Source organism: Pipistrellus hanaki (assembly GCF_964339955.1).
Source record: "Pipistrellus hanaki genome assembly, chromosome: 13".
Taxonomy (NCBI): Eukaryota; Metazoa; Chordata; class Mammalia; order Chiroptera; family Vespertilionidae; genus Pipistrellus; species Pipistrellus hanaki.
The window spans coordinates 55,946,018-56,089,769 of NC_140515.1; the positions used below are offsets into that span (position 1 = coordinate 55,946,018).

At 51.4% G+C, this 143,752-nt stretch overlaps 1 protein-coding gene across 4 annotated transcripts; it reads right to left on the reverse strand.

Moving 5' to 3' along the window:
• Nucleotides 1–21,044: 21,044 nt before the first annotated feature.
• On the reverse strand, nt 21,045–109,515 carry CNTN3 (contactin 3). 4 transcript variants are annotated; one of them, XM_084902038.1, is made up of 23 exons: nt 109,400–109,515; nt 81,931–82,062; nt 79,570–79,696; nt 68,869–69,044; nt 57,524–57,619; nt 46,850–47,053; nt 45,176–45,278; nt 44,320–44,504; nt 42,135–42,271; nt 40,356–40,485; nt 39,141–39,291; nt 33,309–33,436; nt 32,201–32,376; nt 30,009–30,126; nt 28,781–28,939; nt 28,535–28,684; nt 26,894–26,964; nt 25,480–25,714; nt 24,840–24,955; nt 24,115–24,298; nt 23,535–23,632; nt 22,101–22,269; nt 21,045–21,190 (listed from the first exon to the last, which is right to left on the reverse strand). In XM_084902038.1, exons 2-23 carry the CDS (start codon nt 81,983–81,985, stop codon nt 21,093–21,095), a joined length of 3,066 nt encoding a protein of 1,021 aa, XP_084758164.1. In that variant the 5' UTR covers nt 81,986–82,062; nt 109,400–109,515; the 3' UTR covers nt 21,045–21,092. The 4 variants fall into 4 exon arrangements, with proteins under 4 accessions (XP_084758164.1, XP_084758163.1, XP_084758165.1 ...); XM_084902037.1 differs by having other exon boundaries at nt 23,520–23,632; XM_084902039.1 differs by lacking the exon at nt 28,535–28,684 and having other exon boundaries at nt 23,520–23,632.
• Between the last annotated feature and the right edge of the window lie 34,237 nt (nt 109,516–143,752).

Below are 143,752 nucleotides of genomic sequence, written 5' to 3' on the forward strand. Positions count from 1 at the left end.
TCCTAGAGAGAGATGGGAGGGAGGGAGGGAGGGAGGAATAGGAAGAGTGAGAAACATAGAGTAGATGCCTCCACATGTGCCCCTACCAGCGCTGGAGAACCTGCAACTGACGTACGTGCCCTTGACCTGGAATTGAACCCTTGACCCTTTGTTTTGGGGGGGCTGATGCTCTTACCACTGAGCAAAACCGGCCAGGGCTCACCATTCTTGTTAGTACTGCTATTAATACCTGTATATATTGTCCCATGTAACTGACAATTTCTGTGTGTGCACCTAGGCAGGCGTTGGTCTGCACATTTAGACGACAAAGGTGCAAAAAGAAGGGGCTTTTAAAAGGGGGGTGGGAAGGGGTTTTAGAAGCTCATATAGATGTTTCTCTCTGTAAAAAATCAATTTTATATATATATATATATATATATATATATATATATTAAAAAAACACAAGTATTACAAGAGTTGGATGCACACTGTGAGGTCAGCTTTGTCATTGTTTTTTTCACAGTCTCATATTTGGCTGGAGTAAAAAAATAAAAGAACACACACACACACAAAACAAAGTTAATTCCCACAGTAGAACAGAGAAGAATTGTGCTACGACAACTTCACCTACTTGTTCTAAAATTTAAATTTTGGGAATCAGTGACCTTCACAAAGCTGCTGTTTGGCTTCTCGTGGTGCCTGCAGAGGAGAGATAGACACGTCCGTGCAGCCTGCCAGGACTGCTCTGAACCAGTCACCGCGGTGCCCGCAGAGCCGAGCAGCCCGGGAGCAGGCCTCGGTAGGCGATTATTCTAATAAGCAGATAATCTGGCGGAAAAATAAAAGCTGAAGGATTTCCTCTTTTCTTCTAAGTTTTGCTAATGAATTCTCCCCCCAGCCTGGCCCTCGAAGTTTCTAGATTCCAGGTCCCACTTACGGGCCTTCCGCAGTCCCTCGCAAAGCTTTGAAGAGGGTCCCAAGTGCTGTTGTGTCTGAGAAGGCTGATGGCCATGGGACTGACCCAGGGGTCCTTCCCAGCCCCGAGCCCCATAATCTCTGCAGGAGGGCGGTTCCCCCTCAGTGAAGGAACTTGGCAAGAGGGGAATCTCCTGTCCAGGCGCCCAGGCCTCTCCTACGCCTACTCATCTTTTCTCTCCGCGTCAGCATCGCGTCTTCTTCTAGGTCGTCCTTTGCGGAGACGACGGATGACCCTACCACGAGCACCCACACACCTGGCCTTCCATGGCACCCATCACCACGCTCAGCGGCAGGTGCCCCTGGCTTCTCCTTCCTCCCAGCCGACAGCCTTTAGCGTGAGCCTCATGCTCAGCCTTGCCTCCAGCCCCCAGCCAGGAGGGTCCTCAGGACTCATTCAATGGTGAACAGATGGATGTCTGTGCTGCTAGTTTAACTCCTGTCCCCAACAGGGACCTGGGACATTGGCGACAGCACCGCCACAGCCTCACTCTCGGGGCCCCTGGGTCGGCTGCAAGGAGCAGGGCAGGGGGCCAGGCACCTGCTCTGAGTGTGGGCCGCCCTTTGAAAAGCACAGGGAAACGGCGTGTGTTAGACGGAGCCACGTGGGGCGGAGCCTGGGTCCCACGTCACCAATGTGAAGCCGTTCAGTCTGGTTTGGAGAACGTGAGAGACGCTACACTCCTTTCCTGTGTGTGTCCATCCTCACCGGAGGATACTTTTCTCATTGATTTTTTAAAAAATTTTTTTAGAGAGAATGGAAGGGAGAGGAGAGATAGGGAGAGAGACATCCACGGGTTGCCTCCCACATGTGCCCCGATCAGGGCTGAGGATGGAGCCTGCATCCGAGACACACATGCCCTTGGCAGGCGAAGGAGCTGTGGTTTGTGTATTGGGTGGGATGTTACTTAGCAATAAAAGAGAAAGAACTCTTGCCCCCTGTGACAAGATGGGTGGGCCTTGAGGGCATGTTGTAAGTAAAATAAGTCGCACAGGGACATGCAAATGCCATATGATCACACACACACATGTGGGATCAAAACGGAAGCCTGGGTTTGCTGTGTGGGACACTCGTATTCAATAGTGGCAACAGAAACAACACTTACAAAAACACTTACATTTGCTGTGCTTTAGGCACGTCACGTCACCTGACACGCATAGGAGGCAGATGCTACTTTGACCCTCATTTTAGGGAGGAGATGGCTGCAGCACAGAGAGGGTTAGGCTCTTCCTCAGGGTCACACAGTAAGTGACGAGGTTAGGAGTCTACCCAGGTCAGACGCAGGGGATCTCTGTGCCAGAGACCGTGGCTACAGCATCAAAGGCAACCTGTTCTTTAGGCCACAGGAGTGTCTCTCCAGGGTGTTCTCACAGTGTCCTCCCTCAGAGGCTCTCAGGCTGAAGTCCCCGCATTCTGCCCTAAGCCCGAGGCCACCTGGTCCTCAGGAGAAGGGGCTGTGTCTTCATCCTTACCCCTTCCGCCAACACGCGCACACCCCTTTCCTCATGGTGGTACTGAGGTTCTGTGGCCTCGTCTGCGGGCCCTTGGGTACATCCACTGACCTCAAGGCGCAGCTTTGGCCCCAAAGCAGCATGCCTTCCACAGCTGAGGGCGCATTTTCAGCAGAACCTGGCATACGAACACCTCGCCTGCCTCCCCCAGCCTCCCCCCCACCCCCCATCGGTAAAGACATAAGAAGAGGGGATTTTTAATCTGGAGCTAAGATCTGCAAGAACGTTTCCCAATGGAGAGTTTCAATGTTCCTTTTTTGGGGGACCCTTTTTTCAATGCCCCCCCCTTTTTTTTTTAAACAAAACAACCAACATCTTTCCATTTGTGATGCTGGAAAACTACCTCAAGCCGAAAGATCTTCTGAGGAACCTGACGGCCACTGCGAGCTATTTTATTTCTGCCTCAGACGCGCGCCTCGTCCCTCCCATTTCTCCAAGTAATAGAAAACTGTGACGGAAAGGGGTGCTTTTTTTCTCTATTCAATTTATTTTCTATTGAGAAGCTCCTTGGTCCCCGTGAGAAAATAGGCATTGCTGTCTCATTTCTACTCCTGTATCTGTTTGTACATTAATTTACGGCCAATGCGGCTTTGTCTGATTTTCATGGCTATGCGTCGTGAATTAATAGAGAATGGTTAATTCCAGCTCCGCAAAGAACATCTTTAATGACCAAGGATTGCCCGTAAGGCCCCGATAGATCAGGACGGTAAGCATTCATAACTTACACAAAACTCCATGTGACACACACATACAGTATGTTGGGAGTTGACTGTAAATATCTAGACACAAACCTGTGCTCCCCTCGGAGGTGAGCTACATGTGTGGACGCCAACTGATATGATAATGAGAGCGATTTTCAGGCCACGGGGCCGGTTTGCGTGCCAGAGACAGCCCGTGAATTTAATTGACGCTTTCCTGATAGGCGGAGCTGGCTCGTCCGCGGAGCCTGCACATGAATTTTCAATCCAATTTCAGCCTCAAATGGGAGCTCCCGCAAACCCTGGCACCTTGTTGGAGCGGCAGAAAACGAATTACGTGGATAACAATATTCCATCAAGCCCGAAGCCCAGCTGCCAGTGTCCACGGCGGTGAAACCGTGCCAATAAACTGCCAAGTCACAGTGAAATGGATGGCTTGTATCTCCTGCTTAGAACCAGGATGCCCAGCTAAAAGGTGGGGGTGGGGGGGAAGAGAGAGGGGAGAAGAGAGAGAGAGAGAGGGAGAGAAAGAGGGAGGAAAAGCCATTCCTTTCACTCGGCATGTTTTATTGTTATTTTCAAGTTCAAATGGGAGTTGGAGCAAAAAGCTATCCTATTACACTTAATTTCCAGTTAATGTTATGTTCTGTAACTCTATGTGGGAACACGTGTGTGTGCGCACACGTGTGTGCATACGTGTGTTCCTGTGTGTGTGTGTGTGTGCGCACTCTTTGGTGCTTTTTTTTTTTTTTTAACTAAGGTTTTCCTACTCCCAGGCCCACCAGATAACCAGGCTCGCAGTCCCACTGTGTCATAACAAGGGCATCGCTTCCAGCTGCGGGGAGAACCTCCTCCACCCTCCTGGGGCCCAGCTGGGCTGGGAGTTAATCTACAAGAAGCAGCAGCAGAAAAGCCCTCATGTTGTCCAACTGTTCCCGTTACACGCGGCCCTCCCAGGAGAGCGGAGACCCGGATACCCCGGGGCCCGGGGCAGGCCACTGGTCCCTCCTCGTGCCCAGAGAACAAGGCGTTTGTGAGGCGTTGACCAGACAGGGGAGGGTGAGGGGGGGGGGGCGTGCTGAGAGGTGATAGGAAGGCGCAGCGGCTAGAACAAGGCCCCCAGTCCCTGTCCCTGTACAGAGTCCCCCTTCCTCCTGTGCAGGGGGGCCCCCGCACACAGGGGGCACATGGGCCTGCTTCAGGGAAGTTGGGGGGCGGGAAGGAAGAAGAGCGGGGAGGGTAGGAGGAAAGGGGGCGGTCAGTGTGACTCTCCTGCTTCGGCCTCTCAGACTCCTGCGGCTGAGCCTTCGGCACACGCAGCTCCCATTTGGGGGGCAGCACGCCCCGACGCCGTCGCATGAATTTTCAGTTCAGTGTTGACCTCGCACGGGAGCCCCCACCAACCCGAACACTTTGCCAGTGAACCTTGTAAAAATGCACGTGGCTGGCATAGCGGTGTGGGGTGCAAGGTCACCCAGGCATGACCGGCTCCCTGCCGCCCGCAACCGGTCTGAGCCGCTCCAATAGCATGGCCAGCGTTTCCCACAGCACCAAAGCCTCAGACCCACCAGCAATGGCTCCACCAACAGACACGTTTAACGAGGAGAACGCCCTCTCCCGGGAAGTCTGTTTGCAAACCTCTGTGAACCCTGACCCGGCGTCAGAGCACCGTCCCCGCTGGGAGAGGCCACTCAGCACAGCAGCCGCCCCTCAGGGGACAGGGAACGGGGGAGCCGCTGGGGAGTCACCTGGGAGGAGGGAGGAAGGAGGGTGGAAGGAAGGCGGAGCGGGAGCGGCCTACCTGCCGAGGTCCTCCTTGGAGCAGGAGCCAGGCCTGCGTCTCCGTGGTCTCTCCGCAGCCGGACGCAGGGAGGGGCTCACCCCAGGAAGGCCACCCGCAGCTGAAGGGCTGGGGACTGGGGCCAGCGGCTACAGCGGCCAGCACGGAGGCAGTCCCCGCCTTCCTGAGGTGCAGGTCTTGCCTTGGCTTGTAGGAAATGCATCACTTCTAACGTGCACCACCTGTGTGTACACCGCCTGTGACATGCACTGCCTGTGGGTCTCACCTGTGACATGTGTCACCTGTGTGTCTCACCTGTGACATGTGTCACCTGTGTGTGTCTCGCCTGTGACATGCGTATATGGTGAGACACAACTGTATTCTGACTACAGTACCTTGACAATGACTTTTACTCTCTAAACCACATGTTGTGTTTTTTTTGTTGTTGTTGTTTTCTGGGAGCAATATATACAAACCTAGAATTTTATAGATAGAATTATCCTCCATTAAAACAGATTCTTAAATGTATTTGGGACAACACTTCCCATATTGCTAAAGAATGGAGGCAAACGTCGTGTTTTTAGACTCCGTTTGTGCTCACCTAATCCCAATCCATATATTTTAAGTTTCTAGGTAGTTGTTTTTCAACAAATGCTTCCATTTGTCACTTTGGAATGTAGTAATTTACACTCCATTTATGGGACCTACATGCCAGTAAATTATCCTTTTGAACGGTTCTCTATTAATTGATTATGCCTCTTAGTAGATGTTAAGAAGAGCATTCCTGTAGTCTGGTACCTGCACACACACACACACACACACACACACCCCTTCAGCAGAGGGCCTGCCCCAAGTGCCCGCTCAGTACACGTGAGCCATTGCACAGATCTGCAGCCCCTTACTGGATTGCATTCGAAAACCTTCCATGTGTTTGTTCCTAAAGGGTTGCTCTGCTTTGTGCCAAGAGGTCCCTGTAAAGCGCGGCTCTTCCCCGCGTGCTGCTGTCGCTCTCATTTTGATTCATTTTCATCTTGTGCCGGAGAAAGAAAACACTGGTGAATAATGTTTCCTCGGCCGGTGGACCCGTCTACTTAATCTCACGCTTCTCTAGCTGAGAAGTCAGCGGCGTTCTAAGGACACGCGATGAGAAATGGCCTTGGAGAGGAAAGGCTTCAGCACAGACACCGATCGGACTACAATGCGGGGTCTGAGGCCAGCTCCGACACTGGCACCCCCGGCCGAGATTTTGGCAGATGGGATTTCCATGTGAGCAACAAAAGGAATCTCAGTGTGCAATGTGCAGTCCCTTAATCAATGCATGCAGAAAGCAAGTAAATAAAGTTTCCTTTTATTAAAAAAAATGTATTTTTTATTGACTTCCGAGAGAGGAAAGGAGAGGGAGAAGGAGATAGAAACATCCATGATGAGAGAGAATCCTTGATTGGCTGCCCCTACACGCTCTGCCCCCAACTGGGGATTGAACCCGTAACCTGAGCATGTGCCCTGACTGGGAATCGAACCGTGACCTCCTGGTTCATAGGTTGATGCTTATGCCTCTTGTGTCATGGACGCCAGCCAGGCTTCAGTGCTTTTTAATTAATGGCTTTCTCAACCTCTCTTGACCGGATTTTTCTGTTCAAAATTTTAGGCAACAAGCACTCGTTCAAGCCTGATTCCAAACAGTTGTGAATTTACAACCACCAGGCCTCAAAGGATTGCATGCCTGAAAGATGCGTGTGCAGGGAGAGAAAACCGAGCGAACACTGTATTTTACTTACATTCACGCAAGATTAACTAATCTGTCAAATGTCTAGACATCAAAGCCAGATTTACGTCCCATCTATTAAATCCTGAGCACAGATGAGTCCTGACAAACGCCCGGAGCCCGGTGCACTGGCAGCCATGTGCCCGTCCCGGCTACTCCCACACCTGGGGGAGTGCTCCTCTCAGACCCCGGTACGATGAGGCATCACAGGCAGAGAGCACCGGAGACGGCTGGGCGTCCATGACACGTGAGACATGGGCTCCAGCGAGGCCGCCGTTGCTGACGGGAACTGGCTTACCGTGGCCCTTCTGCGTCCTCCAGTTTCCCGTCTCCCCCCCCCCCCACGCTGGTGCCAACAGGAGGGGGGTGTTTGCTGATTGGTGCGGGGCACTGAGACCTCCCTGCTCTGTGCAGATCAGGTGGAGGGAGCCGGGCTAACAGGTTCCAATCACATCTGAAAGGAAACACTGGGGGCTGAGTCACACCCAGAAAACCAGTGCAGAAGGCAGCCTGGGTGGGCGAGCCGTCTCAGTGCCCAGCATGCCAGGGCAGTGGCTGTTTAGCTCCGAAGAGGCACGGCGCTACCCTTCTACTTCCTCACTCGATGCCTCTGGAAACCCGCACTGGCCTTTCAAATGGGACCCGTGACCTCACGACTTCCAGACGGCGAAGTCGCCTTGAGAAATCCATGACCCTCCCCAGTAGGCGTGCCGTGTTCCCACTTAGATTCCTCCTTGGGACTTGCCGAGTGTCCAGCGGTGACATGTGGAGACACCTGTCGTTTTCTCTGGCGGGCGGAGTGCGGAGAAGGCCCGGAAAACACGGCTAGGAGAAGGAACAGCGACAATCCCAGCATCAGCCTCCTCGGCCTCCGTCGCTATGGGACTTTAAAAGAATACGCCCTTAGCAACCGAATTAACCTTTTCCCCAGGGAAAACAGAGCCATGCCCTTGCCTGTCAGACCTTTATCCATTGTTCTAGGACGAGCTGGCCACTTCCCTCCCCGGGAAGGAAAGGACTGGCTGAAGGAAAGCGGGTCTTTGCCTCCATCCATTTCGGCCCCCGTCCAACAGGAGCTCCACCGAGGCAGGCGCCCCAGGGTCCCGTTCACAAATGTATTCCCGGACTCCAGCGCGGTGCCCGGCGCGTAGTAGGCGCTCAGTAAATGTCCATGGGCCGGATGAATGGCTTTGCCATGCAAGGTCACCTTGGAAAGTAAGTGCAGAGCAAGGAACTTGAAGACTGAACTTGGGTCAAGGGTCCCCAGCCCCCTCCGGGTCTGTGCCTCACCAGAAGGACTCTGCCCTGGTCGCACTCGCTGCTGTGGTTTGTTACAGGACAGGCCTCCGGGCACGGTCATGGAGGGAAGCGGCTCACGGGACAAAGGCCTTAGGCACGTGGCATAGGCGTCAAAGGGCCCTCTCCCCAGGGAGTCCCACAGGACCGGCTTATGGCCCAGCTCTGAGCCGTGACATCCATGAGAATTGTTGTCTGTCCGGGGAGCTCACCGGACGCACAGCTGGGTTCCACCAGGGGCCGGTCACATGACTCTAAGAGGCTGCGGGGACAATTAATCCAATTTTAGAATCTTGCTTTTTAAGGAAAAAGTGACTTCAAGGTTTCCCCACCATCTGGGCATCCACGCTTGGTCCATTGCCAGGAGAAAGTGCTTTATTCGCAGTGGTGATAATAAAACCTGCTCTCCTGATGGCTATCCACGTGGGTTCTTATTTATTTCCAACTTTCATCCTTCAAGTGGAAGGAGACTTGCTCAACAGTGAGTGATCAGGTCTTCACAACGGGACGGAGGCCCAAATGGGCCAAGCTTTCAGAAGATGCCGGCCACTGCCCCCGCCTGGCCTCCGTGGAAACCCGCCGTGGGCCCTGGACTTTCCTGTTCACCAGGGTGTGTACCCTCTGCCAGCCTCTGCCTTTCTCTGGCCCTGCTCATCTGACCGCAATTCCACCCAGTCCTCTCCTGGGCACCATCCTTGGCTCTGAGTTTCTCCTCAAACCTTCTGTGCTTCTCAGACCTAGGGTTTCTTTTTTAAAAGATATATATTTCCATTGATTTCAGAGAGGAAGGGAGGGGGAGATAGGAAGATCAATGGTGAGAGAGCATCACTGATCGGTTGCCTCCTGCACACCCCACCCTGGGGACCAGCCTGGGGCCAGGGCACGTGCCCTGACCTGGAATCGAATCGTGACCTCCTGGTCGCAGGTTGACACTCAGACACCGAGTCCCGCCTGCCCCGACAGGCCTAGGGTTTCTTTATGAATTCCATTGACTGTGAAAGGCATTTCTCACAGGCTCCTGTATTGACCCTCCTTCTCAGAGCGCCCTGATGGATGCACACTGCCCTCAACTGGGGGGGCCATTCTACATTTATCCCAAACCCGACCGGCGTCTCCCCCAGCTCTTGCTGAAATACATGCTTCTCCAGGAGCCTTCGGATGAAAAAGGAATGGCTTTTCCTTAGTCATCATATCCTACTATTTCCGCATGTTGATCTTGTGGTCAATGAGCCTCCCGGAGGCTCCCCTCACACGGTGTTGAGGCCACAGCGCCATGCCTGTGGCGGCCCGGCGGGAACCTCTGGCTTGGGAATGAGCAGGTCACCACGTTCCTCATGTTCGTGGCTGGCTGGTCTCAGAAACACAACGGGGCTGTGTGTGGTCCCACGTGAGATGTTTTATCGAATCTAAGATCACTTCCCGTGTTTCCCAAACTTCTCTCATGATGGGAATCACCTGGTGGAGCTGTTAAACTACAGATTCCTGAATCCCAACTAAGAAGTGCTAAACTAGAATTTTTGGGAACATATAGGTAAAATTGCATACTTAACTAGTGCTCTAAGCTTAGTATTAAAATTAAGTATACGATTTTACCTATATGTTCCCCAAAATTCTAGTTTAGCACTCCTTAGTTGGGATTCAGGAATCTGTAGTTTAACAACTCCACCAGGTGATTCTCATCATGAGAGAAGTTTGGGAAACACTGATAAGCGATCACCACATCTTGACTAAGTGCTGGCAGCCGACCTAGTACATTAATTCGGGCCTTATCTGGACAGGTGGCCAGTCACCTGAGTGCCCAGGGCATGCGGTCATGTTGTGAAGAGACTGTGCCCAGGAGGGGCACTTCCAGCTGCCCCACCCCCAACGGCTCTATGGCTGGGAGCCCGCCCTGTTCCTGGCACTTTCATTACACTGAATGATTTAGTCCCTTTAATAGCCAAAGAGGTTCTCAGGGGTTGAGCATTGACCTATGAACCAAAAGGTCAGGGTTCAATTCCTGGTCAGGGCACATGTTTAGGTTGCAGGCTCGATTCCCAGTAGGGGGAGTGCAGGAGGCAGCCGATCAATGATCCTCATCATTGATGTTTCTTTCTCTCCCTTTCCCTTCCTCTCTGAAATCAATACAAAAATATATTTGTATTGATTATAAAAATAAAAAAAAAAACATATTTAAAACAGCCCAAGAGATAAGTACTATTTTAATCCCATTTAAAGATGAGAAAGTGATGCACTTACTTTCAAAATTCAGAGTGGGTATCGACTGCTTATGGGAAATTAGCTCTAACCTGTGTATGAAAAACGAGAAAGGACAGCCACCACCCCCCCCCCCCCCCCAAACAGCCCAATTTCCTAAAACCAATGAGATGTTCTTTCCCTGCCAAGTACAGCTATTCATTCACTCGGGCCAATTCCGAGCACCGTCCGTGCAGCAAGCACTGCCCTGGGTGCTGGAGGAATCACCAGCAGAAGCAGCCCGGGCCTGGCTGCCATCAGTCCCCCTCAAAGCGACAGCAGTGATGCCAGGTACGGGGAGGCGCCTGGAAGTGAGGTGCCCCCCCCCCCCCGGGTTTGTGTACGTGTCTGGGTGAGATCACTCACAGGCAGGGATGAGAAAGAGAAGTGAGCGAGTGAGCGGAGGCAGAACGGGGCCACAGCAATGGGGCCGGATTACACGAGGACATGGGATGGGGCCCTCTGCATGTTGCCAGCTGACAGGGGGTGCCGTGAGGAGGACAGATAAAGAAGGCTGGATGGACAAGGAAACTGTTGGTGCTTTATGGCATTGTGAGAGTGCGCTGACCACGTCTGTACACAATGTAGGTTATTCCTCAGGAGGATGGAGCTCATTAATTGAAGTCAATTGCAGTCAAGCAAGATTTCCCATAGCAGCTTGACTGGTGAGGATGTATATCTGTTCTCCATCCTGGTCACAGAAAAGGCTGTTTTTGTCACAGGACCTCCCAGATTATAAAGCTCTTTTTAATTTTAATTGAATTTAAATTTTTTTTTTTTCATCCAGGCTACTGAATTTCTTCTGTCATTCATACCAACAATGCATTTAAACAAATGATCAATTCAAAGGGTATGGCCCTGACTGGTTTGGCTCAGTGGATAGAACATCAGCCTACGGACTGAAAGGTCCCAGGTTCGATTCTGGTCAAGGGCATGTACCTTGGTTGCAGACACATCCCCAGTGGGGAGTGTGCAGGAAGCAGCTGATCGATGTTTTATCAATGTTTCTAACTCTTTACCCTTCTCCCTTCCTCTCTGTAAAAAAAAAAAAATCAATAAAATATATTAAAAAAAACTCATACACACACACACACACAAAAAGGGTCTGAAGCCTGGCTAGTGTGGCTCAGTGATTGAGCTCCGTCTCATGCATCAGGAGGTCATAGTTCAGTTCCCAGCCAGGGAGCATGCCCAGGTTGCAGGCTCAATCCCAGTAGGGGGCGTGCAGGAGGCAGCCAATCAATGATTCTCTCTCATCCTTGATGTTTCCTTCTCTCTCTCCCTCTCCTTTCCTCTCTGAAATCAATAAAAATAGATTTGAAAATATTTTCTTTTTTAGAGAGAAGTTTTGGGTTCACAGCAAAATTAAGAGGCAGGTATAGAGCTTTCCCGCTCACCCCCACATATGTACAGCCTCCGGTATTAGCAACACCTGGTGTCCTTGTGAGCCGGTGAAGATTCAGGGAGATGGGAACGGAGAGGCGGCCACGTGAAGAGGGGGCGGGGCCGGAGGTCTGCAGGACGAGCTTGGGAGGACAAATTTAACAAGACACAGCTGGGCATTACCTTCACTCCTGGCACTGACTTAAAGCCATCCCCGCCCCACAGGGCTGCATCCACAATGCAAAGAATTCATAATTCCATGTGCCGCGCTGGCACGGCCAAGGATGACCCTGAGTGGAGGCGGCTGAAAGGCTTAGAAAAGACAGACAAGAGAATAAAGCTGGGTCTGGGTGGGACACTGCTTCTCTGATGGAGAGACAACGCCAATGCCCACAAGCTAAGTCTTTATTTTATAGCCAGATTTCATGAGGCACAGTAAGGGCATGGCCAAGATGTTTACAACATTCTGGCGGGTTTCTATTGCACTCAATTACATGCACCTGATCAAGCTTTGTTTACTTGCAGCCTCTATCACTCAGGCACGTGGTGCCACATGTTCGGACCATAGACTCATGCTGACAACCACAGCTGTTGGCTATCACTGTGCTGAGAGGCTCTGCCCTCCAGGCTGGGACTTGCACGTGGCCACGGGAGGACTGTGCCCTCTCATCAGTCCGAGGCTTGAACCTGTCCAACACTGTAGCCGCTCTCCACAATTCCAAAGGTGCCATTTCCTCTAAACCTACTTAACATGCAGCACGAAGGGACGAACATCTGGTTACCAGGGATATCCTTTGCACGCTCTGGCCCTCGACTCCTGGGGAAAATAGATGTGGTACCGTTATCCATGGTAGACATTTTTCTGTCCGTACAAGGAAGTTTCTGTCCAGGTGAAATTTAGACCGTTACTGAGAGTGTAAAATCTCAGAGCCCAGGAACCTTATTTTATTACCTTTAATTTCCCATCAAATAATAGCTTGTCTGTGTCTTCCAAGCCCCCAACGTGGCCTATATCATGCCGGGCGTTCAAAAAGTTGCCGAATGGACTCTAACCGCTTGGCGCCGGGATAATTCAGTGATAAAGCTGAAGAAGAACTGGCCCTAGCCAGTTTGGCTGAGTGGATAGAGTGTCATCCTGCTGACTGAAAGGTCTGGGTTCGACCCTGGACAAGCGCACATGCCTGGGTTGCAGGCTCGATCCCCAGTGTGGGGCATGCAGGAGGCAGCCAGTCAATGATTCTCTCATCATTGATATTTTTATCTCTCTCTCTCCATTCCTCTCTGAAATCAATAAAAAATATATATTTAAAAACTGAAGAAGAATTTAAAATTGGCACCATCTAAATATTTCCTTCTGGGGCCAGGACCGCAGGGTCCAAGTGCGGGGCAGTGACAAGAAGCCACAGAAAACCATGGGTCAGGCCCACCGTCACCGTCTGAAATTAGGTTTTGCTCCCCGTTGGTCTTAACTGCACAAGCTATATCCTCCGTTAAAGCCCCTGCAGAATCTCCGAACGTGAACAGTTCGATGCGGCCCTGTGTCCGGAGCCAGCAGTGAAGTGGGCATTGACTTTGTTTCCTTCCCCTCTATACCCCACGTGAGTCCTGAGCTGTCACTGCACTGCATCCAGGGGGCTCGCTGTTGCAGCTTTTAAGTCTGAAGATGCGCCGGGCTGGTCCTGCAGCCGTTAAAATGCCACAGCAGCCGAAACCGGTTTGGCTCAGTGAATAGAATGTCAGCCTGCGGACTGAAAGGTCCCAGGTTCGATTCCAGTCAAGGGCATGTACCTTGGTTGTGGGCACATACATCCCCAGTAGGGGGTGTGCAAGAGGCAGCTGATCGATGATTCTCTCTCATCAATGTTTCTAACTCTCTTTCCCTCTCTCTTCCTCTCTGTAAAAAAAATTAAAATAAATAAAATATATTTTAAAAAACAAACAAACAAAAAAACGCCACTGCAAGTAAGAAGATATGAACAGATCCCGGTTACTCAACCCGTGCTGCCCATGGCACCCAGAATGCCCTGTGGCCCTTTCTGCCTTGGGAGCACGTTCTGCTCGCGGGAAGGCCAACAAGCAGAGTAGCCCGTATCACCTTGCTCCCCGCTCCCCTGTAATTACTGGGGAAGAAGCACGTGTGATGGGGCAGCGTCCGCTGCACCTGCAGCGGGAAATGGCAGATCTGTGGCCATCAGACACGGCGCCCCTGAGGTGCGGTGGGCACTTGTCTCAGCTCGCCGCCAGCCGCTCCTGGGCGCCCAGGACGCTCCGATGACCTTTCCACGGGCTTCTAGGAAGCCGTGGCCTGACCCTCTGGGATGTGCGCGGCTCAATACTGCCAGCAGACCCGGGTGTTAATGGCTCCACAATTCATTGCTTTGCTGCTTTTTTAATGCACACGAAATTTAGTACCAGCTCCGCCGGCCGGAGGCCCCCATGAATCATATAAATTAGAGGGTAACAAAGGAGCGTATTAGCATTTGTTAGCCTGGATGCGCGAGTTCTGTACTAACCGCTTTAATATGTACTACAACTTTTCCGCCCGCGAGTTAAAAAGCCTTTCAATTTTTCAGCCGGCGCCGTAATTGAATTGGCTCTTTCTGCCTACGGATAACAATGTTACGCTGATGGAATCTTTATTAGATTCGGAGGATTATTCGGATGGCACTGGTTTTTTGTTTTTTTTTTAAAGTCAAATGGCTCCACCAGGGAAAAGGGCATTGCAGGGCCAATTGTGAGCAAAAACACGTCAAATGTGTCTATCAGGGGCAATGCCTGCTTAATTATTATTGCAGCATAAGCTGAACAGGCCTCTGGTCAATGGTTCTCAGGAGGCATGGCCACGGAGGGAGAAGGCGGTGGAGCCGAAAACACCACAAAACAGATTGCGCCCAAACCGTGGCTGTTTTTCACCCTGATTTTGTCATGAATGGACTTTTAAGAAATATTTTTTAAAATTATTGATTTTAGAGAGGAAGGGAGAGAGAGGGGGAGAGAGAGAGGGAGAGAAAGAGAGAAACATCAATTATGATAAAGAACCATCGATCAGCTGCCTCCTGCACGCCCCCTACTGGGGATCAAGCTCACAACCTGAACATGTGCCCTGACCAGGAATTGAGCCGTGACCTCCTGGTTCATAGGTCAACGCTCAACCACTGAGCCACGCCAGCCGGGCTGTAATGAATGCATTTTTAAGTTCACTTTTTTGTTGTTGTTTTATTTTAATTAATTAATTGATTTATTTATTTAAGTCCACGTTTAAAATAGAGTTTCAGAAGCCGTAAGATAGAACCTTCCTTTTGATAGGGGGACATTCTGGATTGTGTCTCCTCCGAAAAATATTTTTTTTTTGAAGTGGGAATTATATCAGCTGCTTCCTGTCCAGTGTTAACTACGTCACTGTTGATTGTCAGAGTGGTTTTCTGACGGACCCGTGGCCGGGAGATGCTCCCACGTGACAGCCCTGCGGGGATCCCACCAGATGAGGCCGCCGGGGGCCTGCTGCCCAGAGGGGAGGGGGCCTATGCCATCAGCTCAGCCTCTCTGGGGGCTCCTGGTACTTAGGAGACTGCTCTGTTGCTTTTGGGTTTGGCCGTAAAGTATGGAGAACAGTGGAAACGGGGGCTACTGATCATGAAGGGAGACGGCATCCCTCTTTTGTGCTCATGGGGGGAAATTACCGATAAAAACGGAGACGGGGAGAGAGGCCATGAGTACAGCCGGAAGCAGCGTGGGCAGCCGAGCCTCGGCCATCTCACCCCGATGAAACCCTCCTCCGAGCTGGGGAGCTGCAGCAAGGAACTCAAGAGAGACCTTCCCCAACGCCACCCCCTCTGCCCCTGGGTGTCTCCGGAGAGGCTGGAGGTCGTAGTAAAACTCCCGTGGGCAGAAGGAAAGCTCGGATGTGGCTCCGGTGCCCCACTCCGTGTGCCATGAGAGAAGAGGGTGAGGAACAAAGAAGCAGGGAGCTGTGGGGGGAGGCCACCTCTGCTCCCCAGGAGAGAGGGGTCGGAGGCACGCCCCGCCTCTAGGCAGTTACACGCTCGGCTTTCTAATTCTGCAAAATGGACGGGCTTGAACCAGACAACCGCAGCCCTGGAAACGCGCAGTTCCAAATATCTGGGAGGTGAGTTCCTCAAGGAGGAGCCTCGGACATGCGCTTGGTGGTGCGTGATGGGGAGGCCACATCTCCCATCGCTGCGGCCTGTGGAGGGAATGGGACCGCCAGGGTGTAGGGTCCTGGGCGTTTATTATCTAGAGGCCTTGTCACTCGGGGGGTAATCAGGGATGCTGTGTGCTGCCGTCTTAATAAGTTTGTAAACCCTCCTTCACGGTTCATTAACGCGGGCAGACAACACAGGGAGGTCGTAAAGCACAGCGCTTCCCTGCACGGAGCTGTGCACGGAGCTGATGAATCAGCGGACTTGCTTCACCGCGTCAACAACATGGCAGAGAAGCTCAGAGTGAAACTCACACCTGCCCGGCGTGGCTCAGGGTGGAGCGTCGACCTAGGAACCAGGAGGTCACGGTTCGATTCCCCGCTCAGGGCACATGCCTGGGTTGTGGGCTCCGTCCCCAGTAGCAGCAGCTAACAATGATGCTCTCTCATCATCGATATTTCTCTCTCTCTCTCTCTCTCTCCCTCTTCCTTCCTCTCTGAAGTCATTAAAAATAAATTAAAAAAAAAATAAACACACAACTAGCCACACCTGGCCAGTAGCTTCCTGACACAGGAATGACACTAACCATGACTCATCCTTCGAACTACGTAGCTGACTGTTCTGTATCTCCACGTAAAGAATTTGCACAAATATAAATATTTACAAGTCGGCTCTATCCTCTACAAATAAGTGTTAAGCCTTGATTACAAGCTGTCTTTTATAAAAACAACAACAACAACAACACCTATTGGTGTGTGAAAGACACATTCGTAGCATTTCGCCCTTGGGAGTACTCACATTTTCGTGAAAGTTGGCAGGAACCGTTATAAGCTGCGTAATGCATCTGCAGTTCACAAGGAGAAGAGATGGCGACTGCTCTGCAGGATGGATCAGGGCGCTCATCAGCCCGTCACAGCTGCGCTTACCGACGCCGTTCAAACACAGGCCCGATGCCTGCGCCCGGTGCTCCTTCACACCACAGGCCACACTTAATTAGGAGACAGAGGATGATTAAATAATAAGCCCGGACAGCCAGAGCCAGCCTGTGTGATCTGCACTTCTACCTCAAGCACAGCTGAGGGACCGGTGATTCCCTTTCCAGGGAAAGCAACGGGGAGACATCTGGCTCCTCCGAGGCCGGTCCTGATCGCTGAGATGAACTCCCCTTCGGGAACATGGCTGCAGACCAGGGAGAGGCGGCCGGTGGAGTGGGGAGGGGAGGGGAGGGCTGGTCACGTCCACGTCCGATGTCTCCTGAGGCCTGGTGGCACACGCAGAATCCTCGGGGTTCCGCGTGGCCCCGGGGGGAACCCCCTCAGAGCACACCAGGTGATTAAGGCCAGTTCGCCACCCACACGCGTGCAGGTGAGACCACAGCAGTGCCACCAGGCGAAAGGCCCCTTTGCCCTTCACAGGTGCAAGTGCAGTGACTCAGCGGCAAACACGCTCTGCACAGGCGCACCCTTGGGTGGCCTGCTGATGGCGATGTGGCAGGAGAGTCACTGTGGGGCACGGGGCCTCCTTTGTGGGAGCCTGTGGACAAGGTGCCACGGGTCAGCCGTGGGCGGCTGCTTTGTGGGAAGAACTCCTGGGTCTGATGGCTCCTACAATAGCAGCGGCTGCTCCGTCTACAATAAATAGTCTCTCCTGTCTGTGCCTGTGGCTTCTCACGTCTCCATCCTCACCTGGCATCGGAGGACCCATGCTCCTACAGGCGCCCTGCAGTCTCAGGTGCCCCTACCTGGCACGCACACTCCAGGCCCCTACGCTGACCCGTGAGTACCGTGGAGGCCTCCACAGCAAGCTCCGGGCCCCGCCCTGCTGGCCAGTTGGAGGGGCCCCTTGTTTCCCAGAGGCAAACAGGGTGGACCCCTCCCAGAAGGCGTTCAGAGAGCACGCCCTGGCCCTGCCCCATACCCACGAGAGCAGAACCCGGATTTTCCCGGGATGCCCAATAGTTGGCCATATGTCCCTCTAGTCACACTCCCCTGGGGGGATGGCTGCTCCGCCAGAGGCTCTACCCCTGGTGACGGTCTGGGTGGCGGTAACAAGCACCCCCTTGTCCCTTACTAACCTCAGGGCTCCTGCTCCTGTCCCTGGGAGGCACCTCGCAGCCCCCTGTACCTAATCCATCAGCTTTATTGCTTAAATAAACTATAATTTTATTTCCAAACGATTTCTGTGCCCCACGGGGCATGGACGTACATACAGATGGAGGCATATCCATGTCAGGGGGGGTTTGAAAGTCAGAGTCACTTGTTGGGGTTTTAAGGGTGATTCATGAGTCTCTGAGCAGACAGGAGCTACCACCCACGGGCAGCGGCCGAATTTATTTACAGGCAAAGCCGGCACACCAAGAGTGATGAGCTGTATTGTGCTGATAAATGGCAAGTTAAAAATAAAGGACGGGCGGAGAACTGTAGGTGGAGAAAACTTAGGAGATAGATCAGATTTAAATAGAGGGGCGAGGCTGAGGCGTCTGAGGATGCATGTTTGGGTGATAAAAACCAGCGGAAGTCAGAATGAGGGCTACTCACGGGGCAGGGAGGGAAAGAGCGAGTGAATGAGGCTGAGGCCAGTTAATGAAGGCTTACATTGGTGTTGTGCAGTCTTTCTGTAAGAGCCATTTATCCTATATAATAAAAGCGTAATATGCTAAGTGTCCAAACAGACACTATGATGCTCACTGACCACCAGGGGCAGACACTGCTGGGGTCTGGCCGATGAGGACTGGGCAAGAGGGCTGGGCAAACCCTAGAGCCCCCCCCCCCCCCCCACAGTCCCTCCCCAGCCAGCTGGCCAACCTCCCATGGCCCCTCCTGGGCCAGTCAGCCCCGATAGGCCCGGATCACCGGCCAGGCTGAGGGGCCTCTAGTTTTATTAGAAAAGTGTATAAATAGCAAAGCAAAGTCTGGCAGGAGAGTTTAGTTCTACCGCAAGCTGGTCTATCATTTTCTACGTCCCAGTACTAGTCAGAAACTAATCTTTTTTTTCTAGTCTATTTTTTCAAATATATCACAAGGGTTGCTTAAAAGCTGGGTTCTAATCCCAATTCCAAAGAGAAAGTCTATGCAGGGCCCAGCAAATGGATGCCAATCTTTTTCTTTTTTTTAAACAAAACTTGTCAAAAATTGTACAAGTAGCTGCCACCAACCAAATAAAGTCAGCACAGACTCAATACCCTAATTCTACAAAGTGAATTTTCTGCTTCCCCTCTCCGCCCTCCCTCCCCACAGCTGCTGGGCCTCCAATAGAGAGAGCACTGTCTCACACGCTGCGTGCACTCAGTCCGCAGGGCGTACAAACACTTCTTAAAATATCCTGTTAAAAGGAGAGAAGCGGAAAGTGGGCGGGGAAAAAAATATAATCAATCCGGGGCCCCTTTCCATGTTCCTTTGGGTCACCCCACAATTCGTCAGGCACAGACGCATTTGGTTTGTTATAGATTTTATTAGAATGATAGAAAATAATACATACAGATAACCATAGGATACACACACAGAAATGTAAATATATATTTTTAACTTTTCAATATGAAACAATGTACACATCTCATGGAGATATCTTGCTGGAAACGCCATAGACACAGAGCAATGGTGTTGGACATGGGAGCCTAGGAACCGCTATGCCCCAGCCCATGGAGCGCTATACGGGAACCGGAGAGAGGGCGGCCTCCGTTCTGACGGAAGGAGCCGTGGTTAGATTTTCCTCGGTATTTACAGTATATACAGGCCTTGCAGACAAAGCGAGAAGGAGCCTTCTCCTTGGCGCAGGACGGCTTTATCTTGAACGTAAATTCTAACCGTAAAAGCACAGCTTTATGCTTTTTCTGATACATGAAACTATTGGCTTCAAATGCTGAGAATTCTGCAGAGAAGAACAAGTTTCTGCAAATGGTTAGGGGAAAAAAAGAGAGAGGTAAAAAATTGTTTTTGCCTCGTCTACACTCCATCTGCGGGTGTCACGTTCTTCCCTGCATAGTGCTCTGAAGGCTGGTCCGTGAGAAGCCTTTGAAAACCGCGCACATCAGAGTCGGCGGCCTCGCCCGGTTCTGTGACAAATTTACCGCAGGAACTAAAAAGCCTGCCGGCTCTCTCAGATAGACGGCTGGATTCCATTAAACACACACACATACACACATACAAAACCCACGTCTCTGCCACCCAAAAAAGAGAGGGCCTCTTAAATGAAACCAGAAACTGGAGATGAAAGAATCGTGTGAATTTCCTTTCATGTGTGGGTTGAGAGTCAGGTCCTTCCTTCTTTGGCCCACAGTGTTTTAATAAAAGCTGCGAGCTTGTACCTGGGTGTGAAGGACACAAGTCATGCTTATTATTATTATTATTTTAATTTTTGAGAAGGATAAGGGGTGGCCCTTTCAATTTCACAGGGTTGTCGAATGGAACAAAAGCCCTTGCTGGAAGGGGCTGCAGGCCGGGCATCTGCTGTCAACACATTCGCACCAAGGTCTGCACAGGGCTGGTGGACCTGCTCACACCTCCTTCCTCATCTGTCCCAATCCTTCCTGGGGCCAAGGCAGGTAAGGGGGCGGGGTGTGTGTGTGTGTGTGTGTGTGTGTGTGTGTGAGACCGTCCCACGGTTCATAGATGAGTTGTGGGAAGAATCCCACCCCCTCCCTAGGACACTGGGGCCAAACCGCCCCCCTGGACCTCCCAGATCAGCATTTTCCAACCCTCCCTGGAATCCCATGCGCCCTCTTCAGAGCAGGGCGGTTTCTAAATGCGCTTCTGACCCTTTCAACAGAACACGGATCCGGTCCCCCAGACAGGGCCGCTCTGACGGGGTCCCTAACTGTTGGATTCAATGAAAGCTCACTGAATGAAAGACACAGCAAACATACATGTGACCACGTGGGAGAGTGGGAGTCTTTACCCACAGGCAGAGTGTAAAACCATCGCTTACAAACACCTCTAGGGTGTCCCCCCCCAAAATGTGTACACTCCTCAACGGCCCATAGCTCACTTTTTAAAACAAAATGTATTTTAATAAACATCGCCTTTAGAGTTATTCAACGTATGTGTATACATTTTGGGGGGGACAGCTATATATCAAAAGTCTAAAGTACATAATATATAAAGTCCTTTGGTTTATCAAGTATTAAGGCATCTCAGATTCCCCTAGAAGGATGTACTGTTAGCTTTTGAATTATATTTGCATTTTACCTACGTAGAAAGTTAAAAATACAGAGTTGGGGGGTGGGGAGAACAACCATGCATAATCACTGCATTTCGGGAAAGCACTGTTTTGTCACCAATTAACTTGTAGTAAATGGTAGAAAAGAGTGGCTATCACCACAGGGCGTGAGCCACGAACAGGACCGCCGGCAGGTAGCGTGACGCGGGGTGGGCGTTGGCGATGGCCGACGGGGAGCCCCTGGCATCCGAACCTGCCAAGGGAGAGATGGCTGGTGAACACGGCTCCTGCATCACAGCCATGGCACAACCATGTATTCCTCCCAGAGCAGGAGGACCACACGTCATGATCAGCCGCCTGCTGTTCACAGTGGGGCACATGTTAGCTGCCAATGCGATCTATAAACACACTGGTCTTCTTTCCTTCCTTCCTTCCTTCCTTCCTTCCTTCCTTCCTTCCTTCCTTCCTTCCTTCCTTCCTTCCTTCCTTCCTTCCTTCCTTCCCTTCCTTCCCTCCCCTTTTTAAAGTATTTTTAAAATGGATATCAGAGAGAGGAAGGGAGAGGGAGAGACAGACAGAAACATACATGATGAGAGAGAATCTTAGATCAGCTGCTCCCTGCACGCCCCCTACTGGGGAGCGAGCCTGCAACCAGGGCATATGTCCAGAGCGGGAATTGAACCTGTGACCTCCTGGTTCTTGGGTCCACGCTCAACCAATGAGCAACACCGGCCGGTCTGTATGTATGTTTCTTAAACAATTCTAGGCTTTGTTCATACACTATCCCTTAACGGTCACTGAATCTGAGAACACAACTTAGTTTTGAGAACAGTGCTGCTCTATGACACACACAATTGGGATAAACAGGGGGTCTCACCGCAGCAGGCTTCGCGGGGCAAGCATGGGGCAGGGGAGGAGGGCGGAGATCCAAATGGATAGCCTTGCTACCTATTTCCCCACTTCTTTTCTGTCCTCCTGTCTTATCCTTCCCCTCATCATACATGACGCGGAGGAGTTAGTTCCCCCTGCCTCACCCCTCACCCCCCAACCTTCCTCAGCACCCGACGAACAGCGTGTGGGGAAGCGGTGGGCAGACGGGCCTGAGGACTCGGGGTCCCTGCGGGGGTGTGTGTGTGGGGGGGAGAGTGTGGCCTGGCGCTTACTGGTTCTCCTCGGGATCCTGACGGGCGCGCTGCTGGCCCCGTCCCCTCCGGCCGTGGTGGCCCGGACGTGGACGACGTAGCCCTCCTGGATGGGCAGCCGCAGCTCGGCTGACGTCCGGTTTGTGCTGAGCACCCGCAGGCCGCCCTGGCCGCTCGTCCTGTAGAACACCTGGAAGGCCAAAACACACTCAGCATGTGGTCCCAGCGGGAACCCCTGCTCTGGCCTGTGCCCCGTCCTTCCTACCCCCCACCCCAGCTTACACCCCAGCCCCAGCTCTCCCTGCTCTGGCCTGAGCCCCGTCCTTCGCTACGCTCCCCGCACCACCACCACCCCAGCTTACGTCCCAGCCTCAGCTCTGTCTAGCCAGGGTCAGCGCCTGGAGTTCGCACACAGCGGGACCATCAACCACAGTGTCTGGGAGGTGAGGGTCACCCAGAGAACTGAGCGGGGAGGTGTCCGGGTGGGGACAGGCCCCCTGCCCTGATCGCGGACACACGAGGAGGACCAGAGCCAATGGATCTCATTGTGTTTTCTTTTTTAATATATTTTATTGATTTTTCTCAGAGAGGAAGGGAGAGGGAGAGGGATAGAGTTAGAAACATCGATGAGAGAGAAACATCGATCAGCTGCCTCCTACACACTCCCTACTAGGAATGTGCCTGCAACCAAGGTACATGCCCTTGACTGGAATCAAACTGAGCCAAACTGGTTAGAGCTCATTGTGTTTTCTTAAATATGTTTGTTGTTGGTGATCCTCCCTGGGGGATATTTTCCCACTGATTTGTAGAGAGAGTGGAAGGGGGGGAGAGAGTCACATCGATGGGCTGCCCCTGCACATGCCCTGACCCGGGCTGGGCACTGACCAAGGCCTGGGAATCTAACCCGCAACAAGGTCTGTGCCCTCGATCAGAATTGAACCATGGCCCAAAGCTCTATCCACTGAGCCAAATCTTTTTAATTTTTTTTTTTTTTGAGAGAGGCAGGGAGAGGGATAGAAACATCAATGAGAGAGATGAACATTGATCAGCTGCCTCCTACACATCCACTGCTGGGGATTGAGCCAGAAACCCGGCATGGGCCCAGACCAGGAATCAAGCTGTGACCTCCTGGTTCATATCAATCAATGCTCAACCACTGAGCCACACTGGCCAGGCAGCTTTGTTTTTTAAAGTCATCCATGGGTAGCATCAGAAGCAGCAAACTAACATAAACCATTTACAAACATTTTATCCCCAAAACCCACGTGAATAGAATTATTGCACATATTGGGAACACGCCTTCTTCATACAAGGCTTGACATGTGCATGACGTCATTAGGTTGAAGCCAGAAGCCTGACCTCCCTCACTGAGGGAATGGAGCCCGGCTCCCCGGAAAGCCCTGGTGGGAACCGGAGACCACCGCCAACCCCGCCACCCACCTTGTATCCCGTCACCTCCGACTCATTCTCCATGGCTCGGACCCGCTCCCAGCTCAGGAACACCCTGGCGTCCGTGGCGTTCCAGACCACGTTTCCCGGCGGCTGGCTGGGAGCTGGAAGAGAGAGTGCGGGGTTAGCAGGGACCCGAGCTCAGAGGGACTGTCCCTGGGGCAGAGAAGGGCCTTGGAGGGAGTGGGCCAGCATCACCGAGGGGGTGGGGGGGTAGGGGGTGGGGAAGGGATGCCCAGTGCAGGCGGAGCCAGAAAACCTCAAGTGCAAAGCGGACAGAGCCGGTCAACATGAATGTGAACTTTCTCACTCTGATCACCAATCCCAAGCCCAGGACGCTGGTCACAGTGTAAGAGGAAAGTGGACGCACTTGACTAAACACCTCACACTGAGCTTTCCACAGGGGCCGTGCCCGCTCCCCGGGGGTGGCACCCTCCCGGTCTGAGGATCATGAAAATACAGGTGGCTCTGTGTCTGCAGGGGCTGAGCTGGGCTGGCTGCCGTGGCCCGGCCACCCACCCACACAGAAGCTGCCATTCCTGACGCAAACTCCCACCGCCCCCCACCCGGCACGCGAGATACCTACGCGTCTTCCTGGTGGTGGCGTTCACTGTGGCGCTGAAGGGCCCGGCGCCCGCGCTGTTGTACGCCCGGACGGCTGCGTGGTACACCAGGTGGCTCCTCAGGCCGTGGAGCCGGGCCGCGGTCTCCCCTGCCACCACCTTCACTCTGTGCGGTGAGCCCTCCTCCCCGCTGGTCCAGTACCGCACCTGGGGCCGGAACACGACAGGGGCCGCCCTCACGCTCAGCGGCTGTCACCAACATGGGCGCCCTGATAGCATTCCTTCCTTTAGACAAGTATTCACAAAGTGCCTACTGTGTGCTGCACACAGTGGGGCTCTGAGCCATGGAGGCTCAAGGAGGAGACAGTACTTCGTCTATAGGTGCCAAGGCCACCAAGAAAGGGAGAACGGGAGCTGAGGACCAGCCTGACCACAGGGACGTTCCCTGAACTTCGTGAACCGGATGGGCAGATGTCACCCTCGCGTCTAGGTCAATCCTTCCAGAAACTGCCTGCGGGATCCAGTTCCTTTTCTATGGCTATTTTCCCCCTTTTCTACCCAAACGAATGTTATTTTCATTCAACTTGTTGAGCTCATTTCCATATCCCTGGATATGCTCATGGGACCACGTGCTGGTGAGATGCCAGTGGAAGCCAGACGCTAGCTGGGACGTCATGGTTACAAAGACCTACAGGGACGGCGCGAGGGACATGGTGGCCTCCCGGCCGCAGCTCCCGAGAGCCATTACCTCGTAGCCGAGGAGATGGCCGCTGCTCAGCTTCCAGGGGACGGCGCTCCAGGACACCTGGATCTCCGAGGAGGACAGGCTGTGGGCCCAGACGTGAGCCGGAGCTGCTGTAGGTTCTGTTTGGGAACACCAACCAAAACACAGCGTTGGCAGGAAATGGTAGAAATCTACTGCAGTCCTTATTTTCAGAAAGCAGGTGGATACACTTGTAAACTCACAGACTACTCAGTAAAAAAATCCCTACTGTCATGAACCGTGTCATGGAAACAGAGACACTGGCCACTTCCGCTCCTCGGGGGGAGAGGACATCAGAGCCGCGGCGTCTCCTGGCTCGGGGGCCACGGCAGCCTGGGCTCCCTGCCCCGCCTCCCCCCCTCCAGGCCCAGCTTGTCTCCCTCCTCCCCTCCGTCCCCTCTGTCATGCCTTATTGTCACCCGCAGCTCTTGCCAGAGCCTCTGTGCCCACAAATGCTACTGATTCTTCTTCTTCGTTTTTAAAGTAATTTTTTATGGACTCCAGAGAGGAAAGAGAGGGAGAGAGAGAAATCATGATGAGAAAGAATCATGGGGCCTTGGCTGGGACCAGAAGCACAATCAGAAGCACAATCGCCGTGTGTATGTGTGTGTGTGTGTATGTGTACCTTCCTCTGCCGAGAACACGGTGGCCACGGGGCTGAAGGGCCCCTCGCCCTTGTTGTTGTAAACGCCCACTTTCACTTCGTACGGTGCAAAGGGCACGATGCTCTCGTTCCGGAACACGTATCGCGGGGCCTCGGGGGACGTGACCACCGTCTGGATCCAGGTGCTGACCCCCAGGGGGCGGAAGGCAACGACGTACCCGAAGCCCTCGCCATTCTGCAGCTCCTCGGGGACCGGCTGTGAGAGAGAGAGCTCTGGTCACCTAGGGGACCAAGGCTGCTGCTGCCAGCCTGGCCTGCAGGGGGCACACTAGGGAGGCATCCACACTGTATGGAGTGGGTGCTAAGCCAAGGGGAAGCCCAGTGGGACCAACGTGGGCATTTTCACTCTGAAATTTCCCAAAGCTGTTCACGTGTCTGAGCATCTTGTAGCCCCGCCTGAGTTCTGAATGATGATGATGATGATGATGATGATAATATCCCTCATGTTGATTTTATGAACAGAAACCACACATGGATATGATAATTAAGTGCCAAACCATAACATTAGAAAAACAGGAAATAAAACCACGTACCAACTCAAAGCTGCATGTGGGTCACATAAAAAAATCCTACTCCCATCCCATCATGGTCTCGACTTTTAATGTTTTTCAACATCTTTAAATCATAGAGACAATGCCAGTGCCTTCTGCTTTCAATGTGCTCATTAAAACGGTTCCCAATGATGACATCAAGCAGCAGCTGAGAGGACAGCCAGGCCGCCAGCACCTGGGGCGTCAGGGGCACGTCCTGGGGGTGGGGGGGTCCCTCACCAGCGAGCGCACAGCTGCTCAGGATGCCTCACGGGCAGCTGGGGAGCAGCAGCCAGACACGGCTCTCTCCCTGGGTTTCCCTGCCCGATGACCTCGGACAAATTATTTAATAACTCTATGCCTTAGTGTTCTGTCTATAAAATGTCAAAACGATGCAATTGTTAAAAATATGAAAAATGCTAGGAACAGTGATTAGTCAGCCCAAGCTTTAAAAGCATTAGCCTCCTGGCTGGCATGGCTCGGTGGTTGAGCGTTGACCTAGGAACCAGGAGGTCACGATTGGATCCCCTGTCAGGGCACACATGCCCAGGTGGTGAGCTTGATCTCCAGTAGGGGGCGTGCAGGAGGCAGTCAATAGATGATGTTTTATCTCATCAATATTTCCATCTCCCTCTCCCTTCCTCTTTTTGAAATTAATAAAAGCGTATTTTTTTAAAAAGCACCGGCTGCCAGCAGGACCCCAACAGCCTCCCTAGCACCCCCCCTGCCAGGCCGCAAGGACTGTGAGAACAGCAGGATCCCAGCCCCCCGGGACCCCTCCTTGAGGCCCTGAGGACTATGGGAACAACAGGTCCCTGAGGGGCAGATGCAACCCAGACACTCACCTCCCAGGTTATCACCAGTTCGGACCGGCTTCCGCCTCCCCCACTGACCTCGGAAGGAGGCACTTCGGGGGCTGTGAGGTTAGAGAGACAGAGGTGAAACCTTACTGGCCTTCGGCAACGTGTGCCTGAAAGAAGATCTTTTTCATAATTGACATTATTTGATCACAGGCATATTCTGCACACACGTGTGTGCACATACGCAATATACCTCTCCGGGTTTGTACACAGATGTTGTGTGTGTATTTTTCTCAGTGAGCACCAGCACTGGTTTGGCTCCTCGGCCTGGGGCCCGCGATGCACAGAGGCGGAGGCGGCTGCACGCACGGACCCGCAGCGTGCTGGATGGACAGGGGGCCGAGCACCTTGTCTTTATTCCCAGGGGTCCTGGCACCAGCCCCAGGGGACACCGAGCTACAGCTTACGTTTCTGGGAGTCTGACTGTCACGTGTATGAGGGTCAGTGCCCCACACCCCCACCTTGTCCAAGGGCAAGCGGTCTACATCTCTGGCGGGGGGAATCGGAACATGGTTTACATTTGTATGAAATGATCAAGGTTTCAATCTGTCAGATTGAAAAAATGGACTCCGTCTGAGGGTCTGTAAAACAAGGAACTGCTTCACCAGGAATGACAAAAGGAGGACAGAATGGCGGCTTCACATAAAAATGCCCCTGATGAGCTACGGACCCGCACATGGGCACCAGCTTTCTCGCCCCCGCAGGCTGTGCTGAGAGAGCCCCAGGACGCGGCGAGAACCCGGGGTCCCCGCGGCTGGTCTCGTACACAGTGGCACCCACCTCACCAGGAGGCGCCGAGCCCCAGGGGACGCTCCTTAGCATGCCAGGTGAGAAAATGAATGAGCACCAGGCAGACGTGGGCCCCCTGACCCACAACACGTAGGTCTGGCACCGGTGGTGTCTGCACCGCCCCATGAGAGGCAGCGTCACTCGAGTTGTGGGAGCGGGTGCCATCACTCCAATCCTGGCTTACAACCCACACGGACACTGGGCTGTGTTTAAGACGCCATATTGCCCTCGAATTACAGAATCTGAGAGGGAGCCGCTACGCCCACTCAGATGCCTCGATCACGGGACAGGATGTATGCTTTGCTCATTTTTAGCTGTGGCATCAGGATACTTTCAGAATTGCCAAACAGCCGTATGGTTCACAGGAACCGTTCCCCGGGGTGGGATCCTCTAGCAGTGATTCTCTCCTGGCTGAAGCCTAAGGGCCCGAAGGCCCCTCCTCATGCACTGTTTGGACTCATCATCATCCCCCCGTTTGTCAGGGCTCCTTACAAAGGAGAACGGCACTTCCCTGCCCACAGGGTGACGGTGCTAGCCAGTAATTATCACTGTAAGTGACAAGACCAGAGCCACACAACATGCATTAGTGGACGCCGGCAATGCACTGGGCGCTGGGAATGTCAGGATGCCCCCGAGGCACGTTCAGGGGAGGCTTCGTGACAAATACCGTCCGGCCAGGCCAGGCCTGCCGTTAAAGACGGGGGCTCGGGCGGTCACTGCGCCCAGGGGTCACGGAGGCCGGTCCCCTGCTGGCCGGGAGACCAAGGCCGAGGGAAATGCAAGCTCGCCCCCGGGGACACCTGCCAACCCGTGTTACTCAGGAAACAGAACACTAACCTGCCTCTTCAGTTCTTACTTTTTCTGAGGGCAAACTGGGTTCTCCACCTCCGAGTTTGTTGCTGGCTACAACCCGAAATTCGTACTCCACCCACGGGTTTAACTCGACTACAGTGGCAGTGTGTGTTTTCCCATCAATGACCTCGGGCACTACAAAGAGCAAGTCAGAGAGGTCAGAGTCTGCGTGGTTCGGCGCTGGCTGGCAACCCACGGACAGCTACCCGCAGCCCCGGCCGGAGCCCTCACCTGTCCTGGCGGCCTGCCAGCCCACGGAGAACGGCGTCCTCGCCTGGACGGCGTAGGCGGTGATGGGGCTGTGGTTGTCGGTGCCTTCTGTCCAGGACACCTGGGCTGTGGTGTCCGTGATCTCCTCCACCTGCACGTTTGCGGGTGGCCCGGGGGAACCTGGGGAGGCAAGCAGGAGTAGCTAGACCACACGTCTCCCCCTCCTTTTCCGAAGGGAAGAGCATGTCACATGACCACTGGAACACCGCCAGAATCCTGATTCCAGAGGCATTTACAGAAAAGGCCATTTACCTGTAATACCCCGCTCCCCTTTCTGTTGTTAGGCCTTCAATCCGACTGGGAGGCAGTCATTCCGAAATCGGGATGCCTCCGCGGCACATAACACCTGCTTTTGAGGCCCCCGGTCAGAAGGATTTTGTCCAACTCAGTGTCCTTTGCTTGGGGCAGGGTTCCCACTCCTGCCATCCCAGGCACATCTCAGTCATCCCAGCAGGTCCTCTGGCTGCCTCCTCCGGGAGACAGGCTGGTCATTTCAGCCCAGCAGTAAATCAGCACCTTGGAGAGCAGCCCGGTTGTCCAGGCATTCAGGACGATGCTGATTCTTTTGGAGTTTCCATAGACATGTACACACAAAACACAATGCACATGCATGTCTTCACAGACTACGCATGCACCAACATACATACAAATGCACATGTGTGCGCCTGTACACACAACTATTCCCTTTCATGTTAAGCTCGATCACTGACTTCACTACATGTTCATAGCACATCGGCTGAGCAGCTGCTGTGCAAAAGCTGCACAGAGGGCGGAGCTGAAATGTTTATGTCTTTGAATTTGCACCCATCCTTACTGTCACATTCTCAGGGAGCAGGGACCCAGTCAACAGTAAAACCGCACGCTCCTCTGCCCCCTCATCCTGGTTCAGCTGCAGGGAGACAGGCCCAGGGAAGACGGTCAATAAGAAACATGGTGGCGCCAAAACCAGTTTGGCTCAGTGGATAAAGCGTCGGTCTGCGGACTGAAAGGTCCCGGGTTCGATTTCGGTCAAGGGCATGTATATTGGTTGCAGGCACATCCCGGTAGGGGGTGTGCAGGAGGCAGCTGGTTGATGTTTCTCTCTCATCGACGTTTTTAGCTCTCTATCCTTCTCCTTTTCTCTTTGTGGAAAATCAATAAAAAATATTAAAAAAAAAAAAAGAAGAAACATGGTGGTGTCAATGTTTACCTCTCACTACAAGGTCAGCGGCTGAGGAGACACTGTCCACCGCACTCTGCACCACACAGACGTACTTCCCTGCGTGCTTCAGCTGGATGTTCCTGATCATCAAATCGCCCGATGAGCTCTGTGGGAATGAACACGTAAGGAGCACACTTTTATTCTGCAAACCAAACCCTCGTGAAGGCTGTGGCCAAGCAGGAGACCTGTATCCAGAGAGAAGAGAAGAATACGTGGGGGAGAAGAAGCCAACACCCCAGAATGTATGGAAATAGAAACGAGAGGGTGAAAACCACACAGGAAATAGAGAGGAAACCACATAGGAAATAGAGGGGAAACCACACAGGAAATAGAGGAGAAACCACACAGGAAATAGAGGACAGGAAATAGAGGAGAAACCACACAGGAAATAGAGGAGAAACCACACAGGAAATAGATGGGAAACCACACAGGAAATAGAGGGGAAATAGAGGAGGTCAGCCTCCAGAGCAGCGCCTTCCTGTGTGGTTTCTCCCGTAAATAGAGGAGAAACCACACAGGAAATGGAGGACAGGAAATAGAGGAGAAACCACACAGGAAATAGAGGGAAAACCACACAGGAAATAGAGGGGGAAACCACACAGGAAATAGAGGGGAAACCACACAGGAAACAGAGGGGGAAACGACACAGGAAACAGAGGGGGAAACCACACAGGAAACAGAGGGGGAAACCACACAGGAAACAGAGGGGGAAACCACACAGGAAACAGAGGGGGAAACCACACAGGAAACAGAGGGGGAAACCACACAGGAAACAGAGGGACCACCACCAGGGCTGTGGACAGACATCCATGGCTGAAGACCAGCTTTCCTCTGGGCATTTATGTTTCCAAAATAAATGAGGGCAGAGACCATGGTCTCAGAGTCTATTTCCTCCCACCAGGTGCCACTTCTCTTTATCTCCAGCTCAGCACCTGCTCATGGTTTTCTCCGCTTCCCACCTGTGCGCAATCTGCTGGGAAGAGGAGGGAATGCATGGCTCTCGGGGGGTGGGGGTGGTTGGGGGGGGGAGATTTGGGCAGCCAGGCTTGCTGGAGCTTTTTGAGCTTATGCACTTTCCCCAAAACGTGTGTTGGCTTTTTGTCACGAATGAATATTGCATATGCAGCCTAGTCTCAATGACAAGGGGCCGAGCAGCTTGAAAGCTGTGAGTTCGGGTTTTCTTTTTCTAGCCGGCCCCTCTCCCTCCTGGAAGACCACTCTGGAAGCACTGAGGGTGAAAGACCAGCAGACAGACCTTCCCCGTATCACGCCAATGCTGCCGCGGGCACACAATCCAAGGGAAGGGCTGTTACATGCCTCCCTCTCACCCAGCAGGAAACCAATGTGCTGAACTGCGTGTGCTTAAGGGCCATGTCGCCGAGGAGGGCTTGATGGTTTACACAGAATATCGTTACCAAGGCACAGGTCCCTAACCAATTCACAGGCCACGAACCGGCCTTTCGGCAAAGACCTGAACTGCCAAGCGATGGGATTCCTCTCTGAAACTTCATGATTCTGCTCCCTGTCTCTTGTAGGGAGATGGCCCCATGCCTCCCGCAGAACCTACACCAAGCAGGCAGTGCGGCTGAGGGTCTCAACAGCCCTCCGTTGGTGAGAACCATTCGTGAGGAGACCAGACTTCCGAGGCGGGATAAGCCCCAGGGTCAAAGAAGGATGTGGCGGTGAAATCATACTTAACTGAGGCTAGGATCCCAAACATCTCCCCTTCCTTCGCTTTTCAAAGATTACCCGCTGCCCTGCCAGCATGGTGCTGTGGTTGAGCGTTGACCTATGACCCAGGAGGTCACAATTCGATTCCCAGTCAGGACACATGCCTGGGTTGTGGGCTCGATACCCAGGAGGGGGCGTGCAGGAGATAGCCGATACAAGATTCACTCTCATCACTGATGTTTCTCTCTCTCTCTATCCTTCTCCTTTCCTTTCTAAAATCAATAAAAATATATGAAAAAACAAACAAAACAAAACAAAACAAAACAAAAAAGGCTACCTGCAACCCAGGTATGTGCCCTTGACCGGGAATCAAACCTGCAACCCTTTGGCACACCAGCTCGATGCTCTAACCACTAGGCCACACCATCCAGGGCTGCCAGGCATTTCCTGAGCATCACACCCATGCTGCTTTCCCGGTCTGCACAGCACAGGGAGGAAGGGCCACTCACCCCGCCGGCCTGCTCCAGGTGGGAGCCGTCCTTCTGGAAGCCGGCGAGCGCCCCGTTGAAGTACCAGGTGAACGCGACGTCCAGCAGGGGGTCGTGCCGCACCTGGCAGGGCAGGACCACGCTCTCGCCCACGGACACGTCCATGTTCGATGGCGCCAGCGTTATTCTCGTGGGGTCTGGGGGCCGGGGGGGAAGGGGGAACCAGGTTTTAAGCCAAACGACAGCAATTTGTTTCCACGAAAGCGACGTTCCCAGGCCGACTTTGCATCTAGCCTGGAGCGTGCGTGTCTGCCCGGCTCACCCTCTGCGCCCTCCGAGTGTCGGATGGTGTGCAGCTTCCTCCTCCCACGAAGCCCCTGCTTCCCATCCCCACGGCCTGCGTTCTCCCGGCTCCGCGAGGAGGGCAGCCTCCAGGGCAGCGCCTTCCTCTGTGCTGACGACGTGAGCCAGCTGAGGACCAACGTGCAGTAGGGCTCAGGTTTTCCCTGAATGAGTGAATCAGGGACGGGGACCCCTTTTCCTGCCGAGGGCCATGTGGCTGCTTATAACATCATCCTCAGGCCACGCAAAATCGTCAATTTAATGATGAGCCTGCTCAGTCTAGCCACGCATTTCACTCACTCACCCTCATGCCGTGGCAGGGCCCGGCCGAAGGATTTCATGGGCCCTCGTCAGCCCTGGGGCCACACATTCCCGTAAATCAGTGTTTCCCAAACTTTTGACACATGTGTACCCCTTCTATAATTTTCGTAACGCTGAGCACCCCTCGTGCTCATGAGAACATAGAATTAGGCGCAGCTAAGCACGGTGCAGTGCATATCCCCACCAAACTCTTCCCGTTCCCCCGGGGGGATGCGTACCACACTTTGGGAAACACTGCCCTAAATGAACAAATAAATGCCAACTCTGAGTGACATTTACTAACAGCAAGGACCCTCCCATGGTCAGGAACATCTCCAGGCACCCTCAGGGTACGGGAAAAGACAGAGGATCCCAAAGACCTCACAGAGGAGAACAGCAGGAGGTCACGCAGGTCACCAGCACAGGGGCCAGCGTGCGTCCGCCAGTAGCACGCAGCGTGGCCCACCCACCTGCGTGGGGACCTCACCTGTGACCACCAGGCGCGTGGAGCCATTGGCCGCCCCAAACTGGTTTTCTGCGAAGCAGGTGTACGTTCCGGCGTCGGCCTTCGTCACGTTGGCTATGCTGAGCCCTCCGTCTTTCAGGAAAGAAATTCTAAAGGAAAGACAAATGCAACAAGTGAACGCATGGCAGCCCTGCCCCCCCAGATAAACAGCCATATTTCTAGCAGTGCTGCCTCAGACTAGTACTTCTGAGCTGTTCTTGGAAACAGAGGGAAACGGAAGTAAAGTTTCCATCCCCGGGAAAGAGGATGGAGCTGCATTACCGACAGGGCACCTACATTTGGAGATATTTCCCAAACAGGCAGGTGTGGCAGGTCCCTCACGCCATACCCTCATCGGTTTGGAGAAAACGAAAAGTAGGAGGAGACTATGCTCCTTAAATCCAGAAGGGGAGCTGAAAAATAAGGAACCCCCTGGCCTTTCATTATGAAGCGGAGAGAAGCACATTCAAGCCAGGAAAATCCAGATTTAACAAATATAACTTCAGAGACAGGAAGGGAGAAATGGAGAGAGACAGAGAGAGAGAGAGAGAGAGAGAGAGAGAGAGAGAGAGAGGGAAACATACATCAGTGACGAGAGAAGATCATGGATCGGCTGCCTCCTGCATGCCACACAGTGGGGATCAAGCCCGCAACCCGGGCATGGGCCCTGACCGGGAATAGAACCCACCAAAGAGTTCTCCCATCCCTTTTGTTGGGGATGCAGGAAGGAGAAAACTGGCGGAGAAAAGTCTCAAAGAGGAAGCGTGAGTAAAAACACGTGGCTTCCACATGCCAGTACCTAAAACTTTGATGCTGAGGCTGGATACAGAGTAAGGTATCAAGTTTGAACAAGAAACTGGTGTGAGGTAGATGCGTTAACCGGCTCTCCCTACGGGAATCAGAACATCGGCGAAGTATTTTAAACGCGGCCTTCACGTTTATAATCCATAAAGGTCGTATTTGACATATGGATTTAACCACCGCATGCCGACCTGCAAAATGCAGCTGATGCGACTTTAGAAAACATTGGAAAGCAGCAATTTTTTAAAAAATAATATTTGGGTAGAATTTATTTAAGGTTTACATAATGGAAAACAGTTGCTGTAAAAAAAAAAAAAATTAGGTATTTTCTCATTGCTCATTTCTTTCCTTTGAACCCAGTCCCGTTACTTACTCTGAAGTGTCTGGGCAACACGGTGGCAAAGGAGAGTATTAAAAACAACACCGGCAGCTGCAGGGCCTGCGTGGGAGACCCTGTGGGAAAGCCGCTCTAGTGTTACCTGTGTGACTCCGGCCCGCAGGTCGGGAAAAGGGCGTCCGGGCTGGGAGAGAGATGCGGCAGGGACGGCGTTGGGAGCAATTTGCTCAAAGGGAGCCCTGTCCTTTCCCTGCCGGTCCCTGGAGGCCAGGTGTCCAGCCAGCCTCTGGCTAAGAATGTGTGCCAAGCAAAGGGCGCCAAGCAGAATGACGAACCCGGGACCTAGGGCTTTCTGGCCCGTTTCCCAAGCAGAGGCGACACCCGACTCAGGACTGTCCCACACGTGACTGCTCCTCTCTCTCCACGGGCGGAAGTTAAATCAAAAAGCAAATAACACTCGCCGTTAGCTTCCCCCAGCCCGGGGGGGGGGAATGGGTATGGCGATCAGCACATAGGCTGCAAACACACGCAGGCCTGCCCAGAACGACATGCATACGCACGCAGACACGTAAGCAGCCTGTGCTTGTCAGGGCGGACGTTTACATTCTGCTCCAAAGGGATGTCACCGAATGGATGGCCCAGTGCGTCTCCAAGAGCAAAGGGGACCTGCATTCACAGGACCTGGAGGGGCTCATGAAGGCGGGAAGAGACGGTGTAAAACCCCACGTGAGCCTTTAAGGCACATGTGTCAAACACAAGGCCTGCGGGCCAAATCCAGCCCGCCAGGCCTTGCAATGTGGCCCGCACCGGGCTGTCATCACTGCACTCCGCTGTCAGTTTATGACATTGTCAGTTTATGACTGTTCAGTAAACCATTTGGCCCGCGATTTAGGCTGGATTTTAGATTTTGGCCCCTTCTCTGATTGAGTTCGACACCCCTACTTTAAGGTAAGGTGACCAGACGTCCCGCTTTTGGCCGGACAGTCCCGATTTTTAACAATTTGTCCCACGTCTGGTCACCTCACTTTAAAATAATTCAGGCATCTGCATGCAGTCTCAGTGAGCCTCCTGGGTGTGCCGGTCTGAGCTTGAACAGATGCATGAGCCTGTGTAACCGTGTCACAACCCAGCCCTAAAAAACCCCCTAACCCTCCAACCCCCCTCCCCCCCCACCCTGTGACCCCGACAGTCACCCTCTCCACCCACTCTCGGCCCCGCAAGCAGGGACTGCTGCTCTCTGTCCCCGAAGCTGTGCCTTTTCCAGGAATGTCACAGACAGGGCACCCCCAGCACACAATGCTGATGGCATTTTAACAGCCACCCGCTACCTATACGCAAAAAATACACGGAGCATGGGTTGATACATCTTACAAACACTGTCGGCATCATGGTCACTAATATTCGGGAGAAATCTCTGCCACCGCCCCCCCCCCCTTCTATTGTAGAAGCATTTAAATTTCTACGTTAAATGCTGCAGAGGACATAAAACCATTTCAATGCACTTAATTATAAATAATGCCCTCCACTCGCCCCTGAACGAAGGCCGTGGCCGTGAAGCATCCACCGTGATAAGCAACAGCATTCAGGTAAAAAGCCCATTAAAGGAAAAATAATTGGCTAATGCGTTTTGAACGCTGCCCAGGGACACTGGAAAGCTCAGCATCCTTTAGAACACATATGTCAAACACAAGGCCCGCGGGCCAAATCCAGCCCGCCAGGCCTTGCAATGTGGCCCGCACCGCGCTGTCATCACTGCACTCCGCTGTCAGTTTATGACATTGTCAGTTTATGACTGTTCAGTAAACCATTCGGCCCGCGATTTAGGCTGGATTTTAGATTTTGGCCCCTTCTCTGATTGAGTTCGACACCCCTACTTTAGAACGTGCCACCCGAGGGTTCTTCTTGCTGACCATGCTGGCTGCCTCGCCCGGGGCCCTTTTCCGGTTTCCTTTGCTTAAAGGGGAAAAGGCCGCCCGTTCTCATTCCCACCTTGGAAACGCGGGGGTGTGAGGACGTGGGTAAAGGCCACAGCTCGGAGATGCCGATGCGCCCTGAGACCTTGGAAGCTTAGCAGCGAGGGCGTGGGTCAGAGCATGCGCTTCCTGCGGGGAGGGGGCGGCCCTTCTCAACAGTGGGCAGCCCACCGAGAAAATAAAGGGCAGAGACACCCCCCAAACAAGACAGCTTCGCTCCCTGTCGACACCGGTGATTTCAACGTTTGGTGCGCCTGCCCACCAGGTGAGTCCCGCTGACCTTTGACTTGAGTTGACTTAACACATCCATGAGTTGTACATGGTAACCGTTAGCCATTTAAAGAGGATTGTTAAGCAGGCATCCTCCACTCAATTGTTACGTCTCCACCCACTTCCCAGGTGAGAGGCAGACCCTCCCATGTGCCGGCAGGTGACAGGGACGCGCCGAGAGCACCTGGTCCACCGCGTGGTTCCCGTATCCCGTCTGCAGCTCAGCCCTTTCCCCGAGCCCCGATTTGTCCAGTGAATCTCCAGCACAGACACATCCAGCTGGTTCTTCCACACCATTGCACACCCAGCCAGCCCCAGGTGAACATGCATGCTCTGCCCCTTCTGGAACCTTCCGTCTCCCCGACCAGGTCTTCCAAGCACCGCTCTGGTGCTCACACTGGAAACAGGATTCACCCTGGACTCCTTCCTTTCTTCTTGTTTCTTCAAATCATGAGCCCCATCCTCTCAGAGGTCCAGCTGGTCCGACCTGCCTCCTGGAACCTCCTCTCTGTCCTCACGCCCTTTCCTTAGTTCAAGCTACAGTTTGCTGCTAACTGAGCATCTCCATCCCAATCTACGCTCCCCAGGGCCACCCTGCCGATTTTCTGTTGCTGTTGTTGTGAACCCTCACCAGAGGATATTTTCCCATGGGTTTTTAGAGAGAGGGAGGAAGGAAGAGGGAGAGACACACAGAGAGAAACATCGATGTGAGAGAGATTCATTGATTGATCGCCTCCCATACAAGCCTCCACCAGGGCCAGGATTCTGCCTGCAATCGACATGTGTGCCCTTGACCAGAACTGAACCTGGGACCCTTCAGTCCAAAGGCTGATGCTGAACAGGCTAGGACCACTGCTCCGATTTTTAAAAACATGAATCTGACCTCTGATGTTGTTCCTTTACTTCTGCTGCCCGCGCCCCCCCGCCCCCCCCGGGCCCACAGAACCGAGCCCGGACTCTGCAATTCAGCAACCACGTGATCCCCAGTAAGACCCCTGCTCACCCCGCTGCACCCCTCCTGGGTGCTGTCCACTGGAGGGGCATGGAGCCTTCATCACTGCAATGCAATGTCCCTGCCCCCCAGGCCTCTGTGCCCTCACCCGTGCTGTTCCCCTTGCCTGGCACGCCTCTCCAAGGACCCCCGTCACCTCTCCGGTCTCACTGAGACCCCGGGTCCCCCAGAACACCTGCTCCTGCCCCCTCACATGCAGACGGGCCTTCTCCAGGAATCACGGAGCATCCTGTTCTTCCCCAAGTGAGCACCATGTGACCCCGTGTCACCTTCACAGCCTCCAGGAAGCTGAGAACAAGCAGAGTGATGTGTCTGATAAATACCCAGCCCAGCCGGCGTGGCTCAGTGGCTGAGCATCGACCTATGAACGAGGTCACGGTTCGATTCCCACTCAGGGCACATGCCCGGGTTGCAGGCTCGATCCCCAGAGTGGGGCCTGCAGGAAGCAGCCAATTAATGCTTCTCTTTCATCTATGATATTTCCATCTCTCTCCCTGTCTCCCTTCCTCTCTGAAATCAATAAAAACATATTTAAACGAAGACCAAAATACCTAGTGACCAGCCAGTGGTTGGTCCTCAAAATATTTCCGAACGAAAGGATGAGCCCTTAATGCTGAGAGCCCGGCCGCTCTCCGCACCGTAAGCCTGTTATCTACTCAGAGCAGCTCTTCCAGGAGCTCAGCTGGGAGCTCACCGCCGTTCCCTGAGCCTGGGACGCTCTCTCCACCTGAGAGCAACGCTGGCGTCGTCAGCACGGCTCTGCCCCTCGGGAGACTCTCGGGGGCAGGAGGGGAAGTCCTGACTAAGATCAAGTGCTCCCGGGGAGGAGGGAGAGCGCGCTATTTTAGATTCCAGGGCCCGACTACTGTCATCGGGAGGGGACTGCAGAACAAGACCGGCCATCCTGGTCCTGAAACACCCCCCACTGCCTTGAAATGCCACTGCGTCTCACCTCCTATTGAAAACCTACGGTAGTCAGAATCCTCATTGGAAATGGAGCCTGCCAGCCTGAAGGGGGCGCTGTTCCGCTCTGGCACCTGGACCCCAAAGAGGAGGACAGACCAGGGCAGCTGAGGAGGGAAGGGATCCTCCTGGCCAGCAGAACACCCAAACTGTCAGGCCTCACCTGCACCTCTGGCTGAGCACCTGTGACATTAACCCCGCCCCCAGGATGCTGTTACCATCCAGCTCCTCCAAAGGCCCCTCCCCCCTCCTCTTCTAGGATCAAGCCCAGCTGTTCCTTGGCTCAAGTAGGGTGCATCCCAGCTCCCTGTCCCGGGGGCATCCCCCTGCTATTCCAGAGAAAACCCGCAAGCCCGCCTTGCAGGTAAAATATCTGCCTCTTCGATCCTTCCTCAGGCCCACAGGTACCCCTGTGCAAAGTGGGAGGAGAGCAGGCCGCAGCTCGGTGGCCCCAATACCTTTCATCCTCTCGCACGGTCACCTCGCCTCTCCTCCAGGAGCACAGGGCCCGGGGGGCGGCTCGGGGCCGGCAGTCCAGGCCCACCGCGCTGCCCACCTGCGCCCGCACCAGCTTCTTCATGGGCGCCGCGGAGAAGTCCGGAGCGGAGGCTGGAGAGGAAGGAGGAACAGGAGAGAGGACCAGGGCTCAGGTGGAAAATACGGAAGCCACTGCTTAGAAGCCCGACCCACTCCCCGGGAAAACCGACGACGACGTTATCAGATGTGGGAATATAAAAGTAAGTATTTATGCCTGGCCGGCATGGCTCAGTGGCTGAGCGCCAACCTATGAACCAGGAGGTCACAGTTCGATTCCTGGACAGGGCACAGGCCCGGGTTGTGAGCTCCATCTCCAGTGTGGGGCATGCAGGAGGCAGCCGATCGATGGTTCTCTCTCATCACTGATGTTTATATCTCTCTCTCCCTCTCCCTTCCCCTATAGAATCAATAAAAAATAAATTTTAAAAGATAAAAAAAGAAAAGCAAGTATTTCTGCTTCTGGCAAAATGGAGGGTCTAGGGCAGGTGGCAACCTGCGGCTCCAGAGCCGCATGCGGCTCTTTTGAAGCTTTACCGCGGCTCCGACAACTTGCAAGCCTGTGTGAAAATGAAGGTAACGTCTTACAGCCCTGATGTGCTGACACTGTGCACTGAGGTTCAGGAGCAAAAATCCCATTAACCAGGTATTAAATTAAATATTTTAATTAGCTATTAATTTGCAAAAATATATTTTACATTGTTAAGTGAAAAAGTCCTTTTTTTCTTCAGATTGACAGCTAACTGCACGATCCGGTATATAGCATTAAGGTAAGAAACAATAGATGCAGTGTTATATTTGTTTTAAACGTCGCAATGGTTTTGCGGCTCCCAGGTTTTTTTTTTCCTTCGGAAACCAGTCCAAGTGGCTCTTTATGTCTTAAAGCAGGGGTCCTCAAACTTTTTAAAGTGGGGGCCAGATCACGGTCCCTCAGAGAGCTGGAGGGCCGGACTATATGAACTACTAATTCCTACTGTAACACCTCGGCTGCGCTCACTGCCCAAAAAACCTGGCGGGCCGGATCAGACTCCCCTGGGGGCCGCATGTGGCCCGCGGGCCGTAGTTTGAAGACCCCTGTCTTAAGGGTTGCAGACCCCTGGTCTAGGGGAAATGACAAGACCAGGGAGGGGGCGGCTCACCCAGCACCCGGAGCTCTGCGCTGGAGTAGGCCAGGCCATGCTTGTTCTCCGCCACGCACTGGAACATGCCCGCGTCCGCCACGCTCAGGTTCACGATGCTCAGGGCGCCGTTTTCCAGCTGGATCCGCTCCTGCTCGGAGGCAGACACCTCCCCCAGGTAAGTGTGTTTCAGAGCAGCGAACTGCTGAAAACTACTTTTTTTGTTGTTGTTGTTGTTGTTAATCTTCCCCGAGGATATTTTTCTTCTTATTTATTTATTTTTATTGTTCCCGTTGATTTTTAGAGAGAGAGACACACACCCAGAGAGAAATGTCTATGTGAGAGAGACACGTTGACTGGGTTGTCTCCCACAGGTGCCCCGACTGGGTTGGGACTGAACCTGCGGCCCAGGTAACATGCCCTTGACCGGAATCGAACCAGGGACCCTCCTCCAGTCTGCGGGCCGACGCTCCATCCACTGAGCAAACCCAGCCAGGCTGACTACAGTTCTTCACAAGATCCTCCTCACCTGTCTTGAAACTTAAACTCTTCTTCATCGGAAAGCGTGGGGCTGGTTAATGTGAGGGCCACGCACGGAAATATCAGCAAGCATGCCAGCCCCAAGGGAAGTCCGTCAGTAACAAGGAAAGGTAAGATGTTGCCACCACTTAACTTTTCTGGAACGCGTTTAAAGCACATATATTTTTATTGACTTCAGAAAGGAAGGGAAAGGGAGAGGGAGATAGATCTTTAACACTACAGACCCTCAAAACTGTCCCAACCTTTCCATCTCCTCAACTGGAAAGGTTTTCACCATTTTTAAAAAAAATCACATCGATTAAAGACATTATGCATTCTGTGCATTAAAAAGTGTTCTGGGGCTTGGCCGGTGTGGCCCAGTAGTTGAGCATCCACCTATGAACCAGGAGGTCACGGTTCAATTCCTAGTCAGGGCTTATGCCTGGATTGTGGGTTTGATCCCCAGTGTGGGCATGCATGCAGGAGGCAGCCAATCAATGATTCTCTCTCATTGATGTTTTTTTCTCTCTCTCTCCCCCTCTCTCTTCCTCTCTGAAATCAATAAAAACAAAATGTATTTTTAAACAAGTGGTGCAGCATCACGTAGACAAAAGTCACAAAAATCACTCTTTCCCCATGGAATGCCAAGTCAGGACACTCTCCCCACAGTGACAGGGTTTCCACCTGCACTGCTCCTCACACATGGACACAGGGACAGAGGGACAGAGAGACAGAGAGACAGAGGGACAAAGGGACAGAGAGACAGAGGGTCAGAGAGACAGAGGGACAAAGGGACAGAGAGACAGAGAGAAAGAGGGACAGAGGGACAGAGAGACAGAGGGACAGAGGGATAGAGAGACAGAGAGACAGAGGGACAGAGAGACAGAGAGACAGAGGGACAAAGGGACAGAGAGACAGAGGGTCAGAGAGACAGAAGGACAAAGGGACAGAGAGACAGAGAGAAAGAGGGACAGATGGACAGAGGGATAGAGAGATAGAGGGACAGAGGAACAGAGAGACAGAGAGATAGAGGGACAGAGGAACAGAGAGACAGAGAGATAGAGGGACAGAGGGACAGAGAGATAGAGGGACAGAAGGACAGAGAGACAGAGGGACAGAGGGATAGAGAGATAGAGGGACAGAGGAACAGAGAGACAGAGAGATAGAGGGACAGAGGAACAGAGAGACAGAGAGATAGAGGGACAGAGGGACAGAGGGACAGAGGGACAGAGAGACAGAGGGACAGAGGAACAGAAGTGGATGCCCAGGGACGGGCCTCACCTCCAGCGCCAGGGCCTCGCCGTTCCTCAGCCACCGGTAGGAGGGCTTGGGCTTCCCGCCGGCCCGGCAGTCCCAGCGCAGGCTGTCCCCCACCGCGGCCTCCACGTCCCGGATGAGCTGGACCCAGTGCGGCTTTGCTGCAAGGGAAGGAAGGCGTCAACCCCCGCCAAGGAAGAAGACACACGTGCTCCACGGACACGCCAACGGGCACGAGCCTGCGGGCCCGGACGGACGTTCTCTCCGCCCCGACCCCGCGGATTCATCAATGTTTCCACACTGAGGGGGAGGTGGCCACGGTCACTGCCAAGCCCAGCTCGTCCCCGCTGTCTGCTTTCCAGCTCTGCGTTCTGGGACACTCTCGGGCGTCTGTGTGTCGACGGGAATGCAGGGACACACACTAGGTTTTCATTTCTTTTGAGTCGCAGCTGATGCTGACTTAATCTCTGGTCTTCAGGATGCCCTAAAAATTCCCGCCCACAGGAGAGGGACTTCTGTGGGCGCGGAAAGAATATGTCCTCCAAGTCAGGGCTAAGTCCCAATGACAGGCAACCCAGCGGGTGTCTCCCGAGCCTCGGTGTGAATTAAAATGAAAGCAGAGAAGGTGGATAAAGGGGTTCCGTTGGAATCATGTGTATATTTAAGAGAAAAGGAGTAATTCTGGTGCCCATAAATGATGTATGAAGAACCACTGTAGCCAGTGGATTGATCATCTTCCCTGATGTTTTATATTTTTTAAAATTATTTATTTTTATTTTTATTGATTTCAGAAGGGAAGGAAGAGAAGGAGAAATATCAATGATGAGAGAGAATCATTGATTGGCTGCCTCCTGCATGCCCCATATTGGGGATCAAGCCTGCAACCTGGGCATGTGCCCTGACTGCGACTTCATGGTTCATAGGTCAGTGCTCAACCATTGAAACACACCAGCCACGCTTCACTTATAAGATGCTATGTGGAACATTCTCCTTACAGATGAAAGCAAAATACCACCTACAATGAAAGCCACTCAGAACACAGCCTGCTCAAGGGCCAGGTCTCAGCTTGCCCCTCGGACCCCAAACAGGGAGACAGGTTGTCATGCTGGTTCCTGTCCTGTGTGATGTGGGCAGGGGCTCAAGTTTGCATTAGCCAGACAGAGGAATAGTTCATTTATTTCTAATTAATTGCAACCCTGGGAAGACCTGTCTCTCAATTTCTCTCATACAACTGCTGTCTAAAAAAAAAAAAAAAAAAAAAAAAAAGAACTAGAATATTTTTAATAAAATATCTTTGGAAAAAATTTTTGAATAAAAGACGATCTAATTTTGCTACATATGGACTCTAAATGAAGGTCACATGATTATCCTTTCCCTTCCAGAGTTGAGGGGTACAGTGAATAAATATGGTCCCAGATCCCAGGCAGTGCACTGGCAGTTCCATCTCCAAAGGGACAGAGGTCAGGACCCAGTGCCCACAGTCAGTCTAAGGCAGTAACACCTGCTTCCCAGCAGAAGTTCCTGTTTGCTTAGCAAAGATCATGAACATATCAAACCACGTGCTCTGGGAAGATGTCTCCTCCCCTGGACATGGTTACATGTCTAAAAGGTTATTGTCAGAACAGAAAGTGAACTATTACATTGCTAGAGGCCCAGTGCACAGATTCGTGCACCGGTGGGGCCCCTGGGCCCGGCCTGCTCCCTCTCGCAATCCTGGACGCCTCGGGGGATGTCAGACTGCTGGCTTTGGCCCAATCCCTCTAGCCAGGCCGAGGGGCCCCACCAATGCAGGGATTTGGTTAATCTTTTCCTGCCCTTCCCCGTCCCTCCTGCCCTCTGAGATTCATCAGTCTGTTCCATGTTTCTATGCCTGTGTGTTGAGCATCTGCCTCCTGGTGATTGGTGCACCTCGTAGCTACTGGTCAAATGGTTGAACAGTCAAATGTCGTTTAGGCTTTTATATAGATAGATCGATCGTAGGAATCATTTTAAAATGCAGAGAAGGAACACGGTATGCCTCCAACTGCAGACTTCTCTGTCTTCTCAACCCCTTTTATGATATTCATCCTGATTTTACAAAAGGGAGACCATGTTGGACCCTGGATTCTGCCATGACCTCCCTCCCCGCCCACCTCGGCGTTTGATGAGAGAGAAGCTCCCTCTCCCACTGGCCCATGGGGACCGGGACACCGGCCACGGGGTCACCTACCATAGTACGTGAGACGCCCGCGGGCCACGTTTCTCCCCCGGGAATTCTCGGCGAGGCACTCGTAGGACCCCGCGTCCTCCTGCTCGAAGCCGGGGATCTCCAGCACCCCGCCAGACTTCCGCAGGGTCGCTCTCCCGGGCAAAGGCCGCCCGTCGCTCCTCCTCCAGGTGATCCGGGGCACGGGGCTGCGGAGACACAGGGAGCCTGGAGCCAGCACAGCTTGGGTTTGGGCCAGAAAAAGACCACGGGGTTCTGTCCTTGGCGATTGCACACACCCGGGGCCTCGCCTGACCTCAGACTCCAGCGCAGTAACGTAAGTGCCGCGTTTTCCTGAACGAATGCATGGTTTGGTGTCAAAGGTCTAACCCAGCGGTCAGCAAACATGTGGCTCTTTGGCCCCCTGAGTGTGGCTCTTGCACAAAACGCCACGTGTGGGCACGCACGTACAGTGTGACTGAAACTTCGTGGCCCAGGCGCAGAAGTCGGCTTTCGGCCTGGGCGAGTCTGTTTTGAAGAAGTGGTTCTAACGCTGAGCCACACCCAAGGGGCCAAAGAGCCGCAGGCGGCTTTCGAGTTACAGTTTCCCTACCACTGGTCTAACCTACTCCCTATGATCACAGGAACGAGGAAAAGAAACCGAACGCCAATCCTGTACAAAGCTGGGCAGAGGTGTGTTCAGCAAAGGCCTTCAGAGTAAGTGATGCGTGCACTTCCCCCTTCCGCTTTGTTTTTCTTTTGCTTGTACGTGAAAGGAAGAATGGAGATGAGGCCCCGCGGAGTCTGTCTGTCAAAAACCACCCCAACCCCTCGCGGCCCCCGCCGCTCAGCACGTCGGAGGGAGGGCGACGGCACTTACTTGCCGAGCGCGAAGCACTCCAGCCTCACCATGGACCCTTTGGCGGCCGGAAGCGTTTCCGGAAACTGGACTTCTATTTTCGGCTCGTATTCACCCATCACGCCTGTAAACCCACAATGCAGGTCGCTCAGCGTCACCGTCACCTTGGAAACCGGCCCCTTTCCCTTCAAGGCAGCTTCCTCTGGCTGCACCAGTGACTCCCTTCCCACCCGAGAGCGGGTTCGGACGCCGGGCGCCGATCTGGCTCAGGCCGCCTGGGCAACGCGAATAAGCATCCTCGGATTCCGAGGTCCATAGACGACCGGGTAAGGGGCAGCTCTGAGAAAACCGCCACGCGTTTTCCGGTGTATACGATGGGTGGCTTTGGTATGGTCTGTCCAATTAGGACATTCCCGGCCTAAGTAAAATATAAAATGCTTCCAAAGTTTGAAATACCACGAAGAGCAAAGGTGATGAGAGGAACTTTACTTCGTGGCGCCCGGGGAGCTCAGACAGAGCTCGTAAGCGGATCCCAGCCAACAGGAGACAGTAATGTAAAGACTGGGAAAGGACCCGGGCAACGATAACAGACCAGGAAGAGGGCTCAGGTAATGGGCACTGGCACTGGGCTGCACCAGAGGTGGTTTTGGGTAGTAAGTGGGCAGTTTCTCAGGCTTACATGTCTGTTTCTCCGCAGCTCAGGGGTTCCCTTGAAACAGCCATGAAGGAGATAATGGAACGTATTTCGCTGCGCTTTACACTGAGGTATGATTGACAAAGAAATGCCGTATCTATTTAGGTTGCATGGTAAATATATTGCATATATTTAGACTTCTTTTGGTGTACAATGAGATGATTTAATACATGTGCATCTTGTGGAATGATTATCTCGGTCAAGGTAGCACATGGAGCTCTCCCATGGATACCGCTTTTAATTCAGTTATTTTGTGTGTGTGATGAGAGCACGTAAGATCTGCCCTCGAAGCAAATTCCAAGGTCACAATACAGTCATGTTATCATCACCACACTCCTGGTGGTGGCAAAATGACACATTATCAAAGGGTGGCTCAGTGATTGAGCATCAACCTATGAACCAGAAGGTCATGGTTTGATTCCTGGTCAGGGCACATGCCTGGCTGTAGGCTCAATCCCCAGTAGGGGGCATGCAGGAGGCAGCCGACCAGGGACTCTCTCTCATCATTTATGCTTCTCTCTCCCCCTCTCTCTTCTTCTCTGAATCAATTAAAATATACATTTTTTTTAAAGGGTACTAACTTTCAGCTGGATGATCCATATGTTTTGGGGAATCTGATGTGCACGTTTTTTCTTTTATTTCTTATAGAGGACGTTTAGCTTGTAACAAAGTGCTTACGCTGCTGGTGAGGGTCAGGACAGGGGACTTCGAGGGGAGCAGCAGGGCCCCAGGCTGAGGGGCCCTGTGCCTGGTGCAATGGGGTCACCATCCAGAGTTAATGGCTTTGGGACCACAGGCCCCTCTTCTCGTTCTGCACATTCTGAACCGGCCCCGCGTGCAGCGTGCGCAGGGGCCCGGGGTTCATGGAGTCCTTGTGGTCCCTGTGCTCGAAAAGACTTCTTGTTGGGAAACAAACGAAACGTGATTCTCCGAGACACGCTTTTCCCTTCCCCTGTGTGCTTTTGCTCGGATTCACCGCCTCTCCACCCGGAGCTTCCTACCGTCGGCACGCAGCATCAGCGGCGTCGGCGAGCCCAGCACCCGGGCGGCGGTCACCGCGCTCGTCACCACACACGTGTAGTTGCCCACGTCGGACGGCTCCACCTTGGCCACGTAGAGGTGGCCTGTCTCCTGAGAGATGAACCTCCGGCCGTCTTCCTCCACGAAGGACGGGTATTCGTTGAAGATCCACGCGTAGGAGAGTTCTAATAGGAGTTTGGGGAGAAAAGCACCCCGTTAAGAAGGAACATTCTCCCCATTAAGAATGCACAAAGCACCAGTGTTTCACGTGCAGGTCACCGAGAGAGGGCGTTACGGGACCCCTCAGCATCCACTCTGGGCTGAGAGGGAGGACCCCTGTGTAGCATTCTTTTCCTTATTGGTTTTGTTTGTGAGTCCTCACCTGAGGATGTTTTTCCCACTGGTATTTAGAGAGAGTAGAAGGGAAGGAGGGAAGGTGAGGAAGGAGGAGACAGAAGAGAGAAAGAATCGTTGATGTGAGAGACACATGGATTACCCCCTGCACACTCCCCACCCAGGGCCCAGGACTGAATCACAACTGACACTCAATGTACCCCCTGTAGACCCCTGACCTTGAAGGGAGTCGAACACGGGAACTTTTAGTGCATGGACCAACGCTCTTAGCCCTGGGCCACGCCTGCCAGGGCTAATCAGCATTCTTTATTTTGATTTTTTTTTATTGATTTGAGAGGAAGGGAGAAGGATCGAGAAACATCAGTGAGAGAGAAACATGGATTGGCTGCCTTCTGCATGCCCCCTCCACCCCCTGGGGATCGAGCCCACAACCTAGGCATGTGGCCTGACTCAGAATGGACCATGACCTCCAGGTGCATGAGGCGAAGCTCAATCCACTGAGCCACACGGCCGGGCCTTCCAGGGGCAGCAGGTACCGGTGTCAATGTCATTGCCCTTCCAGCCCCCCAGAGGCCTGCCCCGGTGCAGGGATGGCCTTGCAGGATGTGCTCACACTCACAGGCCATCTCCCCGATGGGAGCATTAGAAAACCACGTGATGTACTGCATTCTGATACAGTATCACACACCCGCTGTCTGACCATCGGAGGATCAAATCTCGCCTTTGCGGTAAACACCAGTTGTATCCCGCCCAATACAATCCACGCCAGGCCAGCAGCCTTCTTTGGAGACTTTCCCATGTAACTTCACGTCTGATGGCAAACACAATGCTACACCGGAAATGATCATGTTACATCCTCAGACAAGCTGGACTTTACAGAAGCTCTCGTGCAAATCACAAACTCGAATCAAAAGCCACCTGGCCACGGTGCCTTCCGGTCACAATGCTACGTGCACAGAGGGACAGGAGACGTTTTTTTTTTTATTAGAGAACACAGAGTTTTGCTCTCCAAGCCACGCTCCTATTCTTTCTTATTTCCAACTTTTCCTCCCGCATATCCTATCTGGCCCAATCGTGCACCAGTAGGGTCCCTCAGCCTGGTCTGAGCCCTCCTGCAATCCCACAGGCCAGGCTGACGGTCCCACGGGTGCAGGAATGTGTGCACCAGGCCTCTGGTAAGTATATAAGTTCTTTGTTTTATCTCTTCTCGTCCTCCCACCCCCACATTGAGGTCTGTCAGTCTGTCCCATGCCTCCCTGCTTCCGGTCTTATTTTGTTCACCCGTAAGTGACATCATGGGACACCTGTCTTCCTCAGATTGCCTTGTTTCACGGAGCATAATTTTTTTTCCTCTTTTTGAGGAACCCCTGCAGACACAGGTGGGGTGTGCACCTGCAGGCCAGCCGTGCCCTCTGCCCCGGGGCACTTTCCCCATCATTTAGATGGAATAATGCAACTTGCATGCCTTCCGTGTCAGCAGACGGCACTTTCTTTTTAGGTGCAGCCCGGGAGAAGGTAAAGAGCCTTGCCAGCCCTCTGGAGTGCTAATTGCAGCCAATTATCGTTTGATTGATCTGCCTTGCTATTAAAATGATATGCAGAATTTACCTGCTTGCAGAGTGGAAATTTCCTTCAGCCCGGTCTCCCGGAGGAAGCCCACACCTAATGGGCCCAGCGCGGGTGCTCTGGGGTTATAATTCCCACATCATCACTCAGAGCGAATTGCAGGCCTGCTTCCTGGGGTCGCCAAGGCCGCAAATAGCTCACAGGCGGGGACACGGGCCGTGACCCGCCTGGAATAATGAAGGGCTGGCGGCCACTGCGCAGCACCCTGACCCGCCCCTTCCTCACCAGGTCTCGCTTCTTTTATGAAAATTTAACCTTGTTCTTAAAGGATGTCCTGGGGGCTGGATATGTCTCTTTTTGCCGTGTGAGTGATTTTTTTTTTTTTAAGAAGAATAAAATGTCCATTTTCGCTGGTAAACAGAAACGAGGTTTTCAGTAGAAGAAGAAATCACCTGACAAATCAGAAATGTGTTCTTACTGGGGACAGTAAATGAGTCCTCAGAGAGCCATTAAAATTAAAGTTTCTCTCTCCCTCCCTCCCCCTCTCACAGACACACACACACACACACACACACACAGGACAAGTACCCCTGCTCACCATTAGCTTATCAAACCATTCATCAAAAACAGTTAAACAGCCCTGCCAGTGTGGCTCAGTGATTGAACGTTGACCTATGAACCAGGAGGTCACGGTTCAATTCCAGGTCAGGACACCTGCCCACGTTTCGGGCTCCATCCCCCAGTTGGGGGCGTGCAGGAGGCAGCCGATCAACGACTCTCAATCATCATTGACGTTTCTCCTCTCTCTCTCTCCCTCTCCCTTCCTCTCTCTGAAATCAGTAAAAATATATTTAAAATAAATAAAGTTGTAAGAGCACCAGCTCCTTTTATTTTTATTTTCATTTTTGGCCATGAGAAGAGCATCTTGGAACAGTGACTACAGCCCTTGCCACAGGGCGGCGGGGCAGGCGGGGCGGAGAGAGAACCAGGCCCTGCACATGATGTCCCCTCCTGTCCTCACACCATCCTCAGCTTAGAGGAGTCACCCGTTTTACTGGCAGGGTTCCCGAGGCCGCAAGGCTGCCTGGGAGCTCACACCTGCACACCTGCGCCCTGCCTCTGCACACCTGCGCCCAGCCTCTGCACGCTTGTGCCCAGCCTCTGCACAACTGCACACCGCATCCTCACTCATGTGGACTCCCTGTGTGCCCTCGCTTACCCCTCATTCCGAGCTCTGCCCCATGTCCCAGGGACAACAGAGAGCCTGAAGGCCTCCTCTAGCTCTGCAGCCCAGACCCGGAAGGAAGCCCGATGCTGCCCAGACATAAGCCAGGGGCTCCTGCGAGAGGTGCTGAAGTTCCGGGAACAGCAGGCAGCAGCTGGGAGCCCCCCCGCCCCCTTTGTTCAGAGCTGCGCCTCTCAGTGGGAATGGCACAGGGCGTCCCAGGCCACCACCTTCCAAGGGACTGAGCTGTTGGAAGCAAACCTGTGGCCTGTGAGCCCAGCTCCGACTCCCAGGGGCTCCGGAACCCGCCGCCCAACCTGGGTGGGGGCAAGGCCCGGCGCCAGGCTCTGTTCCCGGGTTTGACTAAAACAGAAGGAAAATGTTGAACAGCCCAACCGCCCGCTGGCGTTTCCCGCTTCCTCTCTCTGCCCAGGCTGCTCGTTTGGAAGCAAGGAAAGGCTGTCGGTGCCAGAGTGATGGCTCGCAGTCCCACTCCCCCGTCTCCACGTGGATGCTCTCCCCCAGGCCCAGGGCACCTGGAGCCGTGCCAGGGAAACAGGGAAACGCACGCTCAGCCCCTTGGGAAGCCAGCGAGCAGAGCCCAGGCCCCAGCCGGGCCTCTCCCGGGTAGGCCCCCCCACGGGGAGCAGACACCCCCACTGCGAATCCCACCAGGAGGAGGCTGGCAATGAGGGCCCAGCCAAGTCAGACCTCAGTGCTCAGACACCAGAGAGGGCCGGTGGCGGTTAGGATACAGGCCAGGGAGGCGGCGCGGAAGCACAAAGGCGGCTCTGAACGTGTTTCCTCTCCCATCTCCCCCTCCACCCCATCTTCGTCTCTCCACCACCACCCATCTGTCAAGTTCTACTGAGAACCCAGTCCCGGCCGTGAACTACTGGAAACACGTCTCAGCGGAGCAATCGGGCACGGAACAGCCTGTAACAGGACCGAGGGGCTTTAATAACTTGGGTCGGCAGCCCCATAAAAGAGGACCCTTGGGATTCGCACTGGCTTCGGCTGCCCAAAGGGGCCCCGCTTTGTCTGCTGCGCATTTCCTGGGGTGGGGGAAGCTGATGCTGTCTCAGGTTACGGAAGACAGGAAGCACCATGCCGCTGGAAGGACTGGACCGAAGGACCCATGCTCAGAGTGTGGGCCTCCTGTGGGCTGTGGGCTGGGAGGCAGTGAGTCCTGCTCAGCATCAGGACCGAGACCACCCTCAGCCAGCCACTCCCTCTGCGCTCAGTGTTTCCATCTGTGAAATGGGAAGACGAGACTTCCCGGGGCTGCGGCAAAGCGGGCATCAGCGGGACGTCTCGGCGGCACTCAGCAAGTGCTCGGTGAACGTCGCTGTGATCACAGTTGGCGGGATGTTGCATTCTCCTGCTTAGATACTTAGATTCTTAAGGAAGACGCGACCCCTAAGCCGTCGGAACATCGTAAAAGCACAATCCGTGAACACTCCAGTAGCAGAGAGGGAACGGGCGCTGTTGGGGGGGAGAGGACACCCAGGGAGGAGACCGCACCAGCTGCTGGTGCCCGGGTGAGTCATGGTAAGGGGCACGTCTGCTTACGACACGGCTCCTAAGAGTCTCTATGATGAACCCCGCTCCCCTATAATAACCATGGTGTCCCGTTATTCCTCTACCCTTGGAGCCCCGCTCAGGGTGGGGAGGAGACGGGAGCCTGGGGAGTTACGTGACCCAGAGGCACCAGGGGGATCTCAGAAAGTCACCAAAATGGTGCCCCTGTTTGAGAGACTTCCACCTGGGCCTTGAAATGGTTAAACGCCTGCGGAACGGCGTGTCTAATTAAGAAGTGTCAGAACGTTTCCTACCGAGGAAAGATCCTCCAAATTAACACCAGGCTCGCCTCCCCGCCTTCAAAGACCCCGTTACTTTCCCTTTTAACTCCCCGCTTGCCAGTCTTCAAACAGAAGGTGTTCCATTGAGCAGACGGGGCCCTGGCGCGGGGAGCCGCGGGGGCCCGTCCAGCCGGGGTCGCGCGGGAGCCGGCTGTCTCTGCTGCTCTTTCAATTAGGACCCGCAGCCTCGTCATTAACACGTTTCCCTCGCCTGCACAACCTCCTCTCTGTAGCGCTCCGGGCTGGAAACTTCTATTTGAGGAAGACTTATTTCGGAAAGTTTTATAAGAAACTGTGATCGCTGGCCGTTGTGACAATCGCTGCACCGGTTTAGGCTTAAAAAAAAGTGTCATGGTGAGCGGTAATTCCTGAGCCCTGGCCGGTGTTGCTCAGTGGGTTGAAGTGTCGGCCCAGGAACCAAAAGGTGGCGGGTTCAATTCCTGGTCAGGACACATGCCCGGGATGCGGGTTAGATCCCAGGCTGGGGCGTGTGCAGGAGGCAACAAACCAATATTTCCCTTTTTCCTCCCTCTCCCTTTCCCTCTCTCTCTCTCAATTCAATTAAAGAAAGGTCCCCTGTAGCCATGGTAACACAGCGTGCTCCTTCCAGATGTCCACTCTTAAGGAATCAGAGACTGTTTGGAAGTGGCGAGTCCCACACACACCCTCCCAGGCGCCCCTCAGGAAGGACGAGGCAGCAGCGCTGTGTCCCAGCATCACAGGCAGTGCTGGTGAGGACCACGGGTCACTCGGGGGTGCGGACCCTTCGCCTCTGGGGACCTTTCCTGAGGTCCCAGCAGTGACGATGGCGATGGCGTCGGAAGGGTTGATTTGCACACCCAGGGACACCTCAACCCAGCATCCATATCCGTGTCTGTATGGGGATCCGTGTTTCATTTTGGCTATGCGATCAGAGCAAAGGAGGACCCTCTGTACCTCAGATTTCCAAATAAGAACACACTCGCACTCGCTGTGTGCAGCCATCTATGCAGAAAAAGGTATGTGCCATTTATGTAACAAGAAGGGGGGTTGGGAGAGAGGGAGGGATGGAAGGAAGGAGAGAGAGAGAGAGAGAGAGAGAGAGAGAGAGAGAGAGAGAGAGAGAGAGAAACGTGGATGTGAGAGAGACCCATGGACTGGTTTCCTCCAGTACATGCCCAACAGGGGACCAAAGGTGGAATCTGCAACCCAGGCATGCGCCTTGACCGGAAATCAAACCCCAAACCCTTCAGTGCACAGGCTGACGCTCTAACCACTGGGCCACATGGGCAGGGCTACAAAGAGCAATCTGCTGCAGGATGCTGTGATTTGGATGCTGAAGATAACATCATATTTCCAAGGGTGAGGTCCCAATGTCTCAGTTATCAATGTTCCCCAAATAATATGCAAATATTGGATAATTCCCATCTGGATTTCATTTTTTTTTTTTTTGAATGGGATGGTTCTGATGTGCTTTTAGAAGAATGAAGTATTATATTGGAATGATAATTTTTTTTTCTTTTAGGGCAGAATAAGTTGTATGAATGCGAAACTTGCCCTGCAAATGATTAAAGTATGACGGGATGAAAACAGGGATGGCACTCAACTGATAATGAGCTTGAGAAACAAGCGCCTTCTTGTTTTTCTGTCACGGAGGCTGTTTCTCTCCCTCAGCAAGCCGATCATTTTGCCAAGAGGGAAAGAAACTCCGCGGGCTCGAGTCCGCCGGCACGGAGAATAAATAGCTAAAAGGTAACCGCTCCAGGACTGCTGGTAATTATCCCGCCGCTGCCAGAGGAAGAAAGCAATCACGGAAAGATCCAGAGAAGCCTTTCGGGGCGAGCGTGTACTTATTAATTCTTTTGGGGCCTGAGATGACAGCTCCGCTCCGCCTGCAGCACAGCGCCTTGTGGAGAAGGAAGCGAAGGTGAAGGGAAGGCCCACTCTGAGCAGCGCTCCGGCCGGGGGCCACGCGGAGTCAGGCCGCCGCCGCCAGTGGCTTCGACGGGAAGGTCCAGCCTGAAGCCAGAGCCTGTGCTGTTTCTCGGTAACGCACAGGCGGATGTGGAGAGGAGCGTGGGAGCGGCGAAGAACCAGGGAACAAGGGCTCAGCCGGCATCAGGGGCCTTCACAGACACCGTGTCTTTTACAGAAGGAAAAGGAGAGGTGACCCCGTCAGCTCGTCCATCCGTACTCCTCTCCTGACACCGGCATCGGCTCACTGCGTGTCTGTGTCACACGCCGACGACGCTTGCCACGTTGCAAACACATTCATGATTCTCCCGTGTGTTACGGCATCGGTGATCCTTGATGTGACTATCGTAATTATTTTGGGGTGCCACGTGTGCCCATATAACATGATGAATGCTCTGTCTTACATTTCTCCTCCCCCACCCCCCAAAACCTTCTTAAAAAGCAAGTTTAGCCGAAACCGGGTTCAATTCCGGTCGGGGGCATGTACCTTGGTTGCGGGCACATCCTCAGAGGGCGGTGTGCAAGAGGCAGTTGATTGATGATTCTCTCCCATCGATGCTTCTAACTCTCTGTCCCCCTCTCTTCCTCTTTGTAAAAAAAATCAATAAAATATATATTTTTTAAAAAAATCAAGTTTGGGATATCCTGGGAAATAAATATGGCAGAACATCGCACAACGTTGCATCCATGCAAAGGTCTCTCGGGGTATGCAGGTAGAACACCTTGTTGGCATATAAAGGGGCCACACCCCCTCCTGCATGCATAGGGAAGTGTATCAGAGGTGACGGGCGCACAGTAAGTCCCCCACGGTGGCTGGTGGTTGTGAGTAACAAGCATGTCTCTGGTGACCCTCCCGGTGACCGGGTGTGTCCAATGGAGCCAGAATGACCCCGAACATCTCCTGCTTCCCGCTGCTGCCGGCTCACCCTCCCCCGAGGAGGAGGCCGAAGGTCGCCCAGGAGCCCGAGCGGCCCTGCTGGGCCAGGAGGCAGCCGCCGCAGGCCAGCGCCTTCAGAGGAAACACGCTCCCCGCTGGCCTCCCGACGCGTGTTCCCTAAATCCCCGGGTTTAACACCGGAATATTCCGGACGCACTTTTGAAAATCTGATCTAACGAGTGCTTAAGGCCAGGAGAGCCGAACTGCACAGAACACGCGCTGTCAGCCTTTCATAAAAGGCTCGGGCGGCGAAGGTCTCACCCGGGGATTACCTCCCGGTCCGTCCGGGGGCTGTGCTGAATGTGAAAAGCAGCACAGGAGCTCGGAGGCAGGGACCGGCGCCTGCAGGGGGAGGCGCATCGGGAAGAGGGCTGTGTCCTTGGAGGGGCCGGGGAGGAGGCGTGAGGCCGGATTGCAGTATGGACTCCTCTGGACGCCTCTCCGACCTGCAGAGGCGGCGGGGGTCTCACCCTTGCGCCCGCGGCCAGCGCTGGGCAGTGTGCGGCACGGGGACCTCTGTCCGTGGCACGCTGACAAGTCCTGCCTCTCCGCGTGGGATCGGCGGCAGCTCTGTGGGAGGGTCCGGACAGCTCCCTCCCCGGAGGCCCATGCAGCCCTGGTTCCAGGCCTTTCCACAGAGCCGCCGCCCCTCCGTCTGCCAGCGAAGCCGCCTCCCGGCCCAGGAGGCCCTGGCTGGGCTGGTGCTGGAGAAGGGAGACAGGGATGGCGCCAGGACCAGGACTGAGCGCGATCGTCCACACATGATCCCACACCACCCCTCACTCCCGCAGGCGAAGGTTCTCGGGTCCTTTTGCCGACGGACTGAGCAGGCTTCCAAGAGGCTGCTGTGGCGCGGGTTCGAGGGCTCTGTGTGCTAGGGCGCCCCGGGTCTGTCCCACCAGGATGCCTTATCAGAGTCCTCATCTCGCAGTGGCTAGCTGTCCCAATGCCTTTAAATTGGTTCAAGAAATCTGTCCCCTGATCACGTACAAGACCTGGAAACAGACCAACGTGACTGAAATATTCAGGATGCCCCTGTGACCCACAGCAGGAGCTCTATAAAAACTCCCAGGAGCCGAGATGCCACAGAAAACAGCCACTCTCATCCACTGGAAAAGCTGTCGAGCCCCCCCACCACAAAATAACGTGGGAAACCACATCCAACCGCACCTAAGACCTAACCTTACACTCACAGGAGGCAGAAACGACATGATGCGTTCCCGTGACTTTCCCAGCTACGAGAGAATTCGGTCTAAAAGAAGGACAGAGTGTGCACTTACGTATGACAGAACCTCACACGCCAGACCCCGCGGTGTTTTTCTGTTTAGTGGACAGATTTACCGGGACTTTGGGGCCGTAGCAATCTGCTAAACAAGGTGACGATGCAAAGAGGCTTCAAGGGGAGGACACGCAGTTGCTCAGGGAAAACCTGAATCTATCTCCTCAGGGACCGAGACCTCCAGAGCCCTCATTAGCGGCTCTAATTAGTCTGGTTTGGAATCACGTCCTCCTGCATCTAACACACGTGCAATGTTGAAGGCTGTCAGCCGTACCTTCCGCTCTCTCCGGGCCTGCGTTACTTCAGCTGGTTGGGGGAAGGAGGCTTTAGGAGAAATGAGCATCGATGGAATGTCCTTGAAGAGATAGATGCCCAGCTGAGGCCCGTGGGCTGGGGGTACCTCAAGCCTCGTGGTGCTGACCCACACTGTTACTGTTCCACCATCTGGGAAAGGTAGCAAGCTACAGTTTCCGTCTTTATTTATTTTTTTTAAATATATTTTTTCACTGATGTCAGAGAGGAAGGGAGAGGGAGAGAGAGACAGAAACATCAATGATAAGAGAGGCTCACCAATCGGCCACCTCCTGCACGCCCCCTACCAGGGATCGAACACACAACCCAGGCACGTGCCCCTGACAGGAACCAAACCTGGGACCCCTCAGTCCGCAGGCCGACGCTCTATCCATGGAGCCAAACCAGCTAGGGCTCAGTCTCCAGCTTTCTTGAAAAACCCACAGATCTGCTTTGTCATGGCGATGACCAGCTGCACCTGTGAAATGTGGGAATCCGCTGGGAGGAGACACTGCTGTGTGGCTCTGGACAAGTCACTCACCTCCTCTGAGCCTCGGCCTGCCGGCGCAGAATGCCAGCCACGTCCTGTCCCGGGTGCTGGGAGCCCAAACCCAGCGTCTGGCTGACAAACGACATCGACTCCATCACGACGGGGCTCCCTGTCCCAGCAAACCCCCCTCTCCACGGCCTGGGGGCCACTCGGCCCTGGGGGCGGGATTCCTTCTGCGTGTCCATGTCCTGCACGCCAGCTCAGTGATGCCACTGGGAGTGCCAGGAGGTGGGGGGTGGGGGTGGCACATCAACCAATACCCCCCCACACACACACACATATGTCCATCCAGTGTATCAGCAAAGCTCAGTGTCTCCTCAACCCAGTGCTGAGATTAGGTCAGTAAAGGGCCATGTTTAGTAACACACACGAGGCCTCCTCCGCACGTCAGCAGGCATTGGACGAGTCAATCAATGAATGAATAAAATGACGGATGAATAAATAAAGAAAAAAGAAAGGCCCCAGCCGCCATGGCTCCGTGGTTGAGCGTCGACCTAGGAACCAGGAGGTCACGGTTCGGTTCCCGGCCAGGGGACAGGCCCGGGTTGCCGCTCATTTGTCGACGCGGTAACGGCGCCCAGGCGGCGGGCCTTGCCAGGAAAGGTACCCAGTAAAGAGCAGGCGCGGGCGCGTCTTACCTCCAGCGTGAGGCGGGGGCCCGCACAGCAGCACCACGCCCTGGCCTTCCCGCACGGACACCGCGCTCCGCATCGTGGTTTTGAAGTTCTCGAGATCTGATTGGAAAACAAAACGAAACAGCGTTTCAGAAAGAAACGATGGTGAAATGTCCGCGCAGTGACGCCGCTTTCTTCCGAAGGGTGACATTCACAACCAATGCCAACCCATCCACCCTGGGTCTCTATGACAGCGTCAGAGCAGGGCTGCCCCCGAGGGCACACGGCGCAGGCCTGAGCATTCAATAACCGTGAAAGGGGACCCAGAGGGGGAGACTAAACAGCTTCAGCCAAATATCTGCATGGCCCGGCACCCACACCCGTCACGGCGATTCACCAAATCACAGCCACGTTTAGCTTCTCCTGCAACGAGAGCCAACTCGTCACCCGTTCTCCCGCTGAGACAGGTTATCAGCAGCAGCACAGGCACATTCAGTCCACCTGTGACCGGTTTTGCTATTTATATACAGAGCTGAAAATACTCCTAGTCCTCTCGTGGGATAGAGGAGTCCTATCGGTCCCACGCCTTGGAGAGTTCTGTGCGGGTGGTTCCCGGGCCGTGACCGAGTGGGGGGAGTTTGCAGGAGAGCAGTGGATCACCTCGCATTGTCCTCTTGACTGGCAGCTCTGAATAAACAGAAGCCGTCTTTATTATTGCCCAAGGAATGTCCTTCCGGTGTGTCAGGAAGCCACCGAGGCAAGTGCTATTTGGATCGCCTTCGTAGGCTATTTTTAAGACATTGAGTTTCCTCTAAGAGCAATCAGGACAGCAAGTCCCAACTCACACCCTCCGGCTTAAATGGCACGGAGACAACCCTACCGGTTTTATTTGGAACAACGCGGAGGCCTCTCTGGGGAAGGGAAGGGAAATAATTTGTCCGTTCTCGACCGTCTGACTGAACAGGAGGGGACTTCCACGGGCAGCCGATGGTGTCCCACGCTGCACCCAGGAGAGGCACTGTGGGTTTGTGGGAAAATACACTGTTTCATGGCGCCTGACGGTGGACGCAGACCGCCCACGCGGTGACCATGCAAAGGGGGCAGTGTGTGTATTGGAGGGGGGAAATCTAAGATGACCAGACATCCCGCTTTTGGCGGGACAGTTCCGATTTTTAACAATTTGTCCCGCGGCGTTTTAAAAAAGTCCCGATTTTTCAAATATCGGGACTTTTTTAAAACGCCGCAGGATGCGGGATGTGGGACGCGGGACAAATTGTTAAAAATTGTTAAATATCTGGTCACCTTAGGAAACTCAGGAAATTTCAACTCTGCCTTGAAAAATGTAAAAAGGCAAAGTAATTATCTTTGAATTGATGAAACTACAAACTGCATACATGTGACTGTCCTACGCACGTTAAGTCCGTGCATCAGCCCTGGATGTGAACCCCAGTGGCTAGAGCATCGGCCTGGGCGCCAAAGGGCTGTGGGTTCGATTGCCAGTCCAGGGCATGCACCTGGGTTGCAGTTTGCTCCCCAGCCCCGGCCAGGGTGCATGCGGGAGGCAACCAGTCAATGTGTCTCTCACCTCCATGTTTTTTCTCTCTCTTTTTCCCTCCCTCCCACTCTCTCTTAAAAGCAATGAAAGAAATATCCTCAGGTGAGTGTTAAGAAAACATTAATCGGTGCATCCAAGGGAGGGAGAGAAGTGCTTCCTTTCATTAGCCCTGGGTGACTATTACATTGCTGGTACAAGCACAGAGCGAAGCAAATCAGCGAAGCTCACAGATACACGGCAATAAAAGGAGCCAGAGCGTGATCTGGACTGACCCCAACCAGAGGTCCCTGACAGAAGTGTTACGATAACCGAGCATCATGTCCCCTCAAACGTGTGAGTCACGGGCAATATTATCACAGCACACAGCTCCGTTAGCACTGCCAAACTGCACCACCCGATGGGTCCAGGCTAAGCGGGGGCAGGGCTGGGGTAGGGAGAGGGGCAGTATGCCAGGATGAGCCCACACGTGGACAATAACCAATGGTGCCTTTCTGACCTCCCGTGGGTGTCAGCCTTTGGCTCTCCTACCCAATTCCTGTTCCCACAGCTATTTAACTTCACTCGGTAGAAGGGAGTCATCGCTGATTTAGTTCTAGAACAATCACGTCTCCTCTCCCCGGAAGGTAAGCACCAGTCCTGCAGGGCACAGGGGTGACCACTGCTCAGGACGCTGCGCTGGTGCTGCCTCTACAGCCTGTGAGGACGGGCATTGTCTGTGGGGCCAATGTGGCCGGTTCACGGAGCACACACATCCACACGCATCTACACACATCTACACGCATCCACACAGCAAGGACAGTGACGGCTTTGACATGCTTCCCATGGCTCTGCTCTCGGCACAGCACTGACAACAGTGGACTTGTCCCTATAAAACAGAATGCCCTGGATTCTTAGTTGATGTCACCATGCTGTGGTCCAGGGCCCCAGCCTCATTACCGCCTAAAAGTCTCATTGCAAATGTGGATGACTATCTGTGCACCAGGCTGCATCAGTAATGCTTTTAATTATTTAAAAAAAATTTTTTTTCATAGAGGAGGGGAGAGGGAAAGAAAGACAGAAACATCAATGATGATAGAATCCTTGATCAGCTGCCTCCTGCACACCCCACACTGGGGATGGAGCCCCCAACCCAGGCATGTGCCCTGACCGGGAATCGAACCATGACCTCCTGGTTCATAGGTTGACATTCGTTCAACCACTGAGCCACGCTCCTTCTCCTTGAAACAAAGCTCTCCAGGGGCACCAGAGGGTTGTGACAACTCCGCACACCTGCGTGAAAACCGCAGTTTAAAAGCCAGTTTGGTTCTGAAGGGGCCTGGGAAACACTGGTGTTCTCAGACAAAACCCCGCCAGACCAACACAGCTGGGCTTTCAAGACCCACAGGACCTGCTATTTCACAGCCTCCCCGGGGGCTGGGGATGCAGGCAGGGAGCCCTAATGATGGCTTCCGCGAACACACCCCGGAGCCTCCCGCTCCGACACAGCCACACGCCAACGCTCTCCTCAGAGGACAAGGTCCTGAGCCTGGGAACAGATCACAGGGCCTCAGTGCAGGTATCTTAATTACGCCAGGAACACTTTTTTAAACGTTTTTTAACAGCCTCAAAAAACGTGGCTGCCAGGAAGCAGGGGCAGACAGCGGCCTCTGAGTCTCTTCCTAAAACCCTCCATGGGATTCTGTGCAAACGTCTCAGACCCTGGGAGATGCTGCCTCTTACGGGAATGCAGGTTCTCCTGCACCTGAGCGAGCAGCCTGCAAAGGGGGGAGGGAGGGGAGGGAGCAGGGAGGACACAGGAGTGCTCAGCAGGGTCAGCAGGCCCTCACCTGCCACCTGTGCCCCTCACCTCCCGCCATGCCCCTTCTCCTTACGCTTCAGCTCCTTTTATCTAACGTGGCCTCTTGCGTTTGACAGGCGCTCACACTTCTGGGGAACCTCAGCGTGTCTACTGCGCTTGCCCTGCAATTAGCAGAGCAGTTGCTCAGTGATACTGGCTGAATTCCACGCACAAAATGAGTTTAAAAAGCTCCCGATCTTTGCACTCGGGGGTTTGGCTGAGTGTATCTGTCCCAGGGACCTTTTATACATTTCATGGGACAGCTGCCTTTAAGACACGTGATTTTAACGTCGAGTATCCGTTGTTGCATTGTACCCTTGCTTTTATCTGTCACAGGAATATGAAAAGTAAAAATAAACTAGCAAAGCAAGGACTCTCCTAACTCTACAAGAAAACAGCATCAAATATGGACTCCTTACCCTTGTTTACAAATAGCTTATTATTGACGTTGGCCGGAGGCTGGCCCTAGTGGAGGCCACTTTCTCACCTGGCTGACTTCTATTTTCTGCTGAGTAACTCTTCAAGGGATGACTTAAAGAGCGACGAAAGTCCTCCTACCGAACGTGAGCGTGGGATTCAAAGAAACACGTGCATTTCCCCCGAACTTTAACCCTGGGTCAGACTCACAGGAATTTTAAAACTTTCACAAACAAAAGTATGTGATTTACAAAGAATGGGGAATAATTTAAAAAGTTACATTTTTAATAATGACTTTCTGGTAATGTTTAGGAAGGCTTTAAAAACACTTAGCCAAGAAAAAAAAAATCAGCCTAATATAAAGGGATTTAAGAAAAAGAAAAAAAAAAAAGGGAGAGGATGTGTATTATTGTGACCTTTTAACACCATACCCTAAAATACATTGGAGCATAGGAATAGATGGATATAAATATTATGAGCTCCTGCCTGTTGCCATGGAAACCTCACTATCAGTAAACCTCTGCATATGCATTTCCCTGTGTTTCTGGGGCTTAGCAAACAAGCAGATTCTTACTGCTTGTTTTCCGTATGAATGACATCCAAGGTCCATCATAAGAAAAGAACGGGTACAATTTATGTTACAGAAACGTATCACCCACTGCACCAGGAGCCCCACAGACCCATGAGCCCATATGGATCCCCGCCCTGCGTGCCTTAAAGAGCCTTGGGAGCGGGTACTCAGTATAAACGTCTAAGGCACAAACACACAGACAAGTTAGAAAGCGAGCAGGGCACCGTGCTGCTGCAGGGGGCAGGGCGGAGGGAGCATGCAAACATATCATGGTTAGAATGAACACGGCGACTGCCCGAATGGGTTCTTACCCTTCGGGCCTCTGCTTGTGGAAAGTGCCATTAACCCTGAGGCTGGAGGGAGAATGGCGCCCACGGTCCCGTGTTTGGGGCACCTGCCACCAAGATGGGCTGGGCTTCCCCCTCTCAGAACACATCTCCTGGCAGTACGTGTTAACTTGACTTTGAAAATATGTTTTGATTGATTTCAGAGAAGAAGGGAGAAGGAGAGAGATAGAGGAACCACAATGATGAGAGAGAATCATGGATTGGCTGCCTCCTGCATGCTCGCAACCCAGGCATGTGCTCTGACTGGGAATCAAACTGTGACTTCCTGGTTCATAGGTCAATGCTCCACCATGGAAGCACACCGGCTGGGTGTAACTTGACTTTTTAAACAGGAAGATCTCTCCATTCCTGTCCCGGTGAGAGTAAGATGAACCTCATCATTCCTCCTGGTTGATGTTCACACAAACACCCATTTCATGCTGTGGCTACTGCCATACGGGAGACAGATGGACACAGACTTCTAACCAACACCACGGAGGAACCTCAGAACCACGAGACACTGGGTACACCTCAGGGCACCCGTTAGAGGGGCCCGATGTTGGACGTGGCCTGAGAAAGGAGAGACGGTGACGCTGTGAACTAGGAGGCAGCCAATCAATGATTCTCTCTCATCATTGATGTTCACCTCTCGCTCTCCCTTCCTCTCTGAAATGCATATGTATATGTACATAAATGTTCCCATACTTTCATCGGGGCTTGCCCTAACTGGTATTAATTTCCTTCTGTAAGCCAATGCAAGTCTTTTCAGCAGCCATTGGGTGTAAACCGTAAATATCGATGAATCCTATAGTAAAATTATCATCGAGTCTTTGTGGTTTCTTCCTGTGCCTGCTCGGGGTCACTCTTTTGCCACTCACCTCGCCACAGGAAGGACAGAGTAAGAGGAAAGGGTGGAACATCCAATTAATTAGGTTCCGATGAGGCTCTGAGTCTTAAGTAAATCACACCGCTGCAGCAGAGTTTACCTCTGAATTATTTATGTACTCTCCTAGAGCCCTAATCTCTTTAATCATCTTTGCTCAATTAAGAAGAACACCAGCCATCATTTTTAATAAGAGAAGAATAAAAACCACGTTGGTGTATGACAATCCGATAGGGAGCGAGTTTCCAGTGAAGATCCCAAGCCCCGCCCCTGAGGATTCTGATTGGGCAGAAGGGGTGGGGTGGGGTAAGCTGAGGGCCACCCACACTGAAATTTCAGACACTGGGGGCATCTACCTGATAGTCAGAAAACACTCCGACCTCCTTTGTCGTTCATGAAAATGTAAGTCTGGGTGAACTGAAGTTATTTCCATTCTGGCATTTACCGAAACTTGGCAGGAATCGCCTCCTCCAAACATCCAGGGGCCCAGCTGACCGGTCCCTGACTCAGGGAGCCCCAAATAGTGACCCAGGACCCTTACCTTCAAAGAGCAGGTTTGGCACAGTGTCATCAAGCAAGAGACGAGCATGAAAATGATGGCTCCCCAGGCAATGGAATGGCACGTTTCTCTAAAGAGCACAGAGAAGTGCATCTCTTAATCTATAGATGTAAAAGGTTAGTCTGCAAAGTGTCCCCTTGGGAGTTCAACCAGGAGACCAGGAGTTCAATCACTGATAGAATGTGTGCTGATCACCAGGGTGTGGTGTGGAATGAAGGAAGACCCTGGCTGGCAGCTGGAAGGCCCCAATGGGCCCTCATCACCAGCCAGGCCTGGGGATCCTACCTGAGCACAAATTCCGTGCACCGGGCCTTCAGTTTTACAAAATGGGTTATAATCATAAGTTGTCATGTAATCATTTCATAGCAAGAGGGGCAACTCTGCTGTGCCTGTGGCTTCACCTGGAGCCCTGAGCAACACCCCCTGAGCTGTCTTCATTTCCTCTGGCTGAGGGTTTACCATGTTGCGTTTATGCTGAAATAGCAAGTCGCTAAGAGGTTGCACCTGAGGAAAAGGAAATCCATCTCCACGCACTTTATCTATAAAGCGAATAAAATTATTCTGATGACCAACAAACACCAAGCTTAAAAAAGTACTTCCACAGATAGGCTACACTCTGTGCATGGTGGAGCTTACGTTAATATTCATTTTCACGTTAGAATAGCATATGTAATAAAGTTCTGAGATAAAGAGAAATGCTACCGTAGCTGGTGGATAATTTTATTATTAAGACCCGATGTTTTATGGACACCTGTGATAAAGGAGACTGTATGACTGAGCTCGGTGGGGAAACACAATGAAATCACCATTGGGTGGGAGGGAGAAAGCTGTTAAAAAGTGCTTTGATTGCTTGCAAAAGCTTAATGTACTCCAAAGGGGTAACGGTTTTCGGAAAATCACTGCCCTCTTGGACCGACGTGAGGGTCAGGCGCCCACCTATGGCGACACCTCTGAGGTGCAGGTAACTGGTCCCGGTCTGTGGTCACACTTTCCACCGAGTCCACGCCTAAGGCTGGCCACTCCGCTCTCTGGGACTCTGTGTTCTCACCGGTGAGACGGGAATAACAGGACGCTATTGTTTACCTCAACCGGGCCACACGTGTACCCTCCCAGAAACCGCCCCCACCAAGCCCACTTCCGATGTTAGCATTGCTGTGGTCCAGGGGCTGGGGCTGTTCCTTACGGTGTGCCACATGCACACTCACTATTCACCATGAGACATCCTTTGTGTAGCGTTTATAACAGAAGTCTGACAGAACACAACCTCATTCTGTTTCTAGGGCCGTGACCTGTTTAAGAACACACTCTGCATGGAAGCATAGAGAATACACAACAAACTGATGAAGAGAATCAAAGCAATTAACGAAGTTGAAGCGGGAGAATCCTCTAGAATAGAGTCGGGCACCGAGAGAGAGTCCCACTGACTTATATTCGGGTCATAAACATCATTCTGGCTTTCTCACCATTGTTAAAAGAGACACCTGGCTGGATAAATAATTGTGTCCAGAAAGCGTGTGTTTTTAATTCTGCAGGTGGAGCGCAGCCGTGTCTGATACCGAGATCCAAACGGGGGTCCCTCAGGTTCCCATAGAGGCTCTGTGGGTGCAGGCAGCGCCTCCCCCTGCCGGGCGCGGGGAGGGGTGTGCTTCCTGCTGGCTCCCAGCAGCTCCTCTGGGCGGGCTGAGGAGCTCACTCCGGGTCGGCCATATAACTTAGCCTCCTCATCGAGACAATGTGAACAAGAAAACAGGCAGCAACTAGCAGGGAAAGCAGGTGTAAGCAAAGTGTCCCAGACACAGCGGGACGGATGGTCCCCTGCGCTGAATCCATCTAAAAATATTATTCTGCAGAGACTGAGGGAGGGAGGGAGCAGCTGCTAATTTGGTGAGCTCCAGGGACACAGCACTCTGCTGGGGTAATGTATTCCTTCTCTTTTTCTTTTTTTTTTCTATATTATTTTTATTGATTTCAGATAGGAAGGGAGAGGGAGAAAGAGAGGGAGAGGGAGAGAGAAAAACATCAATGAGAGAGAATCATTGATTGGCTGCCTCCTGCATGCTCCCCACTAGGGATCGAGCCTGCAACCTGGGCATGTGCCCTGATCCGGAATCAATCTGTGACCTCCGGGTTCATAGGCCAAAGCTCAACCAGTCTACCTTCTCCATTTCTAATCAGCAGTGGCAATAGTGACATGCCAGAGCCATCGATGAGGCCAGGAGCTCACGTGTCCTGCATGCTCAGGGCTCATGGGCAGGAAGTTGGTAGACTCTGTCTGAGGCCGCCCCACCCCACCAGCTGCTTTAGCCCGGCCTCGGAGCTAAGAATGGTTTAGCTGGAAACAATCAAAAGAAGAATACTGCTCTCATGTCACAGGAAAATTACCCAAAACAGAATGTCCAGGAAGGGGGAGAGGGAGGGAGAGGGGAAGAAGGAGGGGAGAAGGAGGAAATGAGGGAGCATGGGGAGAGCAGGGCAGTCACAGAGCGAAGAAGGGCGGCAGGGAGCGTGGAGGGAGGGAGAAGAGGAGCCGCTCTGTTGGATTTACTGGGAATTTCTGCTGAGGATGTTGGGGCCTCTTCAGATAAGAGGACACCATCAGAACATGGTGTTAGGAAAAGCGTGATGACAATATTAGCAACAACCACATTCACAGTCAAGAAAGACAGACGATAATGAAGCTCTCGGGTGCACTGAGAAACAGGCTTATTTTGAGGGGAAAACCCAGAATGTGCCAATTCCGTGTCCAATCATCAACGCCTAGCCCAGGGGGAGTCTGAGGTCCCCGAGGAGTTGCTGTCATGGAGGAAAAGTCAGTTCAAGGTCACGGGTGGAGAGGGGCTTTCCATGAACAAGCTGTGTGCTGGATAACCTGGAGCTGAAGATCGCAAATCTCCAGAAAATTTAGGAAATCTTTTCAGCCAATGCAATTAAAATAAATTTAATCATCTGAAAGGCAGTTATTCTAAAACTTTTGAAGTTGATCACCAAGAAGTCATAATTAAGCCCTGGCCGGTATGGCCCAGTTGGTTGAACATCAACCTATGAACCAGGAGATCACAGTTCCATTCCTCATCAGGCCACAGGCCTGGGTGGCTGGTTCAAGCCCCAGTAGGGGACGTGCAGAAGGCAGCCAATCCATATTTTTCACTCTCACTTGGATGTTTCCCTGGCTTTCGCCCTTCCTCTCTCTAAAGATCAATAAAAATATTTTTTAAAGGATTCATAGTCAAGATACTAGGACTAAAGAAGTGTGAGGGAAATGGCCTGTCTGTCGGCTTTCGGTCATTCTCTGTCAGAGCTGCTGAGCGGAGAGCCGGGAGCGGAGTGGGCGAGGGACAGCCGGCACAGTTTGCAGGTGCGAGCAAGAGCAGGGACTAGTGTTCGCCGCAGGAAATTTCCATTGGTTACTTTAACAAATCAAATAACTTAAGTGATGATATATTCTATTTCATAAAACACTGTCCTTGGAGATTTTGAAATTAATGTCCTGCAGTATAATTTACACCAGGCAGAATTTTTTTTAAAGAAGACGTACTCTGCCCCAGAGTAGCACATTCTTTGCTGTATCCCCGAAGGACTCAGGCAGGCAGTTCACAGAAGAAAAAAAAAATAAAACGAGGGATGCTTTAGCGCATCTCTCGCAAATCCAATCATCCTGAAACCGACAAACAAGAGGCCCCTCCATCAAAGGCAGAAGCAGGGGAGACGGGCGGAGAAGGATGGGCCTCCCAGAGCTATTTTTTTATTTTATTTGTGAGAACGTGTCTGCAAGGCGAACAGAAATAAGGAGGAGGGCGGCGAGAGGGAGAACTCATCTCACGGAAGAGACCATGACTGTGAAGAGCACAGGATCTCAGGCACGATGGTACAGACATCTCCCAGCATTTGCAAACCAGAATCCCGGCGGCATAAGGGATGTGCATTCAGCCAGGGCTCAATTAAAGAGGTGCTGGCGTGGAAGGAGAGATTGCGGGGTGTTTTTAGAGAGCTCCCCAGAGCGGGAGAACACAGCGGTCCCCTGTGGGACCCAACCCTCCCCATCACACACACTCGCACACACACACACACACACACACACACATACATACACACTCACACACACACATATATAAACACACACACACTCACACACACACACACTCACACACACACACACACAAACACACACAGACACACACTCACACAAACACACACATATATACACACATACACACTCACATACACACACTCACACACGCACACAAACACACACACACACACACATATACACACATACACACTCACACACACACTCACACAAACACACATACACACACAAACACACACATACACACACATTCACACACACAAACACACATACACACTCACACGCACATACACACAAACACACACATATATATACACACACACACTCACACACACACTCACACAAACACACACATCCATATACACTCACACACATAAACACACAAACACACACACATACACACACATTCACACACACAAACACACACATATACACACATACACACTCACACGCACACATACATATACACTCACACACACATAAACACACAAACACACACACATATATACACACTCACACACTCACACACACACACACACACACTGCGCCGCCTCTGAACTGAGGGCTGAGTGCAGTCCCCGCCATGCACCGGCCTCTGGTTTATCTTTAAACACCGCCCAGAGCTGCCCACCTCCTGGGCGAGGTCTCGCTCACGGGGACCCCGCAGGGTTCTGCCGCAGACTCCGCTGTCCGGCCTCGGGAGAAGGGGTGCAGCCATGAAGAAGCAGGTCCCCAGGGGCCAGCGGTGGGGAGTCACACAGAACAGGGAGAGGAGGACCAAGCCAGACCTTCCCGGGGCTTAGAGAATCACCACGGGGCTATCCAGAGGCCTCCCGTCTGCTCCCAGGACACCGCCGGGCACACAGGGAGCCGGTGGAGCTGCCCCATAAGCTGTTAAAGAGCGCCGTGTGACCTGTCCTCCATCCTGACGCCCACGCCCCTGCTCTCCGCTAGCCGTGTCAGCACCCGAGGGGTCTGTAAGGGCTGTAAAAACTGTCTTCCTCTCTGTACACACACGCGCGCACGCGGCCAGCCCCAGGCAGGCTGCCACGGACTAGAGGAAGCCTTGGGGCCGCACCGATCAGCCACGGGCTGCCAGATGCTGGGCTTGCCGGGCTGCGGCCCGGCACTTACAGGCAAACTGCAGCTTCGCTTCTCTGCTGACGATGGTTCCGAGCGCGTTCGTGGCGAAACACTGGTAACTCCCTGCGTCCCGATCCCGGCGGGGGTTCACAACCACCAGGTCGCCTCGGTCCAGCGCGTAACGGGACTCCACGCCCAGGTCAATGTCGCTTCCGTTCAGCTGCCATCTGGAGAAAAGGCAAGGATTTTTCCCTCTTAGAATATACATAGAGCCCAAGAGGACACTGAATATATACGTCAAATCAGCCTTATGAAGTCCACTCCAACGCCACCTCTCCTATAAACCATATGGTTGCACTGATTCCTAACTGCCACTCGTACACGCCGAGGTCTTCAACAGCAACCACAGGCCGGCGGAGATGGAAACCCGGGCAGCATGGCATCTGGAAGTCAGAGACTCCCCGGGATTTCCTGAAAAGTGAGAAGATACGTGGCGTGCTCGCCCAGGAAATCAGGCTGGGCCTGGGCCGGCCGCGGGAGGTAGAACGTCGAGGTAATTGCCTCGCACGCAGCCGGCGATCACACGCTGGCCAGGAGCGGGGAAGGGCACATTTCTGTGATTTATCCGGACCGACTGGGCACATTTAATCCACTAATTGGGTAAATGCTCTGCTATCCATTTCCATCTGGCTGGGTAAACACCTGTCCCCGAGGCGCACACTGTTCTTCTAAGCCATCACGGTGCTATGTGCTGGAGAGTACTCGGTGGTAAAAATCCCCAAATGTCACCTCGGGGGGGTCGGACCAGAACAGGCACGGGCCCCAGGGCCATATTTACCAACAGGAAGCCAGAGGGAAAAAGGGGAAGAGAAAGAGGCTGGTGTTAAACGAGGGTTTGCAACAGGAACACCAGGAGTTTTACACAGTGAGTAGATCTGACACATCGAGGTAGATGTCACCTTCAGGTTGTTTTTTAAAAATATATATTTTTTATTGATTTCAGAGAAGAAGGGAGAAGGAGAGAAAGATAGAAACATCATTGATAAGAGAGAATCAGTGGTCAGCTGCCTCCTGCACACCCCCTACTGGGGACCTAACCCATAACCTGGGCATGCGCCTTGACTGGGAATGGAACCATGAGCTTCCCGGTTCATAGGTCTATGCTCAACCACTGGGCCACATCAACGGGGCTATTTTATTTCTTCATCACCAGTTATCTCCTCTATGCCCTCTTCCACCTCAACCCAACTCAACAGTTCCCCACAATCACCACAATGTTGTCCAGGTCCATGAATTATCTTTTCTTTTCTCTCTCTTTTATTTTTTCCTTTTTGCTCAATTCCTCATCCCCATCACAGCTGTCAGCCTGCTGTCTACGAGTCTGCCTCTGTTTTGCTTGGCAGTTCAGTTTGTTCCTGAGATTCCACATATGTGTGAAGTCATGATAGTCATCTTTCTCTGACTGGCTTTACACACTTAGCCTAATGCTCTCCAGGTCCATCCATGCTATTGCAAAGGGTAAAGGTTATTCCTTTTTATAGCAGAGGGGTACTCCATTGTGTGAATGTGCCCTATGGTTACTCCAGCATTATTTACAACAGCCAAGATTTGGAAGCAGCTAATTTCCCATCAGTAGGTGAGTGGATAAAAAGTATTTCACCTTTAAAAACGTACCCATGTCCCACCATCCTCAGGATGCATCCACCGTGTAAACGGAGCCATCTCTGTTCCCAAAGATTTAATTCTAGCAATAAAGCCACACGAGTCCATAGTCTATAAATTTCAGCACACTAAAATAAGGATTTCCATTATGATATTCTCTTTATGAGGATTTTGAGGAAAAGGGTGACATAGCGCCCTTTCCCTAGATGAGAATTTCAATAAAGCAGCTCAGTGAGTCGGTAACTGTCCCGTGTGTATTAATTGGCCAGAACAGGAGTGATTCCCATTTTAATTCCAGCCCGAGTTCTTTAATCATGTCATGGACCATCTAAACTTGTCTCATTAATATATAGAATATTTAACCTGGACATACTATGCACTATAAAAACATTTAAAAAGATGAAATTCAAACTTTATCCCAAGTGGATAATATTCCAGAAGTTAAATGGAATATTATACCACTGCGAAAATGTGAGAAATTTCATTCACACGAAAAAGTCTCACAGACTATGGTTAATAAAAATGAAAATTGAAATATGCATACTGTTTATATAAAGTTTTAAAACACATCAAGTCATATTAGGGCTGTTTGAAACCCATTTTTATTGTACAAAAATGATACACCTCAACTTAAAGGTATTTTAAAGCTCTGATGGAGAGAAAGTAGAATGTATTTAAGGGCAAATGCTGGAAAATTTAGCATTTTTTGTTTTATTTCTTAAACTGAGCTATGGTTATAAAAAGGTTCATCATTATTCTTGATTATATGTCTACATCATATCCTATATTTGATGTAGTGTGCAATGAAACTTGAATGATGGAGACTAAAGGAAATGAATAAATTCATAAGTTTAGTCCCTAGTGCTTAAGAATGTATCATTTGCTCCCTTTTAAAATCAAGAATTTCTTAACTTGTCTTTCTTTATTCACATACAAGTCTCCTAGGTCTAAAGCAACATTTCTTCTGAGAGACCAAATTAAACGTAAGAGAAAAAACTCAGGCCCCAACTCTTTTCTTTTGAACTTGAAAAGAACAAAATCACAAAAAAGGAGAAGGAAGGGCTGCAAGCTCGTTTGCAGAAGAATCCGCTATATTTTTTCTCTGTTTATAACACAGTAACTCTCCCATGATCTTCCCAGGGCAAGTTCATACTTGCATGAACATTTTGGGCCATTTTCTTCTATTTTAACTTTAATTCTGTCCTTATAGTTTGGAAGTCAAACCATAAACATGTATTAACCCTCTCATCTTCTTCCTCCCCAAATCCTAGAACTACAGAAACTCAAAAAAGGAAATGAAACGAAGGAAAACTGTCCATCTACATTCTGTCCAAATACTCTGTATGCTTGATACACAGTGGTGGTCTGAGGACCAGCATCACCAGCATCACCACCACCACCATCACCTCCATCATCCTCAGCATTACCATCATCACTATCATTACCACCACCATCATCATCATCATTATTATATTCGTTACCATCGATACCATCATCACCATCACTACCATCATCACCACCATCATTATCAGCATGAGTGTCACCACTATTAGCATCATAATCATCAGCGTTGTCACCATCATCACCACCATCACCATCATCATCACTACCATCACCACCATCACCATCATCATCATTATTACCATCATCGCCATTGCTACCATAATCACCATCACCACCACCGCCACCACCACAGGCATCTGAGCGTCTGTTGAACATGCAGATCCTGGGCTCTATCTTATATCTACTGGGTCAGAGATGGCATCCTAAGAGGGATTCAAGGTGTTGACTGTTAAGCACACACAAGTTGGAGAAGATCTGGTCCACCTTATACCCAAGGAGCACCCATGGGCAGACTCTGGGAGAAACAAGTGGGTAAGAGCTCCTGCTCTTGACTTGGCCCAGTTCATGTTCAACAACTGTAATTACAAAGCCCTCCTCCCTCCCTCCCACCCCTTCCTGAGAAAAACACCGAGTTCCTGTATGTCAGGCAATTCCCTAGTTTCTGTGGATGTGGTGAGGTGGGTCCCTGCCTTCATGAAGCTTCATGTTGGTGGACTGTCTCCTGTTTCCTTCCCTGACCTCTGTTAGGCCCAGGCCCTGGCCACTCCTGCCAGGTCACAGCCTAATGAACCCAGCGGGGCTCCAGAAGCAAACGCTCCCTGCAGCTGTGTGACCATGCATAAATCACTCACCTTCCCTAGGCACAAGTTTTTACCATGTGGAATGAACAAACGCCATCTTTTCCATAGGATTGCTCTATAACTTCATTTACGTAGACAATGGATGCAAAGCTCGTAGCTCAACGAGCCTCTCGGCCAATGGGGTGGCGCCCTCACAGGCGGCCAGCCATCTTTCCACCTCATTTCTCTTTCTTCCCCTCCACCCCCCACCCCCCAAATACTTGTTGGTTATATGTTCCCTCCTTCACTCAAGGCTTCCGGCCCCTTCTCCCAGGTGGACGACTGTGTCTGCATGTATGGACTATCTGACATGCACCTGCCTGAGAAGCCAGCGGAACTGGACGAGAATCATGGTGGCTTCACCTTCAAAGAGTAGACCTGTGGGGACATCGCAAGGGGGCGGTGGGCTGCAGCGTAACCTGTGAGTGGTGTGCAGTGGGAAAACTGCGCTGAGCTCAAGTCAGGCGAGATGTAGCCAAGTTCACAGTTTTGAACGGAGTCTTCTCCTGACCAAGGATACCTGTGTTTTCGGTCCCCATGAAGTTCAGTTGGAATGGGGGGAAGAAAGGGAGTTTAGCTCCTGAGTTAGAAGGTCTGTGGCCAGCCCTGGCCCGTGTGGCTAAGAGGTTGGAGCATCAGAGCATGTACCCGAGGGCTGCAGGTTCAATTCCCAGTCAAGGGCATGCACCTGGGTTGCAGGTTCCATCCCTGACCCTGCCTGGGGTGCATGCAGAAGGCAACTGATCAACGTGTCTCTCTCTCATTGATGTTTCTCTCTCCCTCTCTCTCCCTTCCACTCTGTAAAAAAAAAAAAAAAAATGTCAATGGGAAAAGAAATAGGATGTTTGTGGCCAGACTCAGCATTTGAAAACTGACTTCCTGTGCTTCTCCGTTGAAAGAATAGGATACAGTGGCTCTGTGGAAAACTGTGAGATAAATAAGAGTTGAGAGAAGCTGTTCTTCCTTCCTCTGAACTAGCTGAAGAGAGTTAGGGGCCATAGAGTGTGGGGTGAATACTTTATCTCAGTGGTTGTCTCCGATTGAAAAGCCATCACCCCGAAGTTCTGACGAAGAACCAAAATGGAAAAGGTTGCTCCGTTTGCATAAATATTTCTTACTTCCATCGGCTCAGTCTTCTTTCCAAGGCCACGGTCCCTACGTCATCACACTACGAAAAAGGCAGCGATGGCGCCTTGAAGTGTGCGCCCACCACAGCAGAGGACGAGGCACTGCTTTCAGCTGCCTGCCCCCTCCCCACCCCGGAGCGGGGTGCCCCGGGGAGGCCTCGGGAACGCTGCTTCTCTCTCCACAAAGACTCACGATTACTGCCCACCCTCCCACACGAGTCCTCGTTAGTGGAGCTCATCCCCAGGTGACAGAAAATATCTTATTAAATATTGATTGTTTTCCCTCCTGCTGAAGGTATGCAAACTCAAAAGAGCTGTCTTTGTTTAAACTCTGAAATACGGAAGAAATCGCCGGGCCTGCGATTTATCCTGAGAAAACAGTTTTAGTTCCCTAATGCAGAACAGTCTCCTTTCAGTCCGATCCGTCCATGGTTCTGGCATTTTCATCTGCATGGGGAAAAGCCCAAGGCTTCCACACACACTCCTTCTTTCACAGAGTCTATGTCCGAAAATGTGCAAATCAGAAGGATTTTTTGCAGTCAATTGTCACCCACCCGTTCAGAGCTGATGAACTCAGACACACAGGAGTGGCGGTGACAGGTGAGTGGCACATTCCGGACTTCCATCTGGGAGCTTTTAGAGATGCTGTCATTTAGTTTTGCACACTCACAATCTTTGGAAAGCTGCAGGGTCTACGTCCTCAAGTCCTCAAGTTCATAAGGGACTCTGTCGTCTTGAATGAAATCTTTCTGAGATGTGGAGATTATTTAAAACTTCACAGATTCAACATTCCATTCCAAAAGGCGAAGGCAGGAATTTTCATTTTTTATTTTTTGGTTATTTCTCACCCTAGGAGATATAGATAGATAGATAGATAGATAGATAGATAGATAGATAGATTTTTAGGGAGAGTGGAAGAGAGAGGGAAAGACAGAGGGAAACATCCATGTGAGAGAAACACATCGATGGGTTGCCTCCTGCACCAGGGCCAGAGCCGGGGAGGAGCCTGCAACCAAGGTCTGTGCCCTTGACTAGAATTGAAGCCGGGACCCTTTGGTCTGCAGGCTGATGCCCTATCCACTGAGCAACACTGGCCAGGGCAGGAAGGTCACCCTTTGAGGTTGAAACTAACCAACCTGAAAATAAATGGAGTGCCTTCAGGGAGTCTGAAATAATCCCTGGTTATCATGCACCCGCAGCGGACGACATAAAGCTATCATCCCGGGGGACAGCCAAACGATCCCACAAAATCTGTCAGGAAAATGGAAATAAAGCCATATTCTAGAGAAAAAGAGATGTCACTTGGGCTTCAACATAAAATGATGCAAAAAAAAAAAAAAAAAAAGAACAAAAAATGTTCTAAAATCTTTAGGGGGCTGGGTAGGGTTTGGGAAAGCAGCCGACACTGAACACTTATTAAATCAACAGGCAAGACTTTATTGGGGGCTTGACGGGGAAAATGAGGATTTTAATCACAGAAGCAATTTGTGGCTTTAGATGCCGCTTCGTGTTAATAAGCAAAGGCATTTGTGCTCCAACGCGATGTTTGTTAATATGTTTACTGAAGTGATGAGAGTAATTGCAGCCTTTGAAAAGCGAAGAATGTCTGGATTTGCATATTCCATAATTTAGCCAAAAATAACTAGTTAGGCTTCCGCAGTAATTGCTGGAGATATAAATGAGTGTAACGGTGATGCTGTGTTTTAAAAATTGAGTTTTTGACCATGTTTTATGACACCGGTTCCTAGTTGTCCTGTGTTGATAAATGTAAACATACATTTTGAGCAATAAAGAGAGATTACAGCACCACTGGGATTAAAAACAAGAGTTCGGTTTCCATAGTTACGGCCCCGTTCCAATTGGTCAGTGACTGTCTCAGTGGATCCCAGGAGGCAGGGGAGGATGGAGGTTGGCTATTTCTATGTTTCCTGCGACCGGTTCAGGTAGCAGACCCCTTATTCTCCTCTTACGGAGGCCACACCTCCCGGGCCCCAGGCCTGAGCCTCAGAACGTCCCCTCGGGCCTGAGGGCGCCAGTGGTCAGCCGGTCACCCCTCCCGTCTCCACTCAGAAACTCCAGGAAAAGAACCCCCCGAGGAAGCCTTCCCTGACCGAGACCGGCCCAGTGCATTTCTCCCGGGCTGACTGCTGGCAGCATCGCTGTGTTTTCATTTCACATGTTCCTGACGTGACGGGAACCTTTCAGGGCCCAAACCGGGAGAGGCCCTTTTCTCCGGGAGAGGCCCTTTTCTCCTGCCGAGGCCAGTCGGGAGTCTCAGGCCGCCCCCTGCTCACCTCTGGGAGCCACCTCCGTCCCCTCATTGCAAAACAGAAGATGCCCCAAACTTAAGAGCATCCGGATTGCGGCCGACCTTGAGCCTGGCTCCTGACCTAACCCCAGACTCCCCGTTTTCTCCCTGCCCTTTCCCCCCAAATCTGGCTGCAGTGCCCTTGGGGACAGCACAGCGGCCCACCTCCAGCAGAGCCCAATGTTGAAAACAGCCCACGTGGCCACCTTCAGCATTCAGACTTGTTTTCTGCGGCCGAAAAGCAGACGCAAGCAGCAGGCCTCTATTAATTACATTCAAACTAGCTGGCAGTTAACTGGTTAAAGACTCACGCTCTGGTTTTTTCAATAAATATCGGTGTCCAAAGAAATAAGGACAATGACAGGCTATGTCTGGGTTTCTCAAGGCAGTACTTCCTGCTGTTTTCAAGCCTAATTAATCTACCCATTTCGAAATGCCCGAGGGACTAAGACCTGTATCTTGACAATTCTTCAGTTGACACATTTGTTGTCACAGGATTCAGAAGGCACATGCCAGGGAATGGAGCTTGACGGACAGCAGGGAAATAGCCCGCCCACGAGGCTGCACTCGAAAGAGTCTCTGAGTGCTCCCAGTCATGCCCAGAGGCCTCTGCCTCTTGGGGAGAAACACACGGAGGCGTGTTCAACAGGTCAGAATGTCCTAGAAAAATGCCGGGAAAATTATTACCAGGATCACGTCTGGCTCAGTTGATTCGTTCCTATTTTCCCAAGAGAGGACAATATGTACGAAGTCTGAAGAACGAATCCAGCTTGCAAAATGCTGGATTCCTGTCTCTTTCATCAGGTCTGACACCTTCCCCATTTCTATAGGAAGAGGAGGAGGCAGAGAGATGACGTCACCGCCTCTGCCAAGGCTGCCCAGGAGCCTGGCGTTGTGCTGCTGAAAGCACACAGTAGGTGCTCAATACTCCGGCTGGTGGATATCAGTGACCTTGCAAAGCTTCCAGATGCAAAAAATGCAAAGGCCCTAGCCGGTTTGGTTCAGTGGATAGAGCGTTGGCCTGAGGACCAAAGGGTCCTGGGTTTGATTCCGGTCAAGGGCATGTACCTTGGTTGCAGGGTCCTCCCTAGCCCAGGGCCCTGGTCAGGGCTCATGCAGGAGGCAACCAACCAATTGATGCGCTTCTCTCACATCAGTATTTCTCTCTGTCTTTTCCTCTCTCTTCCACTCTCTCTAAAAAAATCAATGGGGGGAAAAATCCTCAGGTGAGGATTAAAAAACAAACAAAACACGGCAAAGATCGCCTGGCCGGCATAGCTCAGTGGTTGAACGTTGACCTATAAGCCAGGAGGTCACGGTCCAATTCCCAGTCAGGGCACACGCCCGATTGCAGGCTCGATTTCCAGTGTTGGGCATGCACAAGGCAGCTAATCAAGGATTCTTTCTTATCACTGATGTTTCTAACCCTCTCTCCCTTTCCCTTCCTCTCTGAAATCAATAAAAATATATATTTTTTTAAAAAATACAAAGGTGGGTCTTCTGACCTCCTGCTGACCCAGTTGCCATTGACTGTTGGCATCAACTATTTACATGACTTAACTGAGTGGAAGCTCGGGGAGTGACACACAAATACTTTAAATTTGTGATCTGCAAACTGTGGCTCGAGAGCCACATGTGGCTCTTTGGCCCCTTGAGTGTGGCTCTTCCACAAGATACCACGCCTGGGCGAGTCTATTTTGAAGAAGTGGCATTAGAAGAAGTTTTAGTTTAAAAATTTGGCTCTCAAAATAAATTTTAATTGTTGTACTGCTGATATTTGGCTCTGTTGACTAATGAGTTTGCCGACCACTGCTCTAAACAGTCAGCCGTTATTGATACGGCCACAGTGGGCTCGCTCTGTGGGATCAGGAGAGCTGTGCCAAGCCAACTGATTCTGTAAACAGTTTGGAGACGAATGCTCTCAGCACTGAGAGAACGTTCCCTCCGAGCCTGGCACTGTCTCCCGGCCCCTCCCACGGGAGCAGTGCATGCTGTTCATACATGATTCATTTCTGCATGAAAGCGGGTCCCCTTAGTACCCCTAGAGGTCAACATGCTAATCCCAGGATGTTTAATACAGTAAATACCCAACCTATCCAAGGATCCACCATCGCCCCAAAATGTCCGCACGAATTTTTATCTTAAGGAGATCGAAGACAAGAGGGTTAGTCTTTCTCTCCGTATACCTTTCTGTGGTATTGGAAGTCATTTAGTGAACAGGTGTTATCTCTATAATCGGAAAAATATAGACTTTTACATGAAAAAAAATATAACTAATTAAGTGTGTTTTCCTCTTCAAGGGTAAGCAGACTGATCTTGGTAAGAATATATTTTATTCTGTATGTACTGAACCTTCAAACACGCCCCAGGAAAATGGTAAAGGAAGAAGGTCAGACACTGAAGGTTCTTTTTCTAAAACTAGGATTTTCAACGCCCTTTCTTATTTTTTTTAAAATTGAATGTAGCTGGGCGACACTGGCCAACATGAACACACAGGTGTCAGGTGTGGGAGTCTATGTTCTGTATTTTGCACCATGTGCCCACCACCCAGAGCCAATCGTCTCCTGTCACCTCATATGAGAGCCCCTTCTCCCCCTACCCCCTTCCCTCAGGCAACCACTCCACTGCTGTCTGTGTCTACAAGTCTCAGCCTTATAGCCCACGTGAGTGAAGTCACGTGGTTCTTTAGCTTTTCTGACTTATTTCACTTAGCATGATGCTCTCAAGGTCTGCCCATGGTGTTGCAAATGGTCGTATGTCCCCCTTTCTTGTGGCTGAGCAGATTCCATTGTGAACACGGACCACATCCTTAGACATGGGATTTCATCCCAGGACGCTGTTGGATGCCTGGTCCCAGCATGCACTTCATATGGCACGATGGGTCAGGAGGAAGCCGCTGGGCATGGGGTGGATTCTGCAGCTCTTCTCTTCACTCAGAAACAATCCCCTGCATGCCCTGCCTCAGACGGGCATGAGGCTCTGTGCGCTGGGCCCAGCACGGACACCTCAGGCCTGCTGAACCCCAGCTGCACCACAGCGGCATGTGTCTCTTCTGGGCGTGAACACGTGGCCTCCAAAAATTCAGTCCCACATCAATTCTTGTTTGTTTGTTTATCCTCACCCAAGGATAATTTTCCCATGGAATTTTTTAGAGAATGGAGGGAAGGGAGGAGTGCAGGGGAGGGAAGGAGAGAGGGAGGGAGGGAGGGAGGGAGGGAGGGAGAGAGAGAGAGAGAGAGAGAGAGAGAGAGAGAGAGACAGACAGACATTGATGTGACAGAGACACATCAATTGATTGCCTCTTGCACGCACCCCGACTGAGGCCAGGGATGGAGCCTGCCACCATGGTCCGTGTCCTTGACTGGGATTCACACCTGTGACCCTTCGGTCCGCAGGCCAATGCTCTAAGCACTGAGCCACACCGGCTGGGGCCACAACCTCCTTCACGTGCGTTTCCGACTCCGCGCCCTACCTGTAACGAGGGGCAGGGTTGCCTCTGGCTTCGCAGTTGAACGTGACTGTCTGGTCCGCAGCACCGACAGGGGCCATGCTGTCGCGGGGCTCGCTGACGAACACGGGGCCGTGGAAGAGCAGCTCCCCTGTGGGCGGGAGACAGTGAGGGCAGCCAGGGTGAGCAGAGGGTGGGAACGCTGAGCTCCAGCCACTCTCCCTGCTCCGGGCAGCCCCGCGCTGACCACGTAGGTGCCAGGGGTGGTGGACAAGCTACTGCCCACCGCCTGGTCTCAGAGCCAAAGGTGGATGCCAGTGCCCCGTGCCCTGCCCCAGGCTGGCCGGTCCCCACCACACAACACGGGCTCCCTGGCAGCGGGGTCTGGGGTCTGAGGGTTGCTCTATAAAGACCTTTACCAAAATATTTTTTAAATGGGGAAAAAACACATGGACACCCTGTACATAATGTATCATCTCACTCCAAGCCGCCCTTACCAACTCTTGTAGCTTTTTCAGCAACATACCCCAAGGATCAAGGTGGCCTTCCAATTTTCTAATAAACTCTTACTATTTTAGTAAAATGGATACTGGGTTTTCATACATTCATTCATAAACCTATACAAGATTTCCCCAAAAAATGCTGAGAGCAATTAATTCAATTTGCACGTCATAGAAAATTACAATTTAACCTCTTAAAGCTTCGAGGGACTGACCTTTCTCCTCAGGGACCCTCCCCTTCCTGAGAGTATCTCCCTGTTTCCCATTAGCTGGGGAGCTTCAAGCTTGTTCTCTAAAAGCTGAGTGGAGAATGCTATCAGCACTGAGGTCCCTTCACTCTCATCTTCCTCCTCCAACAGAACTCCAGTGGGAGACTTTGTCCATGGAGAATGTCATCCAAGAAGAACACTTTTTTGATACCTACATTGCATTTTCTCCAAAGATCAAGAATCTGGAAATAATTACTCCTTTTCCCCTAAGGGCTACATCCCTGGTCGGCAAACTCATCAGTCCGCAGAGCCAAACATCAACAGCACAAAGACTGACATTTCTTTGGGGAGCCACATTTTTTAAACTTAAACGTGTTCTAACGCCACTTCTTCAAACTAGACTCGCCCGGGCCATGGTGTTTTGTGGAAGAGCCACACTCAAGGGGCCAAAGAGCTGCATGTGGCTCGAGAACCGCAGTTTGCGGACCACGGGGCTAGTTGAATAGTTGTTTCAGGAACAAAACTGAGATGTCACGGGGGAAAATCTGTTTAGGAAGAAACCCTTTAACATAAAAGTTGGCAGTTTTTGTTTCATTTAAATATTTGAAGGATGTTTGAAGTTTGATATAAGGGCTTAAAAGTCTACTTCTGGTAACGTGTGTTTTACCGGCTGACATGTTTGGCCTCATTACACAGCGATGCCCTCATCTAGGCGGGAAACCGGGCAAGGCTGGGTCAGCTCCAGGAAATGGTGTTTATGGAGAAAACTGGTCTTCTCAGGAGATGGCTGCTGAAGATTTTAGTGGTGAGAGGCAATGACTTCCGTAACTTACTTTCAAAGGGTTTAGCTGATCAATCAATCAACAACAAAAAAATACATCCACCTATGTTCACAGATAGAGCAAACACCGTGAAATGGCCCAGCAGTTCAATCTAAATGATGTGTGTGTGGGTGTCCACCATCCTATTCTTTCAACTTGATAGGTGCTGGAGAATTTTCACAGTAAGAAGAAGAATGAAAATTTTGAAAAACCTATGTGTTATACATATATTAATTTTTAAAGTCTTCTCTTACGTATACATTCCTTCAGAAAACAAAACAAAACAAAACAAACAAAAGAAATACATCAAGTGATCTATAAGAGCTGTTTTTATACAGTAGATGTCTGGGAAAATTATTCCTTTTTCTTTCTGTTTTATTCTGAACTTCAGATTTCCCAAGTTAACAAATAAAGAGCCTATGTTTATTTCTGCTCCCTGAAATAATTTATCTAAAAGGAAAACTGTTGTTTTCAAGATGAGATATAAAAATACTGGCTTTCTTTAAAATTTATATTCACTCGTCACACTGGAGATTATAACTTTTAGCTCCTTTTAGAAAAAAAATATTCACGAACAAACGTCTGCAAATTCTGATTAACTGTTGCATTCGCCTGCTACAGGAGACTCATGACATAAGAAGGCATAAAACACTGAGCCAAAATCAGGGGCTGAAATGAGAATCTGACAGTCAGAAGAGAGTATTTGAATTGTCCTTCTGAAAACAAACAAACAAAACAAACCAAAACTGTTGTTCCTTGCTACTGGAGGAGTATTACTCCACAGCTTAAAAATTATTGACTATATGATTCCAGTATATTTCTAACCTCAACTTGGAAAAGACAGCTTAGTTTTACCTCCCAGGCAGCCAATGAATGACAGCAGGACCATCTGTTTCCATGACAACAGCATCTTTAATTGCCCACAGGGAGGAACTCTGGTCCAGTCTCTGATGAACAGGGTGCTTTATCTTCAGGTAAACCCTTAATCTGTAAAATACATGTACGAAGAAGTTAGGCTTGAAAAAAAACGAGTTGCCTTAAAAAATACATTTCCTCCTCCTCCTAAAACTCTATGCCACTCAAAACCCTCAAAGGAAATGCATCTTTTTTGGATGCCAAAGAGAAGATATATGAAACGTAGAGACATTAAAAAAAAAACAAAACACTCTATGTAACTGAGAGGCAGATGGAAGTGGCTTCATAAAATCAGAAGTGTTCAACACCGAAATATTAAATATTAATATGTCAAATATTAAAACATTGGCAAGATAATAATTACAGCAATTATAACCCTGGCATTCCAACTTTCCTCATTTTGTCCGACGATGACATGCTGGGAAGACTACGAGGGTCTCATGTACAGACACCTCAAGGCATTGGGCATCTTGGTCCCCGGTCCATGGCGAGGCACGGACCCCACTCCTGCCACCTCAGGATGAATGCCTGGCTAGCAGGAGTTCCAGAATCCTGCTCTCTGATTGGTCTGTGCCCATGAACTACATATCTTACCTAATAATAGATAAATATGTAAATTGACCATACCTCCACTACACCCATAGCCAACCAGAGTATGCAAATTAACCCAACAAAGATGGTGGGTTAATTTGCATATGTATGCAGGCACAGAGTGGCCAAGAGGGGCAGGATACCTGTTATGAGGGGGAGGGGAGATGGTGGAGGGAGCTACAGGAGTAGTGCTCTGGACAGAAGCGAGGACTTGCCGGCTCCCGGGCAGCTGGAAGTGAAGCCAGGGGAAGGAAGGCCTATTCTTTTTTTAAAAAAATATATATTTTATTGATTTTTCCACAGAGAGAAAAGGAGAGGGACAGAGAGCTAGAAACATCCATGATAGAGAAATGTCAACCAGCTGCCTACTGCACAACCCCTACCGGGGATGTGCCCTCAACCAATGTACATGCCCTTTACCAGAATCGAACCTGGGACCTTTCAGTCCGCAGGCCAACGCTCTATCCACTGAGCCAAACTAGTTTTGGCAGAAGGCCTATTATTGCACGAATATCATGCAACTGGTCTTTAGCAGGTCAGTATTTCTTCAAAGCCCCTGTGACTTAGGTGCTGACGGCTTGTGGTGAGAGCAGAAGGAAGGCCACAGGAGAGGCTGCCGATGGCGAAGGTGTGTGTGTAGGCAATGAGGCTGCAGGTGTACAATGGGGCGGCGGCAGCGGGGGTGGGGGGAAGGGGTGCCTCAGATGCCAGGCTAAGGGTGCTGGTCTCAGGGCAAAGCCCGGGGAAAGTCATTGTGTTTGGAACCAGGAGTTGACACGATCAGACTCGCAAGGGGCGGGTTATTCACACCAGACGCACTGTCATCTGTACCAGGCGTAAGAGAATAAGAAGAAAACACACTTCCCAAGCACACCCACTTTATAATCTCTCCCTTCCGACTCACAGGCGCACGGGCTAGGAAACATTAGGCCAACGGAGGTCTGATATCAGAGAGGAAAGAGGGACATTCTAACATTCCCATATAAGCATGCACACAGGCATACACTGTATATGAAGTCTGTAGATAAAAAAAAATTACTCCTTCAGGAACCTTATATCTAAAAAGTACGCTGCTCCTTTCATCACCGCCAAGCAGGGCGCTGCTGTGATACACATCAAAGGCAACGAAGGCAATCAGGGCCCAGGGGTCTCCCCATGGCTGAAGGGACACGACCCCCTTCCCCTCTGGAAGCCACCGAGCCAAAATAATGACAGAAGAAGCCCCAAGAGCAGGACACACACCAATCAAAATGCCATCTGCTCTCCAGCTTTCACGGGAACGTCTCCAATGAATGAGAAAGAAGCTGGTAGCCTTCAGGATGTTCTCTGCTCCTAGACGCCTGCATCGGGGGCAGAGGGTTACGATATCCACAGCACGTGCCCACGGCCGGCTGGAAATAGCTCCCCACGTGGGTGCGTACTGACCATGGCCCTGTCCGTCCTTAATGTCAGTCAGCTGAGGGCCCAGCGTTGCCAGGCCTCGGACCCAAAGCCAAAAAGGCTCGAGCACAGTTCCTGTGTTTGCTCTAAAAGACCATCTGCGGCTTTCGTCGCATGCATTGAGAGACCGAGAAGATAATAGGTCATGAAATATGGATACGCATCTGTAACAGGAAACGTCTGCGGGCAGCGCTGAGTGCGGCCTGGCCAACGCTCCCCCTGCTTCCTTTCCCGGGAAGTTCCGTCCAGCTGTTCTGTCGAGTGCGGCCTCCTTTCTCCCAGACGCACAGGCACCGGATGCGCTTCTCCTTTCCTGAGCCAAACAGGACAGAGGTTCACGCGGAAAGACGGCTGCACACCTGTCTGGGAGCCACAGAACGTCTCCTCCGACTTCACACGGGAGAAACAGACGCAGCTCTGGAGCTGACAGTGTGCCCACGACCGCACACCCGCACTCCCTGCTCTGCAAGCATCGCTCTCAGATCCATGTTTCTCTCTCTCTCCCTCTCCCCCTTCCTCACTAAAATCAATAAAAAGCATATCTCTGGTGAGGATTAAAACAAGAAGTAACTTGTACCCCCTTCTCCCCCCCAAAAATAGTGCATAACCCACGGGAGACAGAATAAATTGTGGTTAAACATGGTGTATGTGTCTATGTGTGTACACACGTATGTGGCATAGATACATACATGCACACATACTGTTGTATAACCTTGGGCAAGTTGCTTGTTCTTTTTTTTTTTTTTTAATATATTTTATTGATTTTTTACAGAGAGGAAGGGAGAGGGATAGAGAGCTAGAAACATCAATGAGAGAGAAACATCGACCAGCTGCCTCTTGCACATCCCCAGCACCGGGGATGTGCCCACAACCAAGGTACATGCCCCTGACCGGAATCGAACCTGGGACCTTTCAGTCCACAGACCTATGCTCTATCCACTGAGCCAAACCAGTTTGGGCAAGTTACTTGTTCTTAAACCTCCTCTGCCCTCAGGCCCAGTGTGGCCTCTGCAGAGCGGGGCAGTGAGTGTAGGTGTAAGTGCTCTCGTGCAGAGGAGGGGGACTGTCTGCTGAGCCGGCCCCTGGAGCGGAGACAGGACGTCCCCGTGGCTGTTGTGCAGAAATTAAATAGGACGGGCACCTGGCTGCAGGTAAACAAGACTTCAACAAAGGAGGCGCTGAAAGGCGGGTCTCCCACTCGTTTTAAAAGAGACACTGGCTGCGCCCTTGTTCTGCTTCACTGTGTGTTCTCTGAAGTTTTGTTTTATCACAGCGAACGGAGTGACGCTGACACCTCTGGGAATGCTAATCACGGCGATGCACAGCTACAAGCTTGGGACTCACACCTATTAGGGGTGTAACGCCTCCCCTCGATCAACACAGAGGCGTGAGTCTAAATGCAGGCAAGCTGTGAATGTACCCCACAGTATGGGTTTCAGCGGAGGAGACAGACCCTCTTTACCCCCCTCTTCCTCTCCCAGGGGCACAGCTCTGGCTGTTTTCCTGCAAACAAGCAATGCTTCAGGAGAAACCCTTGGCGCACAGGATGGGGGCTCAGGCTGCCAGCCTGCACGGAATAACAGGGCGCAGGGCACCGAGGCACTGCCACAGGGAGGGGGAGGGCGGTCCATGGGGGCATTGTGAGCCCAGGGCGCCCCGAGTTTTCAGAAGACCCCGGACACGCAGAGCTTTATAGGCGGTGTCCCGGTTTCCCAGCGTTAGCAAGCAGCCCATTTATTGATTTTTTACAGAGAGGAAGGGAGAGGGATAGAGAGTTAGAAACATCGATGAGAGAGAAACATTGACCAGCTGCCTCCTGCACATCCCCTACTGGGGATGTGCCCGCAACCAATGTACCTGCCCTTGACCAGAATCGAACCTGGGACCTTTCAGTCCGCAGGCCGACGCTCTATCCACTGAGCCAAACTGGTTTCGGCTCAAGCAACCCATTTAAACCAAACTTCAGAACAGGTGTGCGGACCAAACCAAACACACCTGCGATCCGGACACCATCCGCCCGGGAGCGTCTGGCCAAATGCATGTTCCTGCTTAAAGAAGCCTGAACGGCTCCCTTCCTCTCTGACATCAATAAAAATGTATTTTTTAGCTCTAACCAGTTTGGTTCAGTGGATAGAGGGTCAGCCTGCAGACTCAAGGGTCCCAGGTTCGATTCTGGTCAAGGGCATGTACCTTGGTTGCAGGCACACCCCCAGTGGGAGGTGTGCAGGAGGCAGCTGGTCAATGATTCTCTCTCGATATTTCTAGCTCTTTATCCCTCTCCTTTCCTCTCTGTAAAAAATCAATAAAAAAATAAAAAGAAAAAAAAAAGAACCAGCAGACAGGAAGTGATTGTGAGAAGTGCCAGATGGGGTAGCTGGGAGGGTCCCAGGCCACCCAGAGCAAAGGAAGCAGCCGCTGGGGTTCAGACAGCTTTGCTCACTTGACTTTTTGTTTTTCATGTTGGCGACTCATCTTTTTTTAATCCTCACCCTGGGATATTTTTTTCCCATCGATTTGTAGAGAGTATGAAGGGAGGGGGAGACAGAGAGAAACATCGATGTGAGAGACACACATCGACTGGCTGCCTCCCTCAGGTGCCCCAACCGAGGGAATGGAGCCTGCAACCCAGCTCTGTGCCCTTGACTGGGGACCAAGGCCAGACTGGTCAGTGTGCAGACCGGTGCTCTAACCACTGAGTCACACTGGCTAGGGTAGCAGATGTTGCTTTTTGAAACACAGGCCTGGTCTAACAACACTAGACCAGATGTGGCCTCAGGGAGGGATGGGAGAGGAACAACCAGCCACAGGAGCCCAGGCTCTCTTTGGCGAGTTGTTCAGATAAGGCTGCTCCTGCTGTGCTCAGCTCCTGCCTGGCCATTCCGGCAGGCCTCCCGCCGGCCGCCCGCAGCCCATCCACGAGCAGGACCCACGGAGGCGCCACACAATATGTGTTGAATCCATGAACATCTGACTTAGGGCTGGCGCTGCCACAGCTGGCCCCGCACCACACCATCTGGGGAGCGAAACAAAAGCGCCAATCCCCTGTCTGCCTCCCTTTCCAGGCATTGGCCCAGAGACTGCCTTTGGTTTAAACTTCCCCCAGGAGCTCTGCGGTGGCCTGGTGCTCTCAGGAACCCACTCCACGCCCAAATGTCACTCCAGAGCCAGCACCTGCAGGGCACCCCACCTGGGCTGTGGGGCCGTGCCCTCCTCCCCAGCTGTGTCTGTGCCCTCCTCCCCAGCTGTGTCTGTGCCCTTTTCCCCAGCTGTGTCTGTGCCCTCCTCCCCAGCTGTGTCTGTGCCCTCCTCCCCAGCTGTGTCTGTGCCCTCCTCCCCAGCTGTGTCTGTGCCCTCCTCCCCAGCTGTGGGGCTGTGCCCTCCTCCCCAGCTGTGTCTGTGCCCTCCTCCCCAGCTGTGTCTGTGCCCTCCTCCCCAGCTGTGTCTGTGCCCTCCTCCCCAGCTGTGTCTGTGCCCTCCTCCCCAGCTGTGTCTGTGCCCTCCTCCCCGGCTATGTCTGTGCCCTCCTCCCCAGCTCTGGGGTCGTGCCCTCCTCCCCAGCTGTGTCTGTGCCCTCCTCCCCAGCTGTGGGGCTGTGCCCTCATCACCATTGATGTTTCTTTCTCTCTTCCTTTCTAAAATTAATACACTTAAAAAAAGAGAAAAGAAAAAAAAAAGGGCTTTCTAGCCATTCTCAGATCCTATAGTCAAACTCTTCAATGAACAAACATCAGAATGCTTTGCTTTCCACGTAGTATTTACAATATGGTATTTACAAGCAGTAAAAGTTATTTAACGATGTTTGAAAACTTCATTTTATCCAGGAACTGCTACTGACGAGATCACAAACTTCCTGAAGCACAGAGCACCAGGCACAGGCCCCCCTCTGCTCTGAAACCAAGCCTGCCTGAGTCTCCTGGAAAGACCCAGCTCAGCCAGCTCCATCGGAGCTCCTTGGGGTGAGATTTAACAAGTCAATTATCATCTACTTCCCCCCACCCACCCCAATTAACTAAACGAGACCACCAGAGTGAGAGTAAGGAACCTGCACTTTAGGCGTATGTGTAGGTGGTTCTAGGGTACCATGGGTTGAGAAATAATGGGGAAATCTTTACAAACAATTTGGGGTGAAGAACAGGGGCCCTAAAGCCCTCACATTGTTGGGAAGCACCATGTGCCACACGACAGAAGCTCCAGGTCCAGGAGACAGCTGTTGGCCAACGTGTAATGGCAGGTGTCCATCATTACAGCCTCACCCCGTTCCTTCCTCCCTCTCACCCCCCTCCGAACTCCCTGGAAATGCTACCTTTATTTATTTATTTTTAAAATAGTTGTTTGTATATGAGAGAGGGAGAGAGAAAAAAAAAAAAAAAAAAAAAAACATGAAAGAGAGAGAGAATCATGGATCGGCTGCCTCCTGGACACCCCCTACTGGGGATGGAGCCCACAACCGGGGCATGTGCCCTGACAGGGATGGAACTGTGACCTCCTAGTTCATAGGGCAACCACTGAGCCACACGGGCTGGGTTTTTCATTGACTTTTAAAGAGAGTGAAAGGGAGGGAGGGAGGGAGAGAAACCTCGATGTGAGAGAGACACGTTGATGGGTTGCCTCCTGCACGTGCCCTGACCTGGGCCGGAGATCAAACCTGCAACCCAGGTGTGTGCCCTTGACTGGGAATCATACCCTTGACCGGTTCCTTCCCGTGGGCTCCTGGGATTCCGAGACGGACTGGGGGACCTTCTCTGCGGTTGGAGCCTTGTGGTGAGTTCCAGAGCCCAGCGCACCTCCTGCCACCCACCCACACCCCCTGAGGGACGTCACCCCCTGGCCTCGGGGCTGCCAGCTTCACTCCCCCAACACCACACCCCTCTGCCTCCGCCCAGCGCTATTCCTTCTCCTTCCTCTCCGGCCCACACCCACTCCAGCTCACCTCCCTGGAGCCCACTGTCCCAGTTCTCTCCCGGGAGACACAGCCCAGGGATCCAGTGGGAAACCACACAGACGTGTATCTTCAGAAACGCTCCAGCTTACATACATGTGTACACACACACTCCCTTCTCCCATCTGAGCTTCTCCAATAAGCTCCCATGTTCTCATCAATAAACCAACACAAGTCCGACAGCTAATCTGCATAGCGTCTTCCTTGCCCTTTAAAACATTAAAAAAAAATCAATAGGACACAGAATGTGGACTTCAAATGGACCCCGAGAAACTCATTCCCAAGGCCAGACCAGACTGCGCACCCTTCTCCGAGTGTGGGGAAAGAATAATCCTTCACCTAGCCACAAGCAAGGAGGAAACAATTTCATAAATCGATAAAAATTGAAATTACATTAATCATTTATATGTAAACCAGAAAAAAAAAAACCAGTTCTTTTTATGGGGGAGATAAGAATCAGTCACCGTAAATCAGTCTATTAAAAATACCCTTACATTGTATCTATTATTTAGAAAAAAATCCTGTTTCTCACATTATAATTAAACTGTTCCTTTTCATCAAATTGATCGGGGTGACATTGGTTAATAAAATTGTATAGATTTCAGGGGCACAATCCTACTTCATCTGCATATTGTATGATGTATTCACCATGTCCTTCCATCACCGTTTACCCCCCCTTTCCCCTCCTCCACCTCCTCTCAGCCCTCTTTCCTCCTGGTCACCACCATGCTGCTGTGTCTATGAGTTTTAGTGTGTGTGTTTGTTTTTTCTAATCTCTTCACCCTTTTCACTCAGTCCCCCAACTCCCTCCCCTCTGACAGCTGTCAGTCTGTTCTCTGCATCTATGAGTCTATTTCTTTTTGTTGTTCTTTTATTTGGTTCATGAAGTTTCACACACATGTGTGAAATCACACGGTGCTTGCCTTTCTCTGGCTGGCGTATTTGGCTTAGCACAATGCTCTCCAGGTCCCTCCATGCCTCTCAAACGCTGAGAGATCCCTCTTCTTTACAGCTGCATGGTATTCCATAGTGTGGATGTCCCCCAGCTGTTTTTTTGTGTGTTTTTCTTAATATATATTTTATTGATTTTTTACAGAGAGGAAGGGAGAGGGATAGAAAGTTAGAAACATCGATGAGAGAGAAACATCGATCAGCTGCTACTTGCGGGGATGTGCCCACAACCAAGGAATCGAACCTGGTCTGCAGGCTGACACTCACTGAGTCAAACCGGTTTCAGCTGTCCCCCTGCTGTTTTATCCACTCCTCTGCTGACGGGCACCTGGGCTGCTACAGATCTTAGCCATGATGAATAACACTGCCATGGACCCCGGGGGCATACACTCTTTGGAATGAGCTTGGGGATTCTTAGGATCTATTCCCAGAAGTGGGACTGCTGGCCATTCAATAGTGTGGTGAAGACCTGGGAGGGGTGGGTGCTGGGTGGAGGTGAGGGGGTTGGTGGGGAAAATCACACAAAGGGGACATCTGTAATACTTTCAATACAGGTATGTTTTTAAAAAGGCGGCTTCCTTTTTAATTTTTGGAGGGAATTCCATACTGTTTTCCACAGTGGCTGCACCATCTGCATTCCACCAGAGACACATGAGAGTCCCCTCTGGCCACACCCTCGCCAACACCTGCTGTTTGTTGATTGATTGGTGATGGCCATTCTGATAAGAGTGAGGGGATCTCTCATTGTGCTTGTGGTGTGGGGGTAGTTTTTTGCTTTTGTTCTTGTTTTCTGTTCATCCTCACCTGAGGATATTTTTCCCATTGATTTTTAGAGTGAGTGGGAGGGAGGAGGAGGGACAGAGAGAAATATCGATGTGAGAGAGAGACCCATGGACTGGTTGTCTCCCGCAGGCATCCCAACCAGGGCCAGGGACTGAGCCTGCAACCGAGGTCCGTGCCCATGATCAGAATCGAACCCAAGAACCTCAGTCCTCGGGCCAACCTCTGAGCCAAACCAGCCAGGGCTCTTCGGGGTTTCCATCTGCATCTCTCTGATGGTTATGACATTGAGCATCTTTTCCGAAGTCTCGTGGCCATCTGCCTGTCCTCTTTGACGAAGTGTCTATTCAGATCCTTTGCCCATTTTTTAATAGGATTGGTTTTTTTTTTTTTGGCTTTGAGTTGTAATTTAATCAAGTGAAAGAAAAAAAGGGGGAAAAACACATACCCTGCTGCTTCAAGTTTTGTTTTGTTTTCTTCTACTTAGGAAAGAAAAGGTATTACTACATGCCTCTTGTCTTAAAGGACGTGTTTTTAAAAAGCACATTCAAATAAAGCCTTAAATCCTACTTCGCTACTGGAAACACCAAGTGCTTATTTCTTGGGCTCAAACTCGAAATTTTAAGCTTATTTTCTCTCTCGGCTTACTCAACGATTCCTGTAGAGTCTGGTGAGCACCCTTGACCTTCCGAGGAGAGGCGGCCTTGGGGCTGCGAGCAGCATCTTCTCACTGTGCCGAGTGACCCCAATAACCCCCCAGCCTCCAGTGTCCCCTCCCCGGGGAGGTCCCAGGTACTGCACCTGGAACAATGTAGAGACAGCGCCATTCCACGTCAGGGTGTCCCGGGGGAATGGATTAAACCGAATCCAGGGGGATCAACGTTTCCGAGCACGAAGCAAATGCAGACACTTCCCTAGCACAGTTAATCCGGGGACGGCAGCAGTGAGACGCTGAATTCTCCCGTCCCGCCGTCCCAGGGAGGGCACCTGGGTGTGTCTGGCTGCCTGGCATTCCTTATTCTGTCACAGGCCACGCAGAGTGAGGGGGAGGGGATGATAGTGCAGAAGGGCTGCTCAGACCCAGACAGCCTGTCTGCTCCCAGGAGCCAGCGCACACCTCCCTTTCAGTGCTGCTCCGACCTGGGGCTACCCCACATTCCCCGCTCTCCCTCCTCCCAGCCAGCTTCCCTGGGCTGTGTGGAGCAGGCCAGGCAGTTGAGTGCTGTCCCATGCACTGAAAGGTGACCAGTTAGCCGGCCTGCTGCCTGGAACCCCAGTAGGGGGCATGCAGGAGGCAGCCAATCAATGCTACTCTCAGCACTGATGTGTCTAGCTCACTGATGTTTCTCTCTCTCCCTCTTTTTTCCTCTCACTAAAGAATCAATGAAAGTCGTAAATAAATGAGTGAATCCCAGCACCTTCTTAGCAGGTGCGGAGCCCAAGGTTCCCATTGCTGGGAATTTAATGTAAAAAGTTGCAGATACCAAGGAGCCTCTCTCAGGGCATGACCTCCACTGTGAGTCAAGGTCAAGGTCGGCATCTGTGAGCCCTGCAGGGTCCTCTGAGCTCCCTTCCCAGCCCTGCAGCATGGACAGCTCCGCTCCACAAGCCCCTTCCACAGATCCGTCCACAGCAGGCAGGAACTTGGGAAAATCCCATCCCCAAATCAGGAGGCACCGAGGTGGGTGGTGGGCTCATGTGGCATTTCCCACGTGCCTGGAAAGGACCCAGGGAAGGGGCCTACATCACAGGATTTTCATCCCCCGCTGCAATAATAATAATAATAATAATAATAATAATAATAACAACAGTCTCTTTCCTTATTATGGTTAAGACCTGCGCTGGTGTTGCCCTTCTCACTCCCAATGTGGGACCCTCTCTTTTGTATCTTTTTCTCTCCTGCAGCGTGACTCATGGTTCTAAAGAAACTGTTTCACTTTGTTTCCCCTGTTGCTTGTCCTTCAATTTGTTTCATTCATTTAGGCTCTTGTTTTGCATGCGTGTTTTCCTCCTTACATTTATTGTGAGCTTCCTTTGCTTCTCTGTGTTTGCTTCTTAAAGTGGGATCTCAGATGGTTCACTTTTTAAAGCCTTCCTTGTTGTATCACAGACGTCCACTTGTTCGAACACCCTTGCACTGGCATTGGTGGACAATGCAATAAGGCAAGCCAAGAAAATAAAAGCATTTGGGTGGGAAAAAAACAGAAAGCTCATTATTTTTACAGACAGTTAATGAGAAAAGCCCAGCCCTGGCTAGTGTGGCTCGGCTGGTTGAGCAAAATCCCTTGCACCAAAAGGTTGCCTGTTGGATTGCTGGTCAGGGCATACACGTAGGTTGTGTGTTTGGCCCCGGTCAGGATGCTTGTGGGAGGCAACCAATCGATGTTTCTCTCTCACATCTATGCTTCTCTTTCTCTCTCTCCATTCCTCTCCCTAAAAATCAATAAAAATCATATTTAAAAAGGAAAAGAAAAGCCCATAAAACCTATAAAAGCAAAAACTCACTTGGATTATCATGGGAACTAGCAATGTTGCAGAATACAAGATCAATATACTAACATCGACTATATTTCTAAATGTAACAATGAAAAACTGGAACATAAGCATTTAAAAGTCATCTGTAGAGGGCTGCCTGAGAAGGCACATGGACATCCTTTAAATTGTCAGCTGAGCCCGAGGCACTGGTGGAGTCCATGTCCCGGTTACATCCCCCCCAAGAGGGCTGGGGTGCTATTCAGTTTCGGACTTACCTTTGTCCAGGTGTCAGCAGGGGCGGGTCTAGATATGTAAATCCAGGAATGCTAGGGCCTAGTTAAGAATGCAAATAAGCTCTTTTGACCCTATAAATAAACCTGCTGCGTGGCTCGGTGGCTAGCTGCCTCTCCATCAGAGAGGATGGCGCCCACTTAGCTCCCAGCTTGATGAATCTATTTCTGCCTTTTGGTCTCTTTCTTTCTTTAATTTCTTAATCCCCAGCGCCTCCACTCAGGAACATGACTGTTCCTTTTCCGTGATGGAGATGGACACAGAAAACAGAGAAACAGCCCCCCACAGTCATCCTTCCAACGCCACACACAAACATCCACTATCCAGAAAGAAATCTAATAAGGATGTGCAACCCCCAGCAGGAAAACCACGAAGGTGGCCGAGAGACATTGAAGACAAGCAGGGTAAAAGAGAAGGAGTGATACTCGCTGCCTGAAGACTCAGTGGGGTTGAAGTCCATCCTCCCGAATTACCTCCCAGAGGCAGGCCCCCTGGAGGAACCCAGGTGACTCTCAGATTCACATGGAAACACACAGGAGACAGGCCAGACAACATACACTGGAGAGAAGGAATGTCAGGGGCATCACACTGACGGAGAATCCAGTGTTGAACTTGCAGATGGATCTGTGGAGGGAGCCGAGCTCAGAAACAGACCCCAGATATTAGGTGGATAGTTTTAGGTTTTGAAACCGAGGCACTGAGGCACCAAGGCCATTCACGAGGGGGAAAAACAACTTTATTTTTTTATATTTTTAAACCATTTTGTTTAATATATTTTATTGATTTTTTTTTATAGAGAGGAAGGGAGAGGGATAGAGAGTTAGAAACATCAATGGGAGAGAAACACCGATCAGCTGCCTCCTGCACACCCCCCACTGGGGATGTGCCCGCAACCAATGTACCTGCCCTTGACCAGAATCGAACCCAGGACCCTGCAGTCCGCAGGTTGACGCTCTATCCACTGAGCCAAACCGGTCAGGGCGGGAAAGCATCTTTAATACGTGTGACTGCCAAAGTGATATTTACATAAAGCAATCCCATGTTCTCCATCCACACCACATATCTGACACAGATCACGGATCTAACATGGGGCAGCAGACCGGGAAGCTTCCGGAAGAAGGCCACATGACCATGCCCCGGACACGCTAAGTATCTGAAGTTCCTAAAAAAAAAAAAAAAAAAAAAAATGCTAACCTGGATTTGTTCAAAATGAAAAACGTCTTGCCATAAATAGTATTGTTAAGAAAATTAATATCATTACGAAAATTAATCACTGAGAAAATTAATTAATAGTCTAAGGACAAAATTAGCAGTACAGGTGTATGGGGAGTATATAAGTAAATGCCGGAAAGATAAAAAGCCCAATAAAAGCGGGCAATAGCCTTGAACAAACACTTCCCAGATGAAGACATAAAAGTGACAAATTAGTATATGAAGAGATGCTCAGAGGCATTAGTCATGCAAATTACAGCTACAGGAAGGGACAGCTTCTCGTTGACTAATAGAAATGGCTGCACGGAAGAGGGGCAGCGTGGGCAGGCAGGAGGCACAGGGGCCTCCAGGTCTGCTGCAGGGAACCATGGGCCACGGGTCCCCAGACACAGACGTTCCGCTCCGGGCCGGCTTCCCCAGGGACACCGTCCACAGACTGAAGGGAGCTCCCGTGTTCATTACCTGCATTGACAAGGACATTCCTGCCCTGGCCGGTGTGGTTCAGTGGATAGAGCACCGACGTGCATACTGAAGGGTCCCGGGTTCGATTCCAGTCAAGGGCATGTACCTTGGTTGTGGGCACACCCCCAGAAGAGGGTGTGCAGGAGGCAGCTGATGGATGTTTCTGACTCTCTATTCCTCTCCCTTCCTCTCTATAAAAAAAGTCAATAACATATTTTTTAAAAAAGAATATTCCTTCTACTGGGATTTTTTTCTTTCTTTTTAATTGATTTCAGAGAGAGAGAAACATCAATGATGAGAGAGGATCACTGATCAGCTGCCTCTGCACAGCCTACCCTGGGAATCAAGCCCACCACCCGGGCATATGCCCTGATCAGGAATCGAACCTGGACCTCCTGGTTCGTAGGTTGATGCTCAACCACAGAGCCGCACCAGCCAGGCATGTTCTCCTGGGATTTTCACTGATGGGAGTGACTGAGTGACCACCCAGGGAGTCTAATGCCACTGGAAGACGCATTACTCACTTCCCCCGCTAGGGGGCATGCCACTGACCCAGGGCCCTGCGGGGAAGCAGGGGCTGTGGAAAGAAGCAGCGGGCACAGGCACAGCCCTCACGGGGGCAGGCAAGGCTGGGGCAGGCAGGGCAGGGTCCTCGACTTGAAGGGCTAGTCTGAAGGAACTTGGGGGCTCTGGGCCCAGGGGTGGCGACCAGCTGTCTGGGGCATTGGTCAGACCAGTGGTTGGCTAACTCATTACAGAGCCACAGGACAACGATTGAAATTTCTTTTGAGAGCCAATTTTTTTTCTTTTAAACTTCAACTTCTTCTAACACCACTTCTTCAACATAGACTCGCCCAGGCCATGGTATTTTGCGGAAGAGCCACACTCAAGGGGCCAAAGAGCTGTATGTGGCTCGCGCGCTGCAGTCTGCTGACCATGATGGGGGGGGTCAGACTGCAGGGTCTGATCCCAGGCAGACAGAGAAAACTTTGGCCACTCTTTGGCCCTGTAATTGATGGCTACCAGACTGACAGAGAACCTGAGAGATGGCAGCCAGAGCACTAAGAGCCCCAGAGGGGAAGCTTAGATGGCTTGTACTTTACTTTGAAATCAGGTTTCAGAGAAGTAAAACACCACATGCACACAAATGGCCATCCTTTATAGGAATAAACTGACTTCAATGTGTTTGTGACCCACCACCTCTAGAGAGAATACCTGCCTTTTATAGGACACACCTCACACTACACGCTAAACTGTTAATTAAATATCAAGTATGTTTTTTAAAAATAATAATAATAAGTCCATTTAGCTTGGCCAGCGTGGCTCAGTGGTTGAGCACGGATTAGGAATCAGGAGGTTATGGTCTGATTCTGGTGCAGGGCCCATGCCCCGGTAGTGGCTCCATCCCCAGGAGGCAGGAGGCAGTTGATTGGTGATTCTCCTCATTGATGTGTCTATCTCTTTCTCCCTCTCCCTTCCTCTCTGAAATCAATAAGAACACATTTAAAAACAGTAGTGATAAGTCCATTTTAAGGTGCACTATAAAACCAGAACTCTTACTTCGCTTAGGAAAACCTTCATTACTATCATCTTGAAATACTAAATGGCTGTCTTAAAATCTAATGATTTTACCGTTTCAAATAAACACAACTAAACTGATAATTGTAATGTCAGATAAATACAGATTAAAAGGGATCTACTCAGGGCCATGGAAGGGTTTTCTCGGCTGTGGAAACGAGCTGCCGGAGAGCAGGTGTTTTACCCCGCATGTCCACAGGGCTGGGGGGAAGAAGCTCTTCTCTGTAACTTCCTCGTTAAAATTGCAATGTACCAGGCAGGAGCCGGACCCGCTGGGATAATGGTGAAATTACTGTCTCGGCATTCAGCCTTCATTTCCTCGAAGATTTCCCAAGTCGTGACAAGCTGCTTGATGCCTCCAAGGTACAAAGAAAAGTAAAATAGCCTCCCCCGCGGGGCACAGAGCAGACCGCGGGCAGGGGGTGCAGAGCCCGGGGCAGCCGCTCCTCCGGTCAGACTCTGGCCTGAGAACGCCACCTGCCAGATGTCAGCTGCTCTGAGACGACAGAGCAGGGTTCCAATCGGTCACGCAATGGAATTTCACCCAGAAAACCCAGGAGCCCTGGCCGGTCTGGCCCAGTGGACTGAAGGGACCCAGGTTTGATTCCTGTCAAGGGCATGTATCTGGGTTGCAGGCATATCCAGGCATGTGCCCTGACCAGGAATTGAACCATGACCTCCTGGTTCATAGGTCAACGCTCAAGCACTGCACCACACTGGCTGGCTGGGCCACATCACTTTTTCCTGCCAGTATATGTGACATGACATTGGGGAACCACTGTCACAGAGGGAAACCCATGGATACAGAGGGCTAACAGTGTGCCTTCTCTCTTCTCCCAGCTCCCACCCCCTGGTCTCGGAGAGTGGAGTGACGTGGACCAGAATGAGGGCGTCACTCTCTAGACACGGAGAAGGAGAGGTGGCCCTTTGAATGGAGGACATGAAGGGGACGGAAGACTCCAGGGACAAGGAAGAGAGGGACCTCCAGAGCGCGTGTCCTGTCTCCTAGCCCCTGCCTCCACCGAGACACAGGGTGAGCTGGGAAGCGTAGGGGATGATCAGCATCCGGCCCTGTGAACCCCACAACGCATTTCACGTGGGCGTGCCCCCATGGGGCTGCTGGCCGTGGACAACTCCATCAGTCCTCCCGCTGGCCTCACAGCCAGGACTGCAGTTCCAAGTTCCATGCAGTATTTCCGACATCACAGAGGATTCAACGATGTATATGAAAACAGACAAAACCCCACAAAGTATCGCCAACATTAAACTCAAAGGCAAATGGAGGGAAGGAAACTGAGAATGCCCGGGCTGGAGCCCAAAGGCCCTTCCTGTGGGAAAGGGGCGATTCTGTCACCAGAGGATGTTACTGCTGAGGAGGCAACGTTCCAGGGTCACTGCATGCTCGGCCTCTTAGGTGCCAGCCAATGGCCTGGGGTTCGCCCCTCACCCTCAAGGGAGTGTGACCCAGATGCTGGGGTGCAGGTCCCCCCTACCTCCTGACTACCCTAGGGTGGGGACGGGGCCATGGTAATGCACCCTCCACTCTGATTCCACGGGGTGGTAAGGCCCCAGGAATGAGGGGGCTTGGCTCACTGTCCCTCCAGGTCAGAGGTGACCGCTGGGCTCTGACCGTGCAGGGCGACCGGGCACAAGGTCCCCTAAATCACAGGGACTCTGGGTTCGGTCCTGAGCCAGAAAACCACGCTCTACTAGAATAACCATTCTGAGAAAGGTTGGTCATGATTCTTGGGATACTGATTTCATTAACTAGATCAACCTCTCCACATGATTTAATGTCATGCATGAAAAATCTCTACATTCCAAGCAAAAATCTTGCAGGAACTATATTTTATTGGGCAGATTTTTTTTTTCTTTGTAATGAACAAGGAGTCACCCAGACGTCGCTTCTCCCAGTGTGAGCGGCGGGTCAGTGAAATGGTGAAATGAGGAAGGAGCAATTACTAAGGTGAAAACAGCCCGAATCCCACCGCCGCCTCCACTTGATTATTCAGGGCATCGATCAGCTTATTTAGTTTTAGGAACAGACAGTGACACCTACCTGTCCCAGGGATTTGCACGTTGCCTGTAAATTTTAAAATCAACCACATTACCTCAGCACGTATTTATCCCTTTGCACTCCGCTGTCCCTTCTCAGGGGACATCGGAATTCTAGCATATCACTCGGATGTCCCCTCTCAGGGGACATTGCAGTTTATTAGAGATTACGGGGAATTGAGTTAATTCAATGCACGTTTCTGCCGTTAGCGTTGAGTAGCTGGTAGCCAATGTCCAGAATGGTTCGGAGTGCAAAGGGTTAAAATGAGCTCCCCGTGTTCAGAGCCATCCTCTCGGGTGACAGGTTTGGTCCTGATTCACGCACCCAGATTAATTCTGTTTATTGTCCTTCGTCACAGAACTTCGATGACTAGCACCGCGGAAAATGGGCCTGGGGAGGAATCTCACCCTCGAGGTTCAGAAAGGACTTCCGGCTCACACATCAGGCTCACCCTCAGCCCATCACACGCCTCTACACCTCAGGCCAAGTCCTGGGAAAGGTTCCTTGGGAACATCTAGGAGAAAATCAGAAGTTGGTAGGGGGTGCCCTGAGAGGCCTGGTAACGAAGGCAGCCAGGTCCTCCTGTCGCTGTCCATGGTGCTGAACCTCCCCATGGAGAGGCTGAGGGAGCCTGGGAGACCCTCACCCAGGGAGTGCGGCCATAATGATGTCTGCAGGCCCAGGCCTGGCCCCCGCGAGGCCTGAGAGCAGTTATGTGCACCCCTCGAAATGTGGGAGAAGGAACGCAGCCAGGGTTGCTGAGTGAGGACGAGTGAACCAGGGCTTATTCTAGTCTTAAGCATCGATGAGGTCCTGTCCACCTGTTTTGTACCCTAACAATGTGCAGGAGGATGGTTTCTGCCAGGAGCCCCCCGTCAGCCTGCACCCCAGAGGACCTGGATGTCCCTGACCAGCTGGACCTGCAGCTGCAGCCCGGGCCCCGGGGGCAAGACCCGCACAGCTCCCAGCCACCCCGCCGGAGAGCGACAGAGAGGCCTCTTGCTTTAGGCCACTGGAAACTCCTGGCTGTTCTCTAAGTACAACCGTAGTGGAAATTCCTCTGGGCCAGCTGTACTGTTGCTCAAAAGTCCTCCTTTCTACCCCACACACCTTCCCGTGGAACCCACGCCTCCCCACCGTCGTGGGAATATTGAATCAATTTGCACATCTGCTTACGTTTTAGGAGGCTATGTTTATTCTAAAGCTATATGTGTGCCTAAAATGTCCTCGCCACTCAGCAGCTGCACATTTTATGAAGTAATTAAAGGCCACAGTTGTTGACTTAGTAAACTCCACACATTTTTATTCTGTAATGTTACACACCAAAAAAAAAAAAAAAAATTCCTAGAGGGAAATACTAATCACTGAGATACATCAACCCAGAGTTTTGCATATACTCTTAAAAAAGTCTACATATATAAAAGGTTAATAATGTGCTAAGTGTCCGACCATCCAACGAGTCATTATGATGCACACTGACCACCAGGGGGCAGGTGCTCAGCACAGGAGCTGCCGAGCTGCAGGAGCTGCAGTGACTTGGCGGCAGCGGTTCTTGGGTGATGCACCCTGAAACCAGAGAGGAGGGAGCCCCATTCCTCCTGGGGCCGTGCGATTCCACCTTCGGCCGTGGGTTATGCTGTTTGGCTGGGGCTCTGTCAGCCCCAAATCTGGTATTCTGCAGACTTGCGTTTGCGTTCCACACCCTGTACAACAACACCTTTGCAGAGTGCCCTCTGGCACTCCAGGACCCCTCGGGGGATGTCAGAGAGCCGGTTTTGGCCCGATCCCCACAGGCCAGGCCGAGGGACCCCGCCTGCTGGAGGGACCACACTCACTCTGGAGATGCCAGGGAGAGACCACAGGAGGTTGGCTCCAGAGAAGGCTCATCCCATCTCACTTAGTCCCGCCCCATTGGCCACCTTCTAATATCCTCTCAATGTGCATGAATCTGCCCATAGGTCACCTTTGCACTCCGAACCATTCTGGACATTGGCTACCAGCTACTCGACGCTACTTTGCGGCGGACATGTGCGTTGAATTAACTCAATTCCCCGTAATCACTAATAAACTGCAATGTCCCCCCTGAGAGGGGACATCCGAGTGATATGCTAGAATTCCGATGTCCCCTGAGAGGGGACAGCGGAGTGCAAAGGGTTAATAAGAACACTCGCGGTGACTGCGGACCCACGAGACTCAGAATCGTTTGCCAGCACAGCCCCCAGCCACCCCGTCAGAGAGCAACAGAAAGACCTTGGGTTTTAGGCCAATACCCCTTTCCACTCCACACCTTCCCGGGGAATCCACACCTGCCCACTGTCCCTGGATGTAGCCTGTGGATAAGCTCAGCGTAGCAGATGCAGGCCAGGCCCCAGCAGGAGCCGTGATGAGCAGGGGCCAGAGGAAAGCAAGAACCCTGCACCCTGAGTCTTGAGCGGAAGCTCAGCCCTCACACCGCCACCACCTGGCCACATTCTCTCCCTCACGTCCAGCCTGATTCAGGGTGAGCGAGAGAGACTCGGGCTTAAAGGGACGTGCAAGCCCCCAGGCCTGGCCGAGGAAGGGGCCGCTGCGGCCGCCTTTGCAAGCCGCCTCCTGTGGGGCTGACCCGCGCTGCCCCTTCTTCTGAAGTCCTTCTTCTCTGAAGGTCAAACTTGGTACGTTTTAGAGCCGCCTTCCCCGATCCCCCAAGGTCCCCTGCAAACAAAGACATGTCAACTTTTCAATGAGAGACGACTGAAAACATGTACCCACTAGGGGTCAGCACAGAAGAGCCCATTCAAACACAGACCCCTGAAGCAAGAAAGAAAACCCAGAAAAGGAAAAGAGAAGAGGAAGAGGAGGAAGCAACTAGCTTTAAATAACATGGGCCCACTGACCCCAAGGGTCAAATCCCTCCCCAGCCTTTGCTGTTATTCTCTTGCTTGAATGCTTATGAAATGTCTGCACTCCTTACCTCATGTGCTGTATAATTTGAGTGTGTGTGGGGGAGGGGGAGAGGGTACATTAATGACAAAGAAATAGAGTATTCATAATCACATGGAAGAATTTTTTTAAAAAAATCAAGATTCAGGAAGAAACCCCAGAAGTAATTTCTGGAAAAATGACCAAAGATATTCTGAAGCAACAGGCAATGATGGCACCATTGGATGAGGAAGCATTAACACCTGTGTTCTGGAACTGCCCAGCAGATGGCCATGTGCTGTCCACTTACCTGCACTGCCCCAGACCACGTGGTTGGTTCCGTGGCATAACAAAACCACAGACTGAGATGCTTCCTGTTTCCAGAAATCAATATGCCCCCCAGAGCCAGAGAACCAGCTCCCCGGAGGCATTCCCTGTTTAATATTCATGAGACAGTCCAACAGAGCAGTACTGAAAATAGCCGTGCGTCTTCTTCCCTTGTGTATGAGGAAATGTGCACGTAATGGTGTGAGAAAGTGAGAAAAACCTTTGGCCTCCAAGGCTCAAAATTTCAAAAGGGTACAGCCCATCTGTGCAAACCGGTCCTGGTTGGCTTTACTCAGCAGAATAAAAAGCACTCGTAAAGCTTCATGAAGAAAAACTGAGCCCTGGCCAGTGTGTTTCAGTGGCTAGAGCATCAGCCCTTGCACCTAATGGTCAAGGCTTTGATTCCCAGTCAAGAGCACGTACCTGGGTTGCAGGTTTGATCCCCGGCCCCTGTCGGGGCATGAGTGGGAAGCAACCAGTAAATGTGTTTCTTTCACATTGATGTTTCTCTCTCTCTCTCCCTCCTCCCACCTCCTTTTCTCCCTTCCATTCTCTCTAAAAATCAAGGGGGAAATATGCTCAGGTGAGGATTAGCAACAGCAACCAATAGAATGGAGAAAACGACTCACCGACTAATACACACTAATGTGAATATTTCTGCTGGTGAAGCCCATAGCTGGGTGTAAGGGAGGCACCGTCTCCATGGCGCCCACCCGGGTGCAAACGCGCCCGCCCAGGTGCCAGAGCCCTCGGATGCTCACGGTCTCATCGCCGCGCCTGGCGACCTGCAACTCGCCGCTTCCCCTGCAGGGGCAGCCGCCCGCCGGCAGCAGCCGGCCCGGATGGCGGGTACAAGGTGCCAGCTGACTTTAATTGCCCGAGAAGGGTCATTACCGTGCCTGCAATGTGTGGAGTTACTTTCCAGAGTGGCTGTTTCCATGGAAGAACCAGAAATGGGCCGGGAGGCAGTTACACGGGAGAAGCAGCATCAGTGGGTTCTTTGCCTGAGTGGCATAAAAACCCTGTCCCAGCCCTGGCTGGTGTGGCTCAATGGGTAGAGCGTCGGCCTGCAGACTGAAGGTCCCGGGTTTGATTCCAGTCAAGGAATGTACCTTGGGTGCAGGCTCCTCCCTGGCCCAGACCCTGGTCGGGGCGTATGCAGGAGGCAACCGATCAATGTCCTTCTCTCACATCGATATTCCTCTCTTTCCCTCTTCTATTCTCTCTAAAAGTCAATGGGAAGATATCCTCAGGTGAGGATTTAAAAAACACACCGAAACCCCCTGTCCCGGTCTGAGTCAGTCAGCTCCGGCTCCCACGCTGAAGGCCGGAGCCACCCAAATGCCATGTCCCGGGTGTGAAATCCCAACACTTGGGTCTCCATAGCAACGTTCCCATGCTGGCGTCTCCACGGAGAAGCAGTTCGTGCTGTTTAAGAACAACCAGACAAATATTTGCATGGAGACCGGCCTGCGGGAGAGGAATGCTGAAGCCTCGAGGACATGTGCATCAATACAGCGCCGGTGTGTGCCGACACGGTGACGCCGGCTTTGAGCATGTTTGCTCTCCAAATTAAACCCCAGACACACGGAGCTACACACGGACTGAAACCGCACCGAGCTACACGCACCGGATCGGGCTAAAACACGGTGACAAATGGCAAGATCGGCTGCCCGGCTGATGGTAACGCACCAAGGGCAACCCCTGGTTCAGAAAGTGTACCATGACCACCGGCATCCCGGGAGGGGGGTGGGGAGGAGAGGGGGGGGGGTTACATGGGACTCTCTGTACTGTTTCTGTGACTTCCTGTGTTACTATTTTAAAATAAAACGTTTAAACATGTAAGTTATCACCCTAACCGGCTTGGCTCAGTGGATAGAGCATCGGCCTGCAGACTCAAGGGTCCCAGGTTCTGTTCCGGTCAAGGGCATGTACCTTGATTGCCAGCACATACCCATTAGGGGGTGTGCAGGAGGCAGCTGATCGATGTTTCTACCTCATCGATATTTCTAACTCTTTATGCCCTGCCCTTTCTCTTTGTAAAGAATCAATAAAATATATTTTTAAAAAAGAATAATCTGAATATTTCTTTCAAAAAATGTAAGTTACCAAGTCGGACCCCCGAAATAGCTCAGGAAGTCCTGAGTGGGCCCAGGAGTGTCTGTTATTTCACCAGATCATCCTAGGGGGCAGTGGGAGGGGAATGAGTATTTCTGGCCTTCAGAGGGGCCCTCTGTTTGGGGTGAGGGGAGACTGTTCCATGCTCACATGGTGCCCCGGGGACCAGTAATTATTTACAGTTTAGGAAGATGGACTTTAATTTGTTGTTTTTCAGTCATTAGTTCTTTGTTTTTTGTTACTCCTCACTCGAGGATATGTTTCCATTGATTTTTTTAGGGAGAGTGGGAAAGAGAGGGAAGGAAAGACAGAGAGAAACATTAATGTGAGAGAAACACATTGATTGGTTGCCTCCTACACATACCCTGACCAGGGCCCAGGCCAGGGAGGAGCCTGCAACCAAGGTACCTGCCCTTGACTGGAATCGAACCCAGGACCCTTTGGTCTGGCTAGGGCCAGTCATTTGGTTCTGTGTCCCACATGCCCCTGTTTTACTCTAAGAAGATAATGAATTCTGAGAATTCCACATTGCATTCAAATCCCACCTTGCACTCAAATGAGCCAATGACACTGAGGACCAGGCCTCGGTACAGACCACCTTTAGTCTATGCTTCCTTTGGGGCCGTGGTCGGCAAACTGTGCCTCAGGAGACACATGTGGCTCTTTGGCCCCTTGAGTGCGGCTCTTCCACAAAATACCACGGCCTGGGCGAGTCTATTTTGAAGAAGTGGCATTAGAAGAAGTTTAAGTTTAAAACATTTGGCTCTCCAAAGAAATTTCAATCGTTGTCCTGTTGATATTTGGCTCTGTTGACCAATGAGTTTGCCGACCACAGCTTTAGGGCATATGTATTTGTCACAGAATTTTTTAAATGCAGACAGTATCAAAATCCTGGTCTGTTTTCAATGAATGATGGATCAGCCCAAAACTGTGCAAAAAAAAATATCCTAATTAATCATTTTAAGTCCAACAAAATAATTTTAAGCCCGAATATAACTACAGTAGAATTTCATGTGAATAAAAGAGATGGAGGTTTCATTCTACCGATATTTGCGGAAGCCCTGACGTGCTTGTTATCAGGAAGGGCAGGGACTGAACAGCTGAAAGAGGTTAAGTTCTGATCCCCGCCCCCCTGAGGCAGGACACAAGGGCAGTGCAGAGCAGGCAGTGTGGGTCCAGGCCTTGTCAAGGAGGAGCCCAGAGGCAGGTCACGGGCAAAGGGCAGCATGGAAGTAAGGAGTTACCTGGCAGAAGCACCAGTGAGCTGGGGGGTGGCGGGGAGATGGAAGGGGTGTGAGGTGGACACCAGGAGTGTCTACAGAGTCTCCCAGGAAGCTGCAGGGGCCGCTGTGGCGGGGAGGCCCTGCATGGGATGAGTAGGGAGAAGAGTTCTCCAGGCCAGGCACTGGGTGGCTCATGGGGATTCATCCAGCACGGAGTGTCCAGAAGACCGGAGCGGGTGGGGGCGGGGCAGCAGACGGCTTCTTCACCCCTGCACTGAGGCAAGACGTGCAACCCAGTGCTCGGACCCAGGCTGGTGCAGGAAAACCCCAACGAATGTCCTGTGTTTGTGTTTGTTGCTGTGTGTGTGTGTGGGTATGTGTGTTGTTGTTGTTGTTGTTAATCCTCACCCGAGGATATTTTTCCATTTCTATTTTAAAATAAAATGTTTAAATAGAGAGAGTGGAAGGGAGGAGGGGAGACAGAGAAAGAAACATCGATGGGAGAGAGAGAAAGAAACATCGATGGGAGAGAAACACATCAATTGGTTGCCTCCTGCACGCCCCCTCTTGGGGACTGAGCCTGCCACCTGGGCATGTGTCCTGGTGGGGAATCGAACCAGCAACCTCTTGGTGCACAGGACAATGCTCAACCACTGAGCCACGCTGGCCGGGCAGAGCCTGTGAAGTGTTGTCATGAGCCCAGGAATTCTTTCTCCCCAGGCAAGCAGTGCTGGGACAGGCTCCCGGATCAGCCACGCAATCCAAGTCGTTTCTGAGTGACAGATTTCATCCCAACATTCAAGAGGCACTCTGCCAAGCGAGTTAGAAAAGCAAAGGAGGCAAGCTGGCCCTCCGGTTCTAGCCCCTGGAAGTTCGCACCCTGAGTCACAAAGCACCTAAGAGAGTAGCCTACATAACCCAGGTCCTGAGACGCACCATCCGCAACAAGGAGCACAGGCATCGTCGGAATTACTTCAACTCACTTCACAGGCAGCCGCTGTCTCCCGCTTCCTCCAAGGCCGCCTCTTGGCACAGCCAGGATGCTACAAATATTTACATTCCACGCAGCCGAGCTGTCTGAGGCGCCACCAAGTTCTGCCAGCGCGTCTACCGAGGACCCTCACGTCTTGCGTGTAACGTGCACGTGAAAGGGCAGAAGGGAAAGCCCTGGGGATGGAAACGTGGCAGGCGGAGTCTCAACCGGGGTGCCTGCCTCCTGCAGCAGATTTTAAAAAGACATGTGCCCACCATGGTGTGTCGGAGACAGATGCAGTGAGGACAGGGGGTGGAGAGAAGGGGGAGGAGGGGGAGGAGGGGAGAGAAGGGGCAGGGCGGGGACTGAAAACCAAACACCACTTAGCCCACTTGCTCACTTCCAAAATGTTTATTCCTATCAGATGGGAACCTGAGACCCGTCATCCCTCCATTTCAAAGACCTCTGGTACCCTACAGGAACCTGTGTCCCCACATGCCAATCACTGCCCCGTGACTCTGCAAAAGGATGCTCTCTGTGCACCAAGATAGGGCGTAAGAAAGGGACACATCCGCCACCAACCACGGTGTAGCAAAGGCGGGTCCAAACCAGGGAGCATCTCAGACACGCTCACCCTCCCAGGGACAGAGCAGCTCCGGCCCATCAGCGGGCTTCCAGGCAGACGGCGGGGGTGACTGATGCTGAGGGGGCAGCCACAAGCCCACAGCATCAATAAATCCCTCGCCATCCAATTCCCTCCCACTACATACAATTAACATGCCTTCCCTGCTAACGACTTCCTGGGGACAGGGAAACAGAGCATCCCTCCTCTGCCTGCTGACAGGGCCCCCACACGGTGAGATGTGTATGTCCTGCAGCAGGAGAAGGTGGTGCAGGTCTAGACTTCGCTGGTTTGGCTCAGAGGATCCGGCATCAGCCGGTGGACCCGTCCTGAGATGGATCTGGTCCACGGCACATGCCCCGGTTGTGGGCTCGATCCCCAGTGAAGGGTGTGCAGGAGGCAGTCGAGCCATCATTCTCTCTCATCCTTGATGTCTCCCTCTCCCTCTCCCTGCCTCTCTGGAATCAATAAAAAATGCATTTAAAGAAAAAGAAAAGGTGCGGTGATAGCTCTGTACGATTTCAGCGCAAACCGTAGCGAGAGCTGATGAAAACTTCACGTTGGGCGCTTCCGTTGTGCAGGAAAAACGAAGCTGGAAGATGTGCGCTGGGTGTGGGGGGAGGAGTGGGAAACCCATACACGAGGAAGACGTGTTTTGTATGAAGTGAGACCCGGAGGGCAGCGAGCATAAATGAGCCGGGGAGAGTGCACGGCTGCTCTCGGCTCCAGCGGAGCCTGCGGCCACGTGGGTGCTATGGGAGGTGCTGTGGCCATTTTCAGGACCCCCCAGGCTCCAGGGCTGTGTCAGGAAGGGTGTTTAAAAGTTAGGCTCCTCCGAGAAGTGCACGTCACGGCTCCCGGGGTGGAGGCTGACATTAATGACATCCAGACAGGGAGAGGGACACAGGGCTGGATGTCACTGTCTGAAGCCTCGGCTGCCGAATGCATCAGCCGGCTGGTCCATGAGCCTTGCGGTGTCTCAGCCGGCCCGGCCCCTCTCCCGGCAGGAGGTCCGCACATACCCAGCCCACCTGGCCTTCACCTGAACAGTGCAGCCACCAGCCTGAGGTCCCTGGGGGTACAGATCCGTCCAGGGGTCCCACTGTCCAGGGGCCTGTCCTGCCACCGGACCTGTCCCTGGCACGTTCTGGGCTTTTGCACGTGCCGTCCACGTGGTTATGACAATGGATGCACCTGCCACTTCCTCCCTGGTCCCACGACCCACAAAGGGTTAAACCCACACACTCACAGGCCAGGGCATGGGAGCCAAAGTCACTGTTACCAAACGCAGCCAGTAACGCTGCCTGCCTGCCTGCCGGAGCAACACACTGGAGCGATACGGAGACACAGTAGCTCTTTCCAAGGCAATTATCCATCCTGTCAATCTCCGAAGGCCCTGACTCATTGTTCGCATTAATTCCTGTTTTTAATCTATTTACAGATCAGGGTTCTTTTCAGCAAGCAGGATATTCATCTCCACGGGGGCAGGCGCACAAACCACAGCGCACACAGCCTCCCTAATATTTTTTTTCCTGCTTCATCACTTGAGATGATCTCTGGATTTACCTCCTCACCGCAGGCGCCAGGGTTTCCGACCTCTCTGCACATCGCGCATCCCCCGTCTGTCTGCCTCGCTCCTGCTCACCGCTTCTTCCCCCAATCCTGGTTGCAGGGGACCAGGCTGGCCACCCCTTCCCCAGGGCTCCGAAGAGGGACTGCCTCTCCTCGCCCGAGTGGCACCATTGATTATGAAATCATTTGCTGTGGGAGCATCTCCTGCTTGCAAAACCATAAAGCAAATGCAGTGCGGGGAAGGGGCACGGACCGGCAGCCCTGAGCAGCTAGCTGTGCACAGCTGGGCGCAGAGGCTATATGCATGTCTCCTCCGGCACCACAGCCCGTCCCTGCAGTGCTGTGACCCGGCGCCCGGCAGCCGCTGGGGTGGGACTGGGTGGCCCGCGCGCATGGGATGCTTTGCAGGCTCTCTTTAGAGAAGGAGAAGCAGCGGAGACCCGGGTCCGAGCTCAGGAACCCAGACTGCTCTCAGTCCACTGGGGCAGCCTTGGAAGTGGAGATGAAGCTGAGAAAACTTGATCTCTAGCGAGGAATCCTACGCCCGCGTCCCCAAGCCCGGAGGGAAGGGGGTTCCCGGGCTCACTGCTGTCACCTTCGTACTAGACCAGGGGCCACCGGGGCTCCTTCTCTGTGTACCGAGGGTTCGCACTCCCCCCTCACCCCTAACTTTCAGCGCTCAGGGCCGGCCAGAGGGCCAGGCGGGCACAGCCCCCACCGGAGCCGGGGACCAATCTTTTCACCCCAAACAGCCCCCGCCTGAAGGGAACACAAGCGCCCCCAAAGCACACGGGCTATAGAGATGCCTCGTCTTCCCCAAACTTTGCAACCCGGGAGCCACCAAACCAGCATGCCCAGCCGGTCCGGCAGCGGCGCGAGGCCGGACATCCCGACCTACCTGATCCCGCGGCCTCCGTGCGCCTTCAGGGTGCGCGCCGTCCCCGCCCGGCCGCGCCACCCACCCCGCCGGCCTGGCTGCGCGTCTGTCTGGGCAGCCTCGGTCCTGCAGCCGGCGCCTCCGCCGAGCGGCGCCGATAGGGGCGGGGCCAGGGCGGGGAGGCGGGGCGCCGGCTCGTCAGCAGCCAATCGGGCCCCGCGCCTGCGGCCCCGCCCCGTACGCCCACGCCCCCGGCAATCCGTGCGCTCAGGTTCCCACGCCACGCCCCCCGCGTGCTTCGGCCCGGCGGGACGCCACGCCCATGAGCTCCTAGAGCTCGAGCCACGCCCCGCCCCCGCGCGCCCACGCCCCGCCCCCACGCGCCCACGCCGCACGCTGAGCGTCCAAGTGCCTCTGGCCTGCGGCCCCCAGGTGGCGCTGGAGGGCGGAGAGCAGCGCCGCCGCTGGGTGGCCTCCTCCAGAGCGCGCAGCCGGCGGGGAGCACGGTGAAGGTAGGGATGGATAGATTGCACCTGCCGCGCTCCGAACCAGACCCCGGTGTGAATAATAAATACAGCGGGTGGTTGTTCCGGGTGCGCTGCGCCCTGGGCAGTGGACTGCGCGCTTGAAGGGAGTCCGTTATGCCGCAGTGTTTCCCAAACTTTTGACATATGGGTACCCCTTCTATAATTTTTGTAACGCCGAGTACCCCTCGTACTCATGAGAACGTAGAATTAGGCGCAGCTAAGCACGGTGCAGTGCATATCCCCACCGAACTCCGGTGCAACGCGCACCCCCACCAGACTCTTCCCGTACCCCTGGGGGTACGCGTACCACACTTTGGGAAGCACTGCACGGTTATGGGTTTCTTTCTCCCCAGAGAACCCTGGGTCTGGGACGGTAAGTTCATGGGCCTCGGGCTTCTTCCAGGAGTCCGGTCTGAGACGCAGCACAATGGCATTCTTCCTAGGATAAGGTGACCAGACATCCCTCTGGCTTTTGGCCGGACAGTCCCCATTTTTAACAATGTGTCCCGTGGCGTTTTTAAAAAAGTCCCGCTGAGTTCTAGAATGCTTTGACATTGTTTTTGTCAACCGGACGTGACTACCACCCATCTGGGGTCTGGTGAAAAGAGGAACTTTCTTCGGGTGAACATTTTGGGAACAAGGGGAACAGCCTCTGGAGGGCGCAGGGGAGGTCTCTTACTTAGAGTGCCACCCTGGTCCCTAATGGGTCAATCCTTATGCAAATGAGGAAACCAAAATTTGCATAGCGTGGCATGTTCTGATTGCTCAGCAAAGATGCAAATGAGGCTATGGCTGTTCAGCTCCCATTGGACGAGCAGGTCTCTCAGCCCATTGGTTGAACTGGGATTCCAGGGACCCCTTTATAAGGGTCGCTCAGCCAGCAGGAGCCCGGTGCAGGAGGCTGGCAGTCCAGTGTGTGGCTTTTCCCTGGAATGCATGTGTGAGAGGTCGGGTCAGCAAGGGGTGCTGGACTCTGGGCAGGCGTGTGGGCCCAGGGTCCACATTTCAAAGTGTGTCTGAAGTTTATAGTTTACTTGTTTGCTTACTTTGACGAAAAGGGAGCTTCTAGCCCTGTGCCCTCTCTGTCCTCTCCTCTCTCCTAGTCCTCGTACTGGAGGGAGGGAAGGGAAAGGGCCCTTTTGACTCGTATCGCTGGGAAAACTCCCCTTTGGGGGGTTTGAAAAGACAAGAGGTAGAACCCAGGCCGGGGGACACAGGGTGGAAGGACCTGCTGCAAAGGCCTGACACTAGGGGGCAGTGATGAGCTCACACCTCTGTCCCCCAGCTCCACCCTTCCCCTAAGAGCACACCTGGGGCCTGGGATATATTGGGGCAGGGGGCCGGAGTTGGCCACTTTTGTTCTCTCCTCTCCCTTTGACAAGATACTGTTCTTTCTTGTAGGAAGAACAGGTGCATTAAAAAAAATAATAATAAAAGCTGGGAGGATTTAGGTTTCAAAGCAGGGAGGCAAGGATAGATAGCGCTCCCTACTATAAATAAAAATAATGTGCTTTCGCCCATCAGAATTACCTCGCAGTAAATTTTGGCTTCTTAAGGTCTCTGTCCTTAGCCAAAGGGACTAGGTGCGGAGAGGTTGTTTATGGCCGCTTCTCTTGTTATTGGTTAGTGTAAATAACCCTTTGCTTGTGGTCTGGGAGCGTGCTGGCAAGCCCCCTGAGTGTGACGGAGGATGGGCTCGGGTAGAACTGGAGAATTCTGGGAGGAACTGAGAGGAGGACATGCAAACGGTGCCCGTGCGTGTGGCGCGCCTGGCGGCTGTGATGAGGGCCCCCTGCCCACATCCGTCACACGTGCCTCCTCCCCGTGTTCCAGGGCGAGGGCTCCCGGTGCCTTTCCCCCGGGGCCCTGTCTAGTGGGAAGGGAGAGAGCATTGTCATCCGCTGGGGCGCGCCTGGCGCCGGGCAGCAGAGCCACAGGGCAAGACAGGACAGCATTGAATTCACATGAGCGAGAAACCTAAGCCTGAGCCCCTGGACACCCCCGCCTGTCCCCCCACCCCCACCAAGTCATCAGTCATCGCCAAACTCCGACTACACTGCCGGGGCTGGGGGGTGCGGATCGGTGCCGGAAGGGGATGGAATGGACTCCGAGTCTGTGGGCGCCCTGGGGTGCGGGGGGCGTGCACATGCCAAGGGCCCAGGGATGGCGATGGGTGTTTAGTGTGGGCCGCCGTGTCCCGTCAGCACAGGTGAGCTGTGTGTGCACCGGTGTCTGTCTAGACCAGGGGTCTTCAAACTACGGCCCGCGGGCCACATGCAGCCCCCAGGGGAGTCTGATCCTGCCCGCCAGGTTTTTTGGGCAGTGAGCGCAGCCAAGGTGTTACAGTAGGAATTAGTAGTTCATATAGTCCGGCCCTCCAGCTCTCTGAGGGACCGTGATCTGGCCCCCACTTTAAAAAGTTTGAAGACCCCTGGTCTAGACTCTAGAGTAGGGGTGTCGAACTCAATCAGAGAAGGGGCCAAAATCTAAAATCCAGCCTAAATCGCAGGCCGAATGGTTTACTGAACAGTCATAAACTGACAGCGGAGTGCAGTGATGACAGCGCGGTGCGGGCCATATTGCAAGGCCTGGCGGTCTGGATTTGGCCCGCGGGCCTTGTGTTTGACACATGTGCTCTAGAGAGAGGGATCACTTCCCTTCCTCCCCCTGCTCCAAATGGAGGGCCTGGTGTGCGGCCGCCAACAACCTGCTATTTACCCGAAGTTGATACACAAGAGCAGGTTTAAATAAAATTCCCATCCACTTTCTGGGCTGGAAGCCCAGGAAATTAAAAATAAAATAATTAAAGGCACATGTGGGTCTGCTGGGCGTGCGGGCTGGCTGAGCTCTTACTGCTTTGGCCTCCGCTGTGAGGCACCGGGAGCCGTCCTGCAGTCAGGCTGCAGCGGCTGTGCGGGGGGCGCCCGCCTCTTCGCGGGGCCTTATAGCTGAGAAGGGTAACGTCCCCTTTCTACGGCACCTTTTCTTCGGAAGCCTGTGGACGTGGGCTCTCCTCTTCCCCCTCCTGAGACGCCCCATATGGGCAGGCCTCGCACAGCCGTTTCGTGTCGCCGACACCACTCACGTGGGGTTTGTTTGCCTGGGTTTTTTTTTTTTGTTTGTTTGTTTTGTTTTTAATATATCTTTTTTATTGATTTTCTTACAGAGAGGAAGGGAGAGATATAGAGAGCTGGAAACATCGATGAGAGAGGAACATGGACCAGCTGCCTCTTGCACACCCCCCACCGGGAATGTGCCCTCAGCCAATATACATGCCCCTGACCGAAATCGAACCTGGGACCTCTCAGTCCGCAGACCGATGCTCTATCCACTGAGCCAAACTGGTTTCGGCTGTTTGCCTGTTTACTGGGCAGCAGCAGGCGACGGAGAGAATGCCTGCTGGACCCACAGACCGGCCTTCTCCGGTCAAAGCAGGGAGGGGAAGGAGTGACGTTCCGATGTGGAACACACGTGGGGTGACGTGTGCCCCACAAAAGATGCATTGAAGCTCTAACCCCAGGTGCCCGGGAATGTGGCCTTGTTTGGAAGTAAGGAGGCTGCAGGTGTAATGAGTTGAATTAAGAGGCGGTCTCACAGGATTGGGCGGGTCCGAGTGGAATGGTGCAGCTTGTCAGCAAACTCCTTAGTCCACAGGAGAACGATTGACATTTCTTTTGAGAGCCACATTTTTTCAATTTAAACTTCTAACACCACTTATTTTTTTTCTTTTTCTTTTTTTTAAATATATTTTATTGATTTTTTACAGAGAGGAAGGGAGAGAGATAGAGAGCTAGAAACGTCGATGAGAGAGAAACATCGACCAGCTGCCTCTTGCACACCCCCTACTGGGGATGTGCCCGCAACCCAGGTACATGCCCCTGACCGGAATCGAACCTGGGACCTTTCAGTCCACAGACCGACGCTCTACCACTGAGCCAAACCGGTTTCGGCTAACACCACTTCTTCAAAATAGACTCGCCTAGGCCATGGTATCTTGTGGAAGAGCCACACTCCAGGGGCCAAAGAGTCTCATGTGGCTGGAGAGCCGCAGTTTGCCGACCACGGGGATGGGGGAATTGGACTCAGACACACAGACCTCCAGACCTCCCCTGTGAACACAGACACAGACAGAGAGGGAAGACGGCCGTGCGAGGTGGAGCTGGGGTGGCAGAGCCAGTGCCCTGAGCATGTTTGTGTCTTGTCCTCTTCCACTGCCTCTCTCCCCGGCCTGCTGTCCATCTGCTGTGGGAAGCCGCCCGCCATCCCCAGTCTAGAGCCCCCGTGCAGCTCCCGTGCGAGGGGCAATTAGTGCTTCCCAGAGAGCAGTGTTGCTCGTACACGCGGTCACAACCTCCCTGCTTTGCAGACATTTGCATGCGTTTGGCGGTGGTTGTTTTTTTTAATTAGTGTTCTCATCTGCGTCTTCCTCTGAGGGAGCGACTTTCAGTCCACATGTTTGAGGATCGGCGTCGGGGCTCTCAGGCAGATGGCTCCGTGACTCACGCGCGGCCCCCGAGAGCCAAATGCGCCTCCCCCCCACTGTTCAGCGCCTGTTCCCGCCCCGCTTTCCTTTTAATGTTTTCAGAGGGTTCTTGCACATAAAATCCAGATCATTAACTTGAAACAAGCAATGGCAGAATCTCAAGCCTGACATACGGTACGGAAAGCAGCCCGGGGCGAACACACTTCCCGGCTGGAACCCTCTCGGGGGCTCTGCCCTGAGCCGGGCACGCCGCCTGCTGGCTCCCCGGAGGGCAGCTGGGCCGTGAACCCTGCTCCTCACCGGGCCGCCAGGATCAGGCCAGCCACGGGAGGAGCAGCCGTCACCAACGCTCACGCCTCGCCGGAGGGAGACTTAGCTGGACGAGGAGCGGAGCGTGGTGAGGATCTGGGCCCGAGACTCCCCGGTGCACGGACAGACCGCATTGCCAACGGGATGCTGGGGGCAGCCTTCCTGTTTCTCCCTTTACCGCTGGCCAAAGGGAACTGGGAGGGGGTGCAGGCCGCAGGCTGGGGGTGGCATCGGGAGAGCATCCTTCCCTTGAGAGATGTTTTCTGTTTTATTCCGAGTCTCATTTCTCTTCCCCCCGATGGCCTGTAGGTGCTCAAACACCCAGGTGTGTCCGTTCAAAGCCGGTGTTCCTGAGGCTCCTCTGGTTCTCCTGGGACACCCGCAGCCATGCCCACCGAGGCGCCAGGCCCAGTGTTTTTGGGGGAGCACAGCTGTGCGCTCACAGGAATGGTGTCTGGCTTGCCCTGGACCATTTCAGCCTGAAAACCAGACAGCCGCTTTGTCAGACTCTCCCCGCCCCCGTCTCACTCACCCCCCACCTCCCGCCCCATCGGAGAATAAAATATTGGGCTTCAGCCTCCAGTGGGCGGCGGCATATGGGCTGCGATGAGTCAGGCAGCATTCTGGACGGGAATCAGGGCACAGGCTCAGCGCTCGGAGAGGAGTCTCGCCTCCTTGCTTCTCCCTTTGCTGCTGGCTAAAGGGAACCGTGGCCTGGACGGGAGAGGGATGTTGGGGAAGCACTGGTGTCCTCTGGAATCTGACTGACATGGGCTGGGCCCGCTGCTCTGAAACCCAGGCCCTTCCCTGTCAGCGTGACGTGAGGTGTGTGCTCTGAGCAGGACACTCCGCTTGTGGGGTGAAAGTCCCCCATCACGCCCGCCCTCACCTGTGGGTCCTGGCTGGTTGCTCAGTGGTTAGAGCGTCGGCTGTGGACCAAAGGGTCTGGGGTTTGATTCCCTGTCAGGGCACGTACCCGGGTTGCAGGTTTAATCCCCAGCCCTGGTCGGGAGGTGTGCAGAGACAATGGATCCATGTGTCTCTCATGTCGATGATTCTGTCTCTCTCTGTCTCCGCCCACTCCCTTCTCTAAAAGTCAATGGAGCCTGGCTGGCGTGGCTCCGTGGTTGAGCGTTGATCTCTGAACCAGGAGGTGGCAGTTTTATTCTGGGTTAGGACACATACCCGGGTTGCAGGCTCCATCCCTAGTAAGGGGGTGTGCAGGAGGCAGGCGGTCAATGATTCTCATCACTGATGTTTCTTTCCATCCTTTCCTCTCTTCCTCCCTCCCTCCTTCCCTTCCTCCCTCCATCCCCCGCTTCCTCTCCCCCTCTCCCTTCCTTTCTCTCTAAAATCAATAAAAAAAAATTTAAATAATTTTTTTTTAAATAAATTAAAATCAAGGGGGAAAATATCCTTGGGTGAGGATTAAAAAACACACACACTAGCCGAAACCGGTTTGGCTCAGTGGATAGAGCGTCAGTCTGCGGACTCAAGGGTCCCGGGTTCGATCCCGGTCAAGGGCATGTACATTGGTTGCGGGCACATCCCCGGTGGGGGGTGTGCAGGAGGCAGCTGGTCGATGTATCTCTCTCATCGATGTTTCTGTCTATCCCTCTCCCTTCCTCTCTGTGAAAAATCAATATAATATATTTATAAAACAAAAACAAAAACAAAACAAAACACACACACACTAAAAAACCATGGGCGCATATGGCTGTCAGGATGCTGCTGGCTGTGCGGATTGAACCTAAGGCTAGTCTTTCGTGCCTGCCCTGCCCTCCCTCTGACCCCGCTTCTGTAGGTCCCCCTGGAGTCACTTCCTCCATCGTTCCCCGAGATGACCACTGTGCTGGGCCATGACCTTTAATTGGCCTTCCTCCTCGTAATCAGGCCCGCCCGCGGGGAGCTGAGGAAGTCTGCCGTTTGAATGAGTGAGCGAGCAGGTTTTTAATACACGGCCATGCAGGCCCAGGGTTCCATGCTGCATCCTCTGGTTCAGGGTTCCGGCTCTGGAGGAGGCCGCACACAAATGAAAAGAGTCTAGAAAAGTATTAATTTGGAAATATTGGGGGCCAGGCGGGAGCCCACCTCAGCTCTGGCCTTGCTATCCCTTTTATTAAGGTTATGAGATACACCCATGTCCTTTAGGCAGAAAATTCCAATAATAAACAATCAGCAAAAATTTACATATGAATAACAGCTAGCAATGTCTCAACTAAGCAGTGAGTGATTAGCTCCGACCCTTCAGAGCAATTCAGGTTGACCAGCCTTCTGGATTCCCTGGCTCGTGGGAACACACGGGGGACAGCCTCAGACAGGGAGGCACATGTCTTCTAACGCCTTTCATCCCGCAGTTATTTTGACAAAATGTTTCTGCGGCTCTCCTGCCAGCAGGATCCGTGGTGACATTTACGTTCACGCACATTCGCCTCGAAAGGTCCGGGCTGCCCCTCTGTGGGAAGCACAGTCTGAAGGACGCCTCTCCAGCCACCCCGGTGGGCGCGTGGGTTATGGGGACACAAGTCTCTTTCTGTGCAAACAGCAAGTGTCAATGCTGCACCGTCTTCCCAGGAGCCAGGAGCATGTCCAGCAGTGCCCACGGGCACATACGTCACGGGGGAGGGAGGTCTCCATGCGTGGCAGAGGCAGCCTAGGGTTATGCAGGTTCAGGCACAACCTACAGCTGATTCCCAGAGTGCTCGCATAAGACGGAAGAAAGGAGCGCTTTCTGAGACACCCTCCCAGGCTCAGTCACTGATAGATTAAATAGAGAAGTGCGGAGACCAGGATGGCAGGGCACACACAGGCTTTAGTGGAGGGAAGAGTACCCCTGCCAGCTGCTTCCAGAGAGATGGGGCGGAAGAGAGCGAGGGCCAGGGTACAAGCACCTTTAAGGATAGGGGGTGGGGCTTAGGGCACTCAGCACATGCTGATCGGTGATTAGGGACCCAGGGACTTAGGAATCAGGGGCTTAGGGTATTTGGCAGGTGCTGATTGGTAGTTCAGAGCTCAGGAATGTCTGGCTGCAGGTGGGGTTTACGTCTGTCCATCAGCTGGAGGAAGGGAGGATCAATCAGTCACCACAGGTGACAGTCCTTTAGGATGAAATGACGGCTGAGAGGGACGTGTTTTAAAAGGAAGGATATTCGATGCAAACAAATCTTATTTCCAGTGCCTCCCAGGCATGCCGACCTCTGGGGGGCCATCCCGGTGGGTGTCTGTTGAACACGGTCAGACTTATCCGGGCCCACACTGCAGGCCACGGCTGGAAGCGTGTTTCAGCCCCACGTCTGTCCCGCTGCCTCTGGGGCAGGGAGACCCACCCGCTATCTTTAAATCTGAGCTTATTTTTCAGGTCATCAGAGCTGTTTCCAAATCTCCCACAGACCCTGGTGGTGGTAATTAGAGCGGTGCGCACCGATCGATCGTTATCTTTATGACTTCACTTTTCTCCCCGACAGACACCCCGTGCATCGGTATCCTATCCTTTCTCAGACCGCGTCTGCCAGCTGCACTAAGCAGCGCCGGCACCATCGGGTGAGGAAAGTGGGAATTCTCAGCTGTTAAATGAAAAAGAGAAAGGTTTGCCCCCAGGGAGGGGGCCTTGAGGACAAATGGTACATTCTGATCTCTCTCTCTCTCTCTCTCTCTCTCTCTCTCTCTCTCTCTCTCTCTCTCTCTCTTCTCTCCTCTCTCTTTCAAGCCACACACACTCTAAATGATTAAAATCATATGCCCGGCTAGCGTGACTCAGTGGTTGAGCATGGTATATGAACCAGGAGGTCACGGTTCCTTTCCCATCAGGGCACAAGCCTGGGTTGTGGCCTCGATCCCCAGTAGGGGGTGTGCAGGAAGCAGCCAACGATGAGTCTCATCATTGATGTTTCTCTCTCTCTCTCCCTCTCCTTTCCTCTCTCTGAAAATCAATAAAAAAATATTTTAAAAAGTGGTTAAAACCACATACTATTAGAATATAAAGTATGAATGTAGATACAATGGAGTGTCCGTAACTTCGTTGGTGGTCTTTAAGGCCCCTGGGACATGGCTCTGAGCTGAGCTGGGGACGGCGTGCAGGGACAGGAACTTGGGGTTTCCCTTTGCTGCAGGCTCTGAGGTTGGTGCCATGAGACCCCACACAACCTGCTTCCTTACCCGCTTTCTGGCCCACCTTCCAGGGGTGCTGGGGTGGGCCTGTCCCTCGAGGCCTCTCATAGTGCAGAGCTGCCCACGTACTAACTCGCTGACCCGGTGAGCATCTTCCCTGCCCATTGCTGCTGCTTCACGTCAGACCCCGCCTCTCTCTTTCGCCCCCAGCTCTTGAGCAATCATTAACCATAAATGTTCTTGTCCCAAACCGTCAGCATGATCTGACGTTTCCATTCTTTTTCATTTATTAATTATGTAATTCGTTTCAATTAGTTAACTGGTGATGTCACATATTCGTCTTTTCAATTATGGGGATTGACCTGTTCGATTCCCAGTCAGGGCACACACCCTGGTTGCAGGTTCAATCCCCAGTTGGGGCGTATACACAGGGCACCCAGTTGATGTGTCTCTTTGACATCAATCTCTCTCCCTCCCTCCCCCTCCCCTTCCCTCTCCTTTTTTCTCTCTAAGCATGTCCTCAGGTGAGGATTTACAAAACAATGATGGATTTCCCCAAGCTCAGTGTTCTCAGCTGTGACACAACCTGCTGCGTGTGTAGACCCGTGGTCGGCAAACTGCGGCTTGCGAGCCACATGCGGCTCTTTGGCCCCTTGAGTGTGGCTCTTCCACAAAATACCACGTCCTGGGCGAGTCTGTATTGAAGAAGTGGCGTTAGGAGACGTTTACGTTTTTAAAAAAATGTGGCTCTCCAAAGAAATGTCCATCGTTGTCCTGTTGATATTTGGCTCTGTTGACTGATGAGTTTGCCGACCACTGGTGTAGACCAATGTGTTGCCCCCCTGGGACTGGCAATGAGGGGCACTGAGGCAGACACGTTGTGCTGTTGGCTGGGCTGTGAGGAAGGGTCAGAGGTCACTTGTCTCTGGCCCGGGAGACCCGTGACTGAGTCAGCACCTACGCGTGGTGACAGGGCCGCTTTGGAGGATGATTCTTGTAAAACTCAAACCCCAGCCTGACGCTATGGGTGTGAGCGCTGCGACACTTTGGGGGAAGGAACAGAAAGACAGGACTGTGCCTTTGAAAGGATTTAAGCTAGAGATTCGCTGGAGTGCAGCAGACAATTAACTTTCAGTGTGATTTCTAATGAGGAAGAACATATGAGAATATTATTAATATTTGGTCCCCATCTGTGAGGAGGTGCAAAAATATCATTGGATTACTTTCAGAGGGATAATAATACATCATTTCTGTTCTGTGAGGGGCCTTTCATCTTGAATGTGTAATGTGGAAGTAAAAATAAGCACTTTAGTTTGCTATATTCTATCGGGACGCGCTCTGCTTTGCCAAAGGAGCTGTACCCGTAAATAGATGTTTTCCTGAGGTATTATAATTTCTATAGTTTTTATTTACTTTGCATAATAATCACACAGTGAAACCCATAGATATCAGAGAGCTCTATTTCATTCATGTGTAAGATTGGGTATTTGGATACTTCGTCTCTTTTAGAAGTTTGTCATTTTCAGGAACTTGTACTCGGGAATTTTCTGACCCAAACCGCGAGGGATGATTATTCTATTCGGGTCACAGGAAAGACTCCAAGGGGCTGCCTCCAGGAACCAGGATTTGGGAGGCCTTTCCGGGGCAGGAGCCAATCTGCAGCCCCCTTTCTGTGAGAGTGGGGGGCTCAAGGGCACCGCCTTCACCACAGATGGAGGGGCCGCTCCCCGACCACCTGCCCCATTCAGCTCTTCTCAGCTTGCTCTTGAAACGTAGGAGGAAAGAAGGAATTAAAATAGAGACTGTTTGTCCGTCAACATAAAATCCTGGAAACTGAGCTAATTTTTCCCCGTGAATATTTGTTTTCATTTAATTTTTTTGTTTGTTTTTTGAAAGTTGATTAAAGGACCAATATCATTTTCCTTAGGTATATTATTTAATATTGCAGGTGCTGTGACCACCTGATTGTCGATAAACTTATTTTAAAAATAAACCCTGGCCAGTGTGGCTCAGTTGATTGAGTGTCGTTCCAGACACCAATGGGTTGCAGTTTTGATTCCCAGTCAGGGCACATGCCGGGACTGCAAGCTGGATCCCCAGTAGGGGGCTTGCAGGGGGCAGCTGAGCAATGTTCCTTTGTCACATCAATGTTCCTCTCCCTCTCTTTCTCCTTCTCCCCTCCCCCATTCCTTCCTCTCTCTCTAAAAATCAATTAAAAATCTTTTAAAATGTGTAGATAAATGTCGTTACTTACTGTTCTGCAAGGTCTGTTGGAGCCTCCCTGTGACATTCTGCAGGGACGGAGGCCTCACTGGTGAAAGTGGATCAGTAACATTCTCCCGAGACCGATGCCTAAACGCCATCTCTCTGCTCCTGGCCACACCTCCCCTGAGGAGCAGGCGCTGCTGGGCTCTGGGCTCGGTCCGGAGGAAATGTGGGGTCCAGCTTTTGTCCTCCTCCCTCTATCGTCCTGCGAAGAACCCCTCACCTTCGCTTCTGTAGCATATCACTTGAGCCTTTCTCTCCTTCTTCCCTGGGAGGTCATCCTCTCCATTCCAACCCCATGTATGCTCTCGCCTGGCCCTCAGGCCCCAGGTTCCCAGGGAGACCTCGCACTCGGGGGTCCCACTTTCTCCAGCCTCTAACCTCTCCCTCTCTCTCCTGAGCGGTCGGCTGGTGTTGCCTTTTGAATGTTCGTTCGGAAGCAGCCTTTTGCTTTTGCTTCTCCCCTCGAGGACCGGCACTCGAAGCTGTAAGACATGGAAACTGCCGGGCGATGCGAAATCTCTCTGCACCGGATGCTTACACAACCTGGGAATCATTTTCCGGTGATGGAGCGGCTGCTCCTTCTCCTGCCTGTGGACTTGGCGGATGCTAACTAGCAGATCACCTGGAATCTGCATCTGTTCAGGCAGACGGTGTTTAATAGCAGCAGCCTACGTTTCCGTTGGGATTAAGGTGCACGTGAAGAAGGATGGGAGAGGCTGATGGGACGTGTGCTGGGCGGATTGATATTTCCCTCTTCCTCTGTGACCCTGAGGATCGCGGTGAAGGACATGGCGTGGTCACCCCGCTGCTGACCCTCACCTGCTCTCCACTTCCTGGGTCTGTGAGCTCGGGCCAGTACCTCAGCCAGGTTTTGTCATCTTTAATGGGGACCAGATCGAGGAGATTTTGTGATCATGTGATAACTGTCAAGCAACAGGAAGGAGAACAGAGATTGTTGGGGACTTGTGTGTATTGGCGGGGGGGTGGGTGGGGGGATGGAGGGGTAGTCTCTAGTGAGTTCAGCATTTTAGTTTTTTAATGTTTTTATTGATTTTAAAGAGAAAGGAAGGGAAAGGGAGAAGCATGGATTGGCTGCCTCCTGCACCCACCCTACGGGGGGGATTGAGCCTGCAACCCAGACATGCTCTCTGACTGGGAATTAAACTGGTGAGCCACACCAGTCAGATTTTTAACGGAGAGTGTCCTGGGGACAGTTGAATGCACTCAACACTGCTGAGCTGTCCGCTTAGAAATGGTGAAGGTGGTGAATATTATGTTAGGTGTAGTTTACTACTATTTTCCTTAGAATGACACATCGGTGTCCGGCTACACGCATACCGTCCACAGTATGGGAGGAGCGAGTGTCCGACAGCCTGCCTGATGCCCGGGGTCTCTCGCTCCACCCCTACATTTCCGCCTCTGTGAAAGGGCGGGATCAGTGCCTCTCCTTCAGTGGTCCTGGTCTGAGGTTTCAGTGTTCTCAAAGCGCAGCAGGCGCTCTGCACTCATAACAAGTGCCACCTCCCCGGCCGCTCCACAGCCAGGGAGGCACTTCCTCAGGGCGCTGAGAGGAGGGGCAGCTTCAGCAGCCGGGCTGGTCTCTCTGGGCAGGCACTTGTGTGGCTGGCACCTCTTTTCTCCTACATACTTCACTGTTACTGCCTGAGGGCCGCCCTAAGTACCTCGTTCAGCTTAATTACCTTTAAAAGACCCCATTTCTGCCCAACCAGCATGGCTCAGTGGTTGAGTGTTGACCTATGAACCAGGAAGTTACGATTCTTGGTCAGGGCACGTGCCCAGGTAGCAGATTCAATCCCCAGTGGGGGGCGTGCAGGAGGCAGCTGATCAATGATTATCTCTTATCATTAATGTTTCTGTCTCTTTCTCTCCCTCTCCCTTCCTCTCTGAAATCAACAAAGATATATTTAAACATTTTTAAAAAGACCCCGCTTACAAATAGGGTAATATTCTGATTTCCAGGGGGTCAGGGCTTCCACTCAGAAGTCAAGGATTGTCTGAGAGCAAAGCCCTAGGCGGACCCAGATCCCGGGCTCTTGGAGGAGGGGAGAAGACTGGGTGTGCCCCAAGGTGAAGGCTGGGGGTGAGGGTGGCATATTGATATATAGGGCATGAGGGCATGGTTTCCCCAAAGGAAGGGATGAGGCAGAGACGAAACCAAAGGCAGAGACATATGTTTTCTTCCCACAACGGAGCAATACATCGAACAGAAAGATTACATGTGGTTGAAGGTTCCATAGAATAGCTCATTAGAATGAAGCTGAACGTTGGCGAGGTCTGGAGAGAAATGGGATTTGCGGGAGGAAGGGTGGTGGTTAAGGAGATTGTCAGAGTAACGGGAGCTACTGACAGGGTGTGTGTTCCATCTCCTCTGAGTGCTGTTCGGATCTTCACGAAGATTTATGTGACGGCAAGATAAAGTGAGAAATAATTTGAAGCTATTAGTTTGAAACATCGAAAACTTACTTGCTGTGTTGTTTAACCACACACACAATGAGGTCACACACACAGTGACTTCACACACACAGTGAGTTTACAACACAATAAATTTACACACACACACACAATGAGTTTACACATACAATGAGTTCACACACAGTGAGTTCACACACACAACGAATTCACACACACACACACACACACACACATACACACACATTCTTTTATGGTAGAGGCATCGGAAGTGATTTTTTTTATATACAAGAATCAAGACTAATGATAGCTTTGGGTGATGAATTTCTTTTCTTCCAGAAAAGCCAATATTTCTTAATTCTCTGTGCCCAGACTGTTGTTGATTTTTTTTTTTTTTTAGAAATAGGTTTTTAAATCATAAGAAATGTTTTACCTGAAAACAATGAGAGGACAAAAAGCAAAAGAAAACAGCAGAGGGGCTGGGCGGGAAGCTACCCGCACAGCCACCAGGAAGTGTGAGTTGGCCCCTCGCCCGGTGTCTGCCCCACGCTGGCTCCACGGTGAGGCCAATGTGTGGCTGTTATGGCTGTAAACTTTTTATGGGGCATATTTTGACAGAAGCAATCTTTTTTACTTTCCCTGTGAAGCAATATTTCAGGATAAGATTTAAAGAATGGCCATAAAGAAAAATGTAAACTCTCTCCAACAACATATTGTAACTACTGGTGCAATACGCTAGATGGAAGGGTTTTATTTCCTGAAATATTCTCATGTATTTTCCCATTACTTTATGGATGGTCCCCTTCTGAATATTTGGATGCGGTTTAAGGAGAGTCTAGTCGCAGTGAATTGGGTGACAGAGAGCAGATAATTTTTTCCTGGCGTGTTAGAGGATTGCTCTCAGAAGCCCGTTGTCCTTTAAAAAACAAACAAACAAACAACAACAACAACAACAATATATATATATATATATATATATATATATATATATATATATATATTGTATTGTATTGATTTTTTACAGAGAGGGAGAGGGATAGAGAGTTAGAAACATCAATGAGAGAGAAATATCGATCAGCTGCCTCCTGCACACCTCCCACTGAGGATGTGCCCAAAACCCAGGTACCTGCCTCTGACCGGAATCGAACCTGGGACCCTTGAGTCCAAAGGCCGATGCTCTATCCACTGAGCCAAACCGGTCAGGGCACCCATTGTCCTTTTGAACTACACGTTGAATGTGTGTTTTAAAAAGTGAGTACATTCCTCCCATGAAGCCTGTTTTGTGATATATTCTGTAGGAAGATATATCAGTGCGGTTGGTCCCACCGATTTCCCCCCAGGTGTTACCTGCAGGAGGTGGAACCTATTTTAACCAGGTTCCTGGTCTGTAAGGATTTCCCCCTCCCTCTCAGGGTCCTTCCTCATCCTCGAAGCATTGCCCTGCTAAGAAATGGGATGCTTGGAAGAGATTAAAATCAGGGTTTACAATTAGGCTGGCTTTTCCTAAAACAAGAAATATTGAAGAGCTTTTGAAACTATATATAAATGTATGTTTTCAACAAGTGAGTACATTTTATACAATGGAAGTGTATTGAACTTATTGTATGTTCATAGATACTGAGATAGAGAGTATAACCATAAAGACATCTCCTGTGGTTGTACTTTATTTTTTTAAATACGTTTTTATTAATTTCAGAGAGAGGAAGAGAGAGGGAGAAAGAAACAAAAACATTGAAGAGAGAGAAATGAGAGGGAGACATCAAAGGGCTGCTGCCTCCTGCACACCCCCTACTGGGGATCCAGCCCATGTGCCTTGGGCTGGGCATGTGCCTTGACTGGGAATCGAACAAGTGATGGTCAACCAACAAAGCCACACCCATGTGGCCAGCTCTTAATGGTTTTAAAATAAACTAGTTCTGTCCAGTATTTTTCAATTTCATAATATTGAATTCTTACAGTGTTTTCTGGGGGGGGAAAAGGTTTCAAATTGAATCGTTTTCATATATACCTCCAGACAGGCATCAGAATAAAATGGAAATTAATTTCATGCCTTCATTTACTCATTAAGAGTGTGATTCTCTTCAAACCTAACAGGTTTATCGATTCTAAATTTATCTTGAGGAGATGACATCATGTAACATTAATGGCCCTACACTTCCCTGCAGCTTATAAGGATTCTTTTTTTTTTTTTTTTTTTTTTTTTTTAGAAGCTATGTGTCCACATTTGCTTTCGCAGATAGAATTTTACTCGCTCTGTCTAGTTGGTAAGATCTCCGAAGGTTTGATTGGCTGTCGGGAATGCGGGCAATTTAATTTCTTCCATATTGCCATCTTTTCACATTGTCGTCTTTACAACTGATCGTGTATTTATTATTTTCCGGGTGATAACTTTTTATGATAAGTCTTCTGCAAGGTAGTTCATTGTTTTCCCTGGTATCTAAGGCAACGCTGAGCGGACCCTGGCACAGAAGCCCGAACTGGACACCCATGTACTGGCGCTGAGGGAATTCAGGCCTATTTCTCTGTGTCATGTTCGGTGATGTTTCCACCCCTTCCCCCAGAATTTTATTTTTTTTAAATATATTTTATTGATTTTCAACAGAGGAAGGGAAAAGGATAGAGAGCTAGAAACATCAATAAGAGAGAAACATCGGTCAGCTGCCTCCTGCACACCCCCCACTGGGGATGTGCCCGCAACCAAGGTACATGCTCTTGACCGGAATCAAATCCTGGGACCTCTCAGTCCGCAGGGCAACGCTCCATCCACTGAGCCAAACCGGTTTTGGCTAGAATTTTATTTTTAACAATTGAAAGCCAACTGAAATGGTAACAGATAGAAGCCCGAATGCCTCAGGCTCTGAGGAGCCTTAAATGGATGAGGACAGCATTCCCTGGGGAGAGCGGAGGGTTCATCATTTCCCATTCAGCCCCGACCTGTGCGCGGTGACTGCAGGCCCGGGGGGAATGTGGTTTTCCAACATTGATTCTCCATCCATCACGGGCTTCCGTGGAAACACGGAGGAGGAGGAACCAACCCTGAAAACACATCGATAGGCTGAAGTCCATCCATTACAGAATCACCACGGGGAAGGGGAAACCATATTTCAAAAACTGTAAGACATCTCACACGGGAGGGGGGGTCTGGGTGGTGTCCTTACGCTTCGATTATGGAGTCTGTCTCTCTTTTTCGGGAGAGGAGGGAAGGCAGTGATTAGAAAGAGGCTCTGATGTCAGGTAGAACTGAGTTTGGATCCTCGTCGCCCCTCCCTCTAGCCTGGCATCGTTTCCGGATTCGTAGAATAAAGACAGGGTCCCCGACCCCCCAGGGCTGTGGTTGGATTAAATACAGGTATGTTCAAGGCCCTGAGCATCCCCCCCGCCCTAACATGAGGGCACAGTTCATGGCGCTGCCGTTAGCCTGTGCCGTAGTCATCCTCTCCTGCTGGTCAGCGGGTCATTCCTCAGGGCGTCGTGAGCTCTGAAAGTGTGAGTAATTCATTCATTCCCTGTGCATCTCTGAGCTTCAGGTGAGGATGCTGCTTAGACTGGGAAAGAGCCCATTCCCTTCCACTTCCCACAGGGGCCCGCCCAGCGGCTGAGGGTCCGGAGTGTGGTCCTGCTCCGATGGCTCATTCATGGGTCAGCCTGAGGCCAGCGGACCTCTGGGTGTCTCTTCGCGTGTTTCTGGAAGACATGGGCCTTTGAGGAGGCGGACAGCTGGACTGTGAACTCCACGCTGACGGCAGCCACAGCCACAGCGGCTGAGAACCCTCCCAATTGCCGGGGGTTAGGTCACGCCTGTTCCGCGCGCCAACCATTCCATTCTCGTCACATCGCGTTTTTACAAACGAAGGCTTGTTCAAGAGCCAGGTCCAAGCCAGGAGGCCACAGAGGGTGGTAGGCTGTGGCTGAATCCTGTCCGGTTCCATGCCCACGTCCTTGGTGACCAGAATACCTTCTTCACTGCTTCTGTTTGCTTTTCCTTCTCGGCACTCAGGTGATAGTTATAATTAAAGAGCAGATTTTAGCCCAGCTGGTGTGGCTCAGCGGTTGAGCATCAACCTATAAACCAGGAGGTCATGGTTTAGTTCCCCGGGTTATGGGCTCAATCCCCCAGTAGGGGGCGTGCAGGAGGCAGCCGATCAATGATTCTCTCATCACTGGTATTTCTACCCCTTCCTCCTTCTCTGTTATATACTTTTAAAAATCAGTGTGTATATATATAAAAAGGCATTAAAGAGCAAATTTTGGAATGCCAGATTTGCTGATGACCGTCAGTCTCTTTGAAATAGCTAATCTTACCGACGGAACAAGAGGGCTCCCTGGGGTTCAGGCTGCTGATTAAGGTCACAGAGGTGGCAATTAGCAGGCTCTGAAGGAAGACCCCGTCCTGCCCATTACGGCGGCTGTTTACATTTTAAGGACAAAGACAAGGACGCTGGTTCTATGGCTACCTCCTATTTCTTCCTTCATTTGCTTTCACCCTAATTCACCCAGACATTGGAGACAGCCCTGCCCTGTCAGCCATAGGGACATAACTCTAATCCGACATGGTCGCTGCCTTTATGGGGCTGTCATTTGTTGCTGCATAAACTTACTTATTAAAAACTTGGAGGTTTTTTTATCTGCCAAGTCTGTGGGACTTTAGAATAAAGGCTGGGTGATGCTGGCACCTCCCTGCTCTAACGCCGCTCTTGTTCTCCGTGTTCAGCCCAGCGTAATTATTCTTTGGAAGGAACAGGGTCGCTCTGGTTCTCGGCTGCTTAACCTTTACTCTCAGGGAGGCCGGAGACCCCTGCTCGCCACCGTGTTGCGGGGTGCTTTGGGCCTGACCCAGGGATGGAATTTACACCCGGCGTCTGAGCCAGTTGCAATCTCCGCCGACACCTCTTGTTTTCCCCAAAGGGTTGATTTATTGTTCGCAGCAGATCTTTCCGCGCATCTCGTCTCGAGCTGTGCACCTGCCTCAAGGCCTGGGTTTCTGAATCGTTTTCAGGCCGAGCCATCTATCACGGATGCTCAGTTCAAGCAAACCTGACTCCCCGTGGCCACCAGCAGCCCTATCTATCAGGGTGATTTCCTGCCATTTACACGGGAAGAGCATGTGTTTGCTTTTTCCATAAAGAATTGCGTGCTGTTCTCAGCGCTCTATAGATTGTGAGAAAGCACATGCCTGGGATCCTGGGCTTGATCCCCAGTAGGGGGCGTGCAGGAGGCAGCCCACCCACGATTCTCTCTCATCATCAATGTTTCTCTCTCTCTCCCTTCTCTCTGGGGGAAAAATAAATATATATATATATATATATATATATATATATATATATATACACACACACACACATATATATATATGTATGTATATATACACACATATACATATGTATGTACATATACATATATATGTGTGTGTATGTATGTGTGTATATATATATATATATATATATATATATATATATATATATAATTTTTTTTTTTTAAAGAAAATAAGCAGCCCCATTCAAGGGGGCAGTCATGTCCCCTTGCATGCCGTCCAGCTGGCCCTCTTGCTGGCAGTAGTGCCCCACAGGGGGTACCCAACCCTGTCTCTGGAGTGTCACCCTTCACAGCCAGAGCCACACCGGGTGCTTCGTGCTGTTTGCTGAAACACTAAAGTGGATTTACCCAGACTGACAGCCTCCCCATTGTCCCCTTTGGGCCGCATCAGCTTAAATGGCAATTCACTCATATTTCTAATCCCCTCCAACTGTGTCTTTTGTTTTTTAACAAGCAAAGCCATTGAGGATTTAGGGGAAGAGTTATAGATAATGTGGAGCACACTGGATAACGGGAGCCCCGGGCTGATGCGTCCTGTCTCAGGCATTTCCGAGGAAGATGGAATATTTCCATTTTCAAACGAAGCATTGACAATGTTAGACAAAGGCTTCCTACCTAATCCTATGTGGGTAATTAATGACTAATTCTGGGAGGTCGTTAATAACTCCTCTAAGAAAACAGAGCCTGTTATCGTAGCTCCCCCAGTCATTTCTATTGTATTACACCAGCCATTACCGTCTCTTCTTCTTTGAAAAATTTCCGCTGACAATAACTTAATTTTATTTTCCTCTCTTCCTTTGGGTCTTTTATTATTTGCTTTATTATGTCATTAAAATTTTGCTCTCTTTTTTAAAGAATACCCTTTTTTATATAGTTTTAAAAATATATATTTTATTGATTTTTTTACAGAGAGGGATAGAGAGTTAGAAACATCGATGAGAGAGAATCACCGATCAGCTGCCTCTTGCACAGCCCCTACTGGGGATGTGCCCGCAACCAAGGTACATGCCCTTGACCGGAATCGAACCCGGGACCTTTCAGTCCACAGATCGACGCTCTATCCACTGAGCCAAACCGGTTTTGGCTAAAGAATACCTTTTAAAAAAATCTAGTCTTAGATTTTAGGAGAAAAAAAAAACTTATGTAAGTTTTGAAAATTATCAAAATGGCTAGAGAGGAGATTTACAAGGATGTGAATCAATTGCACACTATCTGCTAAAATCCTCAATGAAATTAGATGCCCTTCTTAATGTGGGCGGAGCTGTATTGGAGAGCTATAGCATTTTGGGGGGGATCAGAGCAGGGAGTAGAGACGGAGGGTGCATGACCTGCCTGTTGAAGGGAACACACGTCTGCAGAGACCTTCCTTGGGGACCCTCTTTGACACCTTCTGGCCTCATTTCCCCCATGGTCACCTCTCGCCCACATTCAGTGTAATTAAGCCTGGCACCTGTGGCTCAGTGGTTGAGCATCGACCTATGAACCAGGAGGTCAGAGTTCTCGACTCCTGGTCAGGGCACATGCCCGGGTTGTAGGTTTGATCCCCAGTGTGGGGCATGCAGGAGGCAGCTGACCCATGATTCTCTCTCATCACGGATGTTTCTATCTCTCTCTCTCTCTTCCTCTCCCTTCCTCTCAGAAACATACATCCACATAGGTGTTTTTAAAGTGTAATTTGGGAAAGATCCTAACGTTCCCACCTGCTCTCTCCTACTTTTGACTCTGCCGCTCCCTCATATCTGGGACAGGACACCAGCTCCTGGTTCCATCTGAGCGTCACCGTCTCCCTGGGTGGAATGTAGGGCAGGTATAATTAGAGCCGGTTTTAAAAGCGGAAACAGGCCCGATCAGTTCGCCGTCCAAGGTCACTCGGCGGTGATCCCTGGGTTCCTCCTCCCACCTCAGGCCAGCGTGACCTCCAGGGCTGCTTGGGCGGGCCAGCGTGCACCGGGCACTTTCTACCTTGAGATGAAGGCTCGCCTCTTGCTGTCCCCTCTCCCGTCAGTTGACACGTGTCGACTTTGCCGTGAGCATCCCGGCGCTCTGAGCAGGAGGTGAGGACACCTCCAGTCTCATTTGTACCCAGAGGGAGTGTCCGCCGAGCAGCCAGCTTGCTGATGCCCCTATACCAGGGCGGGGAACCTTTTTTCCTGCCAAGGGCCATCGGGGTATTTATAACATCATTCCCAGGCCACACAAAGTTATCATCTTAAACATGTTAGCCTGTTATAGTTGGTCAAACATTTATTTGCTTCTTTAAAAATATATACTTTCGTTGATTTCAGAGAGGAAGGGAGAGAGAGATAGAAACATGAACGATGGGAGAGAATCATTAAGAGAGAATCATGAGAGATCGGCTGCCTCCTGCACACCCCACGCTGAGGACCAAGCCCCCAACCTGGGCATGTGCCCTCCTGGCTCATAGGTGGACGCTCAGCCGCTGAGCCTGGCTTGTTGGGCTTGTCCAGCTCACCCCCGAGGCCTTGACGAGGCCAGACCACAGGTGTGTCTCCTGCGCCCTGAGCAGTAGACCCCGTGCAGGCCTGCCTCCTCCCCACTCAGGCCCCTTCCTTCCCCATCTCTGGGTTATCTCTTCACTTTCCTGAATTCTCTCACATTGCGGGCTCCGTTCTGATTTTTGTCACCTCCCATTATAGATGTGTGCGGGAGTTTTCCGTGTACAGAGCATCTGCGCTGAAAAGCAGGCGATAAGAGAAATTACGGCTTCTGTGCCGGTGTCACCAGATATCGCGTCGCTGCAGGTGTTTCAGGCCCACGGATCTCCCGGGCATTGTCTCCCCGTCCCTAGTCACGCGGGCGATTTGCAGTGAAATCTGCAGGCGCCCATCGGTATCGCAGAACAGCGTGCACTGTGAACGCCGTGGGTCTGTGATAAACAAGTGAGGTCTGCTGTTTGGGTAAAAGAAAATTCCTTCATTTCTGTTCTAGGAAGATAATAATTGTCGGTTACTTAGAATACCGTTTCCTGTTGGCGGATTCTATCTACAATTTAGGTTAAATTCCGAGGGGACAGCACAGCTCTCTCCAGGGTGAGTCAAGTGCAGGTGAGTTAGCGAGGTGCCCGTACTGGACAGGCGTCAGTTCTGGGACCCCAACTGCATTCGTTGTACCTTTTCTGGATTTGATGCTATTTTCTCCCCAAAAAAGTGATTTTATAGGCCATAGGTGGTTCGCTATGGACAGGAAGAGGAGAATACTTACCCAGGTAAGAAGCTGTAAAAGGACTATGTTAATTCATGCACACACTTCTCATTGCTGTGGTTAGAGGCGAGAATCACCTTCGCAACGAGCCTGTGTAACTCCATCATCACCAGAGTCCTTGAAGGGTGTGCACCCCCCATGCCTTTCAGGGCTTGTGACTCTCAGGCAGGTGGGTCTGCCACACAGCCCAGACCTGAAGCCGAGTCCTGGGTGTTCACATGAAGCTTGGGGTGCCAAGGTCAGTGCCAAGAGGGCCAGGCAGGCTCAGCAGCGCCCCCATCATGGTCCAGGAGGTTTGTCCCAAGGAGTTTCTCGGTGATTATACAGCAAATATTGTAACAGTGAGTTTTTACAAACTCTCCTTTTCCTCGAAGGCTCGGTGCTCTCTGATCCTTACAGCCATCTGATCTTCCAGGCCATCTATAATAGTAACAGCGTAATATGCTAATTAGACTGGGCATCCTTCCGGCATGCCAGAGCTGCTAGGGAAGCCCGGGTCCCGGGTGCCAGAGGGAAGCTAGTGCCAGCAGCCGGGGGAAGGAAGGCCTACTCTTGTACGGATTCTGTGCACTGGGCCTCTAGTGGAATCATAAAGTCTCCTAGACCACGGAATCATGAGGTCTCCCAGATCACAGGATCATGAAGTCTTCCAGCCCATGGGATCATGAAGTCTCCTAGACCAGTGTTTCCCAACCTTCTCTCATGATGAGAATCACCTGGTGGAGTTGTTAAAACACAGATTCCTGAATCCCAACTAAGAAGTGCTAAACTAGAATTTTTGAGAACATATAGGTAAAATTGCATACCTAATTTAGTGCTCTGTATATAACAACTGTGTTAGAGCACTAGTTAAGTATACAATTTTACCTATATGTTCCCAAAAATTCTAGTTTAGCACTTCTTAGTTGGGATTCAGGAATCTGTGTTTTAACAACTCCACCAGGTGATTCTCATCATGAGAGAAGGTTGGGAAACACTGTCCTAGGCCACAAGATCATGCAGTCTCCTAGGCAATAGGATTATGAGGTCTCCCAGCCCGCAGGATCATGACGTTCTCAGGAACATGAAGTCTCTCGGTGTGTCTCACCCAACCTGCTCCACCCAACCTGCTCCACAACGTGGACACATGGGTCTGTGGCTCCTCTCTCAGCATTTCTGTCGCACAGCTGCCTGACCACTTGATGGAACGGATACCACGGATGCAACAGTCTGTTTTCCCCGGTGCTTCCACTTTTCATTCGGGCTTAATGAATGCCGGCCGGCCCTTGACACCAAGAGTCATTGCCGCTGGATGTGCCTTGACATTAACGATTTGTTCTTGGAGAAAGATGCGAAACTCAGGAGGGTTGGCAAAACTCGATTCGGAAATGGTGAGTCTTTGAAGGTCTACGTATTGTGTGTACATTTCCAGTGTAAATATTAGTGAAGGCTTCCCATTAACATTAATTAGAGACAGGTGTGTGATACCAATTCCCAAGGAAACACAAAATTTTGTTTTCTAGAAACTTCTAAAAGTTGTATAAATCAACTCCCGCTGCGCTGTTCATCTCGGTCCACACGTTGTATTAAAGTGTGCTGAAATGCGTACGTTTTACCAGGACACACAGAGGCGGAAGGCTCTTTCACAGGATTTATAGGATCCCTGAAGGATTGATTCCTCCTCCCCGGTCCTTTTTCTACTCCCGCCTCAAGATTTATATTATCCAATCAGGTAAAGTCTACTTTGAACCCCATTTGAATAACTGCTGATTGCCCATAACTTTTCTAGAAAGCTGTACGGACTCTCTAGTGATATTCTTTGGTTTGACAAATCCTGAAGGAAAAAGTTTAGCTGCTGTGATTTTTCAACATCAGTCTTTTCCTTGTGTCCATACAGGTCTTTTAAAATTGCTAAACATAAAATAGAACTGTCTATATCACCTTCTCAGGCTGTTACCACCCCCTCCCAACACACACACACACACCACCATCACCACCACCACCACCACCAAAAAAAAAAAAAAAAAAGTACCAAAAATTTCTAAGTTTAATTTTAGGTAAGAGTATCAAAACAGATGATGGATGAACATTACCAGAATGTACTGCTGTGCCATAAATCGTCTTTTACATCCATTTATATTTTTCTTCAAAGTCCGATCAGATACAGTGCACACACAGTGGTGTGTCTCACACTTTGCTCCTCCTGTGATTTAGGTCCCTTTAGAATTAGCCAAGGGACAGGACACTACATGGGCTTTTACACATGTCCCTTATTTTACAAGTACTTTAGCGATGGTTGTCCCAAGATAAAAGTTGTTGCCTTTAGAGACAGAAAATGCCGTTGAACACGCTTAAACCACGCCAGAAGAGCTATTGTTTGCATACTTTATGCTAATGGTGTTGCCGAGGAGATCTGGACCCTGTAGAAGGCACCAATCTAATGATGTTCTCCAGTGAGACATTTCCTGAAGAATTAGTTTGTGTCTTTGTCAAAGTGCTCTGGCCATCAATCTGGCTTTATTTAGTGTTATAAAGAACAATCAGCCAGCTGAAACTGGTTTGGCTCAGTAGATAGAGCATCAGCCTGCAGACTGAAAGGTCCCAGGTTTGATTCTGGTCAAGGGCATGTACCTTGGTTGCAGGCACATCCCCAGTATGGGGTGTGCAAGAGGCAGCTGATCCATGATTCTCTCTCATTGATGTTTCTAAACCCTCTGTCCCTCTCTCTTCCTCTCTGTAAACAATCAATAAAATATATATTTTTAAAAACAATTGGCCAAATTCGAGTTGGAGACGGAGTTGAGACCTTCAGGGCCTAGCACGGTGTGCTCAGGAGAGGCAGGTGGAGGGGCCCACTTCCTGTGTGAGGCCTGAACGTGGGGTTGTCATTGGGTTCAGCCAGTCCAGGAAGCGGATGCACCTGCTGGAGGCAGAACAGAGTCCACCCTTCTGCCTGGAACAGAGGAGGGGACACCTGTGGAAGCCCAGATGACCCGAGGGCCACTCCCGGCCCAGAGGTCCTTGTTCTCCTCATGGATCCTGGCTGAACTAGCTCTCGGTCATTTGCATCATCCGCATAGATTTGCATAAATTACAGTGATGCTGACTTTATGGAGGTGGATTCATTGCCTGCCATGTGTGACCACTGTTCATTAATATTGACTGGTTCTGTTTGGTTCTTTCCTCTCCGCATCGGCACCTCACACGGAATAAAGCTGTCCCAACCAACCTCCCCAATGTCTCATACCCCCGAAAGGCCCCCCCCCCCTCCGGCTTCACCCCCGTGGGCATCTCCATGGAGCCCCAGAGATCACCTTGGTTTTATCGTGGAGAGACATTTTCCTGCAGGAATTCATATTTTGTACAGTTTCAAGTTTTACTCTTTGGAGCCTGATATTCATTCTATGCACGGCCACCCCACTCGACTGCGTGTAATTATGGTTAGTCGATTGCAGTTTCTTGACAAGCTCTAATGAAATACCAACTTGTCAGGTTTTGGTTGTCTTTGCTGGCACTGTGGATCTTAAACATTGTTATTGACTATGTCTAATAATAACTTTCGAATGCCGGCTGCATTCTCACAGACACTTAAGTGTTCTGAAGGAGGTGGCTTTATTTTTAAACACGCAATTCAATTCACGCTGATAGTGTGCCGCTCAAAAATATATATCTGCATTCTCCTTTCCCTTTGGAGAATTGCGATCCCGGAATGTGCCTCCTCCTGTTACTAATAACAACCGTACCTGAAGACCCAGCCCTGTGGGCAAAGCACCCGCCAACCTTCGCCGCTTACTGGCTGTTTCAAGTGAATAATTTAAGACACACACACTCCGCTGTTCTCTCTCTCTTCCCTCTCAGACTGTGTGGATATCTCATTGGCAAGAGAGACCCAAGCAGAACTATTTGGTGTTTTGCTGTCATGAGGCCTCTTTCCCTTGCAATAACACACTGTTTTCATCCTGTGGGAAAGACCCTAGAGCTCAGCTGGTGTGGCTCAGTGGTTGAGTGTTATCTCAGGAACCAGGAGGTCACTGGTTTGATTCCCGGTCAGGGCACATGCCCGGGTTGTGGGCTCAGTCCCTGGTAGGGGAATTGTGGAGACATCCGATCAGTTTTCTTTCTTTCTCTCTCTCTCTCTCTCTCTCTCTCTCTCTCCCTCTCTCTCTCTCTCTCTCTCTCTCTAAAATATCCATAAAAATATTTTTAAAGAGAGCAGTCGTCCCATGCTGCAGTCCCATGAGCAGCCCTGAAAGTCCCAGCAGCACGTGGCATTGCTGTTCTTATAAAAATTGTCATCAGTGTGGCGGGGATGTGGCGGGGGTACCTTATGGTTTTCTTCTGAATGTGGCTAACACCTGCTGGCCACATGATTCTTTGCCACTTGTACCTGCCTTGTGGTTTGTGTTCCAGTTTTTGCCAGTATTTTGAAGTCTGGTTGTTTGTCTTCTTGAATTTTGAGTCCTTTTATGTTCTCAGTATGAGTCCTTTACCATGGACCTTTCACAAGCATCCTCTTCCATTTTGTGGCTTGCCATTTCATTTCTTAAAGAATGCCTTCTAAAGAGGAACTATTTTTTTTTTATGAAGTCCAGCTGACCATCTTTAAATCGGTCATTTGCCCTTAACGTGTCCAATCTAAGAAATAGTTGCCTAACCCTAAGTCAGATACATGTCCTACTGTGCTGCCTTTGGAGATTTTCTGTCTTACCTGTAGTATTTTGGTTTATGGTCCGTTTCAAATCCGTGTTTGTCTATCCTGGAAGGTGAGGATCAAGGTCGAATGTTCCGTGTATGGATATTCAGTCATGGCAGCACCTCTGGTTGAGCAGGTGTGTTACCTCTGCACGTTTGGGGAACTCGGTGCTGTGCCGGCGAGGACCTGTTTCTGGAGTGCAGGAAATAGGCCTCTGTGATCCATCTCGGCACAGTCAACTTTCAGTGGAGAAAACGAACAGCATGTTGCCAGCCGGTTACTGAATGTTCCCTGGGCTAAAGTGATGTAAGGAGGAGGGGCGAGGGTGTGGGAACAAAGAACTGGCTACGTGAGCAGCAGCACATTCTCCAGGGAGACCTGCCCACCACAACCAGACAAAGGGAGGTGGAGACACCGAGAAAAGGCTCAGCCCATTTTTTAAAAATAACCCACGAGGAGACAACGAGACCTAGGCCAATGGTCGGCAAACTCATTCGTCCACAGAGCCAAATATCAACAGGACAACGATTGAAATTTCTTTTGAGAGCCACATTTTTTAAACATAATCTTTTTCTAATTCCACTTCTTCAAAATAGACTTGCCCAGGCCATGGTATTTTGTGGAAGAGCCACACTCATGGGGCCAAAGAGTCACATGTGGCTCGAGAGCCGCAGTTTGCCGACCATGGACCAAGGCGATGTGAGGGGCAGGGAGGGGGAATGACTGTTAACCCCATACTACTCAGCCAATGAGGAACTGGGGGAGGGACTCTCGTGCATTAGGGTTAAATTGCCTGTGACTGCGCTCTGAGCATGCCTGCTCAACTAGACCTCTGCTCTTGCAAGACTACATTAAAGGTCTTGTTTTTACCATACTTTGTGTCTCCGAGTCCGTGACTTGAATTCGGACAGGTGAGCATTTCTCACATGGACTTCCCCTTTTGTTCTATTGAACATGATGTCTGTTCTTCCTCTCACTTACTGATTACCTTTCTAGTAAGTCTCTAAACCGGAAGGACCAAGTTCTCCACCTCTGTTCCTCATTTCCCGCCTTGTTTTAGAGGCCTTTGACATGTTAGCATGAAGTGTAGATCAGCTTGCCCAGTGGTGCACAAAGTCCTACAGATAAGTGGTTTGACTGTTTAATCTCCAGATCATATTGGAGAGATTTGACACCTAAACAATAGTTACTCCTCTGATCTGTAAGCATAGCCTAATTTTTCATTTTTTTAGGTCTTCTCTAACTACACTCAGCCATCTCTTCAGTACACACAAGTCTTGAGCATGTGTTATTTCCAATTTATGTCCAAGCATTTCAGTTTCAGAGTTCTTGATAAACGGCGGCTTAAAAATACATTGAACATTGGAGTTGGTTTTTCGCTAGCGCTCAGAAACGTGATTAACGTTGGCATTTGACCTTGCCTCCGGAGACCTTGCTAAACTCACTTACCCGTTTGCTTGGCTTTATCGTAGGCTCCTCGGCGTGTTCTGCAGAGATCACCGCTTTCTGTATGCAGTTAAGCCACTGCGCCCCTGAGCCCGCATTTTTGCTCAGCGGGGTCTCAGGGATTAGCAGGTAGCTTTCTCCGGCACATGCTGCGCCTTAGATGTGTAGGCCGCACATAAGGGAGAAGCGATTCAATCTACTCCTACCCTTCAAGGAGAGCACTCCATAATTGAACTGTAGCTAGGCTGAGCATTTCACCCTCCTTTTATCTAAAACGCCATATATCAGCCCGTGACCAGCTGTTTCCGTTATACATTGTGATTGTCAGTACACAGAGGCCAGGAAAACAGCTCCCTGCACATCCGTGTTTGACATAAATGTGTAAATTACAAGGTCCTCCTGGGCTGTGCGTCCTGTCGGAAAGCACGGTCACGTGATGGACTATTTTTAGGCAGGTTCTTCTGTTCAGTGGGATTTATCAGCCCCGTGGCTTACTTGATAGATGCCTTTTTCAAACTGGGCTTTTCCCGATCCGTGCGGATTTTGAGCAATTGTGTAAGCGCCCACATTCACATTTCCATGTGTGTGCATAAGCTAAGTTTACAGGGGCGCATGATGATGTAATTTTATAGGTGCTCAGCTACAAGGCTCTTTCAGTGACTAACTGGCCCAGTAAAAGATAAGAATAGGATTCTCCTTGTGTGTGGAGAGGTTGGGCACACCCTCCAAGACCAGTGCATTGACGGACTGGCTGGCACGCACAGTGCAGTTCTGTGACTTTCTTTTAAATCTGTTCTTTGTCTTGCTCTTACCAGAAGTGTCCTTCCTAGGAACTGTTGTTATCTGATTTCCTAGATGAGGGTGCTCAGGCCCAGAGAACGCTAGTAACTTGTCTGAGGTCACACAGCTGGACAGCAGGGATGTGAGATGTGACAGTCAGAATCCTGTCCTCTCAGTTCTTCCTTCGCTGTGTCATACCTGGCCAGTCCTGATGGGAGTGTGTACAGGATTTGCACCCGCTGGTGTGTTTTCAGTTACAGTGGGACAGGGTGGGGAGGGGACTGAGGGGCAGACATTTGGGCAACTGTCACTCATCTGCTGGTCCATGCCTGGCCAGAGGCTGCTCTATCTCCCCCTGGTTCCCCTCACCTCTCTGACCCCCGGGCCCGGTGTGTGTGTTTAGCATCATGAGGAAGGGTCCTGGCTTCTGTGGTTCTCACACTATTGAGATGGACGTCAGGACAGATTCCTGATGCTTTCTGCCAGCTGTCAAAGGCTCCTGCTCCAGGTTCATTGGTTGGCTGCCTCCTGCAGGTGAAGGCAGTCTCAAAGGCTGGTTCTGGCGCATTTTTACAGTCCAGTGCCCACAGGTGCCCACAGGAGTTTATAGATGACTCCTCTGCTCTTTGCATCTGTCTCCTCACTACGCCCACCCATTGCGGGTCCCATCTCTGGCTATAACCCACGCCAAGCATTTGGTGTCACAGCAATAGATGGCTTCATGGGGAACGCATGGCTTGTGTCGGGTCCTTTCACACAACGTAGTGGGGGATTGGCCCACGCTGCTGCGTGTGTGGGTCGTCCGCTGTGCACTGGCAGTCCGCTGTGCGAATACACGGCAAGGTGCAGCACACCTTCCCCTGAAGACACGCCTGGGGGTGGCTGCTGACTTTTCCCGAAGAACCTTCTCACACCAGTTGGTTCGGGGCCCGTCTCCCTGTCTCCGGAGCCAAGGGCCAAGTGTGGAGTCTCCGTTTCACTTTAAAATAACTGCCACCGAGTATCCTAAGATGCTTCGCCGCTTTATGCTCCCACCAGCAATGCCCGGAAGCCTCAGTCCCTCCACCTGCTTCCTCCCTCCCATTCATCAGTGTCGGTCCCTTTAAATCTAATCATGTCAGAGGCTAGGAAACGGAATTGCATTCTGGTTTTAATTTGCATTTGCCTGGTGACTGATGGGGCGAACATCTCTCATTCGCTTATTGACCAGTGGTATATTGTCTGCTGTGAAATGCCTATTCAGGCATCTGTGCCCTTCATGTTAAAGAAATTATTGGTTTATAGAATTTTTAAAAGAGTCCATTGTGGATATAATTCCTTTGGCAGATGTATCTATTGCAAATGTTTTCTCCTAGTTGGTAGATTGCATTTCCATCTTCTTCACTGTGTGTTTTGATGAAGTCTAATCTGCCCATTTAAACACGCTTTATGGTTACGGTTTAATGTGTCCTTAGGGCTGATGAAGGCATTTCCAAGAGGTTGGATGAGTCCAGAATTTATAACTAAGTCAACGATTCCTCATAATTTAATTTTTATAAGGTGTAAAATCGTGGTCCATGTTTCTTTAAAAAAAATTTTTTTTTTGCAAATTTTCAAATTTTCCAACAGCATTCCTTGAAAAGTCTCCTTTCCTCACAAGATAAGATTTGGAACTTTGTCAACAGCCAGTTGGTCTCTCCATACTCTCCCTTCTGTCCCGCTGGTCTGTGTTTCTATACTTAACACCAACAGAACACCATCACTACTGTAGATCAGCGATTTTTCACTGTGTGCTGCAAGAACTTTTAGAACTTAATAGTCAGCTATCGCACTGACCTCTTTTCCCTTAGATTGTTAAAAAAAAAAAAATGACAACAGCCAACACAACAGTAGTTGTCCAATGCCAGTGAATTGAAATTATACCTTTTTATTTTTTTTTTGTCACACCAGCAAAAAATATATTTTTGGAATGCCGCAGAACCTTAGTAACTCGTTCCTGCGCAGGGAGGTGAGAGAGATTGAAAATCGCTGCTGTAGACTCAACAGTCTTGGAATTAGATAGTGCATGTCTCCCAAGTCTGTTCCTGTCTTGTGGGATTGCTGCGGTGCATCAGGTTGATGGTATTTCATGGCAAATGTTAGAGCAGCTGGTCAGTTTCATTTAATCCTGTGATGATGCTCATTGGGCTTGACTTCAAGCATCTGCCGGTTTGGGTGAGAGCAGACCTGATCTCTTCTAATCCACGTCATGGTCCATTTCTCCATTTATTTAGATGTCTTCGGTTTCTCCCAACAGAGCTGGCAGTTTTCAGAATTGAGTTTATTCCCAGCTCTCTGATGTTCCGACATGCACATGTTGCTGCTAAATTGTATTTTCTCACTGCTCATCAGTCAGATATAGAGCTAGGGTTGAATGTTGATCATTGACATTATAGCATTTGACCTTGTGACGGTCACAGATTCTAGTATATTTTTTTGAAATTCTCTGTGTTTTCTATGTAATTATGATATATAGAAATAAAAGGCTTTAATTTTTTGTTGTTGTTTCTTCTCTGTACGCTTTTATTTCTTTTTCTTGTTTTATCTCAGTGGCAATGAATTCTAGTGCCATGGTGGCTGTAGATATGGGAAAATACCCTTGTCTGATTTGTTATTTTGGGACAAACCTCAATAAAAGGGTGAATCTCAGCACTTTTTGTCACATTGAGGAAGCATCCTAAGTTTTCATCACTCCGGTGATTAATGATGGCAGGGTTTTTTCTCCCCTCCTTTTATCTGTAACATACCTTGCTTGATTTCCTAATGATAAATTAACCTCGCATTCCAGGATTGCACGCCACACCTGTATGATGCATTATCGCTTCACGTGCTATTAGGTGTTATTCCCCGGTATTGCTTGGAGCATTTTGAATTAATGATCATGAGTGGCAATTGGTCTAATTTTCTTTCCTTTATCAGGTTTTGGTAGTAGGGTTGTGCTGGTCTCATAAATCAGGTTGGGGGAGGGGATGGGGTGCGTATTCCTTCTCAGTTTTAGTTGGAAAGAGCCGTGTAAAGTTGGCTTCACTCCCTCCCTGAGGGTTTGGTAGAATTCACACGTGAGGTGGCATTAAGGAACCTGGGAGAGGGGAAAGTTGAGATGATGGTTTTCCAATGGGATATGTGGCAGTATAATGTGAGCACGTGTGAAGGTCACACACGTGTGGAGAGACCTCAGTATTTTTAGATTTGTTGTGGGAATTGGGGAAGGGCGGGGGGCCCAGCTCAGGGGATGGGGCAGTAAACCAGGGTCCATCTCCACGGTGGGGCTGACGTCTCTGTGAGGCTGGAAATGGCTGTTTCGTCCACATCCGGCTCGTCCCTCGTCAATCCTGTGATGGCAGAGGGTGAACAACGTCTCTGACCCCCTCTCTTCCTCCGAACCCTTTCTCTAGCGATGAGTTAGGGTAGCGTCCTGACCCTTGCACTCTATTTTTGGAAACAGTTGACTGTTTCTTGAACCTCTGCGAAGCTTAATTGCTGCTGAAAGCAGCGTTTTAAAACTGTTGATTGGATTTTTATTAAAAATCACTTCTGAATACCAGTGTACGATTGCTGGGGAGAGCATGCAGTTCTGTTTAATGCCCGTATAATTCATCGGAGGCCCAAGCGTGTTCTACAACCCACTGATTTATAAATAATAAGGGCTCACCCTTCCTGCTCAAGTATTTCGCTTAATGTGCGCTTTTATCTCTCATGGGGCACTTGGAAGTACCGGGGTTAGGGACAGAGCCCCACCCCCCCCCCCCCCCGCCCCGCCTTCCTCCCCGGGTCCTATAAGACAGCTAGGTTATAGGGCGCATCCCAGGGATTGCAGGAGATGACCAGAAGGAATAAATTCAACAACAACGTAATGAAACGGTGCGAATTCACTGAGCATAAAGTTCAGCGGTTAGAACCTCGACTGCACACCAAAGGCTCCTGGGTTTCATTCCCCATCAAGAGCACGTACCTGGGTTACAGGTTCGATCCCCAGCCTTAGTCGAGGCACAGGAGGAGGCAACCAATAGATGTGTCTCTCTCACATCGATGTTTTTCTCCCTCTCTCTCCCCCTCCTTCCCTTCTATTGTCTCTGAAAATCAGTAGAAAAAAATATCCTTGAGTGGAAATTAACAACAACAACAAAAGACCGTTTAGACCATTGCTTATTAAAAATAGGTTATTTGAAACATCTATTTTGAGATGAGTGTACCAGGTCCACTGTGGTGGTATTGTGCCGGAGCTTTTTCCATATCTGTATTAAAATCACAGTCTTATTCAGATATGACAGCAGACATTGGGGACACGGAGGCCATGGGTATGTCAGGGACATGGTGCGGAAAACTCTGCGGGGAATGTAACCTGCTGTGTCTCTTTCTTCCCTACGCTGTCATTAGCTTCTCTGTGACACGGCTTGGGCTCTGCAGCTTAAGAGAGAGATGGGAAACGGCGAGAGTCCATGGAAAGGATTAAAGGATTGACAAGATAATGGCTGGATAGAGAAATTGGGATTTAGTTTGGCAAAAAAAAAAAAAAAAAAAAAAAAAAAAAAATTGTTTTCTGAGAAATAGCTAGTCATTTTTGTCATCTTAACGCGGTGACCTTGTGTGACTCCAAGTAGAGGGAGCTTGGTTTCTCCGTCCTTAAAATTAAACAACTATTTCAGGGCGCCGTTGAGCGCTAAATTGCATGGATCTGGGGAAGATTAGCACAGAAAAGGTATTATCTGAAAATAGCTCAGGTGGCACGGAATCCCGAGAAAGCCGGGCTCTTCCCCATCGGAAAGGAAGCATGGGAACTCAGTGATATCCTTCTGAGG

Bases quoted from the DNA above. Each gene is read 5' to 3' on its own strand.
- CNTN3 (XM_084902037.1), bottom strand. From the start codon at position 81,985: ATGCTGTTGTCATGGAAACAGATGGTCCTGCTGTCATTCATTGGCTGC. The intron at 42,272-44,319 runs GTAGGTGACCCC...CTTCCCTTGCAG, and splicing joins CGGGCGTCTCACGTACTATG to CAAAGCCGCACTGGGTCCAG. The intron at 30,127-32,200 runs GTGAGTGGCCCT...TCATTCCCACAG, and splicing joins ACCTGGAGCAGGCCGGCGGG to AGCTCATCGGGCGATTTGAT.